The 114,271-nt window shown below is 44.8% G+C and overlaps 7 non-coding genes and 11 pseudogenes across 7 annotated transcripts; all 18 read right to left on the bottom strand.

Moving 5' to 3' along the window:
- Positions 1-31,405: 31,405 nt before the first annotated feature.
- On the bottom strand, positions 31,406-31,620 carry LOC130124589 (small nucleolar RNA U3). The gene has a single exon (XR_008811373.1). It is a non-coding gene; the product is annotated as a small nucleolar RNA U3 (small nucleolar RNA).
- A 3,130-nt stretch (positions 31,621-34,750) lies between these two features.
- Positions 34,751-34,925, bottom strand: LOC130124604 (small nucleolar RNA U3; annotated as a pseudogene).
- Positions 34,926-36,290: 1,365 nt separating this feature from the next.
- On the bottom strand, positions 36,291-36,503 carry LOC130124592 (small nucleolar RNA U3). Its single transcript, XR_008811375.1, has one exon. It is a non-coding gene; the product is annotated as a small nucleolar RNA U3 (small nucleolar RNA).
- A 2,169-nt stretch (positions 36,504-38,672) lies between these two features.
- LOC130124590 (small nucleolar RNA U3) lies at positions 38,673-38,880 on the bottom strand. Its single transcript, XR_008811374.1, has one exon. It is a non-coding gene; the product is annotated as a small nucleolar RNA U3 (small nucleolar RNA).
- Positions 38,881-42,562: 3,682 nt separating this feature from the next.
- LOC130124598 (small nucleolar RNA U3) lies at positions 42,563-42,740 on the bottom strand (annotated as a pseudogene).
- Positions 42,741-43,762: 1,022 nt separating this feature from the next.
- Positions 43,763-43,981, bottom strand: LOC130124597 (small nucleolar RNA U3). Its single transcript, XR_008811379.1, has one exon. It is a non-coding gene; the product is annotated as a small nucleolar RNA U3 (small nucleolar RNA).
- A 2,325-nt stretch (positions 43,982-46,306) lies between these two features.
- Positions 46,307-46,518, bottom strand: LOC130124593 (small nucleolar RNA U3). The gene has a single exon (XR_008811376.1). It is a non-coding gene; the product is annotated as a small nucleolar RNA U3 (small nucleolar RNA).
- A 12,409-nt stretch (positions 46,519-58,927) lies between these two features.
- On the bottom strand, positions 58,928-59,140 carry LOC130124594 (small nucleolar RNA U3). The gene has a single exon (XR_008811377.1). It is a non-coding gene; the product is annotated as a small nucleolar RNA U3 (small nucleolar RNA).
- A 2,042-nt stretch (positions 59,141-61,182) lies between these two features.
- On the bottom strand, positions 61,183-61,361 carry LOC130124599 (small nucleolar RNA U3; annotated as a pseudogene).
- A 1,155-nt stretch (positions 61,362-62,516) lies between these two features.
- LOC130124605 (small nucleolar RNA U3) lies at positions 62,517-62,704 on the bottom strand (annotated as a pseudogene).
- Positions 62,705-63,661: 957 nt separating this feature from the next.
- On the bottom strand, positions 63,662-63,846 carry LOC130124606 (small nucleolar RNA U3; annotated as a pseudogene).
- A 4,517-nt stretch (positions 63,847-68,363) lies between these two features.
- On the bottom strand, positions 68,364-68,568 carry LOC130124600 (small nucleolar RNA U3; annotated as a pseudogene).
- Positions 68,569-70,314: 1,746 nt separating this feature from the next.
- Positions 70,315-70,480, bottom strand: LOC130124602 (small nucleolar RNA U3; annotated as a pseudogene).
- A 401-nt stretch (positions 70,481-70,881) lies between these two features.
- LOC130124608 (small nucleolar RNA U3) lies at positions 70,882-71,066 on the bottom strand (annotated as a pseudogene).
- Positions 71,067-71,499: 433 nt separating this feature from the next.
- Positions 71,500-71,669, bottom strand: LOC130124601 (small nucleolar RNA U3; annotated as a pseudogene).
- A 408-nt stretch (positions 71,670-72,077) lies between these two features.
- LOC130124596 (small nucleolar RNA U3) lies at positions 72,078-72,284 on the bottom strand. The gene has a single exon (XR_008811378.1). It is a non-coding gene; the product is annotated as a small nucleolar RNA U3 (small nucleolar RNA).
- A 9,966-nt stretch (positions 72,285-82,250) lies between these two features.
- On the bottom strand, positions 82,251-82,420 carry LOC130124603 (small nucleolar RNA U3; annotated as a pseudogene).
- Positions 82,421-82,776: 356 nt separating this feature from the next.
- Positions 82,777-82,980, bottom strand: LOC130124595 (small nucleolar RNA U3; annotated as a pseudogene).
- Between the last annotated feature and the right edge of the window lie 31,291 nt (positions 82,981-114,271).

The following is a 114,271-nucleotide window of genomic DNA, read 5'->3' as shown; positions in this document are numbered from 1 at the left end:
CACAACACACCGCCACAATTAGTTCACACCTCAACCCTACCCCGCCGCGGCACTTCATACCTCTCATCTCCACCTTTTCACACAAAATAACCGGTCTCCACCATGCCATAAAGAACAGTTTCTCCAGTCTACAGTCCCAGCACCCGGCTTTCCACAACAATAAAATCATATCCGCTTACAGAAAAAACAAGAGCCTCCACAACATACTGGTCAAATCACAATTCTCCGATCACAGACCCACACCCCAATTACAATATGCACACCACTACAGAAACAGAAAATACATCCACAACCCACACACCAACACAGCTATGCCCACCTTGGGCTCATTCTCCGTCAACACCACAAACGTCGTTTACATCATCACATGCACCCTCTGCGACAAACACTACATTGGGGAAACCCGACACTCGATACATACACGACTCTCACAACACATACACAACATCATGGTAGGCAAACTTCGTACCCCCCTAATCACACACTTCCAAACGCACCCCTCCTCCCACCTCATCATCTCTGGCCTTGAAAACAACGATCACTGGACCGTGGGGCAGAGGAAGAGAGCGGAAAAACAGTGGATCCACAAGCTCCGGACGACCGCACCGGGAGGCCTCAATGATGACGTTTAATTACGCCGGCCCCTGTTTGCTCATGTCCATGCATCCGCCAACAACCATCTTTATCCATTGGGGGGACTAGTTCAGACACCGTAGGCCAGTGCAAATAAAGTCAATTACCGACACCCCAAACCCCAACCCTAACCCAACCCTAATCCAGCCAGTGCCACGGATCTGGACTCCCCCCTGCAACTCAGATAATCCGGAAACCCTACGTAAAAACGACCTCCACATTCTCTCACCATATCAGATTCCTTCTGTATTCACCCTCTTTCCCCACTCCATTCCACCCCACACACACACACACACACACACACACACACACACGGAAAAAATAAATAAAAAAATAAAAAAATAATAAAATAAAAAAAATAGATTAATAATAGTTGTGATGTTTGGTTGGTGGGTGGCGCTCCGTTTGCTGCCGCCTGCGGGACTCGATCGCGGCCCGCTGGGCTGACGGGCGGGCGCGCTACCGCCACACCACATGGGCGTGGGAGTTTGCTCACACACATAGCTACACATAGTTACTTTGCCCCTCTGTCCTTCCGGGATCAATGACCAATCAGGGGGCTGCGTCTCCTGCCCCGTCGAGATTCAAAATACGAAGTGGCGTATGGGGTTGGCGCAGCGGTGTTGCCGCCGGGCTGATTGGACGCGTTTGTCCCGGAAGGGGGAGGGGGCTCCTGCGTCCACACACACTATATATACACCTTGGCTTGTCCTTTCTGCCTGTTCACCTCTGATGAAGCAACGTCTAGTTGCGAAACGTTGGGTGTTTGAACTCCAATGCGCTCGGGTATCGCTTCTTTTTTTTAAAAAAAATTTTCCGATTGGAGTTGTGCTCCCACTTCTTTGATCGGATGATTGGCTCTCGCAACATTATTAATTTCAAAACGGCGGTGGGGGACTCTTTTCCTCGGCCGCTTGTCCGGCCCGGGGCGTGCTGGGCCGCTCGCCCGGAGGCGTCCGCGTGGTCGGGGACTTCGGCGGGGGCCGGGGGACGTGGTTTCGGCGGCGGCCGGGCCCGGGGCGGCGACCGGGACACCGGGCCGACGCGTGCTGAGGACTCTTTTCCGCGGCCGCTCGCCCGGCCCGGGGCGTGCTGGGCCGCTCGCCCGGAGGCGTCCGCGCGGTCGGAGACTTCGTCGAAGGCCGGGGGACGTGGTTTCGACGGCGGCCGGGCCCGGGGCCGACGCGTGCTGAGGTAGGAGCCCGCCACCAGTCTAATTCTTCTTTTTTTCAGGAGCGGACCGACGCATTGGAGTTAACAGGTATGAACGGACAGCCAACACACAGAGCACACGCACGCGACTTCCATCCACGACCACACATGTCCATCGCCACACACCCAACACATAGATCACGACATGCGCGCGTACACGCGCACACGCACACACCGCCTCACATGCGGACCGGATACCCTTGCACACGCACACAATCTCGGCAGCCACTCACCTACAGACCCATCCAGCCGTCGACCCCAGAAACTAGACACAACAGCAAACGGTATTATAGGCTCATTCAGGCCACATACCACAAACGTGTCATAGATGAGGCCATAGCCACGAAAACATTTCCCCCCGGTATGATGAGACAAGTTAACAAACTCACGGCCTTCATCAAACCGGCAGCTCCCACACAACACACACACAACAGAGTGGCAGAAAACACCATCACCTGGATGGAAAACAACATGGCCATTTTACAGGAACATTACCGGGCCACTATGGCAACCTTCACTGACACACCCAAAGATGCCTTAGCCCTCCGGATTGCTATTGGTTGGGCTAGGAAGAAATATGGCCAAAAACTCAAACAGGACACCATTCACACAGTAGAACACATCTTAGACATTCACCCACACAATCGCACACCAGCCGACCCACAACCCTGCCCCCCCCCTCCTCCCCCTCCTCCTCCTCCCCCTCCCCGCGCTCATCACACACTCACCGCAAATACACAATCTCGGCCACTCATCCAAGGGGGGACAGAAGAAGACTTTCCACCCCTACCGAGGGCAAGGGCCCCATACAAACTATATTCACTTTACCTAGGTCCACGCACTTCCCTCTCCGAAGAAATCGCCCGCCCCACATCAATTGCCCCAACGAACCGACACTCACCACTCACACAGACGACGGCAACCTGCCAAACAGCAGACCAGCCAAAAAAGTCGTCACAGCCCTCCTCAGTCCCACTACCCATCACAACACACACAACACCCCAAGTAACCCCAACACCCACCACCCAACCCCGTAGCGGACCGCTAAAACCACTGACCGCCCTGCGGGACAGCCACGCTCAGGTCCATGCGCCACTCCGGGCAGTAACACCACCACACACCACCCCGGACTTTGCGACCACCACCTTGGACGGACCCCTCAGGGAGTCTAACGTGGCCATAACGACGGTGGACTCAATTCTTCCCCTCTCTCTATCCCCCACAGATCTCCCCGGCGGGCGGACCGGCTCGGTTGGGCAGCAAACCTCTCCCAGCCATCTCAAAAAAACGCAGGGTGAAAAGGGTGAAACAACCATGATGAGCGGGACGCAGAAGGTCGATATGGCCGCAACAAGAGCCCATTCTGAACCCTCCACCCAACAAGATGGTGGGGCCTTGCTGCCTGGCCACCCCGGTCCGCGGGCCGCGACACCAGAAAAAGACAATCGGCTCCCCACACACCCGCCATCCCCTACCACACCGTTTGCCCGGGTGCTGGGCACACCCCCCCTCCGCCAATCTCCATTCAGACCCACCTGCCACATAGCGAGAGCGCACCTTAAAATAACAGCCTGGCATTTTAAACCCCGTAGACCCATCATTATCCTTGGTGATTCAAACATCAATAGGATCCCCCCTCACCACAACCCCGAAATACAACTCGACAGTTATCCGGGAGCCACGCTGTATACTTTTCTGAAAGTATGCGAAAAGGCACTGATTTACCCGGACACCAAAATCGCGGTATTCTCAATTGGCCTCAACAACAGGGACCGGGACGCAAAACAAACCTCCATAAAACAGCTCAGAGCACTTTATAGACAGGCCAAAATCACCTTCCCAAATGCAGACATTTACTTCCCCATTATAAATTACTCCTCACGGCTCCCGCCAACCCACCAGGACAATTTGAAAATCATTAACAACACCATAGCCACACACCTCCCCTTCCTGGCAGAAATCCCACATGACACCTTCACCACGGAAAAAGATAACCTCCACTGGACAGCGTCCACAGCCCGCAATATCTTCCAACATTGGTGCAAACAATTAAATTTAACGTCGGCCTGAAGCCTAACCGGGCACGGGACGAGCACACCCCAGAACCACGACCGGACACACACCGCAATCGGGACCTGGTCTGGAATTCAGATTCACAAATCTGTAATCTGGCAACATTGTTCACTCCCACCACACCACAACGCCATCTCCTGGAGAGGGGGCTCACCTTCATCCCACGCCCCACCAACTTTGACTGGGAGCAACTTCAAAGGGACCTACACAATTACCACAGACGATTAAAACTCAAAAATTATTTCCATCCCGACTCCCAACAACAACGACAACACAAACAATTCAGCCACCCGTCCACCTGGGAACCGGACAACACCACCCTAGACCCGGAAACACAACACCTCATCCTCCAAGATAGACTGACTCTACGCCGCTATCGTCCCCCGGCGGATGTCCCAGACAACCTACCGGGGGCCGAACGCGCAGCGCTCAAACAACTAATCCATCACCCCAACATCATTATCAAACCGGCAGACAAAGGCAGCAAAATTGTAATCATGGACAGACAACAATACTCACTGGAGGCGAACAGACAGCTAAACAACACCACCTACTATAGACCCCTGGACGATACAATACAACCCCAGACCCAAATTCAAATCCGGACCATTATTCAATCGCTACATAACAAAAAATACATTTCGGCCAAACAAAAACACTATCTATTCGGACCACAGAACCCACGACCCCGCTACTTTTATCTCCTACCAAAAATCCACAAAGAGCCACAAACTTGGACCGTTCCCTTTGAGGTTCCTCCCGGCCGCCCTATAGTCTCGGACTGCAATAGCGCCACCTACCACATTAGCCAATACATCGACCACTTCTTGGGCCCTCTCTCCACCCGACACCCCAGCTACATTAAAGACACATACCACTTCCTGGAAATCATCCGCTCCATGGCCGTCCCCGCCAACGCGTATTTATTCACAATTGACGTTGATAGCCTGTATACCAATATTAACACACAACTGGGTTTACAAGTCATCTCATCCGTTTTTTCTCGCAACCCGGACGACACACGACCGGATGCGGAAATCCTTCAACTCCTAGAGTTGTGCCTGAAAAACAACGACTTCCTATTCAATAATCAATATTATCTCCAGGTGACCGGGACGGCCATGGGCCAGAGATTCGCACCATCCTATGCCAACCTCTACATGAGTGAATGGGAGCGAGAGGCCTTGGACAAATGCCCCCTAAAACCCACCCTCTACCTTCGGTTTTTAGACGACATTTTCGGAATCTGGCCACACGACCTGGCACAATTCTCAGACTTTATCCACATTCTCAATAATCATCACCCCTCCATCAAAATCAAACACACCATAGAATCGGAACAAATCAACTTCCTGGACACCACAGTCTATTTCAGGCCACTCGACTCCACACAGAAAACACTCCAGACCAAAGTTTATTTCAAACCAACGGACACACACTCACTATTACACAAATATAGTTACCATCCAAGACACACGTTCAAAGGCATAGTCAAATCACAACTCATCCGTTTCCATCGCATTTGCTCAGACATCTCAGATTTCCACTCAGCCACCCACATTCTGTTCAAAAGCCTCCGTAAACGAGGCTACTCCAAACGCTTCCTCCGCACCATTAAAAGCAACACCTTGGCTCCTCCCGTTCCCATTCGCTCATCACCCCCCCATCGGCCCCAGCCCCCGCCAACCCAGGTTCCCAGATCCGAGCTGCCTCCACCCTCTTCCCCCTACCTGAACCAAGGCCGGGATCCTCTAAACCCCAGCCCTGACACCCCCTCCCACCCTCATCCTGATCTTAACCACCCCCAACCCCATCCTTATCCTAACCATAACCCTAACCATAACCCCAACCCTAACCATAACCCTAACCATAACCCCAACCCTAACCATAACCCCAACCCTAATCCTAACCCTAAACTTAACCATGACCCTACCCCCGGTCCTTATCCTGAACCTAACTCTTCCCCCTTCCCCAATGAAGGCCTGCATCCCAACCCCCCTGTAGCGAGAGGCAGCTCGGGCCCACAACACACCGCCACAATTAGTTCACACCTCAACCCTACCCCGCCGCGGCACTTCATACCTCTCATCTCCACCTTTTCACACAAAATAACCGGTCTCCACCATGCCATAAAGAACAGTTTCTCCAGTCTACAGTCCCAGCACCCGGCTTTCCACAACAATAAAATCATATCCGCTTACAGAAAAAACAAGAGCCTCCACAACATACTGGTCAAATCACAATTCTCCGATCACAGACCCACACCCCAATTACAATATGCACACCACTACAGAAACAGAAAATACATCCACAACCCACACACCAACACAGCTATGCCCACCTTGGGCTCATTCTCCGTCAACACCACAAACGTCGTTTACATCATCACATGCACCCTCTGCGACAAACACTACATTGGGGAAACCCGACACTCGATACATACACGACTCTCACAACACATACACAACATCATGGTAGGCAAACTTCGTACCCCCCTAATCACACACTTCCAAACGCACCCCTCCTCCCACCTCATCATCTCTGGCCTTGAAAACAACGATCACTGGACCGTGGGGCAGAGGAAGAGAGCGGAAAAACAGTGGATCCACAAGCTCCGGACGACCGCACCGGGAGGCCTCAATGATGACGTTTAATTACGCCGGCCCCTGTTTGCTCATGTCCATGCATCCGCCAACAACCATCTTTATCCATTGGGGGGACTAGTTCAGACACCGTAGGCCAGTGCAAATAAAGTCAATTACCGACACCCCAAACCCCAACCCTAACCCACCCCTAACCCTAACCCCTAACCCTAACCCTAACCCCTAACCCTAACCCTAACCCCCCCCTAACCCTAACCCTAACCCCTAACCCTAACCCTAACCCCCCCCTAACCCTAACCCTAACCCTAAACCCTAACCCTAACCCTAAATCAACTTCCTGGACACCACAGTCTATTTCAGGCCACTCAACTCCACACAGAAAACACTCCAGACCAAAGTTTATTTCAAACCAACGGACACACACTCACTATTACACAAATATAGTTACCATCCAAGACACACGTTCAAAGGCATAGTCAAATCACAACTCATCCGTTTCCATCGCATTTGCTCAGACATCTCAGATTTCCACTCAGCCACCCACATTCTGTTCAAAAGCCTCCGTAAACGAGGCTACTCCAAACGCTTCCTCCGCACCATTAAAAGCAACACCTTGGCTCCTCCCGTTCCCATTCGCTCATCACCCCCCCATCGGCCCCAGCCCCCGCCAACCCAGGTTCCCAGATCCGAGCTGCCTCCACCCTCTTCCCCCTACCTGAACCAAGGCCGGGATCCTCTAAACCCCAGCCCTGACACCCCCTCCCACCCTTATCCTGATCTTAACCACCCCCAACCCCATCCTTATCCTAACCATAACCCTAACCATAACCCCAACCCTAACCATAACCCCAACCCTAACCTTAACCATGACCCTACCCCCGGTCCTTATCCTGAACCTAACTCTTCCCCCTTCCCCAATGAAGGCCTGCATCCCAACCCCCCTGTAGCGAGAGGCAGCTCGGGCCCACAACACACCGCCACAATTAGTTCACACCTCAACCCTACCCCGCCGCGGCACTTCATACCTCTCATCTCCACCTTTTCACACAAAATAACCGGTCTCCACCATGCCATAAAGAACAGTTTCTCCAGTCTACAGTCCCAGCACCCGGCTTTCCACAACAATAAAATCATATCCGCTTACAGAAAAAACAAGAGCCTCCACAACATACTGGTCAAATCACAATTCTCCGATCACAGACCCACACCCCAATTACAATATGCACACCACTACAGAAACAGAAAATACATCCACAACCCACACACCAACACAGCTATGCCCACCTTGGGCTCATTCTCCGTCAACACCACAAACGTCGTTTACATCATCACATGCACCCTCTGCGACAAACACTACATTGGGGAAACCCGACACTCGATACATACACGACTCTCACAACACATACACAACATCATGGTAGGCAAACTTCGTACCCCCCTAATCACACACTTCCAAACGCACCCCTCCTCCCACCTCATCATCTCTGGCCTTGAAAACAACCATCACTGGACCGTGGGGCAGAGGAAGAGAGCGGAAAAACAGTGGATCCACAAGCTCCGGACGACCGCACCGGGAGGCCTCAATGATGACGTTTAATTACGCCGGCCCCTGTTTGCTCATGTCCATGCATCCGCCAACAACCATCTTTATCCATTGGGGGGACTAGTTCAGACACCGTAGGCCAGTGCAAATAAAGTCAATTACCGACACCCCAAACCCCAACCCTAACCCTAACCCTAACCCTAACGTGGTTTCGACGGCGGCCGGGCCCGGGGCGGCGGCCGGGACGCCGGGCCGACGCGTGCTGAGATCTCCCCGGCGGGCGGACCGGCTCGGTTGGGCAGCAAACCTCTCCCAGCCATCTCAAAAAAACGCAGGGTGAAAAGGGTGAAACAACCATGATGAGCGGGACGCAGAAGGTCGATATGGCCGCAACAAGAGCCCATTCTGAACCCTCCACCCAACAAGATGGTGGGGCCTTGCTGCCTGGCCACCCCGGTCCGCGGGCCGCGACACCAGAAATAGACAATCGGCTCCCCACACACCCGCCATCCCCTACCACACCGTTTGCCCGGGTGCTGGGCACACCCCCCCTCCGCCAATCTCCATTCAGACCCACCTGCCACATAGCGAGAGCGCACCTTAAAATAACAGCCTGGCATTTTAAACCCCCGTAGACCCATCATTATCCTTGGTGATTCAAACATCAATAGGATCCCCCCTCACCACAACCCCGAAATACAACTCGACAGTTATCCGGGAGCCACGCTGTATACTTTTCTGAAAGTATGCGAAAAGGCACCGATTTACCCGGACACCAAAATCGCGGTATTCTCAATTGGCCTCAACAACAGGGACCGGGACGCAAAACAAACCTCCATAAAACAGCTCAGAGCACTTTATAGACAGGCCAAAATCACCTTCCCAAATGCAGACATTTACTTCCCCATTATAAATTACTCCTCACGGCTCCCGCCAACCCACCAGGACAATTTGAAAATCATTAACAACACCATAGCCACACACCTCCCCTTCCTGGCAGAAATCCCACATGACACCTTCACCACGGAAAAAGATAACCTCCACTGGACAGCGTCCACAGCCCGCAATATCTTCCAACATTGGTGCAAACAATTAAATTTAACGTCGGCCTGAAGCCTAACCGGGCACGGGACGAGCACACCCCAGAACCACGACCGGACACACACCGCAATCGGGACCTGGTCTGGAATTCAGATTCACAAATCTGTAATCTGGCAACATTGTTCACTCCCACCACACCACAACGCCATCTCCTGGAGAGGGGGCTCACCTTCATCCCACGCCCCACCAACTTTGACTGGGAGCAACTTCAAAGGGACCTACACAATTACCACAGACGATTAAAACTCAAAAATTATTTCCATCCCGACTCCCAACAACAACGACAACACAAACAATTCAGCCACCCGTCCACCTGGGAACCGGACAACACCACCCTAGACCCGGAAACACAACACCTCATCCTCCAAGATAGACTGACTCTACGCCGCTATCGTCCCCCGGCGGATGTCCCAGACAACCTACCGGGGGCCGAACGCGCAGCGCTCAAACAACTAATCCATCACCCCAACATCATTATCAAACCGGCAGACAAAGGCAGCAAAATTGTAATCATGGACAGACAACAATACTCACTGGAGGCGAACAGACAGCTAAACAACACCACCTACTATAGACCCCTGGACGATACAATACAACCCCAGACCCAAATTCAAATCCGGACCATTATTCAATCGCTACATAACAAAAAATACATTTCGGCCAAACAAAAACACTATCTATTCGGACCACAGAACCCACGACCCCGCTACTTTTATCTCCTACCAAAAATCCACAAAGAGCCACAAACTTGGACCGTTCCCTTTGAGGTTCCTCCCGGCCGCCCTATAGTCTCGGACTGCAATAGCGCCACCTACCACATTAGCCAATACATCGACCACTTCTTGGGCCCTCTCTCCACCCGACACCCCAGCTACATTAAAGACACATACCACTTCCTGGAAATCATCCGCTCCATGGCCGTCCCCGCCAACGCGTATTTATTCACAATTGACGTTGATAGCCTGTATACCAATATTAACACACAACTGGGTTTACAAGTCATCTCATCCGTTTTTTCTCGCAACCCGGACGACACACGACCGGATGCGGAAATCCTTCAACTCCTAGAGTTGTGCCTGAAAAACAACGACTTCCTATTCAATAATCAATATTATCTCCAGGTGACCGGGACGGCCATGGGCCAGAGATTCGCACCATCCTATGCCAACCTCTACATGAGTGAATGGGAGCGAGAGGCCTTGGACAAATGCCCCCTAAAACCCACCCTCTACCTTCGGTTTTTAGACGACATTTTCGGAATCTGGCCACACGACCTGGCACAATTCTCAGACTTTATCCACATTCTCAATAATCATCACCCCTCCATCAAAATCAAACACACCATAGAATCGGAACAAATCAACTTCCTGGACACCACAGTCTATTTCAGGCCACTCGACTCCACACAGAAAACACTCCAGACCAAAGTTTATTTCAAACCAACGGACACACACTCACTATTACACAAATATAGTTACCATCCAAGACACACGTTCAAAGGCATAGTCAAATCACAACTCATCCGTTTCCATCGCATTTGCTCAGACATCTCAGATTTCCACTCAGCCACCCACATTCTGTTCAAAAGCCTCCGTAAACGAGGCTACTCCAAACGCTTCCTCCGCACCATTAAAAGCAACACCTTGGCTCCTCCCGTTCCCATTCGCTCATCACCCCCCCATCGGCCCCAGCCCCCGCCAACCCAGGTTCCCAGATCCGAGCTGCCTCCACCCTCTTCCCCCTACCTGAACCAAGGCCGGGATCCTCTAAACCCCAGCCCTGACACCCCCTCCCACCCTCATCCTGATCTTAACCACCCCCAACCCCATCCTTATCCTAACCATAACCCTAACCATAACCCCAACCCTAACCATAACCCTAACCATAACCCCAACCCTAACCATAACCCCAACCCTAATCCTAACCCTAAACTTAACCATGACCCTACCCCCGGTCCTTATCCTGAACCTAACTCTTCCCCCTTCCCCAATGAAGGCCTGCATCCCAACCCCCCTGTAGCGAGAGGCAGCTCGGGCCCACAACACACCGCCACAATTAGTTCACACCTCAACCCTACCCCGCCGCGGCACTTCATACCTCTCATCTCCACCTTTTCACACAAAATAACCGGTCTCCACCAGGCCATAAAGAACAGTTTCTCCAGTCTACAGTCCCAGCACCCGGCTTTCCACAACAATAAAATCATATCCGCTTACAGAAAAAACAAGAGCCTCCACAACATACTGGTCAAATCACAATTCTCCGATCACAGACCCACACCCCAATTACAATATGCACACCACTACAGAAACAGAAAATACATCCACAACCCACACACCAACACAGCTATGCCCACCTTGGGCTCATTCTCCGTCAACACCACAAACGTCGTTTACATCATCACATGCACCCTCTGCGACAAACACTACATTGGGGAAACCCGACACTCGATACATACACGACTCTCACAACACATACACAACATCATGGTAGGCAAACTTCGTACCCCCCTAATCACACACTTCCAAACGCACCCCTCCTCCCACCTCATCATCTCTGGCCTTGAAAACAACGATCACTGGACCGTGGGGCAGAGGAAGAGAGCGGAAAAACAGTGGATCCACAAGCTCCGGACGACCGCACCGGGAGGCCTCAATGATGACGTTTAATTACGCCGGCCCCTGTTTGCTCATGTCCATGCATCCGCCAACAACCATCTTTATCCATTGGGGGGACTAGTTCAGACACCGTAGGCCAGTGCAAATGAAGTCAATTACCGACACCCCAAACCCCAACCCTAACCCTAACCCCCTAACCCTAACCCCAACCCTAACCCTAACCCAAACCCAAACCCCCTAACCCTAACCCCTAACCCAACCCCACCCTAACCATGACCTTAACCCCTGTCCTTATCCTAACCATAACCCTAACCATGACCCTACCCCCGGTCCTTATCCTGAACCTAACTCTTCCCCCTTCCCCAATGACGGTCTGTATCCCAACCCCCCTGTAGCGAGAGGCAGCTCGGGCCCACAACACACCGCCACAATTAGCTCACACCTCAACCATACCCCGCCGCGGCACTTCATACCTCTCATCTCCACCTTTTCACACAAAATAACCGGTCTCCACCATGCCATAAAGAACAATTTCTCCAGTTTACAGTCCCAGCACCCGGCTTTCCACAACAACAACATCATATCCGCTTACAGAAAAAACAAGAGCCTCCACAACATACTGGTCAAATCCCAATTCTCCGATCACAGACCCACACCCCAATTACAATATGCACACCACTACAGAAACAGAAAATACATCCACAACCCACACACCAATACAGCTATGCCCACCTTGGGCTCATTCTCCGTCAACACCACAAACGTCGTTTACATCATAACATGCACCCTCTGCGATAAACACTACATTGGGGAAACCCGACACTCCATACATACACGACTCTCACAACACATGCACAACATCAGGGAAGGCAAACTTCGTACCCCCCTAATCACACACTTCCAAACGCACTCCTCCCACCTCATCATCTCTGGCCTTGAAAACAACGATCACTGGACCGTGGGGCAGAGGAAGAGAGCTGAAAAACAGTGGATCCACAAGCTCCGGACGACCGCACCGGGAGGCCTCAATGATGATGGTTAATTACGCCGGCCCCTGTTTGCTCATGTCCATGCATCCGCCAACAACCATCTTTATCCATTGGGGGGACTAGTTCAGACACCGTAGGCCAGTGCACATGAAGTCAATTACCGACACCCCAAACCCCAACCCTAACAACTTCACCCCCCCATGCACCTTACAGTTTCCGGTCTAGAGAGCAATGACCGGTGGACCATTGGGCAGAGAAAGAGAGCAGAGAGAATTTGGATCCACAGGCTGGGGACCACAGTACCAGGAGGTCTTAATAAAGACTGAAAGATGGCCGATCTGGCCGACCCACTCCTGGTGGGGTTGTCCCTGGACCTACGATCCGGCTGCGCTGATCCCCCTTTCTTAGGATCTCAATCACGTCTGAATCTTGGTGCGAGATGACAACCCCATTATCTATTTATTTATTTAATTTTTTTATATATGTATATTATTATTAACTTATTTATTGTAATTTTATTGAATCTTAGACAATCTTATTAGACTGTTTGGAGGGGACAATTTTTTAATTTTGTTTGCTGTGATTTTATCTAGAGCACTTATTGCATGGCTTTTTGACTTTTTTACTCTTATGTATTTGTTTTACTATGGCACTTTGTTTTTAATAGCACTTTATTTTATTTTAGCACTTACAATTTTACAATTAGCACTTTCTCCTCCTCCAGCTTTTAGATTTTACCTAGATTTAATTCTATTATCTATTTTTTTATTATTTATTTATTTATTATCTATTTTACTAATAATTTTATTCGGGGAGGCCGTCTCGCCCGGGGATCTGGGCAGCCTTCCTTGTTTAAACTTGCTCTATTGAGTCGCTTCTCCTCCTGCCCTTGTGCTCTGTCTGGGGATTGAACCCTCGTCCCTGGCGGGAGGGACCGCAGCCTTCTCCACCACACCACCCCTTAGATCAGTAGGCCAGCGCTAAATAAAAATAACTCAAACCCACAACCCTAACCCAACCCCAAACCTAACCCTAACCCCTAACCCCACCAACCCTAACCCCTAACCCCCCCCAACCCTAACCCTCCCCCCCTAACCCAAACCCTAACCCCCTACCCCAACCCCTAACAACCCTAACCCACCCCAACCCCCTAACCCTCAGACTTTTAGGCCAGCGCACCCGAGTATCAATGATAACCCAAAGCCTAAACCTAACCCCAACCCCCCTTAACCCCTAGCCCCAAAATAACCCTAGCCCCAACCCCAAAAGAACAAAAGCCTCCACCACATACTTGTCAAATCCCAATTCTCAGATCCATACCACAACTACAGTACAGTCACCACTACAGAAACAGAAAATACATCCACAACCCAGACAGCTATGCCCACGTTAGGCTCATTCTCCAACACCACAAACGTCATCTACATCATTACATGCACCCTCTGTAATAAACACTACACTCTATACACACCCAACTCTCACAACACATGCGCAACATCGGGTAAGGCAAACCTCGGGCCCCCCTAATCAAACACTTCCAAACGCACCCCTCCACCCACCTCATCATCTCTGGCCTTGAAAATAACGGATCACTGTACCGTGGGGCAGAGGAAGACAGCTGAAAAACAGTGGATCCACAAGCTCGGGACGCCTCAATAATGATGATTAATTATGGCGGCCCGTTTGCTCATGTCCATGCATCTGCTAGCAACCATCTTTACCCATTGGGAGGACTTGTTCAGACACCATAGGCCAGTGCAAACGAAGTCATTTATTGACACCCTGAACCCCAACCCCTAACCCCCTAACCATCAGACCAGTGCACCCGAGTATAAACCATAACCCAAATCCCAAACCTAACCCCAACCGTAACCCCCTAACCCAAACTAACCCTAACCTGACACCTAAGCCCTAACCCAACCCTTAACCCTAGCCAAACCTCTAACCCAAAGCTAACCCAGACCCTAACCCTAGAATACACCACAACTTATACCTTGTTTCCTCTTTTTCCACACAAAATTACAGCACTTCATCGTACAATCAAAACAACTTTGCCATATTACAGTCTCAACACCCAGCTTTTCACAATCACAAAATCATCTCAGCCTACAGAAAAAGCAAGAGCCTTCAACCATTACTCACTAGATCCAAATTCGCTGACCATAGACCCACACCCCAACTGCACTATGGCCACCACAACAAAAACAGAAAATTCATCCAGAATTCACATCTTTCACCACGCTAGGCTCTTTTTCCATCACCACCACCAACTACGTGGTATACATCAATACATGCACACTCCGTCACAAACATGACATAGAAGAAACCAAGCACTCCATTCACACCAGCTTATCACAACACCTCTACAATATCAGGCAAGGTCGACTCAACACCATCCGGGTCAAACATTTCCAACTTCACCCCCCCCCCACTCACCTCACAGTTTCCGGTCTAGAAAACAACGACCGCTGGACCGTTGAGCAGAGAGAATTTGGATCCACAGGCTTGGGACCACCGTACCAGGAGGTCTTAATGATGATTGAAAGATGGCCGACCCACTCCTGGTGTGGTTGTCCCTGGATCTACAATCTGGCTGCACTGATCCCCCTTTCTTAAAGATCTCAATCTTGTCTAAATCTTGGCACGAGATGACAACCCCATATTTATTTATTCACCGATTTACCCTTTTAATTAATTGTTATTTATTGTGTTTTATTTATGAAATTTTAGGCAATTTTATTAGACTGGTTTGAGGGGATAACTTATTTTTCGGTTTTTTATTAGAGCACGTAATCACATGGCTTATTGAGTTTTTCTTTATTATTATTCCTATTTATTATTGTTATTTTTTACTAAGCTAGTGAGTCTTCTAATAGCACTATTTTTAGCACTTACTCCTCCTCCAGCTTCTAGATTTTACCTCAGTATTTAACTTACAAACTCATAACTTAACCCGGGCGACCTGCTCGTCCAGGGATCCGTGTAGCCTCCCCTTTTAACCTAACTCTATTAGACCACTCCTTCCTCTGCTCTTGTACTCTGTCTGGGAATTGAACCTTCGTCCCTGGCAGGAAGGACCGCAGCCTTCTCCATCACACCATCCCTCCGATCAGGAGGCCAGTGCTACATAAATACAATGTATAACCCATAACCCCAACCCTTACCCAAAACCTAACCCTGACCCTAACCCCAACCCTTAAACCTGCCCAATCCCTCACTTAGAAAATAAATGTCACCCTACCTTAGTGGGAGTGCTGGCAGTGGAAGGAGGCGGATAGTTTCTTATTCATGGGTTTCACATCATTCGAGTGGTGCATCACACCACCATCTTCAGGACCAATGGATACCAGGATGCCTTCGATCTGTGGTGCTGTGGGTTGTGACCACAAGAAGTTACAAACAAATGGATTACAATTTTACAGAATCCCTAAAAACCATGATTGTCTAAATAAACTGATCGCAGTAATCAAAAAGGACCACTGGATTCCCACAGAACACTCCAGGCTATGAACGTTAGCTAGCTGACTACCGCGTTAACTTCATAGCTTTGTAACAAAACAGTCTTGTGGACGAGGTACACGTAAACGTCGTGAAACGGAAAATTAGGAAGATCGATAGCAGACTGAAGTGGGGTTAATTGGTCTTTGGATAGAAGGATCCAATTCTCAAAATTCATTTTTTTGCAGATAACACTGCATCTCCTCCGTGGTTAAGTGAACGATTCTGGACAGTCTTTCTAAACTTCCCGGGGACCGCGGTCCTCAAGATGGCGGTCATAGCAACAAAAACCACGTGATTGAAACCCATGAATAGGGTTGTAGCAGCTGGTTGCAAGCCTTACACAGGCCACTAGGTTGACATCTGTCATTGTGGATCTGTACTATCAAGCTGTGCTGTGTCGTTGCCCTGACGTTTAAGTCCAGCATGTCAGCAAAGTGTCACTGCGTTACAGCCTACTTGACAGCAGTTGGAGCTTGCTATTAAACGCCTTCACTGAGCTGATCATGTTTATCCTTTCCCTATTGTTCTAAATTCAGCTCATTTAGCATGCTAGTGAGATCGGTGAGGAATGACAAATCCAAAAGCCACTTGTCCTCCAGTTGTGTATTATGGGCATGTTTAGCAAACCTGAGAAAATCTTTGATTTCAGGTAACAACTCATTGAATCTCTCCTAAAATTTGCCTCGGCTCAGCCACCTTACACCCGTGTGCAGTAACAGTCTGTGTTCTGCTACCATCTCCACCATGTGTGCACAAAATAGCCTCCTCGCCCTAACCGAGCACACAATCTTCATAGCTACATCCATTATTTCTTTCATATTTAAGATCTTCCCACACAGCGCTTGTTGGTGAATTATGCAATGACAAAGAAGTCCGGTAAAGAATCACTTTGCTTGCACAATGCCACGAACCCATTAGTACAGCCTACCATAGCAGGTGCACCATCAGTTGCAAGGGAGATGAGTTTAAAAAGGGGGAAGTATAGTCTGGTTAACGAATTCCATGAATGCTTGAAAAATATATTCGCCTCTAGTCTGTCCTTTAAGCGGCAAAATGGGGAGTAGATCTTTTGCGCTCATGTCTTCAAAGAACATTCCAGTGAAAATGCATAACCTCCACAACTACCATATCGGTTAACTCGTCAAACTAGAAGGAAAAACACTCGCATGCATCCATGTCATTCAGTTGCTCGTTAAGATTCTCGGCCATTTCCTCACAGCGCCATGTAACAGTATTCCGGGATAGTTGAAGGTCTTTAATGGCAGTCAGTGTCCGTTTTATTCTTGAAATCACCTTAGAGTGCATCCGCAGCCACAACAAACGTCTTTCCCAATTTCACCGTCTTGAACGATTGTATGCTTAACCAGAACATGACTGATTGCGATACGATATCATTGCAGCCTTACCCTTGGAGTTGTCTCGTAAAAATTACTTGCGCTGCTAATTGAGACTTCAATTCCTGCTATTTTCTGGTTCGTAGAGTCGTTTTCACTGGGAAATCTGTATCATAACTTTTGTGCACCATTTTAAAATGCCGCTCCAAATTACTCTTCGTCGGCACTAGTATTGCAGATCAGACATATGGATTTTGCGTTGGAATAAAAAATAAAAATCTTCCTCCCATTCGTTGTGAATGATGTTTTGGCTTCTGCCATTTTTGTTGTCGGTCATCTCCCAACACTCAGAAAATTAAAGACAAGCCAATCTTATTAACATTAGGCACAGCTCTCGTCTCCTCTTCTCCACTTACTCACCGACAGTGAATGTAAGGTTACGCCTTCATTCGTCAGAGCTTGCGAGGGAGATAATTCACCAATAATATATTGACATTGAATCTGACTAGTACAGGACTGATGCAGACCTTGCCACTTAATGGTTAGTCAGACCCATTCTTTCACAAATGTTTGTAAATGCAGGCTGCAAGGCTAGCTGCTTAATTTTATACACCTATGGCAATGAATCTGAATGAAACACCTGAATTCAATGATTAGGTGGTGTGTCCCAATACTTTTGTACATAGCGTATATTCGTTCTGAGGAATCTTCACTGGGATCGAAAAGACAACACTAATTTATCCCAGGAAGAAATTGAAGCTCTTAAGCAACTTCAAAACAACAAACACATTGTTATTAAACCCGCAGATAAAGGTAGTGGGGAGGTTATTTTGGATAGGGAATAATGTGTCGCAGACAGAATTCAGTAATACCAGACATTACACCAAACTTAGTAGCCCCATTTTTCAATACACCATACCAGTAGTACACAAAATATTGGAGGTTTGATTAATACTAAAAATAGCATATATACATCTATCTATATCTATCTATCTATACATACATACATATATATTTGAAGGGTAGTGACAATCCCCGCCCTAAAAGATTTTATTTTTTACCAAGATCCAAAATCCTGGAGTACACCCTATGAAATTCCTCCCGGTTACACAATTGTTTGACTGCAACAGTGATACTTAACAGCAGAATTTATTGAATGTTATCTTAACCCCGTTTCTAACAAATATCCTAGCTACATCCAAGATACATAAGATTTCTTGGACAAAATGAAAAATCTTTCAATCCCAACATGCCAACCTGCTTCTGAGGGACTATAAAAATAGAGAAACAGAAGATAGGAGAGGAACACTACATCAACGACGGATTTTTTTCCACGTAGCTACTTCAATTTATTTATTTTTTACCATAAAACGTCATATAGGCCGGCCTGAATGTCTCTTAAAAACCGAAACGTTGCAACATTCAACAGCCTGTCTGAGCAGGAACCAAGCCGATAGACGGCGCTCTGGTTTCTGGGCAAAATACCCCCCCTCTCTCTTATTTAGAAAGTTAAAAAAAAGTTTTGTTTTTTTAGACAGAGCAACATCTCAATGGCCTGTCTAAACAGAAACCAAGCCAATTGACAACGCTTTGGTTTCTGGACAACATACCTAAAAACCCCGAATTTTTTTATTTTTTTATTTTTTACCTTTTATCCGGACGAGTCAATCCACAGCATTATGGCGACCTAGGACATTAGAAAAGAAACACCAAGTGGATGAACATCAACGGCACGGCTCGCCAGACCAAGACGTCGACGGCCGCGTTGGAAGGGAGTACCAACCACGCAACTACCAACACCGCCTTCACCAATAGAGCTACTTAAATCAGTGACGGAACACGTTTTCCTCAACGACAAACCAACACGGGACCCCCTTACAGACGAGATGCGACTAACCGAAATGAAGGAGCCACCTACACGGATGACAGACCACGTCTTTTCCACCACCGGCAAACCTACACGGAAGCCACCGAGTGGACGACAGTCAACTACCGGCACGGGCGCCCACACCAGCGCAACGGCTATGGCTCACCAGACCGAGACTCCGACGGACTTGTGCTTCGGGGACCAGAGACGGACGCGTTGGAAAGCAAGACCAACCACAAAGCTACCGACACCGCTCCCGCCAACGGAGCCACTTACGCCAACGACGGAACACGTTTTCTTCGTCGACGGACCAACGCAGGACCCAGGAGCAGACGGGATAGAGCTAGCATAAAGAAAGTGTAGGTGAGAGTAGGTGGTCCAGGTGCGACAGCCGTCACCAATGTGTGTTGATCAAACAGAGGAGACAGAACTTCCCTTTACCCGTTTATTGGCAGGTATCAGAGTGGGTGGTCTACAGGAAACAAACACATGCAAGCGCCATAGAGAATCAGGTTACATGTTGTATGTTAATAATACTATGTTGGAAGCATGAAACGTCACCCAAATAACAGTACTAAATTCACATTACCTGCACTCAATGACACTCTTAACACCAAAGTATTCACTCATTTGATCCATGCAAACATGTAATCCAAGAGGAATTAACTGCCAATTTAACTAGTAAACTTAGCTTCACTTCCCGAGTTTTTCTTCACTTCCTGGTTTACTGTAGGACCGGTGCTAACCGCCTGCGGCCACTCAAGAACACCCCGGGGGGGGGGGGGGGGAATAAGCTCATGCAGATCACGTGGTCACAAGTCCGCTGTTACCTTAAGTGTCGCCAGGTAATTGGACGATTTTCGGTTGGATTGTGCAGGTTAAAATGGCCTTGGGCAGGTGGGTGTCGTTTCGGCTGGTTTTCCATGAGTTGGGCAGGTTTTTTGTATTACAAATTACAGTATATTAAAATATATATGTTAACTAGGCTAAATAACATCTAAGCACAACATTCTGGTGAGAGGAGAAATGAGTTATGGTACTACCGACGAGACAAAGGCACATTGCAAATTTTGCAAAAGCGGCATTAGGGCTCATTTAAAAGACTTAAGATCACGGTGCAACCAGCAAACACAAGGTTCGTTGCCTGTCTAGTGTGAAACCCTTTACTGTGCCCATGACGAGCAACCAGAACATCAAAGACGACCAGAAACGCCACGAGCTCAGCATAGCAACGTCTATCGCTCGCCACACTTCTATTAACGCTGTGAACGACTTCAGATATACTGCAAGATGAGACCGGAGAATTTAGAACGCACAGAACCAAGTGTACGGCTGTAATCAAATCAGTACTGGCACCGCATTTCAGACAAGAGCTTAGAGAGGACATCGGTGAGTCCCCTTACTCACTTTAACTGAATAAAACCACCAACATTTCTGTAAACAAACTGCTTTGCATTTACGTGAAATGTCGCTCCAAGAAACAACAACTTTGTCAGCAATTACCTCGGCCTGGCTGAACTTTCACGTTCAGATGCCAAAGGGATTGTGGAAGCTATCATTAGGTTTTTGGAAGATAGCGGTCTAAAAATTAACAACATGGTGGGAATTGCTCCTGACGGAGCCAGGGTCATGGTTGATAAACATTCAGTTTACACTACTCATAAAACAACAACCCAGTTTACAGCTAATTAGCTGTGTGTGCCATTCCCTTAACATCGTTGCTCACAAGGCGATGCAGCATCTCCCCAACAATCTGGATTACATACGAGTCCTACAACTGGTTCGCTCATTCAGCCAAGCGCCAATCGAGCTATCTACAAGACCATTAACAATGGGGAATGTCCGCTGAAAATGTTTTCACCAAGTGCTACCCGTTGGTTAGTGACAGCTGACTGCATTGATAGAATACTTGAGCAAGAAAATAAGCTCAAGTTACACTTCACTCAAGCAACAAATGAGCACTGCTATGCTGTGCAACTCCTGAGTGAGATGTATAGTAACTCGACAAAGTCTTTTCATGCATTTTCTACATCCAATTCTTCAGGAGATCAAAGTTGTGATCAAGTACTTTCAGCTGGAAACAGGAGACAGCTTAGGCGTTTTCAGGGACCTTAACAGGCTGTTCATGTCAACACAGACGAATAATCAAGCAGATCATACGTCGCATGAACACCGATCAACAGATCATGTAACTGGTCCTACAACACCCAAACATTCATTTCACCTCTTGAGGCAGCTCTGGTGACCTCTTTTAGTCAGAAATTAGAGACCAGTACTCCGCCCCTTGAGAAGACGCAGCTCATTACAACATGCTGCATGGAGTTTCTGAAAGAAGTCCTGGTGCAGCATCAGGTGTGTCTTTGGAAATGCTGCGGAAACTGGAGCTACTGTGCCCGGCTTTTTTTCCATGCTCACTTGACACACTTGAGACCCAGTGGAGAAATATGGCATCAACAAATTTCTCCCATGATCAGCCCATCGATGCCTTTTGGCTGGAGGTGGAAGCCTTTAAAGATGTCGGAGGAAACCAGTGCTTCCAGGATTTCGCACTAGGTGCAATAAGATTTCTGACCCTGCCCATCTCAACTGCGCATGTGGAAAGAACATTTCCCAAGTAACACTACAAGGACGATACCAGAAATTGCATGGGATTACTGCTCCTTTCTGCTCTGATGGATGTGCGCACAGGTCTAACACAGATGTACCTCAGCCATGTTCCAACCTCCCCCACAGCTGTGGGGGAGGTTCGACTCATCCATGTACTACACAGCTGTGTCAAACTGTACATAGTTCTACAAAGTTCACATGTGTTTTTCACCAGTGTGTTCAAGTTGCAACCGACAGCCTGTTCTGCATCTAAAGGCAAGATATCACTCACTCTCTCTCTCTCACACACACACACACACACACACGTCTGGAATAAAAGCTAATATTGATTACTGTGTATGTTCACAGATAAACTCTATTTAAATCTACCCTGTAAAAGTGCAATGCCTGCGTGCGCTTGAGCACACTGACCGCGCTCTGTGCCTCTGTGCTTTTGCAAAGAGGGACATAGATTTGATCGCAACATATTGTTACTGCATTGACATGAAAACGATAATTGTTTGGTTCAGCTCTGTCTGACTTGCCGCTTCCCGAGGAGTAGAGAGATGCGCAGCACCATGGCGAACCCATTTGATGACTCATACAGTATTTATATGTTGTCCAGAGGGTGGCAGTAGCACCTAAAATCGATATGCTGTGGTTTGCGGTGCTGTAATTTCTCATTATAAGAGTTAGGCTATTTTGTGTGTGCTTCGGCTGTCAGTGTACATTGTTTTTATGCTGGATAGTATGGCAATTAAATAACATTACTGAACTATATATTGATTTTACATTTTGGGCAGTTTTATGTGCATCCTGGCGGTTTTTGGACAGCTTTTGGGCTGGAAACCATCAGCTTTATCTGGCAACCACGCATTCTCCACCGCCAAACCTAAGCAGAGCCCGGCTACAAACGAGATAAGAATACGTGTGCTGAACAGAGAAATGTTAAAAGACAATACAAAAATGAAAGTGTAAACCAATTTTACCTTCAGTTGCCCTTTCCACTTTCAGCGTTGTGAAGATTTCTCCAGAGTGGCTGAATCAACTGGGTCGCAAAAAAACGTATCATCCAAAGCACTGTCTGGTTGTGTGGTCAGTTCCTTCTCGCTATCTGGCTGTCTTTTTTAGTAATGACTGGGGGGCTTTGGCGCTAACTATGGGCAATGCTGGTGTGGATCTGCAGCATTTAACAGAATGATTGAGTTTGCCACAATTATTGCATTGTTTATTGAATGCATAACATTTACTACGGTCAGGAGCGTGTGTTGTCCATTGCAGTTGCCACAGCGAGTTTTCTGAATAGTGTACATATCCGCTTCTTTCTTTAACTCCTTGGAGCTCTTTTCTGATTGTTCATGAAGCACACAGGTGCTTATCGCCAATTCCAGGGTGAGATTCTTTTCACGGAGTAGCTGCTTACAGACAAAGTCCCTTTCTATGCCACTGTGGTGATACACATTTGAGGGTAGATTCACCAGGGGCGGCTGCTCCTTTAAGGCCCTCTACAACAACAAATAGAGCTAAATGAAATTAAAGACAACGGTCTGATGACAGACTTCGGCTTAAAGACGGCGAATTTTCATAAACTGCTCACAGCAAACCATCACTGGAAAACTGCATCGGCCTCACAGCAGCCCCCAACCAACCAGTTAGTCTGGCCAACAATTTGACTACAACCATTAAACCAGCAGTCCTGAACGAAGACACGGAGAAAGATTGAGGACATTGCAAAAAAACTGGGCTGCCACAACCATGAGAATAGTACAGCAACGCTACAAGAACTTGATAAAAGGAGAAAAGGATAAATTCACCAACCTATCCACACGGGACTAGGATGGCCCGTTCCAGGTAGCCTCATCCTCGGCAAGGAAAGGCCTGGGCTGCCACTTGCAGGAGGAGACGATTGACGACAGACAATATTCATCTCCACATTGACAGACTTCGAGGCTGAGGACAGCCAGTCGAAGCCACCAAACGCCCAAGTCAATCACCAATGGTGGGGCCATCTGGTACAACGAAGCTTGTGGTCACCCAAGTCCATGTGCCACCGAATCGCATCACGGGGGCAGAAAACAGCAAACAACCTCCCCCACGCAAACAATGAGTGATCGCCCACAGCCGTCTACGGCCCCACAGCTGCAACTGAGGACCAGCAAGGCTGCGGAGATCAGGGGAGACTGGTCAGCTGAAAAGCAGGACTATACTCCCCACAACACCACCGCAGGCACCATCCCCAAAAGAACAGAGGCAGGGAAGGAACCACACTGGAATACCCACCCAACAGACTGATCCATATGGGAATCCAGACCAAATAAACACTCCTACAGGACGAGGCGGGACCGTCCCAACAACTCACCAAGCCCGACTGGTCTGACCCTCACGCCAAATCACACAACAACTAAACAGAACTGTCTGGAAGTGGACGCCGGACAAAAAATAAACCTGACCACTATACCCATGACTATCTGGCAAACAAACAAAACAAATGCCAAGACTAGAGGTTTAACATAAGCACAAGCAAAACTATACTGATAATGGGAGACACAAATGCTGCCAAATTCCCACCTTTCGACTTGGCTAACCTACAAATTGACAGTTATCCGGGAGCCACATTCAGACATGCACAGAGCACAACCAACAAAGCCACCCACTCCAACACAATGGAAGAGGTGATTGTGTCCTTTAGGCGAAGTAATAGATCACAAAAACTGAAAAAGACCACCATCAAGCAGCTTCAGGGGGCATCAGAGCAGCAAAAAGCAAATTCCCACGGGCCAATGTGCAGATACCCATGATTAAGTACTCCACAAGCCTCCTGCTGGGGGAACAAACAAACCTACAAAAACTGAATGAATATATCAAAGGCAACTCCAACCATGCCACCACTAAATAGGACTCTCTTCGAGACTTATAGAACAAGGTGCACTGGACTCCACAGACGGCAATATAAATACTGACAAAACTGGTTGGAGTATTTAAATTAAAAGTCCCCACAAGCCTGCCGATACAGGACGGGAATGAAAATGTAGTACTAGTGAAAAACTTTCTCCTAACTTCCCCACAATTAACCCTACTGAACAGAGGAATAAAATTCGTTCCAACTAAGTAACAAAAAGCATAATGGAACAGATCAGAAGGGACATTCAACAATGCCACAGAAGACTGAAACTAGCAGTGTATTACAAGGACAGCACAGATGCGGAGCCCCTTGCCATTCACTCCCAAGTCGGAATAGACTCCTAACGGCACGCTGCTGGCGGAAATCGCGACCCTCATTGTGGCCAATTTGAATTATTTTGACAAATTCTTCCGCATACAGCATGTAGTAAAACCTAATAGTACAAAAGACAGAGCCTTATCAGAACTCCTCGATAACAGACAGATCATTAAACCGGCCGACAAGGAGTGCAATTGTCATGGCCAGAGAACAGTATCTGTGGAACGCATAAAGACGACAATTACTACCTAAAACTGAGGAAACCCCATCTATCTGGACACAGTCCCATTAGTTTGAAGCAAGCAAAATTTTATTTATATCACTGTTAAACACCGTTACAAAGTGCTTTACATTACACAAAATGCGAACAAATACATAAAGTGAATGAAATCTTTTTTAATATATATATATATATATATATATATATATAACCGGTAGTAACAGACCAAGCTAAAAAAACAAAAACAGAAGTCAAACGTGGGAATCCATTAAAAGATGGGTTTTTAGAAGCCGCTTAAAACAATCGAAGATTTAACAAATTTAATAGATTGGGGGAGATTATTCCAGAGGCTTGGGGCTGAAACTGCAAAGGCGAAGTCATATTTTGTTTTGCAGTTGGAATAAGCAATAGATAAAAGACTGATGCCATCATGTTTACATAATTTGTAATATTCGTCTACCTTTTCCAAGACCAATGGTATGATTGAGAGTTCATTTTAACTGCATTTGTTATGTATACATCATTTCATTTATTACAAGTAATAGTACTATCATTTTGAAGTCTCATCTTAAGGGTACGTACACATACGTATACATCAGGAAGACTTAAGCAGTACCGGCAAGCAATTATTGTATTACATGCAACTATGATGTATTGAGACTTATTTTGACAGCCGATTTTAATGTTGAGGGGCAAATCCTGTTGGGTTTCTTTCACATAAGTTAGATCGAGGGAAGATCTCCGCAAGCAAGCAACTAACAACACTTCATGTGTAATGAAAGTTTGTCGTATATAGAGAACTTTGAGAAGTTAATATTTACAAACAAGATTTGACGACTTCCCTGTCGTAGCATGCAGCCAACGAGGTGTAACTCCCCTGATTTTAGCTGCCCTAGAAAGAGTTAATGCATGTCCATACAGTTCCCTGTAGAGGGCGCTAGCAGCCTGTCCAAATGGAAAATTACCAGGCCTCGTCAGATCAGAACGAGAGTAAAAGATTGACTGCAGACCTTTCTTGAGCTGCAGACGAATGAACCAAAGTCCAACTCGTAGAAGCTGGAACAGAGATACAAAATGTATGCCTTTGTTACCCTTACTCATTTAAGTTTACCAGTTTAAATTAATTAATCCCGTTTGGATTGCAGAGGATTGCTTGCTTGGAAACCTGTTTTCTTTATTTGCCCGGATTCTTCAGTGAGTTTCTACAGTAGCTAACCATGTGCTAGTTTAGCCATGTTTGTCTTTTTTCTATCCATGCACTGTAGTAGCATCGTAGTTGTCTTATGTGTAGGCCTGTTAGGCCTAGAACTAAAGAGAACCTAGAACATTTCATTACAAAAACCAATCGGAGGATTTTCAGATGGCCTATATCTTAATATGAAATGTTATAAGATTCCGCTGTGATTTGTACTTGTTATCTGCAAGGACCTTCACTAGCTTCGTTTTGTTTCTCAATTCCATTATTTGGGAATGTGAAAGATTGATTCAAATATTCTAGATCTGGTGCTTTAGAGAGTAGAGACTTATTATTTTCTACCCTGCGGTATGCAGGTTGGTTTTTTTTGTGTACCGATTCCTTCCCCAAGAGAAGGGAGCAGCAAGCCCTGTGACCCACGAGGCGTAGACAGCACGTGGAAGAGTGGCGTCTTGCTTCTCCATTGAGGACGACCAGGAGAGACAGACAAGACCGTTTTGGAGATCTCCATTTTTGTGAATGAACACTACACACACTACCCAGGTAGTTTCAGACTTTTATCTTTTCATATTTTCTCTTTTTGACCAGAGCTCCAAGTCTACACACTGAAAAGACATTACAGACAGACCAAAAGGGGTTTGACCCTTATTCTTTATTATTTTTCTTATTGACCATTCAAAGTGCACTTGTGTTGTTATTAATATGTTTAATAAATGCCGGCCGTTTCTTTTATAATACTGTTGTCTGAATAATATTCTTTCCAATGCCTCCTTAGCCAAACCTATTTTAGATTATTTAGCCAGTTTGCTTTATAACCCATTTTCTGAGTCATAGGCATTTTCTTTGTATGTTACTTCAATATATGTTACGCAACATGGAGCGTATACCATTTTTTCCACATGAAGCTATTATGGTCTTCATGGGTCATTAATACTGTCATGTTTTCATGGTGGATTTGGAGGCGAAGACAACTTTCAAATAAACCAGTAGCGAGAAAGCCACTTGTGTCTGTGCTTTGAGGGAAATATAACAGGTTTGAGGATCACAGTGGTCTGAAAGTGAAATGAGAAGATCGCAAATATAACTGGGGGCAAGATCATGCAGTGCTTTAAATGTAATCAATAAACTCAAGATTATTCTGAACTTTACAGGAGGCCATGAAGAGATGCAAGAATAGGGGTAATATGGGACCTACAACTAGTTCTAGTTAGTTTAGCAACTGCATTTTGAACCAACTGTAGATGATGTCAAGTAGCATAGTTGAGGCCAGAGTAGAGAAAGTTACATTAATCTAGAAGGGAGAAAGTGTGAATTAATTTTTCGATGTCTTTAAAAGTGATTTTTGCAATATTTTGTAGCTGAAGGAAACAGGATTGAGACAACCTTAGTAACATGGTGATGAAAAGACACTGGTCAAAGATGACACCAAATTTTTAGCGGTAGGTTTCATGTTTGAATGAAGTGGACCAATAACATTGACTTCATATATACTCACTGGCCACTTTATTAGGTACACCTTGCTATTACCGGGTTGGACCCCCTTTTGCTTTCAGAACTGCCTTAATCCTTCATGGCATAGATTCATCAAGGTACTGGAAACATTCCTCAGAGAGTTTGGTCCACATTGACATGATAGCATCACGCAGTTGCTGCAGATTTGTCGGCTGCCCTTCCATGATGCGAATCTCCCGGTCCACCACATCCCAAAGGTGCTCTATTGGATTGAGATCTGGTAACTGTGGAGGCCATTTGAGTACAGTTAACTCATGTCATGTTCAAGAAACCAGTCCGAGATGATTCGAGCTTTATGACATGGCGCGTTATCCTGCTGGAAGTAGCCATCAGAAGATGGGAACACTGTGGTCATAAAGGGATGGACATGGTCAGCAACACTACTCAGGTAGGCTGTGGCGTTGACACGATGCTCAATTGGTACTAAGGGGCCCAAAGTGTGCCAAGGAAAATATCCCCCACACCATTACACCACCACCAGCAGCCTGAACCGTTGATACAAGGCAGGATGGATCCATGCTTTCAGGTTGTTGACGCCAAATTCTGACCCTACCATCCAAATGTCGCAGCAGAAATCGAGACTCATCAGACCAGGAAACGTTTTTCCAATCTTCTATTGTCCAATTTTGGTGAGCCTGTGCGAACTGTAGCCTCCGTTTCCTGTTCTTAGCTGACAGGAGTGGCACCTGGTGTGGTCTTCTGCTGCTGTAGCCCATCTGCCTCAAGGTTCGACGTGTTGTGCGTTCAGAGATGCTCTTCTGCATACCTCGGTTGTAATGAGTGGTTATTTGAGTTACTGTTGCCTTTCTATCAGCTCGAACCAGTCTGGCCATTCTCCTCTGACCTCTGGCATCAACAAGGCATTTTCGCCCACAGAACTGCCGCTCACTGGATATTTTCACTTTTTCGGACCATTCTCTGTAAACCCTAGAGATGGTTGTGCGTGAAAATCCCAGTAGATCAGCAGTTTCTGAAATACTCAGACCAGCCCGTCTGGCACCAAGAACCATGCCACGTTCCAAGTCACTTAAATCACCTTTCTTCCCCATTCTGATGCTCGGTTTGAACTGCAGCAGATCGTCTTGACCATGTCTACATGCCTAAATGCATTCAGTTGCTGCCATGTGATTGGCTGATTAGAAATTTGCGTTAACGAGCAGTTGGACAGGTGTGCCTAATAAAGTGGCCGGTGAGTGTATGTTTGTATAACATTTTGATTGTAAAATTTCAATAAATAAAATTTGTGAAAAAAGAAAAAAGTACCGGATAAAACATCTACTGCTCGTCGTTTTACTCAGCCATTACCCGAGTCCATCATAACATCTTCTATTACAGTATTAGCGTATGGTACAGCAGCACAGACAGTCAAGCACGAAAAAACTGCAGCGGATTGTCAAGGCATCCAAAATCATAGGCAACCCATTCCCCTCAGTTGAATCTCTACATACTAACTGGACTGTAAAGCGAGCAAAGATCACCTGCGACGCCTCACATCCTGCTCATCACCTCTTCCAGCTCCTCTCAGGGAAGCGCTACAGGTCACTGTCAACTAAGACTACACGCTTTGCAAACAGTTTTTTTCTCCCTATCCATCAAGACTCTGAATTCCTCCCTATAGTCCCATCCTCACACACCATTGGCATAAATACCACCATTCACCTGTTATACCGGATATGTTTATTTCTGCTATTGTGTAACTGTATTGTTCGTGATTTGTGGAGTGTCTGTTGTTGTACATGTATATATTGTGCTGCAGAATCAAAATGTAGCAAAAACTAATTCCACCGGTTGTGCTTGTGTGGCTAATAAAATTTACCAAAAAGCATATCTTCAAATCAACTCGTCTCTGCCATGTTCTCTGCTCTATACTATTATATCCATCGATTATATCTAACTATACTATGTCCTATACTCTATGTTCTCTGCTCTATACTAACGATTATATTACATCTATCCATCTTATGTTCTATACTCTATGTTCTCTGCTCTATACTGTATTTATTATATCAATCAAATACCATGTTGCGCACGTGCACACACACAGCCATCCAATACAAGTTCCTCTCACAGCTGGGGAACACAGTTATTAAATAAAGGGGGGCACATCTTTGTTAGGACCTTGGTTTGATATGGACCCAAGTACAGAAAAAACAAATCGACAGAAACAAGGCTTCAAACAATAATCCAGTCTTTCACTTGACAAACTCACCAGGAACAAACAAACCAGTATTTATGGCTTGACAAACTAGATGGGGGAAAAAAAATCCAGCCTTTATGACTGGACAAACTAAATCAGGAACAAATAACCCAGTCTTCATGACTTGAGACCCTAACTCAGGAACATGTGCTTGCACATTGTTTTTAATGACTATAAAATTGAAAATAATCCAGTCTTTATGACTTGACATACTAAATCTGGAACAAACAATAATCCAGTCTTTATGACCTGACAAACTAAACCAGGTACAAACAATAATCCAGTCTTTATGACGAGGCAAACTAAAATCAGGGACAAATGTCCCCCAAAGTATTTTTGGGGGACGCTGGTTTTTGTTAAAATTTGTTTGAGCACTATTTGGGTATGTGTAGTGAGGGGAGCTTGTTGCTGGTGGGTATACTGTAAAATATCACAGCAACAAAGACGAACTCTTAAGCTAACAATGGCAATGACATTTCTGATGGGAAATACCAAGCTTCTCGGAGTGAAAGTTTTGGATAAAGTTTACATATGGCTCTTTCTATATGTTGCGGTTGAGGTATGTTTTGGGTTATAGTGGAGCTGATAAAAGCCAAACTCGAGTGGAATTGTGCAAATTATGATACAAGCATGAAATTTGGTGCATTTCTTCTCCACAGGCTTCCGATCAAATCTGTCCGATTGGCCACTTGAAAATCCAAGATGGAGGCCATTTTTCAAGATGGCTGTCAAATTAGCCTCCAAAAATGGCTTTTTTAAAATATATATAGTGTCGTTTTTTTTTTTTGGCCTAATTGATCTTGGTGTCAATGCCTATGTTTTCAAGCCTGTTGGGTTGGATTTTGGGATTTTTATATAGCAACAAATTTTATATACCAAATTAATGAGTGGGTGTGTTTCTTTTTTTTTGTTTTTTGTTTTGTTTAATTGTACTTTTCTGCAATTTAATGTTTTTAGATTTGGATAAAATTGATGAATTCCTGCCTTTTTTTTCCCTTTTTACCACTCAGAACATGCTCCTTCCCTTGATGCTCCCATAAAAGGAACACTGAATGGTCACCAAAAGCACAGAGCTTGTGATTAAACCACTTCTCTGTACCTGCTTTGCACTCAGGAAGAAGCACCCCAGCTCATCATTGTGGGTGGCGGGACTCACACTTTAGAAAAACATTTCTCAATATGATAACTAAAGAAATTATCCCCGAAATTAGGATGAGGTGTGGATAAACGTAACGGGTGGCTATATATCTTTCAGTTAGCATTGGGATAAGGGTTCTATCTGCTCTGGCAGACAACCCTACAGAGCCACAGCAATATAGACTAACTCGTCGCGGTAGCCAAGCTATCCACGGCAATGGCATTTCTGAAGCAAAGAACCGAGCTTTTCAGAGTAAAAGTTTTGCATAAAATTGACAGCGCTTTCTACACGTTTCACTTGAGGTAGGGTTTGGGTTAGGGATTATCTGCTCAGTCAGACAATCCCACAAAAAATACCACAACAGAGAATAACCCTTGACAGTAGCCAAGCTATCCATGACAAAGTCATTTCTGAGGGAAAGTACTGACCTTTTCTGGGTGAAACGTTTGGATAAAATTAAAAGATGGCTCACAGTCATGTTTTTTCTTCTTTTGTTTGTCTTTTCCTCTTTTTTCTTTTTTCATTATTTCAGGATGTCTCTCCTATCTTTTATTTTCGGTCTGGTTGCGCTTGTTTCGTTTCGATCGCATTCTGATTTAATGTCCATGTTATTTCTAACTGAAATACTTGTTTATATGTTTTATTATTGTGAAAAAAAACAAAAACTATTAATCATAAAAAAAGAAAAAAAAAGATGGCTCTTTCTACATCTTTCGGTTAGGGATGAGTTAGGCTAAGAGTTTTATCTGCTCAGGCAGACAATACCTCTTCACAGTTGCCAAACTAACCATGGCAAAGACATTTCTGATGGAAAGTACAGAGCTTCATGGAGTGATAGTTTTGGATAAAACAGATGGCTCTTTCTACACGTTTCGTTTGGGTTAGGGTAAGTGTTTTATCGGTTGAGGCAGACCATCCCACAGAGAATACCACAGCAACAGAGATCAACTCTTTGCGAAAGCCAAACCAACCACAACAATGGCATTTCTGACAGAAAGTACTGAGCTTCATGGAGTGATAGTTTTGGATAAAATTAACAGATGGCTCTTTCTACACGTTTCGGTTGGGTTAGGGTAAGTGTTATCGGTTCAGGCAGACCATCCCACAGAGAATACCACAGCAACAGAGATTAACTCTTTGCGAAAGCCAAACCAGCCACAACAATGGCATTTCTGACAGAAAGTACTGAGCTTCACGGAGTGAAAAGAGAATAAAATTAACGGATGGCTCTTTCGACATGTTTTGCTTAGGGTAGGGGTTTATCAGCTCAGGCAGACAATCGCACAGAACACCACAGAGACCAACTTCGCAGTAGCCAGGCTCTGCACAGCAATGTCATTTCTGATGGAAAGTGCCAAGCTTCTAGGAGTGATAGTTTCTGATAACATTAACGTATGCTCTCTCTACGCATTTCAGTTTGGTTAGGGTGAGGGTTTTACTTACTCAGGCAGAAAATCCCACAGCAAGAGAGACTAACTCTTCATGGTAGCAAAGCTAACCACAGCAATGGCATTTCTGATGGAAGGTACCGAGCTTCTCAGAGTGATAGTTTCGGATAAAATTAACATATGCTCTTTGTACATGTTTGGGTTGGGGTATGGTACGGATTTTACCTGTTCAGGCAGAAAATCCTACCGAGAATACCACTGCAAGAGAGAATACCTTCGCATACATAAGCCAACCATGGCAGTGGCATTTCAGAGGAAAAGTACAGCGCTTCTCGGAGTAAAACTTTTGGATAAAATTAAGGGTTGGCTCTTTCTACATCTTTTGGTTAGGTTTGAGATAGGGTTACGGCAAGGGTTTTATCAGCTCAGGCAAATCGATCCCACAGAAAATACATCAACAGACACCAACTCTTGGTGGTAGCCAAGCTAACCACGGCAATGGCATTTCTGATGAAAAGTACCAAGCTTCTCGGAGTGATAGTTTCGGTTAAAATTAACGGACAACTCTTGCTACAGGTTTCACTTAAGAGTAATGGGTTTTATCTGCTCAGGCCAAAAATCCTACAGAGAATACCACTGCAACAGAGAACAACTTCGCCAGACAAGCTAACCACGTAAATGGCATTTCAGATGGAAAGTACCGAGCTTCTCGGAGGAACAGTTTCGGATAAAATTAACGGACGGCTCGTTCTACATGTTTCACTTAAGAATAATGGGTTTTATCTGCTCAGGCAGACAACCCCGCAGCAATACCACAACAACAGAGACTGACTTTTTGTGGTAGCCAAGCTAACCACAGCAATAGCATTTCTGAAGGAAAGAACCGAGTTTCTCCGAGTGAAAAGTTTTGATCAAATTAACAGGTGTGTCTTTCTACGTATTTCGGTTAGGGCTGGGTTAGTGAAAGGGTTTAATCTGCTCAGGCAAACAATCGCACAGAGAATAACTGCACGGTCACCAAACTAACCACAACCTTCTCATTTCTGATTAAGAGTACTGAGCGTCTCGTAGTAAAGGTTTTGGATCAAATCAACGGATGGTTCTTTCTACATGTTTCGGTTGAGGTAGAGTTTGGGTTAGGGTAAAGTTTTATGTGCTGAGCGGACAGTGCCCGAGTGCTGGCTTGGAGATACCCCCAATATTAGGATTATGGAGAGATTGATGGGTTAAGGATGGGTTCAATTTGAATGTTTTTTCTTCTTTACAACTCATCTCCCACTGTCTTGCATCTTGATTAATTTATCCCGTGTTAAACTTGAAAAATTGTTGGTGAGGTTTGGAGCATTATAAAAAAAATTTGGTAACACTTTAGTATGGGGAACGTAGTCACCATTAATTAGGTGCTTATTTGCATGCAAATTAGCAACATATTGGCTCTTAATTGGTCATTATTACATACTCATTAATGCCTTATTATACAACCAGTAAACCATTAACTATGAGTTTTCCCTCTGTAACCTCAGAATTATTGCTGATTAGTAGTACCATCTCAATATGCTTTGCTTAGTATGGACTTTATAAGGTGGTAGTACCACAAGAAGAGTTATTCTCCCTTACTAACACTTAATGAATATGGTCTGTTCTTACATAACAAAACTACAAGTATTAATAGTGTTAAATTACTATAAATTAAGTTTTTGTTACTTAGAATATGTTCCCCATACTAAAGTGTTACCATTTTTTTTTTTAGTTGAAGCTTATTGCTATGGCAGTTTGTTTTTAGGGTTAGGTTTAAATAAAATGATAGTTTTCTCCAGTTTACCGATCAAAGCACGCTTCTTGCCTCAAAAGCACACCGCTTGTGATTAAACCACTTCTCTGTACCTGCTTCATGCTCAGGAAGAAGCGCGGCAGATCATCATCGTGGGTGGCAGAACTCACACTTTTGAAACATTTTACAAGAACGACAGAAATTATCGCTCAAAGTATCGTCTTCTGAATCTTTTGGTAGGATTAAGTTTGCATAAACTTGACAGACGGGTCTTTCAGTTAAGGCTGGGATTCGGTTTTTATCTGCTGAGGCACACAATCCCACAGAGAATACCATAGCAACAGAGACCGTCTTGGCAGTTGCCAACCTAACCACAGTAATGGCATTTCAGATGGAAAGTGAGGCGTGGGATAAATTTAGTATAAGGATTTTATCTGCATAGGCTGACAGTCTCTGTTGCTGAGGTATTCTCTTTGGGATGGTCTTCCTTACCAGATAAAACCTTAACAGAAAGATGTAGAAAGAGCCATCCGTTAAGTTTATCCCAAACTTTCACTCGGAGGAGCTAGGTACTTTACATCAGAAATGCCATTGCCGTGGTTAGCTTGGCTACCGCCAAGGCTTAATACCACAAACAATACCACAGAGACTAATATAGCAGTAGGCAAGATTTCGATGGAAATGGCATTTCTGATGGAAAGTACCGAGCTTCTTGAAATGAAAGTTTTGGATGAAATTAACGGAGGTCTCTTTCTACATCTTTCGGCAAGGGTTAGCGTAGGATTAGGGTTACGGTGAGGGTTTTTCCTACTCAAATGTAGTCCCACTGAGATTACCACAGCAACAGAGACTGTCTGCCTGAGCAGATAAAACTCATACTAAACCTATCACAACCCGTACATAAAGATGTAGAAAGAGCAATTCGTTAATTATATCCAAACCTAAGGCTCCGAGACAGTCAGTATTTTCCACCAGAAATACCATTGCCGTGGTTAGCTTGACTCCTGCTAAGAATTAATCCCACAAAGAACGCCATAGCAACAGAGACCGTCTTGGCGGTTGCCAAGCTAACCATTGCAATGGCATTTCTGATGGAAAGTACAGAGTTTCTCAGTGTGAAGATAGGGTTTGTGTTGGGGTAAAGGTTTTACCTGCTCAGGCAGAAAATCCCACAGCAACATAGACTAATTCTTCATGTTAGCCACGCCAGCCATGGCAATGGCATTTTTGATGGGAAGCTTCTCCTAGTGAAAGATAAGGGTTATGGTTGAATGCCAGAGCCAAATGCCCATATACTGGATAACAGATACCCCCAGGTTTAGGGTTAGGAATTTGGAAAGAGTTTGATGGGTTAGGTATAGGGTCAATTTGGAGGTTGTTTATTCTTTACAATTGATCTCCCATGGTCTTCTCTCTTGATTAGTTTATCCCGTTTTAAACTTGGTGGTGTTTTGAGCAATACAAAGTGGGTTTTTTTTTATTGAATTGCACTTCTGCAATTGTAATTTAATGTTTTTAGGGTTAGGACTAAGGTTTAGGGATAGGTTTGGATAAAATTGATGAATTTCTACATTTTTCACCTCCTTTTTACCACTCAGAACATGGTCCTTCACTTGATAACCCCATAAAAGCAACACCGAACGGTCACCAAAAGCACATAGCGAGTGATTAAACCACTTCTCTGTACCTGCTTCGCGCTCAGGGAGAAGCACCCCATGCTCATCATCGTGGGTGAAGGGACTCACACTTGAGAAAAACATCTCAATATAAGAACTAAAGAAATTATTCCCGAAATTAGGATTAGGTTTGGATAAACTCAACTGATGGCTCGATATCTTTCAGTTATGGTTGGGCTAAGGGTTTTATCTGCTCTGGCAGACAATTCTACAGAGAATACCACAGCAATAGAGACCAACTCGTCGCGGTAGCCACGCTAACCACGGTAATAGTATTTCTGATGGAAAGTACACAGCTTCTCAGAGTAAAATTTATGCGTAAAATTAACGGACACCGCTATCTACATGCTTCGCTTGAGGTAGGGTAAGGGTTTTATCTACTCAGCCAGACAATCCCACAACAAAAGAGAATAATTCTTAGCAGTAGCCAAACCTAACCATGCCATTGGCATTTCTGATGTAAAGTACCAAACCTCCCGGAGTAAGTTTTAGCTAAAATTAATGGACGGCTCTTTCTACATGTTTGTCTTAGTTGTAAGGGTTTTATCAGCTCAGGCATACAATCGCACAGATAATACCACAGCAACAGTCTAACTCTTTGCAATAGCCAAGCTAACCACGGCAATGGCATTTCTGATGGAAAGTACCAAGCTTCTCGGAGTAAAAGTTTTGGATAGCACTAATGGACGGCACTGTCGACATGTTTCACTTATGGTAAGGGTTTTATCTGTTCAGTCGGACAATCCCGCAAAAATACAACAGCAACAGAGACTAACTCTTCGTGGTAGCCAAGCTAACTACGGCAATGGCATTCCTGATGGAATGTACCAAGCTTCTCGGAGTAAAAGTTTTGGATAAAATTACTGGACAGCTCTTTCTACATATTTCGCTTAGTGTAAGGGTTTTATCAGGCAGACAATTGCACAGAAAATACCACAGCAACAGAGACCAACTATTCGTAGTAGCCAAGCTAACTACGGTAATGGCATTCCTGATGGGAAGTAGAAGTTTCTTGCAGTGAACGTTTTGGATAAAATTAATGGACGGCTATTCTACATATTTCACTTATAGTAAGGGTTTTATCTGTTCAGGCAGACAATCACACAGAACATCACAGCAACAGAGTCTAACTCTTTGTAGTAGCCAAGCTAACTACGGCAATGGTATTACTATTTGAAAGTACCAAGCTTCTCGGAGTGAAAGTTTTGGATAAAATTAATGGACGGCTCTTTGTACATGTTTAATTTTGCGTTGTATCAGCTCAGGCAGTCAATCGCACAGAGAACACCACAGCAACAGAGACCAACTCTTGATGGTAGCCAAGCCAACTACGGCAATAGCATTTCTGATGCAAAGTACCGAGCTTCTCGGTATGAAGGTTTTGGATAAAATTAACGGAAGTATCTCTATACATCTTTCATTCAAGGTTGGCTTAGGGTTATGGTGACGGTTTTTCCTGCTCAAAAGTAGTCTCACAGAGAATACCACAGCAACAGAGACCATCTGCCTGAGCCGTCAAAACCCTTACACTAAACCTATCCCAATCTTTACAACAAAAAAAAATGTAAAAAGAGCCAACCGCTAATTATATCCAAACCGGAAGCTCCGAAACACTAATTTTCCATCAGAAATACCATTTCCATGGTTAGCTTGGCTCCTGCTAAGAATTAATCCCACAAATAATACCAAAGCAACAGAGACTGTCTTGGCAGGTTGCCAAGCTAACCATGGCAATGGCATTTCTGATGGAAAGTACAAAGCTTCCCGGTGTGCAAGGTTTAGATAAAATTAACAGACGGCTCTTTCAAAACATTTGGTTTGGGGTAGGGTTTGTGTTAGGATAAAAGCTTTACCTGCTCAGGCAGAAAATCCCACAGTAAAAGACCAACTCTTCGCCGTAGCCAAGCTAACCACGGCAACAGCATTTCAGATGAAAAGCACTAGGTTAACTTTATGGTTAGGGTTGAATGCCAGAGCCAACACACGTCAACTGAGCACCAACGCCAATGCCCAAGTGCTAGCTTAGAAATACCCCTAGGATTAGGGTTAGAGTTTGATTGGTTAAGTCTAGGGGCAATTTGGATGTTTATTCTTTACAACTAATCTCCCATTGTCTTATATCTTGATTATGTTATCCTGTTTTAAACTTGAAAAGTTGTTAGTGGGGTTTGGAACAAGTGTTTGTTTGGATTTTTTTAATTGAACTTTTCTGCAATTGCAATATAATGTTTTAAGAGTTAAGACTATGGTTTAGGGTTAGGTTTAGATAAAATTGATGAATTTCTGCACCTTTTTACCACTCAAAACATGCTCCTTCCCTTGATGCTCCCATAAAAGGAACACTGGACGGTCACCGAAAGCAGAGTTTGGGATTAAACCACTTCTCCATACCTGCTTCGTGCTCAGGAAGAAGCACCCCAGCTCATCATCGTGGGTGGGGGGACTCACACTTTACAAAAACATTACGAGATAACTAATGAACTTATCCCCAAAGTTAGGATTAGGTTTGGCTAAACATAACGGATGGCTCCATATCTTTCAGTTAGGGTTGGGACAAGGGTTTTATCTGCTCTGGCAGACAATCCTACAAAGAACACTACAGCAATAGAGACAAACTCTTCGCAGTAGCCAAGCTAACCACGGCAATTGCATTTCTGAAGGAAAGAACCCAGCTTTTCAAAGTAAAAGGTTTGCATAAAATTAACGGGCAGCGCTTTCTACATGTTTCGCTTGAGGTAGGGTTTGGGTTAGGGCTTATCTACTCAGTCACACCATATCACAACAAAATACCACAACAACAGAGAACAACTCTTAGCAGTAGCCAAAATATCCATGGCAAAGCAATTTCTGATGGACAGTACTGAGCTTTTCCAACTGAAAGGTTTGGATAAAATTAACAGATGGCTCATTCTACATCTTTCAGTAAGGGATGAGGTAGGCTAAGAGTTTTGTCTGCTCAGGCAAACTATCACATGAACAGCGACTACCTCTTCGCAGTAGCATTTCTGAACATGGAGTGATAGTTTCAGATAAAATTAACGGATTGCTCTTTCTAGATGTTTCGGTTGGGATAGGGTTAGGGTTTTACCTGCTAAGGCAGAAAATCCTACAGAGAATACCACTGCAACAGAGAATAACTTCGATAGACAAGCTAACTATGGTAATGGCATTTCAGATGGAATGTACAGAGCTTCTCCAAATAAAAATTTTGGATAAAATTAAGGGTTGGGTCTTTCCACATCTTTTGGTTAGAGTAGAGTTTCAGTAAGGGTTTAATCTGCTCTAGCAGATAATCCCACGGCAACAGAGACCAACTCTTCATAGTAGCTAAACTAACCAGAGCAAATTCATTTCTGATGGAAAGTACCGAGCTCCTCAGACTGATAGTTTTGGATTAAATTAACAGACGACTCTATGTTTCTCTTAAGAGTAAGGGTTTTATCTGCTCAGCCAGATAATCCCATAGAAACACCACAGCAACAGAGACTAAGTCTTGGTGGTAGCCAAGCTAACAATGGCAATTCTGATGGAGAGTAGCGAGCTTCTGGCAGCAATAGTTTTGTGTAAAATAAATGGATGGCTCTTTATACATATTCCGGTTGGGTTAGGGTAAGTGTTTTACCTGCCTAGGCAGGCAATCCTACACAGAATGGCACAGCAACAGAGACTAACACTTCGCGGTAGCCAAAGTAAACACAGCAATGACAATTTTGAAATAAAGTACCGAGTTTCTCAGTCAAAATTTTGAATCAAATTAACTGATGACTTTCATGTTTTGGTTGAGGTAGGGTTTGGGATTGGTTAAGGGTTTTATCTGCTCAGGCAGACAATCTCACAGCAACAGAGGCTAACTCTTCGCAGTAGCAAAGCTCACCATGTCAATGCCAAGCTTCTCAGACTGGCAGTTTTTCGATCTTATTAACGTATGCACTTTCTACAATGTTTCGGTTTGGTTAGCGCAAGGGATTTACCTGCTCAGGCAGACAATCCCACAGCAACGGAGATTTACTTCGTCATAGACCAGCTAACCACAGCAATGGCACTGCTCTTCTCAAGTACCGAGCTTCTGAGTGATACTTTCGGGAAATAAAATTGACGGAGGCTGTTTCTACATGTCTCACTTAGGGTAAGGGTTTTATCAGCTCAGGCAGACAATCGCACAGAGACTACCACAGCAACAGAGACTAACTCTTCGCAGTAGCCAAGCTAACTACGGCAATGGCATTTCTGATGAAAAGTACCAAGCTTCTCGGAGTGAAAGTTTGTTGATAACATCGCTGAACGGCTCTTTCTACATATTTTGCTTTAGTGTAAGGGTTTTATCAGCTCAGTCAGACAATCCCACAAAAAAAATACAACAGAATAATTTTTAGCAGTATCCAGGCTATCTATGGCAAAGTCATTTCTGAAAGAAAGAACCGAGCTACTTGGAGTGAAAGTTTTTGATAAAATTAATGTAGGGCTCTTTCTACATTTTCGGTTAGGGATTTGTTAGGCTAAGATTTTTATCTGCTCAGACAAACAATCCAACAGACAATACCACAGCAACAGAACATGGAGTGATAGGGTTAGGTAGTCGCATTGCTGAACGGCTCTTTCTACATATTTTGCTTAGTGTAAGGGTTTTATCAGCTCAGTCATACAATCCCACAAAAAAAAATACCACAACAACTAAGAATAATTCTTAGCAGTAGCCAAGCTATCTATGGCAAAGTCATTTCTGAAAGAAAGTACCAAGCTTCTCGAAGTGAAAGTTTTGGATAAAATTACTGGACAGCTCTTTCTACATTTTCGCTAAGAGAAAAGGTTTTATCAGCTCAGACAAACAATCGCACAGCAACAGAGACCAACTCTTCGTAGTAGCCAAGCTAAACATGGCAATGGAATTTCTGAAGCAAAGAACCGAGCTTCTTGGAGAGAATGTTTTGCATAAAATTAACGGACGTCTCTTCCTACGTGTTTTGGTTGGGTTAGGGTTTTATCAGCTCAGGTAGACAATCAAACAGAGAATACCACAGCAACAGAGTCTAACTCTTCATAGTAGCCAAACTAACCACAGCAAAGGCATTTCTGATGGAAAGTACTGAGCTTCTCGGAGTGATAGTTCCGGATGAAATTAACAGATGACTCTTTCTACATGTTTCACTTAAGAGAGTGTTTTATCTGCTCAGCCGGATAATCCCATAGAAATACCCCAGTACCAGACAGTCTTGGTGGTAGTCAAGCCAACCACGGCATTTCTGATGGAGAGCAGCGAGCTTGTCGCAGCGATAGTTTTGGGTAAAATAAACAGATGGTTCTTTCTACATGTTTCGGTTGGGTTAGGGTAAGTGTTTTACCTACTCAGGCAGACAATCCCACAGCGACAGAGACTACCACTGCGTGGTAGCCAAGCTAAACACAGAAATGACAATTTTGAAATAAAGTACCGACTTTCTCGTAGTCAATTTTGGATCAAATTAACTGATGACTTTCTTCATGTTTTGGTTGAGGTAAGGTTTGGGATTGGGTAAGGGTTTTATCTACTCAGGCAAACAATCTCACAGCAACAGAGACTAACTCTTCGCAGTAGCCAAGCTAACCACGCCAATTGCATTCCTGAAGGAAAGAACCAAGCTTCTCGTAGTGAAAGTTTTGGATAAAATCAACGGATGGTCCTTGCTACATGTTTCGGTTGATGTAGTGTTTGAGTTTAGGGTCAAGTTTTTCTGCTCAGACAGACGGTGCCCAAGCGCTGGCTTAGCGATACCCCAATATGAGAGTTATGGAGAGATTGAAGGGTTCAATTTGGATGTTTTTTGTTCTTTACAACTGATCTGCCACTGTCCTGTATTTTGATTAGTTTATCCCGTGTTAAACTTGAAAAATTGCTGGTGAGGTTTGGAGCATTATAAATGATTTTTTTTTAAAATTGAAGTTCTTTGCTATGGCAGTTTGTTTTTAGTTATGTTTCAATAAAATTGATAGATTTCTACATTTTACCAATCAGAGGATGCATCTTGCCTCAAAAGCACACAGCTTGAGATTATTCACCGTTTATCCTGTTTTAAACTTGAAAAGTTGTTGGGGTTTGGAGCATAAGTGATTTTTTTTTTCAATTGAAGTTCACTGCTATTGCAGTTTCACGTTTTTAGGGTTAGGTTTAAAATAAAACTAATTGATGGCTTTCTCAATTTTTTTCTTTTACCACTCAGAGCACGCTCTTTGCCTCAAAAGCACAGAGCTTGTAATCAAATCACTTCTCTGTACCTGCTTCATGCTCAGGAAGAAGCACCGCAGCTCATCATCGTGGGTGGCGGACTCACACTTAGAAACATTTTTCAGGCCAAGAACGACAGAAATGACCGCTGGAAGTATAGTCTTCTGAATCTTTTGGTTAGGATTAGGTTTGCATAATTTGATGGAAATGGCATTTCTGATGCAAAGTACCGAGCTTCTCGAAATGAACGTTTTGGATAAAATTAATGGATGTCTCTTTCTACATCTTTTGGCCAGGGTTGGCGTAGGGTTACAGTGAGGGTTTTTCCTACTCAAAAGTAGTTCCACAGAGAATACCACAGTAACAGACACCGTCTGCCTGAGCAGATAAAACTCTTATACTAAACCTATCCCAACCCTTACAGAAAGATGTAGAAAGAGCCATCCGTTAATTATATCCAAACCTTAAGCTCCGTGACAGTATTTTCCGTTAAATACCATTGCCGTGGTTAGCTTGACTTCTGCTAAGAATTAATCCCACAAAGAATACCATAGCAACAGAGACTGTCTTGGCGGTTGCCAAGCTAACAATTGCAATGGCATTTCTGATGGAAAGTACAGAGCTTCTCGGTGTGAAAGGTTTGGATAAAAATCAACATACGGCTCTTTCAACACGTAAGGATAGGGTTTGTGTTAAGGTAAAGTTTTTACCTGCTCAGGCAGAAAATCCAACAGCAACAGAGATTAACTCTTCATGTTAGCCAAGCCAACCATGGCAATGGCATTTTTGACGGGAAATACTAGGCTTCTCCGAGTGAAAGGTAAGGGTTAGAATTGAATGCCAGAGCCAACACATGTCAACAAGGCGCCTCAACAATGCCCAAATACTGGCTTACAGATACCCCCAGGTTTAGGGTTACGAATTTGCAGAGAGTTTGATGGATTGGGTATAGGATCTGTTTGGAGGTTGTTTATTCTTTACACTTGATCCCCCATTGTCTTCCCTCTTGATTAGTTTATCCCGTTTTAAACTTGAAACGTTGTTGGTGGGGTTTGCAGCAATACAAGTGGGTTTCTTTTATTGAATTGCACTTCTACAATCATCATGTTTTTAGGGTTTGGACTAAGTTTTAGGAGTAGGTTTAAATAAAATTGATGAATTTCTACATTTTTGCCCCTCCTTTTTAACCACACAGAACATGCTCCTTCCTCTTGTTAACTCCATAAAAGCAACACTGAACGGTCACCAAAAGCAGAGTGAGTGATTAAACCACTTCTCTGTACCTGCTTCGCGGTCAGGGGGAAGCACCCCAGGCTCATCTTGGTGAGTGGCGGGACTCGCACTTTAGAAAAACATTTCTCAAGATAAAAACTAAAGAAATTATCCCCGAAATTAGTATTAGGTTTTGATAAACTCAATGGATGGCTCTATATCTTTTGGTTACGGTTGGGGTAAGAGTTTTATCTGCTCTGGCAGACAATCCTACAGACAATACCAAAGCAATAGAGGCCAAGTCGTCGCAGTAGCCAAGCTAACCACGGCAATGGTATTTCTGATGGAAAGTAGAGAGCTTCTCAGAGTAAAAGCTTTGCATAAAATTAACGGACAGCGCTTTCTACAGGTTTCGCTTGAGGTAGGATTTGGGTTAGGATAAGGGTTTTATCTGCTCAGCCACACAATCCCAAAGAAAACACCACAGTAACAGAGACCAACTCTTCATAGTAGCCAAACTAACCACATCAAAGTCGTTTCTGATGGAAAGTACCGAGCTTCTCGGAGTGATAGTTCCGGATGAAATTAACAGACGACTCTTTCACGTAAGGGTTTTATCTGCTCAGCCAGATAATCCCAAAGAAATACCACAGCAACAGACAGTCTTGGTGGTAGCCAAGCCAAGCCAACCACGGCAATGGCATTTCTGATGGAGAGCAGCGAGCTTGTCGCAACGATAGTTTTGGGTAAATAAACGGATGGCTCTTTCTACACGTTTCGGTTGGTTTAGTGTACGTATTTTGCCTGCTCAGGCAGACAATCCCACACAAAATAGCACAGCAACAGAGACTAACACTTCACGGTAGCCAAGCTAAACAGCAATGAAAATTCTGAAATAAAGTACCGACTTTCTCATACTCGAAATTTTGGATCAAACTAACTGACTTTCTTCATGTTTTGGTTGAGGTAGGGTTTGGTTAAGGGTTTTATCTGCTCAGGAAAACTATCTCACAGCAACAGAGACTAACCCTTCGCAGTAGCAAAGCTCACCACGGCAATGGCATTTCTGATGGAAAGTACCCAGCTTCTCGGAGTGACAGTTTTGGATCTTATTGACGTATGCTCTTTCTACAATGTTCCGATTTGGTTAGCGTAAGTGTTTTACCTGCTCAGGCAGACAATCCCACAGCAACAGAGACTAACTTCGTCATAGCCAAGGTAAACACAGCAATGGCACTGCTCTTCTCAAGTACCGACTTTCTGAGTGACAGTTTCGGAAAAAAATTTCACGGAGGCTGTTTCTACATGTTTCACTTAGAGTAAGGGTTTTATCAGCTCAGGCAGACAATCGCACAGAGACTAACTCTTCGTAGTAGCCAAGCTAACTACGGCAATGGCATTACTGATGGAAATTACCAAGCTTCTCGGAGTGAAAGTTTTGGATAACCTTAATGGACGGCTCTTTCTAAATGTTTCATTTATACTAAGGATTTTATCCGTTTAGGCGGACAATCCCGCAGATATTACAATAGCAACAGAGACCAACTCTTCGTGGTAGCCAAGCTAACCACGGCAATGGCATTTCTGATGGAAAGTACCAAACTTCTCAGAGTAAAAGTTTTGGATAAAATTAATGGACGCCTCTTTCTACATGTTTCGCTTAGTTGTAAGGGTTTTATCTGTTCAGGCGGACAATCCCGCAGAAATACAACAGCAACAGAGACGGTCTGCCCAAGCAGATAAAACCCTTATACTAAACCTAACCCTTACAAAAAGATGTAGAAAGAGCCAGCCGCTAATTATATCCGAACCACAAGCTCCGAAACACCATCTTCCACCAGAAATACCATTGCCGTGGTTAGCTTGGCTCCTGCTAAGAATTAATCCCACAAATAATACCATAGCAACAGAGACTGTCTTGGAGGTTGCCAAGCTAACAATAGCCTTTCTGATGGAAAGTACAGAGCTTCTCGGTATGCAAGATTTGGATAAAATTAACAGGTGGCTCTTTCAACACGTTTGGGTTGGGTTAGGGTTTGTATTAGGGTAAAGGTTTTATCTGCTCAGGCAGCAAATCCCACAGTAAACCCCACAGCAAGAGACCAACTCTTCGCAGTAGCCAAGCTAACCACGGCAACGGCATTTCAGATTGAAAATACTAGGTTAACTTTATGGTTAGGGTTGAATGCCAGAGCCAACACATGTCAACTGAGCACCTCTGCCAATGCCCAAGTGCTGGACTAGAAATACCCCCAGAATTAGGGTTAGGGATATGGATAGAGTTTGATTGGTTAAGTCTAGGGGCAATTTGGGTGTTTATTCGTTACAACTGATCTCCCATTGTCTTATATCTTGATTACTTTATCCCGTTTTAAACTTGAAAAGTTATTGGTGGGGTTTGGAACAATACAAGTGTTTTTTTTTAATTGAACTTTTCTGCAATTGCAATTTAATGTTTTAAGAGTTAAGACTAAGGTTTAGATCAAATTGATGAATTTCTGCACTTTTTTTCCTTTGTACCACTCAGAACATGCCCCTTCTCTTGATGCTCCCATGAAAGGAACATTGAACGTCATCTCAAGCACAGAGCTTGTGATTAAACCACTTCTCTGTACCCGCTTAGCGCTCAGGAAGAAGCACGCCAGCTCAACATCGTGGGTGGCGGGACTCACTTTAGAAAAACATTTCTCACGATAAAACTAAAGAACTTATCCCAGAAAGTAGGATTAGGTTTGGCTAAACGTAACGGATGGCTCTATATCTTTCGGTTAGGGTTGGGGCAAGGCTTTCATGTGCTCTGGCACACAATCCTACAGAGAATACCACAGCAAGACACCAACTCGTCGCAGTAGCCAAGCTAACCACAGCAATGGTATTTCTGATGAAAAGTACTGAGCTTTTCAGAGTAAAAGTTTTGCATAAAATTAACGGAGAGAGCTTTCTACAGGTTTCACTTGACATAAGGTTTGGGTTAGGGCTTATCTGCTCGGTCAGACAATCCCACAAAAAAAAAATAACACAACAGAGAATAACTTAGCAGTAGCCAAGCTATCCATGACAGTCATTTCTGATGGAAAATACTGAGCTTTTCCAACTGAAAGGTTTGGATAAAATTAACAGATTGCTCTTTCTACATCTTTCGGTTAGGGATGAGTTAGGCCAAGAGCGTGGTCTGCTCAGGCAAACAATACAACATCAACTACCTCTTCGCAGTAGCATTTCTGAACATGAGTGATAGTTTCAGATAAAATTAACGGATTGCTCTTTCTAGATGTTTTGGTTGAGATAGGGTTAGGGTTTTACCTGCTAAGGCAGGAAATCTTAAAGAATACCAATGCAACAGAGAATAACTTCGGTAGACAAGCCAACCACGGTAATGGCATTTCAGATGGAATGTACCGAGCTGCTCGGAATAAAATCTTTGGATAAAATTAAGGGTTGGGTCGTTCCACATCTTTTGGTTAGAGTAGAGTTACGGTAAGGGTTTTATCTGCTCAGGCAGACAATCCCACAAAAAAATACCACGGCAACAGAGACTAACTCTTCATAGTAGCCAAACTAACCACAGAAAAGTCATTTTGTGATGACTTCTCGGAGTGATAGTTCCGGATGAAATTAAGAGATGACTCTTTCTACATGTTTCACTTAAGAGTAAGGGTTTTATCTGTTCAGCCAGATAATCCCATAGAAATACCACAGCAACACAGTCTTGGTGGTAGCCAAGCCAAGCCAACCACGGCAATGGCATTTCTGATGGAGAGCAGCGAGCTTGTCGCAACGATAGTTTTGGGTAAATAAACGGATGGTTCTTTCTTTCTGTTTCGGTTGGGTTAGGGTAAGTGTTTTACCTGCTCAGGCAGACAATCCCACAGCGACGGAGACTACCACTTCGCGGTAGCCAAGCTAAACACAGAAATGACAATTTTGAAATAAAGTACCGACTTTCTCGTAGACAATTTTGGATCAAATTAACTGATGACTTTCATGTTTTGGTTGAGGTAGGGTTTGCCTAAGGGTTTTATCTGCTCAGGCAAACAATCTCACAGCAACAGAGACCAACTCTTCGCCATAGCCAAGCTAAACACAGCAATGGCACTGCTCTTCTCAAGTACCGAGCTTCTGAGTGATAGTTTCGGGGAAAAATTCACGGAGGCTGTTTCTACATGTTTCAATTAGGGTTAGGGTTTTATCAGCTCAGGCAGACAATCGCACGGAGAATACAACAGCAACAGAGACTAACTCTTCGCAGTAGCCAAGCTAACCACGGCAATGGCATTTCTGATGGAAAGTACCAAGCTTCTCGGAGAGAAAGTTTTGGATAAAATTACTGGACCGCTCTTTCTACATATTTCGCTAAGCGTAAGGGTTTTATCTGCTCAGTCAAACAATACCACAAAAAAAATACCACACCAGAGAATAACTCTTAGCAGTAGCCAAGCTATCCATGACAGTCATTTCTGATGGAAAGTACTGAGCTTTTCCAACTGAAAGGTTTGGATAAAATTAACAGATTGCCCTTTCTACATCTTTCGGTTAGGGATGAGTTTGGCTAACAGTTTTATCTGCTCAGGCAAACAATACCACAGCAACTACCTCTTCGCAGAAGCATTTCTGAACATAGATAGTTTCAGATAAAACTAACAGATTGCTCTACATGTTTCGGTTGGGAGAGGGTAAGGGTTTTACCTGCTCAGGCAGACAATCCCACACAATAGCACAACAACAGAGACTAACACTTCGCAGAAGGCAAGCTAAACACAGCAATGACAATTCTGAAATAAAGTACCTAGTTTCTCGTAGTCACCATTTTGTATCAAATTAACTGATGACTTTCTTCATGTTTTGGTTGAGGTAGGGTTTGGGTAAGGGTTTTATCTACTCGAGCAAGCAATCTCACAGCAACAGAGACTAAAATCTTCTCATCAAAGCTCACCATGGGAATGGGAGTGACAGTTTTGGATCTTAACGTATGCTCTTTCTACAATGTTTCGGTTTGGTTTGCGTAAGGGTTTTATCAGCTCAGGCAGACAATCGCACAGATTACCACAGCAAAAGAGACCGACTCTTCGCAGTAGCCAAGGCTAACCACGGCAATGGCATTTCTGATGGAAAGTACCAAACCTCTCGGACTAAGTTTTAGCCAAAAATTAATGGATGGCTCTTTCTACATGTTTGTCTTAGTTGTAAGGGTTTTATCAGCTCAGGCAGACAATGGCACAGAAAATATCACAGCAACAGAGTCTAACTCTTCCCAGTAGCCAAGCTAACCACGGCAATGGCATTTCTGATGCAAAGTACGAAGCTTCTCAGAGTAAAAGCTTTCGATAAAATTGACGGTTCTGTCTACATGTTTCGCTTAGTTGTAAGGGTTTTATCAGCTCAGGCAGACAATCGAAAAGAGATTACCACAGCAACAGAGACCAACTCTTCGTAGTAGCCAAGCTAACTACCGCAATGGCATTCCTGATGGAAAGTACCAAGCTTCTCGGAGTGAACGTTTTGGATAAAATTACTGGACAGCTCTTTCTACATATTTCGCTTAGTGCAAGGGTTTTATCAGCTCAGTCAGGCAATAGCACAGAGAACACCCCAGCAACAGAGACTAACTCTTCGTAGTAGCCAAGCTAACTACGGCAATGGCATTCCTGATCGAAAGTACCAAGCTTCTCGGAGTGAAAGTTTTTGATAACATTAATGGACGGCACTTTCTACATGTTTCACTTATGGTAAGGGTTTTATCTGTTCAGTCGGACAATCCCGCAGAAATACAATAGCAACAGAGATTAAGTCTTTGTGGTAGTCAAGCTAACCATGGCAATGGCATTTCTGATGGAAAGTACCAAGCTTATCGGAGTGAAAGTTTTGGATAACATTAATGGACGGCTTTTCTACATATATCGTTTAATGTAAGGGTTTTATCAGCTCAGGCAGTCAATCGCACAGAGAACACCACAGCAACAGAGACCAACTTCGTTCTAAGAGCCATTCTGTTGGTTCTGTATGTGGTATCTTAGTTCACCACTAGGTGGTAGCATTGTGTGGGTGTGGCTTCCTGGGGTGATTGCACTCCTCACTACAAAAGCATAGGTGTGTTTGTTACCTGGTGGTTGGGTGACGGGGAGCTGACACGGTTTTTACCGCTAAGCTGGGACACAGCACTTCTTCACACTTTTTGGTTACAGTCATGGCTTAGTTTTTTGTTCAACAATAACCTGGATTCCTGCATCGCTACAACAAACCCATCATCTTTCAACTTGGAACAATAATCTGGACAACAGCAGCGCGTCATAACCCAAGGTAATCTCCCGCACCCACCCGAGCTCCTAATGTTTGTTTGAATTCGGAGCTACAAAAGTAAAAACCTTAGACTCATGGAAACCAGTCGATTTGCTCTTTGCATCGTGCATGACTGTGATTGTGAAGTTGCCCTGTTTCATGAGAAGTTTGGAAATTGAAAGTAGGCCGATTGATCTCATGTATGGAGTGAATATTTTTTGTTGACACCTATACTTTGAGTCCTAGTGCTACCGAGGCTGCATCAGGATATTTCACGAGTCCATCAGCATTTCAGAAGGAAAGGAAATTTACTGGGAACCGACTAACACAAGCCAAAAGGAGGTCTGGTTAGTGCACCCGCGTATTTATGTTTTTGTCTGTTGAATGGAGCTGAAATAAGATGTGCAGCCCGCTACGGTAGCCTTCTTCAATGGTTTTGTGGATACAATTTTTCCAAAAGTAGGCTAAAGCCGATTGCAATGTGCTCATTGAAGATGGATTCTTGCCTTCTAATTCATGTCAAGGAATGTTGAAATGAAATGTGGATACTTACCCTCTGATTGTTGATCAATTGAGCGATTGTTTTTTGAGTGAAGAAAAATCCACCGACTGTCAAACTCAGTGCGCACTGAAGCGTCTTAAAGTGACAGTACACATTTTTGAAAATGGGTGACAAATCCAAGGATAAACCTGTGAGTGCTATGCAAAAGCCTGCCAATGAAGTGTCTGACAATATTCCTGAAACAAGTGTTGAAAATGTTGATATACATATTGGGAGAGTGCTTTCAAATGAGCCAGAGGCTACTAACAAAAGGCTAAGAAAGCCTACTGAAAAGGGGTTGGCCTTGTTTGTTGAGAGGTTGCAAAAGGACAGAAACAAATGTTTCAAAAGGGTGACCAAATTGCAAATTGAAATCAAAGAGCTCTTGGGGTGTCTGGTATCCAAAGAAAATGTGTGTGCTGTGTCAAAGAAAATTGAAAAGGTTAAATCCCTGTGTGAAACTGGCACTGAACACCATAACACATTGATCAATGAGTTTTGTTTACCTGAGGAAGATAAGGGTAAACAGGAGGCATACTTTTGTAAAATAATGGACCGCAATAAAGGTTTTATTGAACAAGTGAACACGTGGTTGACAGAAAATGAAAATGTGGATGATGATGAACTTGTGAATGATGATGCAGGGGGTCATGTTAATAAACAGGATATTCATGATAATATTCAACCAGCAGATAGTGCATCCAATTTGTCCAGCAAAGTATCTCACTCGACAAGCTCCTCAGGCTCTAGCAAGTCTGCTCTGCGTCTGGCTAAGGCAGAGAAAGCAGCGTTACAGCAAAGGACAGCTGCTCTGGCTAGGAGGCATGACCTAGAGGCACAAGAGGAGAAACTAAGAAAACAAAAGGAACAATTGGAGCTTGACACTGAGCTTGCCGTTGCTAGATTGTCTGTGTTGGAAGGCAGTTCTGTTGGAGGAAAGTCTGCCTCTGATGGGATGAATTCTTACCTGAAAAAAGGACAGAGGTCAGGACTCAATCCGACGGTGAAGGCATTTCAGCCTAAAGGAGAGGCTCTGACTATGAAACATGCCCCAATGGCGCCCCCTGTCTTCTCTTCAAAGGATGTGCGGCCAAAATCACAGTTGGCACCGATGAATTCCATCCGCAGGCCACATCCACAAAAGGATACTGGACCACCACACACAACTGTTATGCATCGGCCTCACAATGTTTTCACAGCTTCAACGGTTGCACCCAAAAGGCCAATGCCTACACAGGAAAATGGGCTTCAATCTGTCTGGAGCACCTCAGTGGTGCAAAATGCAAGTAACCCTAATGCCATTTGTGACATCATGCAAAAGCAGAATGAAATCACCACAATGCTGGTCCAACAGCAAATACAGTCGACTTTACCAAAAAGAGAGATGTTTCTCTTTGATGGTGATCCGCTAAAGTGTATGCCTTTCCTCAGAAGTTTTGAGCACTGCGTGGAGGAGAGAACTGGCAGCTATCAGGACTGTTTATATTTTTGGAGCAATATACACGGGGCCAACCCAGGGAAATGGTCAGAAGTTGTATGCATATGGCACCACAGGAAGGATATGAGATGGCAAAGAGCCTGTTAAATGAACACTTTGGGAATGAATACAAAATTGCCGCGGCCTACATGGAAAAGGCCTTTAGCTGGCCTGTTATCAAAGTTGAGGATGTTCAGGCACTGCAAGATTTTTCAAGGTTTCTGAGAAGGTGCTGTAACGCCATGATGGAGATACAGTACCTGGAGGAGATGAATATCCCATCAAACATGAGGAACATTATCTTGAAGTGTCCATACAAACTGCGGGAGCGCTGGAGGTCCACAGCCTGTGATATCCAACAACAGCGAGGCTATAGGGCCACATTCCCAGACCTCGTGAATTTCCTGGAGAACCAAGTTAGGATTCTCTCTGATCCGTTTTTTGGAAATATTTCCGAGGCTCGACCTGCTGCTCCAGTAACACTAAACAGGAGTAAGCCACCAACCAGGAGCAATCAAGGAAGCAGTTTTGCAACTGCAATTACAGCTACCGACTGTACTATAGACTCTTCCTCATCTTTGTCCTGCCTGTACTGTGAAGAAGAACACGCATTATTCCAGTGTCCAAACCTTATCAAACTCCCTCAAGCGGAGAAGATTGAATTCCTGAAAGGGAAAGCCGTTTGTTTTGGATGTTTGAAGCCTGGTCACATGTCTAGGGAGTGCAAGGGTCGCTTGACTTGTGAAGAATGCAGCTTGAAACACCCCACTCTATCAATGACCCCAACAAGGAGAAGCGGCAGGAGTCAGAGGAAACAGCCAATAATCCGATTATTAAGGCGTGTGTTTCTACTGGGGCCGGAGACTGCACTCTGTCCATTGAACCAGTGCAGTTGAAATCTAGGAAAGGAGATAAGGTGCTACGGACGTACGCCTTCTTAGACCCTGGAAGTACGGCGACCTTCTGTACACGTCACGAGGAAGTTGAATCTTCAAGGCACTAGGACCAACATCACATTGCAAACCTTGGGACATGAAACAGTGATGGAAAGTGACATGCTTACAGGTCTGGAAGTGTCAAATTTGGATGGAAATCATTTCTTGGAGCTTCCAGTAACTTTCACACAGGAGAAAATCCCTGTCTCAAGACGTAACATCCCCACTGAAAGAGACCTCAAGAAATGGGAGTATCTGAAGGAAGTCAAAATCCCAGGATTGGATGCAGACGTGGAGATTCTTATCGGGACTAATGCACCGAAGCTCATGGAACCCTGGGAAGTGATCAATAGCGAAGGTGATGGCCCTTATGCCGTGAGGACCCTGCTAGGGTGGGTCGTCAATGGTCCTTTGAGAGGCAATGGGAGTCAGAGGCTGCTCAACCATTTACGCCAACAGGATATCCATCACAAAACTGGAGTTATTGGTCTCTCAGTACAACCAAGAGTTCAGTGAAAAAACATTGGAAGAGAAGCCGGAGATGTCAAGGGAGGACCTCAGGTTCATGGAGATAATGAAGAGATCAACATGCAAGCAGGAAGGTCATTACTGCATGGACCTACCCTTTAAAATGGATGACATCACCCTGCCTAACAACCGGTGCATAGTCGAGCAACGTATCCAAAGTCTGAAAAGAAAGTTTGAAAGGAACAAGACCTACCAGGAGAAGTATACATCATTTATCAGTGAAATGATTGACAATGGTTATGCAGAGGCGGTGCCTCAGCACCAGTTGGACTGCCGGGATGGCAGAGTGTGGTACCTTCCACATCACGGAGTGTATCACCCAAGAAAGAAAACCCTGAGAGTCGTCTTTGATTGTGGAGCGAGGTTTCAAGGGACCTCACTGAATGACCGGCTATTGCAGGGTCCTGATCTGACCAATTCTCTTTTCGGCGTCTTGACAAGATTCAGGCAGGAGAAGGTGGCTTTGATGACTGATGTCAAGTCTATGTTTCACCAAGTGAAGGTGTCTGAGGAACATGTCGATTTCCTCAGGTTTTTGTGGTGGCCCCAGGGTGACACGTCACAGGGTCTTGTGGAGCACAGAATGACGGTGCACATTTTTGGGGCAGTTTCCTCTCCCAGCTGCGCAAACTATGCTCTTAGGAGGACTGCCAGGATGATTTTAAATCGGAAGTGGCTGACACCATCTACAACAATTTTTACGTGGACGACTGTCTCAGATCTGTACCCACAGAAGAGGAAGCCATGCAGTTGGTAGTGGACCTCACTGACATGTGCTCGAGAGGAGGATTCCAGCTAGTCAAGTGGACAAGCAACAGCCGGGCTGTACTCTCGACCATTCCGGAGTCAAAACGATCCAACACGACGAGGCAGCTGCACTTTGAGCAGGATGATCTACCAGTGGAGATGGCACTTGGACTGAATTGGTGCGCAGAGAGTGACACTTTCATGTTTAAACCTGCAGTGGAAAGGCGACCACATACAAGACGTGGCATACTTTCAGTGGTCAGTTCCATCTATGACCCACTGGGATTGTCACCATTCACCTTGCTGCCAAAGCTGCTGCTGCAAGAAATGTGTCCAAGGAACATGTCCTGGGATGACCCTATACCCCAGACATTCTCGCAGCAATGGAAGGCGTGGCTGCTGGACTTGGATAAGGTGGTGGAGCTGAAGGTGGACCGCTGTATTAGACCGAAAGACTTCAGAGGACCGGTACACGCGCAGCTACATCATTTTGCGGATGCAAGTGACCATGGCTATGGCACAGTCTCCTACCTAAGGATGAGGAACCAGGACAACCAAGTGCATCTTGCCTTCATGCTGGGAAAAGCCAGAGTTGCACCCTTAAAACAAACTACTATTCCTCGCCTGGAACTTACTGCCGCTGTGCTGGCTGTAAAGGTGGACAAGATGCTGAGAAAGGAACTCTCACTTCAGCTGGAGGACTCATGTTTCTGGAGTGACAGTCAGACAGTCCTCAAGTACATCATAAATGAGACAAAACGATTCCACACGTTCGTGGCAAACCGAGTGGCTTTGATCAGGGAAGGAACAAAGGTTGGTCAGTGGAGGTACGTAACCTCAAAGGACAACCCTGCTGATGAAGCCTCAAGAGGAATGGATGTGGACAACTTCTTGGCTTGAAGGCCCAGGCTTTCTCCAAAGGCCGGCGGAGGAATGGCCAAAGCCTTTTGATCTGCAGCCCATAGCCTCTGATGATCCAGAAGTCAAAAGAGAGCTGATGGTGAATGCAGTCATCACGCAGTCTGAGGATCCAACATCCAAGCTCATGAATTACTTTTCTGAGTGGACCAAGCTCAAGATCTCAGTCGCTTGGTTTCTCAGGTTCAAAGGGGTGTTGCAGGAGCTACGGAGGAAGAGGAAAGAAGTGGGTGCTTACCTGGCTGCTACTGGCTCATCTGCGCCAGAAAAGGAAGAAGGAGATGAAGGTCAGGAGCTCTATCCATGGTCAGCCGCTCACTGTAACGGACTTGAAAAGAGCAGAACATGGCATCAGCTTCAGTCAGCAAGCATCATTTGGTGAAGAGCTCTCAATGCTGCAAGATGGTGCTTCAGGAGTAAAGAAAACCAGTCCGATCTACAAGCTGGATCCTGTGTTGGATGAGGACGACGGATTGTTGAGAGTGGGAGGAAGGCTCGGTCGAGCTGCCTTACCTGAAGAGCTGAAACATCCGGTATTACTCTCCAAGTCTCAGCATATATCCAGTCTCATTTTGAGATACATTCACTGTCAACTTGGACACGCAGGAAGGAACCATATGCTTTCATCCTTGCGCCGAAAGTATTGGATCACAAATGCCAACTCTGCCTGTCGGAAGGTGATATCCGACTGTGTAAGCTGCCGACGGTATCAAGGACAGGCAAGTGAACAGAAGATGGCAGACTTGCCAAAAGAGAGGATTAGTCCAGACTTGCCTGCTTTCACAAACGCAGGAGTGGACTACTTCGGACCTATTGAGGTCAGGAGAGGACGTGCCATGGTCAAGAGGTACGGAGTCATTTTTACCTGTATGGCCAGCAGGGCCGTACATCTGGAGATTGCTTACTCCCTCACCACCGACTCCTGCATTAATGCCATAAGGAGGTTCTTGTGTCGCAGAGGCCAAGTTTGTCAAATGAGATCCGACAACGGAACAAATTTTGTTGGTGCAGAGAGAGTTAAGAGAGGCGTTAGCTGCCATAGACCACACACAGATTCAGGGCGCTCTCCTCCCAAAAGGAATTGAATGGACGTTCAACACCCCCGCCGCATCCCATCACGGCGGGGTGTGGGAGCGACTCATCAGAATGGTCAGAAAGGTATTGTTCTCAGTCCTTCGCCAACAGTCCCTTGATGACGAAGGCCTTCATACTGTCATGTGTGAGGTGGAGGCTATTCTCAACGACCGCCCCATAACCAAAGTGTCCGATGAAGTCAGTGACCTGGAGGCCCTCACGCCAAATCACATTCTTTTGCTCAAAGGAAAACCCCTTCTCGCTCCCGGAATGTTTCAGAAGAGTGACCTGTACATCAGGAAACGGTGGAGACAAGTACAGTATCTATCGGATCTGTTCTGGAAGATGTGGACGAGAGAGTACTTGCCGTTACTGCACGAGCGACAAAAATGGACGCAGTCTCGGAGAAGTTTTACTGTAGGAGACATTGTCGTCGTCATGGACCAAAGCGCTCCGCGTGGATCCTGGATCCTTGGGAAGGTAATGAAGACTTATCCCGATAAGGATGGATACGTACGTGCTGTACAGCTGAGGACAAAGACCGGGCTGCTGGAGAGGCCCATCTCCAAGCTCTTTCTGCTGCAAGAGGCAGTATAAGGGCTTGGTTCAAGAAGGATGAGTCAAGATAGAAGACAGACTCTTGTGTGCCTGTTGGGGTGCATGCTTGTTAGTATGCACTTAGATTGTGTGTGGGAATGTAGGTGAATTTGGGTGACTTGAATGGCTCTTTTCCCTATCTATGTAATTGTTTCACAATTATGGGGCCGGTGTGTAAGAGCCATTCTGGTGGTTCTGTATGTGGTATTAGTTCACCACTAGGTGGTAGTATTGTGTGGGTGTGGCTTCCTGGGGTGATTGCACTCCTCACTACAAAAGCATAGGTGTGTTTGTTACCTGGTGGTTGGGTGACGGGGAGCTGACACGGTCTTTACCGCTAAGCTTGGACACAGCACTTCTTCACACTTTTTGGTTACAGTCATGGCTTAGTTTTTTGTTCAACAATAACCTGGATTCCTGCATCGCTACAACAAACCCATCATCTTTCAACTTGGAACAATAATCTGGACAACAGCAGCGCGTCATAACCCAAGGTATCTCCCGCACCCACCCGAGCTCCTAATGTTTGTTCGAATTCGGAGCTACATTCGTAGTAGCCAAGCTAACTACGGCAATGGCATTACTGATGGAAAGTACCAAGCTTTTCGGAGTGAAAGTTTTAGACAACATTAATGGACGGCTCTTTCTACATGTTTCACTCATGGTAAGGGTTTTACCTGTTCAGTCGGACAATCCCGCAGAAATACAACAGCAGCAAACTTTGTCGTAGCCAAGCTAACCACGGCAATGGCATTTCTGATGGAAAGTACCAAATCTCTCAGAGTATACGTTTTAGATAAAATTAATGGACGGCTCTTTCTACATTTTTCGCTTAGTTGTAAGGGTTTTATGAGCTCAGCCAAACAATCACACAGAGAATACCACAGCAACAAAGTCCAACTCTTCGCAGTAGCCAAGCTGACCACGGCAATGGCATTTCTGAAGGAAAGTACCAAGTTTCGTGGAGTAATAGTTTCGGATAAAATTAATCGACGGCTCTGTATACATGTTTCGCTTAATTGTAAGGGTTTTATCAGCTCAGGCAGTCAATCGCACAGAAAATACCACAGCAACAGAGAAAAACTCTGTAGTAGCCAAACTAACCACGGCAATGGCATTCCTGATGGAAAGTACCAAGCTTCTCGGAGTGAAAGTTTTGGAAAACATTAATGGACAGCTCTTCCTACATGTTTCGCTTAGATGTAAGGGTTTTATCTGTTCAGGCGGACAATCCCGCAGAAATACAACAGCAACTGTATGCCTAAGCAGATAAAACCCTTATACTAAACCTAATCCAATCCTTACAAAAAGATGTAGAAAGAGCCAGCCGCTAATTATATCCGAACCACAAGCTCCGAAACACTCAGTATCTTCCACCAGAAATACCATTGCCGTGGTTAGCTTGGCTCCTGCTAAGAATTAATACAATAGCAACAGAGACTGTCTTGGAGGTTGCCAAGCTAACAATAGCATTTCTGATGGGAAGTACAGAGCTTCTCGGTATGCAAAATTTGGATAAAATTAACAGACGGCTCTTTCAACACGTTTGGGTTAGGGTTTGTATTAGGGTAAAGGTTCTACCTGCTCAGGCAGCAAATCCCACAGAAAACCCCACAGCAAGAGACCAACTCTTCGCGGTAGCCAAGCTAACCACGGCTCCGGCATTTCACACTGAATATACTAGGTTAACTTTATGGTTAGGGTTGAATGCCAGAGCCAACACATGTCAACTGAGCACCTCCGCCAATGCCCAAGTGCTGGATTAGAAATACCCCCAGGATTAGGGATATGGATAGAGTTTGATTGGTTAAGTCTAGGGGCTATTTGGGTGTTTATTTGTTACAACTGATCTCCCAGTCTTATATCTTGATTACTTTATCCCGTTTTAGACTTGAAAAGTTGTTGGTGGGGTTTGGAACAATACAAGTGTTTGTTTGTTTTGTTTTTTTCAAATTGAACTTTTCTGCAATTGCAATTTAATGTTTTAAGAGTTAAGACTAAGGTTTAGATCAAATTGATGAATTTCTGCACTTTTTTCCCCCTTTTTACACTCAGAACATGCCCCTTCTCTTAATGCTCCCATAAAAGGAACATTGAACGTCATCTAAAGCACAGAGCTTGTGATTAAACAACTTCTCTGTACCTGCTTAGCACTCAGGAAGAAGCACCCCAGCTCATCATCGTGGGTGGCGGGACTCACTTTAGAAAAAAATTTCTCACGATAAAAACTAAAGAACTTATCCCAGAAAGTAGGATTAGGTTTGGCTAAACGTAACAGATGGCTCTATATCTTTCGGTTAGGGCAAGGATTTCATCTGCTCTGGCACAATCCTACAGAGAATACCACAGCAAGACACCAACTCGTCACAGTAGCCAAGCTAACCACGGCAATGGTATTTCTAATGGAAAGTACTGAGCTTTTCAGAGTAAAAGTTCTGCATAAAATGAACGGAGAGCGCTTTCTACATGTTTCACTTGAGGTAAGGTTTGGGTTAGGACTTCTGCTCAGTCACATAATCCCACAAAAAAATACAACAGAGAATAACTCTTAGCAGTAGCCTAGCTATCCATGACAAAGTCATTTCTGATGGAAAGTACTGAGATTTTCCAACTGAAAGGTTTGGATAAAATTAATAGATTGCTCTTTCGGTTAGGGATGAGTTAAGCTAAGAGTTTTGTCTGCTCAGGCAAACAATACAACAGGCAATACCACATCAACAGGGACTACCTCTTCGCAGTAGCATTTCTGAACATGAAGTGATAGTTTCAGATAAAATTAACAGATTTCTCTTTCTAGATGTTTCGGTTGGGATAGGGTTTTACCTGCTAAGGCAGAAAATCCTACAGAGAATACCACTGCAACAGAGAATAACTTCGATAGACAAGCTAACCACAGTAATTGCATTTCAGATTGAATGTACCGAGCTGCTCGGAATAAAATCTTTGGATAAAATTAAGGGTTGGGTCGTTCCACATCTTTTGGTTAGAGTTACAGTAAGGGTTTTATCTGCTCAGGCAGACAATCCCACAGAAAATACCACGGCAACAGAGACTAACTCTTCATAGTAGCCAAACTAACCACAGCAAAGTCATTTCTGATGGAAAGTACCGAGCTTCTCGGATTGATAGTTCCGGATGAAATTAACAGCCAACTCTTTCTACATGTTTCACTTAAGAGTAAGGGTTTTATCTGTTCAGCCAGAGAATCCCATAGAAATACCAAAGCAACAGGCAGTCTTGGTGGTAGCCGAAGCCGACCACGGCAATGGCATTTCTGATGGAGAGTAGCAAGCTTGTCGCAGCGATAGTTTTGGGTAAAATAAACGGATGATTCTTTCTACATGTTTCGGTTGGGTTAGGGTAAGTGTTTTACCTGCTCAGGCAGACAATCCCACAGCGACAGACACTACCTCTTCACAGTAGCCAAGCTAAACACGGCAATGGCATTTCTGCAGGAAATTAACGGAGTGCTTTCTACATGTTTTGCTTAGGGCAAGGGTTTTATCCGTTTAGGCGGACAATCCCTCAGAAATCCCACAGCAACAGAGACCAACTCTTCATCGTAGCCAAGCTAACCATGGCAATGCGGATGGAACGTACCGAGCTTCTCGGCGCGATAGTTTTGGATGAAATAAACAGATGGCTCTTTCTACATGTTTCGGTTGAGTTAGGCCAAGTATTTTTACCTGCTCAGGCAGACAATCCCACAGCAACAGAGACTAACTCTTCGTGGTAGTAAAGCTCACCATGACAATAGCATTTCTGAAGGAAAATGCTGAGCTTCTCAGAGTAAAATTTTTGGATCCAGTTAAAAAAAAAAAAAGACTTTCTACATTTCGGTTGGGGTAAAGCTCTATCTGCTCAGGCAGATAATCCCATAGAAAGTGACTAACTCTTCGCGGTCGCCAAACTAAGCACAACAACGTCATTTCTGAAGGAGAGTACTGAGCTTCTCGTAGTCAAAGTTTTGGATCAAATTAACAGATGGTTCTTTCTACATGTGTCGGTTTAGGTAAAGTTTTAACTGCTCAGGTGGACAGTGCCTAAGCGCTGGCTTGGAGAAACCCTCAGGACAAGGGTTATGGAGAGAGTTGGATGGGTTAATGGTAGGTTCAATTTGGATGTTTTTTTCTTATTAACAATTGATCTCCCACTGTCTTGTATCTTGATTGGTTTACCCCGTTTAAACTTGAAAAATTGATGGGGGTTGGAGCATTATAAATGATTTTTTTGAAGTTCACTGCTACGGCAGTTTGTTTTTAGGGTTAGGTTTAAATAAAATTGATGGCTCTCTGCATTTTACCACTCACAGCATGCTTCTTTCCACAAAAGCACAGAACTTGTGATTAAACCACTTCTCTGTACCTGCTTTATGCTCAGGAAGAAGCATCACAGCTCATCACCGTGGGTAGCAGGACTCACTTTAGAAACATTTCTCAAGTTAAGAACTACAAAAATGATTCCTGAAACGGCACACCATGTTCTTCATAAATTGCATGTCCATTATAATTCCGTTATCCTCGTTCAATGTTGTATTATGTAAATTGTGTGAACATCCATTGCACGCCATCTGTCTTGGGAGAGAGATCCCTCTGTTGTGCCCCCTGAGACATCTTATTTTATCTCCCTGTTAAAGGAGTTTTTCTAGGGAGTTCCTTATCCAATGAGAGGGTCTAAGGACACGATGTTGTGTTGCTATTAAGCCCACTGAGGCAAATCTAATATTGGGTTAGGGTTGCTTTGATTTGAAAGTAGGATCAGCTTTGGATGAACTTAATGGGTGGCTCCATTTCTTCCGATTAGGGTTGGGGTAGGGTAAGGGTTTTATCTGCTCTGAAAGACAATCCTACAGAGAATACCACAGCAATAGAGACCAAGTCTTCACGGTAGCCAAGCTAACCACGGTAATGGTATTTATAATGCAAAGCACAGAGCTTCTCAGAGTGATAGTTTGGATAAAATTAATGGATGCCTCCTACATGATTCGGTTGAGTTAGGGTACGGGATTTATCTGCTCAGGCAGACAATACCACAGCAACAGAGACTAACTTCGCGGTAGCCAATGTAACCACGCCAATGGTTTTTATTATGGAAAGTCTTGAGCTTCTCAGAGTTTTGGATAAAATTAATTGACGGATCTTTCCACACCTTTGTGTTGGGGTAGGGTTTTTGTTAGGGTAAGATTTTAGCTGCTCAGACAGACAATCCCACAAAGAACACCACAGCAATAGAGACTACCTCTTCGCAGTACGCAAGCGAACCATGGCAATGGCATTTCTGATGGATAATACCGACCTTCTCAGAGTGAAAGTTTAGGGTTGAATGCCCAGGAAAGCACGTGTCAACAGAGTGCCTCCGCCAGTGCTGGCTTGGAGATGCCCCCAGAATTAGGGTTAGGGATGTGGTTAGAGTTTGATGGATTAAGGATACAGTAAATTTGGATGTTTCTTCTTTACAATTCACCTCCCATCTTGATTAGTTTACCCTGCTTTAAGCTTGAAAAGTTATTGCTGGGGTTTAGACTAATAAGCTTCTCTTTTTTTTGGAAGTTGTCTGCTATTGCAATTTAATGTTGTCAGAGTAAGGGTTAGGTCTGGATAAAACCGGTGGATTACTGGATTTTTCCCCCTTTTCAACCCCTCAGAATGCACTCCTTCCTCGAAGCTCCCATAAAGGAGCACTCAACGGTCATAAAAGCAGAGTTTGTCATTAAACAACTTCCCTGTACCCGCTTTGCGCTCAGGAAGATTCATGACAGCCCATTATCGTGGCTGACGGGAATCACTTTCTACTCATAGGTTTTCGTAATGTGTGTGCGCGCGTATATGTCTGTTAGTGTAGATAGCGGGACCGGAAACTAAAGCATTTTTGATCCCAATTCTTTTTGGAGGTGGCAGGTATTGTCTGAGAGTAAAGGAAAAATCCCAGAAAATTAAAATTATGCATTTTTCTAAAAATGGCTAAAAAACACTTATCTGCATTTCAGATGATTCTGAGCATCTTTCATTTTTTCACCTATGTAAAAAAAAAATCTGGGACTTAGAAATGTTTGGCATTATGCAAAATAAATGCATTTTTGCAAAAATCCACTTATGATCCTAATTTTTTTTGGAGGGGGTAGCTATTGTTCCAGAGAGGACCAGAAAAATAGAAAATTAAAACAATTATGCAAAATATGCATTTTCTAAAAATGGCTAAAAACAACTTTTCTTGGCATTTCAGATGGTTCTGAGCATTTGGGGGGAGGGAGTTGGAGGGTAAACCACTTTTCTCGGCATTTCAGATGATTCTGAGCATTTGGGGGGAGGGAGTTGGAGGTTTAGGGGCAGGCGGTTAGCTGGCAGGATGAAGAGGAAGATTTAGACGGGTGGATAACCAAACCGCTACATTGCAGCAGGGTTCCTCTAGTAGAAACATATTTCAAGTTAAGAACGGCAGAAATGAGCACTGAAAATAGTCTTCTGCAACTTTTGGTTAGCGTTAGGTTTGGATAAACTTAACGGATGGATCTTAGTTAGGGCAGACAATCCTACAGCAGAGACTGGCTGCCTGAGCAAAAAAAAAAAAACACCTCTTACCCTAGTTCTACCGCCAAGTCCAACAGAAATTGTAGACTGACCTATCCAAACCTTTGACACCGAGAAGCTCTGTACTTCCATCAGAAATGCCACTGCAGTGGTTAGCTTGGCAACCGCCAAGACAGTCTCTGCTACTATGGTATTCTTTTTGGGATTAATTCTTAGGTCTGGATAAAACTGGTGGATTCCCCCCCCCTTTTTAACCCCTCAGAATGTGCTCCTTCCTCGAAGCTCCCATAAAGGAGCACTCAACTTTCATAAAAGCAGAGTTTGTCATTAAACAAACTTCCCTCTACCCGCTTTGTGCTGAGGAAGATTCATGACAGCCCATTATCGTGGCTGGCGGGAATCACTTTCTACTCCTATGTTTTCGTAATGTGTGCGCGTATGTCTGTTAGTGTAGATAGCGGGACCGGAAACTAAAGCATTTATGATCCCAATTCTTTTTGGAGGTGGTAGGTATTGTCTTAGAGAGTAAAGGAAAAATCCCAAAAAATAAAAATTATGCATAAATATGCATTTTTCTAAAAATGGCTAAAAACCACTTATCTGCATTTCAGATGATTCTGAGCATCTTTCATTTTTTCACGTATGTAAAAAAATCTGGGACTTAGAAATGTTTGGCATTATGCAAAATAAATGCATTTTTTGCAAAAATGCACTTATGATCCTAATTATTTTTGGAGGTGGTAGCTATTGTTCCAGAAAAATTAAAGCAGAAAATTAAAACAATTTTAATAATTATGCAAAATATGCATTTTCTAAAAATGGCTAAAAACCACTTTTCTTGGCATTTCAGATGATTCTGAGCATTTGGGGGGGAGGGAGTTGGAGTAGGGGGGTAAACCACTTTTCTCGGCATTTCAGATGATTGAGCATTTGGGGGAAGGGAGTTGGAGGTTTAGGGGCAGGATGAAGAGCAGGAAGATTTAGACGGGTGGATAACCAAACCGCTACATTGCAGCAGGGTTCCTCTAGTAGAAACATATTTCAAGTTAAGAACGGCAGAAATGAGCACTGAAAACAGTCTTCTGCAGCTTTTGGTTAGCGTTAGGTTTGGATAAACTTAACGGATGGATCTTACGGTTAGGGCGGACAATCCTACAGCAGAGACTGGCTGCCTGAGCAAAAAAAAAAAAAAAAAAAAAACCCCTTACCCTTGTTCAACCCCCAAGTCCAACAGAAAAACGTAGACTGAGCTATCCGTTAATTTTATCCAAACCATTGACACCGAGAAGCTCTGTACTTTCCATCAGAAATGCCACTGCAGTGGTTAGCTTGGCAACCACCAAGACAGTCTCTGTTACTATGGCATTCTTTGTGGGATTAATTCTTAGCAGGAGTCAAGCTAACCATGGCAATGGCATTTCTGATGGGAAATACTGTGTCTTGGAGCTTTAGGTTTGTATACAATTAACAAATGGCTCTTTCTACATTTTTAAGGGTTGGGATAGGTTTAGTGTAAGAGTTTTATCTGCACAGGCAGACAGTCTCTGTTGCTGACCATAACCCTACACCAACCCTGACTGAAAGATGTAGAACAAGATGGCTCTTTCTACATGTTTCGCTTAGGGTAAGGGTTTTATCAGCTCAGGTAGACAATCGCACAGAATACCACAGCAACACACTACCTCTTCGCAGTAGCCAAGCTAACCACTGCAATGGCATTTCTGATGGAAAGTACCAAGCTTCTCGGAGTGAAAGTTTTGGATAAAATTACTGGACTGCTTTCTACATGTTTCGCTTACACTAAGGGTTTTATCCGTTTAGTCGAACAATCCCTCAGAAATCCCACAGCAACAGAGACCAACTGTTCATCGTAGCTAAGCTAATTATGGCAATGCAGATGGAACATACCGAGCTTCTCGGCGCGATAGTTTTGGATAAAATAAACAGATGGCTCTTTCTACATGTTTCGGTTGAGTTAGGGTAAGTGTTTTATCTGTTCAGTCGGACAATCACACAGAGAACACCACATCAACAGAGTCTAACTCTTCGTAGTAGCCAAGGTAACTACGGCAATGGCATTACTGATGGAAAGTACCAAGCTTCTCGGAGTGAAAGTTTTGGATAAAATTACTGGACAGCTCTTTTGACATTTTGCTTAGTGTAAGGGTTTTATCAGCTCAGGCAGACAATCACACAGAGAACACCACAGCAACAGAGACTAACTCTTCGTACTAGCCAAGTTAACTACAGCAATGGCATTACTGATGGAAAGTACCAAGCTTCTCGGATTGAAAGTTTTGGATAAAATTAATGGACGGCTCCTTCAACATGTTTCGCTTAGCGCTTTATCACCTCAGGCAGTCAGTCGCACAGAGACTAACTCTTCGTAGTAGCCAAGCTAACTACAGCAATGGCATTCCTGATGGAAAGTACCAAGCTTCTCGGAGTGAAAGTTTTGGATAAAATTAATGGATGGCTCCTTCTACATGTTTCGCTTAGGGTAAGGGTTTTATCAGCTCAGGTAGACAATCAGAGAATACCACAGCAACAGAGTTCAACTCTTCACAGTAGCTAAACTAACCACAGCAAAGTAATTTCTGAGGGAAAGTACCGAGCTTCTCAGAGTGATAGTTCCGGATGAAATTAACAGATGACTCTTTCTACATGTTTCACTTAAGAGTAAGGGTTTTATCTGCTCAGCCAGATAATCCCATAGAAATACCACAGCAACACACAGTCTTGGTGGTAGCCAAGCCAACCACGGCAATGGCATTTCTGATGGAGAGCAGCGAGCTTGTCGCAGCGATAGTTTTGGGTAAAATAAACGGATGGTTCTTTCTTCATGTTTTGGTTGAGGTAGGGTTTGCCTAAGGGTTTTATCTGCTCAGGCAAACAATCTCACAGCAACAGAGACTAACTCTTCGCAATAGCAAAGCTCACCATGGCAATGGCATTTCTGATGGAAAGTACTAGGCTTCTCAGAGTGACAGTTTTGGATCTTATTAAAATATGCTCTTACAACAATGTTTCGATTTGGTTAGCGTAAGGGTTTTACCTGCTCAGGCAGACAATCCCACAGCAACAGAGGCCAACATCGCCATAGCCAAGCTAAACACAGCAATGGCACTGCTCTTCTCAAGTAGCGAGCTTCTGAGTGATAGTTTCGGGGAAAAATTCACGGAGACCGTTTCTACATGTTTCAATTAGGGTTAGGGTTTTATCAGCTCAGGCAGACAATCGCACGGAGAATACAACAGCAACAGAGACTAACTCTTCGCAGTAGCCAAGCTAACCACGGCAATGGCATTTCTGATGGAAAGTACCAAGCTTCTCGGAGAGAAAGTTTTGGATAAAATTACTGGACGGCTCTTTCTACATATTTCGCTAAGCGTAAGGGTTTTATCTGCTCAGTCAAACAATACCACAAAAAAAATACCACACCAGAGAATAACTCTTAGCAGTAGCCAAGCTATCCATGACAGTCATTTCTGATGGAAAGTACTGAGCTTTTCCAACTGAAAGGTTTGGATAAAATTAACAGATTGCTCTTTCTACATCTTTCGGTTAGGGATGAGTTTGGCTAAGAGTTTTATCTGCTCAGGCAAACAATACCACAGCAACTACCTCTTCGCAGAAGCATTTCTGAACATAGATAGTTTCAGATAAAACTAACAGATTGCTCTTTCTACATGTTTCGGTTGGGAGAGGGTAAGGGTTTTACCTGCTCAGGCAGACAATCCCACACAGAATAGCACAACAGAGACTAACACTTCGCAGAAGGCAAGCTAAACACAGCAATGACAATTCTGAAATAAAGTACCTAGTTTCTCATAGTCAGCATTTTGCATCAAATTAACTGACGACTTTCTTCATGTTTTGGTTGAGGTAGGGTTTTATCAGCTCAGGCAAACAATCTCACAGCAACAGAGTAAATCTTCTCAGTAGCAAAGCTCACCATGTGAATGGGAGTGACAGTTTTGGATCTTATTAACGTATGCTCTTTCTACAATGTTTCGGTTTGGTTAGCGTAAGGGTTTTATCAGCTCAGGCAGACAATCGCACATAGATTACCACAGCAAAAGAGACCGACTCTTCGCAGTAGCCAAGGCTAACCATGGCAATGGCATTTCTGATGGAAAGTACCAAACCTCTCGGACTAAGTTTTAGCTAAAATTAATGGACAGCTCTTTCTACATGTTTGTCTTAGTTGTAAGGGTTTTATCAACTCAGGCAGACAATGGCACAGAGAATACCACAACAACAGAGTCTAACTTCGCAGTAGCCAAGCTAACCACGGCAATGGCATTTCTGATGGAAAGTACGAAGCTTCTCGGAGTAAAAGCTTTGGATAAAATTAATTGACGGTTCTGTCTACATGTTTCGATTAGTTGTAAGGGTTTTATCTGCACAGGCAGACAGACAGTCTGTTGCTGACCATAACCCTACACCAACCCTGACTGAAAGATGTAGAACAAGATGGCTCTTTCTACATGTTTCGCTTAGGGTATGGGTTTTATCAGCTCAGGCAGACAATTGCACAGAGAATACCACAGCAACAGAGGCCAACTCTTCGCGGTAGCCAAGCTAACCATGGCAATGGCATTTCTAATGGATAATATTGAGCTTCTCGGAGTGAAAGTTAAGGGTTGAATGCCCGGGCCAGCACGTGTCAGAGTGCCTCCGCCAGTGCTGGCTTAGAGATAGCCCCAGAATTAGGGATGTGGATAGAGTTTGATGGATTAAGGATACGGTAAATTTGGATGTTTCTTCTTTACAATTCACCTCCCATCTTGATTGGTTTACCCTGCTTTAAGCTTCAAAACTTATTGGTGGGGTTTAGAGTAATAAGCTTTTTTTTGAAGTTGTCTACTATTGCAATTTAATGTTTTTAGGGTAAGGACTAAGGTTTAGGTCTGGATAAAACTGGTGGATTTCTGAATTTTTTCCCCCGTTTAACCCCTCAGAAGGCGCTCCTTCCTCGAAGCGCCCATAAAGGAGCACTCAACGGTCATAAAAGCAGAGTTTGTCATTAAACAACTTCCCTGTACCCGCTTTGCTCTCAGGAAGATTCACGACAGCCCATAATCGTGGCTGGCGGGAATCACTTTAGAAACATATTTCAAATTAAGAACGGCAGAAATGAGCACTGAAAACAGTCTTCTGCAGCTTTTGGTTAGCGTTAGGTTTGGATAAACTTAACGGATGGATCTTACGGTTAGGGCTGGGGTTTGATCTGCTAGAGGAGACAATCCTACAGCAGAGACTAGCTGCCTGAGCAAACAAAAAAAAAAAACACCCTTACCCAAATTCTACCCCCAAGTATAACAAAAAAAATGTAGAATGAGCTTTCCGTTAATTTTATCCAAACCTTTCACACCGAGAAGCTCTGTACTTTCCATCACAAACGCCACTGCAGTGGTTAGCTTGGCAACCGCCAAGACAGTCTCTCTTACTATGGTATTCTTTGTGGGATTAATTCTTAGCAGGAGTCAAGCTAACCACGGCAATGGCATTTCTGATGGGAAACACCGAGTGTCTTGGAGCTTTAGGTTTGTATACAATTAACGGATGGCTCTTTCTACATTTTTAAGGGTTGGGATAGGTTTAGTATAAGGGTTTTATCTGCACAGGCAGACAGTCTCTGTTGCTGACCATAACCCTACACCAACCCTGACTGAAAGATGTAGAACAAGATAGCTCTTTCTACATGTTTCGCTTAGGGTATGGGTTTTATCAGCTCAGGCAGACAATTGCACAGAGAATACCACAGCAACAGAGTCTAACTCTTTCCAGTAGCCAAGCTAACCACGGCAATGGCATTTCTGATGGAAAGTACCAAGCTTCTCAGAGTGAAAGTTTTGGATAAAATTAATGGACGGCTTTCTACATATTTCGATTAGTGTAAAAGTTTTATCAGCTTGGGCAGTCAATCGCACAGAGAATACCACAGAAACAGAGGCCAACTCTTCACGGTAGCCAAGCTAACCACAGCAATGGCATTTCTGATGGAAAGTACCAAACTTCTCGAACTGAAAGTTTTGGATAAAATTACTGGACTGTTTTCTACATGTTTCGCTTACGGTAAGGGTTTTATCCGTTTAGTCGAACAATCCCTCAGAAATCCCACACCAACAGAGACCAACTCTTCATCGTAGCCAAGCTAATTATGGCAATGGCACTGCAGATGGAATGTACCGAGCTTCTTGTCGCGATAGTTTTGGATAAAATAAACAGATGGCTCTTTCTACATGTTTTGGTTGGGTTAGGGTAAGTGTTTTACCTGCTCAGGCAGACAATCCCACAGAGAATACCACAGCAACAGAGACTTAACTCTTCGTGGTAGCAAAGCTCACAATGACATTGAAATTTCTGATGGAAAATACAGCTCATCAGTAAGATTTTTGGATCCAGTTAAAGGAAGGCTCCTTCTACATTTCGGTTGGGGTAAAGTTCTATCTGCTTGGGCAGATAATACCACAGAAAGTGCCTAACTCTCCGCGGTCGCCAAACTAACCACAGCAATGTCATTTCTGAAGGAGAGTACCAAGCTTCTCGTAGTCAAAGTTTTGGATCAATTAACGGATGGTTCTTGCTACATATTTCGGTTTAGGTAAAGTTTTATCTGCTCAGGTGGACAGTGCCTAAGCGCCGGCTTGGAGAAACTCTCAGGATTAGGGTTATGGAGAGAGTTTGATGGGTTAATGGTAGGTTCAATTTGAATGTTTTTTCTTCTTTACAATTGATCTCCCACTGTCTTGTATCTTGATTGGTTTACCCCGTTTAAACTTGAAAAATTGATGGTGGGGGTTGGAGCATTATAAATGATTTTTTTTTTGAAGTTCACTGCTACGGCAGTTTGTTTTTAGGGTTAGGTTTAAATAAAATTAATTGATGGCTCTGCATTTTACCACTCAGAGCACACTTCTTTCCACAAAAGCACAGAACTTGTGATTAAACCACTTCTCTGTACCTGCTTTATTCTCAGGAAGAAGCATCACAGCTCATCATCGTGGGTAGCAGGACTCACTTTAGAAACATTTCTCTAGAACAGCACAGCAACAGACTAACTCTTCGCAATAGGCAAGCGAACCATGGCAATGGTATTTCTGATGGATAATACTGACCTTCTCAGAGTGAAAGTTTAGAGTTGAATGCCCGGGTCAGCGCGTGTCATCAGAGTGCCGGCTTGGAGATACCCCCAGAATTAGGGTTAGAGAGGTGGATAGAGTTTGATGGATTAAGGATACGGTAAATTTGGATGTTACTTCCTTACAATTCACCTCCCATTGTCTTCCATCTTGACTACTTTACCCTGCTTTAAGCTTCACAAGTTGTTGGTGGGGTTTAGAGTAATAAGCTTTTTTTGTTTTTAAGCTGTCTGCTATTGCAATTTAATGTTTTTAGGGTAAGGGTTAGGAATAAGGTTTCGGTCTGGATAAAACTGGTGGATTTCTGAATTATTCCCTCTTTTTAACCCCTCAGAATGCACTCCTTCCTCGAAGCTCCCATAAAGGAGCACCCAGTCATAAAAGCAGAGTTTGTCATTAAACAACTTCCCTGTACCCGCTTTGCGCTCAGGAAAATTCATGACAGCCCATTATCGTGGCTGGCGGGAATCACTTTCTACTCATATGTTTTCGTAATGTGCGCGTGTGCGTATATGTGTTAGTGTAGATAGCGGGACCGGAAACTAAAGCATTTATGATCCCAATTCTTTTTGGAGGTGGTAGGTATTGTCTCAGAGAGTAAAGGAAAAATCCCAGAAAATTAAAATTATGCATAAATATGCATTTTTCTAAAAATCACTTTTATCTGCATTTCAGAAGATTGAGCATCTTTCATTTTTTCCACCTATGGCATTATGCAAAATAAATGCGTTTTTGCAAAAATGCACTTATGATCCTAATTTTTTTTTGGAGGTGGTAGGTATTGTTCCAGAGAGGACCAGAAAAATTTAAAACAATTTTAATAATTATGCAAAATATGCACTTTCTCAAAATGGCTAAAAAAACACTTTTCTTGGCATTTCAGATGATTGAGCATTTGGAGTGAGGGAGGGTAAACCACTTTTCTCGGTATTTCAGATGATTGACCACTCAGAGCATGCTTCTTTCCACAAAAGCACAGAACTTGTGATAAAACCACTTCTCTGTACCTCCTTTATGCTCAGGAAGAAGCATGACAGCTCATCATCGTGGGTAGCAGGACTCACTTTAGAAACACATTTCCCAAGAACAGCAGAGCAACAGAGACTAACTCTTCGCAGTAGGCAAGCGAACCATGGCAATGGTATTTCTGATGGATAATACTGACCTTCGGAGTGAAAGTTTAGGGTTGAATGCCCGGGTCAACGTGTGTCACCAGAGTGCCTCCACCAGTGCCGGCTTGGAGATACCCCCAAAATTGGGGTTAGGGATGTGGATAGAGTTTGATGGATTAAGGATACGGTAAATTTGGATGTTTCTTCCTTACAATTCACCTCCCATTGTCTTCCATCTTGATTAGTTTACCCTGCTTTAAGCTTGAAAAGTTATTGGTGGGGTTTAGAGTAATAAGCTTTTTTTTTTGAAGTTGTCTGCTATTTCAATTTAATGTTTTTAGGGTAAGGGTTAGGACTAAGGTTTAGGTCTGGATAAAACTGGTGGATTTCTGAATTTTTCCCCCGTTTAACCCCTCAGAAGGCGCTCCTTCCTCGAAGCGCCCATAAAGGAGCACTCAACGGTCATAAAAGCAGAGTTTGTCATTAAACAACTTCCCTGTACCCGCTTTGCACTTAGGAAGATTCACGACAGCCCATAATCGTGGCTGGCGGGAATCACTTTAGAAATATATTTCAAGTTAAGAACGGCAGAAATGATCGCTAAAAATACAGTCTTCTGCGGCTTTTGGTTAGCGTTAGGTTTGGATAAACTTAACGGATGGATCTTACGGTTAGGGCTGGGGTTTGATCTGATAGGGCAGACAATCCTACAGCAGAGACTAGCTGCCTGAGCAAACAAAAAAAAAAACCTCTTACCCTAGTTCTACCCCCAAGTCTAAAAAAAAAAAAGTAGAATGAGCTATCCATTAATTTTATCCAAACCTTTCACACCGAGAAGCTCTGTACTTTCCATCAGAAATGCCACTGCAGTGGTTAGCTTGGCAACCGCCAAGACAGTCTCTCTTACTATGGTATTCTTTGTGGGATTAATTCTTAGCAGGAGTCAAGCTAACCACAGCAATGGCATTTCTGATGGGAAATACTGTGTCTTGAAGCTTTAGGTTTGTATACAATTAACGAATGGCTCTTTCTACATTTTTAAGGGTTGGGATAGGTTTAGTAGAAGGGTTTTATCTGCACAGGCAGACAGTCTCTGTTGCTGACCATAACCCTACACCAACCCTGACTGAAAGATGTAGAACAAGATGGCTCTTTCTACATGTTTTGCTTAGGGTATGGGTTTTATCAGCTCAGGTAGACAATCGCACAGAGAATACCACAGCAACAGACACTACCTCTTCGCAGTAGCCAAGCTAACCACTGCAATGGCATTTCTGATGGAAAGTACCAAGCTTCTCGGAGTGAAAGTTTTGGATAAAATTACTGGACTGCTTTCTACATGTTTCGCTTACGGTAAGGGTTTTATCCGTTTGTGGGGTACTTGGGATTTAGTAGCCCCCCATCTATTTTTTATTTTATATACTTACCTTCATTGACCACTCACTAATAGTAAAGAGGAGAATTGTCTGCTGTGTTGTTGTGATAGCCGGTTCTCGCCACAGGAGGGCACTGCAGGTTAATTGCTTCTAGCCTGTGTGACGTAGTGCTGGCTCTCGCCGTGCACTCTGGGACATAGAGTCGTCAGATGAGTGTTGCCGTTCGTATAGTGAGCCATGCTCTGAAAACGTGTCCTCTGTAATGTCTATTTGACAGATGGAGTAAAACAACAAAAACACCAGCCCTTGTAAGTGTCATTCTTATCAAGTGTGCTACAAATATTGGTGCCGAAACCCGGGATCAGCGCCATTGCCACCATTGTCAGGAGAAGAAGTGGGGAGCGGAGTGAGAACACGTGACCAACAATGGAACTGGAGCTTGAGCAACTGCAAGACAGGCTGAGTGAGACCCTCCTGCAGTTAGGGCTGGACCAGTTAAAAGAGGTGTGTGTTATTGCTAAAGTCCCCACTGAAAACCAGACAAAGAGGCATGCGCTGATCAGACTTATTAGTGAAACTGTGGATGAAGCAATTGAGAAGGAGGATGAAGAGGTAGCACGTCAGTTTCTGTCCAGACTAGTGGACCTCTCTAGTGAAATGAAGCAGAGAGGGGCGGAGTCACATACTGGTGCAGGTGCAGACAGTACTAACAAGGATGCTGCTGAATTGGCAAGCTTACATGAACAATATCAGGCCTTACAGTCCAGCTTTACTGCATCCACAAAAGCGCTTGAGGAAGAGATATCACGCCTCAGTGAGAAACTAAGTCTTAAAGAACCCAGTAGACCTAGTCAACCTTCAAACCCAATCCCGTCAGTAATCCAACCCCCTGAAGTAACCATACGCAGAGACTTTAAGATAAATGGCCAAATAGGAGAACGGGGGCAGATAGACAAGTTGTCTTATATAAATCTTACGCATCAGATTGATATGGGGGTGAGAAAAGGCCACAGCGAGTTGGAGATAATAGAGGCTGTAATCCGAGCCATCAGCCCTGGGCTGACTCTCCGTGACTTGTTAGAGATCAAAACCGAACTCACCCTCCCTCAGCTGAGGACCATTCTGAAAGGCCATTTCAAAGAGGATAGCTCTGTGGACCTACATCACCGACTAATCAACATCACACAGGACAGTCAGGAGTCACCACAGAACTTCCTGTTCCGAGCCATAGCATGTAAAGAGAGACTCTTAGCAGCAGCGAGAGAGCCTGGCTCTGATGAACAATACAGCCCTGAACTGATACAGAAGAAGTTCCTAAGAGCTGTGGGAACTGGGCTAGTGAGTGACCAGGTAAAATATCAGCTCAAGAGCTATCTCGATGATCAAGCAACTACTGATGATGTTCTCATTGTTAAGATGATAGAGGCCGCAAGTTTCGAGTCAGAGAGACAGCGGAAATTCAAGAAGAGCTCCCACAGTAAGGAAACCAGAGTGCGGGAAGTGCGAGCTGAGGCACATCAGTATCTAGGAGCGGAAGCTGCAGTGGTCGGGGGTCAGGAGTCGTCACCATCAACATCCGCGAGTGTGAAAGCCCTTAAGACACAGGCAGGGAACCAAAAGGAGTCTGCGTTCTACGAGATAATCCAACAGCTGAAAGGAGAAATGGAACAGATGAGAAAAGCCATGAACCACTCCTCTGGCCAAAGACCTTCTCGTCAGCAGCAGCCTGTGAGGAAGCGCGGATGCAAAGCCTGTCAAGACAGTGAAAGGGGCGACCAGTGCAACCACTGTTTCAAATGCGGACAGAGTGGCCATCTTTCAAGAGGGTGTAGAGCTCAGAGGCCTGAAAAATCGGAGCAGGTAGACACGTCTAGCTGTACTGTCACCAGCAAGCTCATCGACGACAGTATTCAGCTACTAGAAGCCAGAGTGTCTGCCCGACAGCGAGACGAGGCAGGGCGGGAACAGCAAGCACCCACAGTGAGTCATATCTCCTCAAAACGCCAGTCACAGCTGCTGAACCTAATTGGAAAGAAATACATGATAAACTGTTACATTGATGGTGTAGCCACACAGGCATTGTGGGATACCGGGTCGCAGGTCTGCCTAATCAGTGAAGAATGGAGGAGAAAACATCTCCCACACACCAAGGTGAGAAGCACAGAAGAGATCCTTGGCCCTGGCACCCTGACTGGTAAAGCAGCAAACCAGACAACCATTCCTTTCTCTGGATGGGTGGAAGTGACTGTCCAGTTAGCACCGAATAGCACCACTCAGACTCCACCAATGGAACTCACTGTGCCAATACTAGTAACCACACACCAGGGCACCGCAGAAGAACCGATCATCGGTTACAATGTAATTGAACACCTGTTAGAGTCTGGAGCTGGACAGCCATCAAGTGTAATCACAAAGGCACTAAGCATTGCGTTCGCGGTTGACTACAAGAAGGCTGAAGTCCTCGTGAAGCTGATAAACAGCCAAGATGATATGGAAGGTGAGGGGATGGTTAAAGTGGGCCGAGAAAGCATGACTATTCCGGCGGGCCAGACAAAGATTGTTAAGTGTGGTGTTAGAGCAGGGCCCCTCCAAGCAGACCAGAACGTCCTCTTTGAGCCTAATGTGAACCCAAAGTGGCCAGAGGGCCTGAAGGTGGATGAAAACATTGTATGTTTACAGAAGGGAACCTGGTCACGCATCGCTGTCCCAGTGACTAACGTCACAGCTCATGACATCACACTGCCGCCACGGACTCCCCTGGGGCAGACCCAAAGAACTAGAGCCATCTACCCTGCCGCCGTGAAGCCGTTGGATGTGGATGGGACTAGTACAGTGAACCCAGTCATCCCAGGGACCTCCACAACAGGTACAGAACGAAGACCTGTGATTAGAGACACAACAAAGCTGAAAGGGCCAGGTGATGTCAAGACGGAACACCAGGAGGAAGATCTATGGGACCCGCCTGTCCCTCTGAACCACCTGACACCTGAACAACAACTGCAGGTGAGAGAGCTACTGCGGGAGGAGAGTAGTGTGTTCGCACGCGATGACCATGATGTGGGGACTATTCCATCACTCCAGCTCAAGATCCGCCTGAGTGACACCACACCGGTGAAGCGGACATACACATCAGTCCCAAAGCCTCTTCATAAAGAAGTGAAGGAATACCTCGAGGATTTACTGAACAGAGGCTGGATAACTAAGTCAAAATCACCCTACTCAAGCCCAATCGTGTGTGTGCGGAAAAAGGATGGGAGCCTCCGCCTCTGCTGTGACTACCGTGAGTTGAACAAGAGGTCCATCCCAGACCGCCATCCAATACCACGCATCCAGGATATGCTCGACAGCCTGAAGGGGAGTGCCTGGTTTTCTGTCTTGGATCAGGGGAAGGCATATCACCAGGGGTTTCTTGAGGAGTCCAGCCGTCCACTGACTGCATTCATCACCCCGTGGGGATTATGTGAATGGGTGAGAATTCCCTTCGGACTGTCCTCAGCACCAGCAGAGTTCCAGAGGTCCATGGAGGAATGTTTGATTGGGCTGAGGGACAACATTTGTCAGCCGTATTTAGATGACAACCTGGTCCACTCAACCACATTCGACGAACACCTCCAGCACCTGAGAAGAGTACTGCACCGCTACAGAAGCCATGGAATCAAGCTGACGGCAAGAAAATGTGAACTCTTCAAAAACCAAGTAAGGTTCCTGGGAAGGCTTGTGACCAAGGACGGATACACAATGGACCCCGCTGATGTGGCCCCGGTCCAGGCACTGAAGGAGAGAGAACCTACGACCATCGGAGAGCTCAGGAAGATGCTGGGATTCATCTCGTATTACCGGCCCTACATACCTAACTTATCCCGAATCGCAAGGCCTCTCTATGACCTCCTCACCCCAGAGAAGACAGCAGCGGGGAAGCTCAAACAAAAGAGAAAGGACAAGGGGAGGAAGGGCTCCCGAGACCATCTGCCCTCCTCTCACCCAGTTAAGTGGACAGCTGAACACCAACAGGTCCTCTGTCAGTTGATTGAATTCCTCATCCAGCCACCAGTGTTGGGCTACCCAGACTTTGAACAGCCCTTTATCCTTCACTGCGACGCGTCACGAGAGGGCCTCGGGGCAGTATTGTATCAAAGACAGTCACAGGGTGGGCTGGCAGTCATCGCGTATGGGTCTAGGACACTGACAACTCCTGAGAAGAACTACCATCTCCACTCAGGGAAGTTGGAGTTCCTCGCGATGAAATGGGCCATATGTGAGAGATTTAGAGATTACCTCTACCACGCTCCATCATTCACTGTCTACACAGACAATAATCCCCTCACCTATGTGCTCACGACAGCCAAACTGAATGCGACCACCCACAGGTGGGTAGCAGAGTTAGCCGATTTCCAGTTCTCTATCAAGTACCGGCCTGGACGAGCCAATGGGGACGCAGATGGCCTCTCACGCATGCCGATGGAGCAGTACATGCAGACCTGTTCACAAGAAGTACACCCCGAGGTCATGAACAGTGTGACCCAGGCGCTGTCAGTACAGCTGGAGAGAGCTGAGCCTTGGATGTGTCCGGTAACCATAGCCACAGCACTAGCCGAGTTTGAGAAGGAACATACATCACCTGTGGCAGAGATACCCAGTCAGACGGTGAGAGACGCCCAGAGGGAGGATGCTGTCATTGGTGAGGTGCTGAAGTACATAACCTCCAATCAGTGGCCTCGGGGAAAAACACAGTGTGCGAGCAGGGGTGTTGCGACACTCATGAGAGAGAAGCATCGGCTGTGCCTTGATGATGATGGCATCCTGCGCCGGAAAACAGCTACCCGAACTCAGCTAGTCCTGCCGAAAAAGTTCCATGAGCTGGTATATAAAGAACTGCACAGAGACCTGGGCCATCTAGGCGTGGAGAGGGTGTTGCACCTGTTGAGGGACCGTTTCTATTGGCCTCACATGCAGAAAGATGTGGAACATTACATCACACAGGTGTGTAGCTGCCTGAAGACCAAGCGCCCCAACAAACCAACCAGAGCCCCTCTCACCAACATCGTGACCACACACCCATTTGAGATGGTCTCCATTGACTTCTTACACTTAGAGAAGTGTAAGGGAGGGTACGAGTATATACTGGTGGTTATGGACCACTTTACCCGTTTTGTTCAAGCCTATGCATGCAGAAACAAAGCTGCCAAGACCGCCGCAGAGAAGGTATTCGGGGACTTTGTGCTGAGATTTGGTTTCCCGGCGACGCTGCACCATGACCAAGGGAAGGAGTTTGACAATAAGCTCTTCGCCAAGCTGCAGGAGTACAGTGGAGTCAGGGGTTCTCACACAACACCGTATCACCCGCAAGGAAATGGTCAGGTCGAGCGTTTCAACAGAACGGTTCTGGCGATGCTGAGAAACCTGCCAGCGGTTGCGAAAACGGATTGGAAAGCGTCACTCCCAAAGGTGATACATGCATACAACTGCACCCGAAATGAAGCGACCGGATTTGCACCTTACTATCTGTTGTTCGGCAGAAATCCAAGACTTCCCATTGACCTGATGTTTGGCCTTAGAGCAAAGGACCAGGCACTATCCCATCAAGAATATGCAGAGAAGTGGAAGGCCCGCATGAATGACGCCTATCGCCTAGCATCAGAGACAGCACGGAAGGAGGGGGCCAGAAACAAAACACTATACGACAAAAAGGCCCACGGGACAGAGCTGTATGCCGGATGCAGGGTTCTCATCCGCAACCTGAACGAGAAAGGAGGACCGGGGAAATTAAGACCATTCTGGGAGGACCAGGTGCATGTAGTAACACAGAGGAAGCACGCCGACAGCCCTGTGTATGAGCTGAAGCCGGAGAATGGAAAAGGACGAACCAGAATCATGCATAGGAACCTTCTTCTGCCATGCGACTTCCTGCCGGTGGAACCAAGAGAAGAGGACTTACCTGTGAAACCTAGACGGGAGAGAAAGAAGACAGACAGACAAATGCAGTGGAACCAGGAACAGGACAGTGACTCAGATGATGAGGATAACTGGAGATGCATCGTAGGACGACCAACAGTCAGAGCCAGTGAGCGGATCCAGAGTCAGCTGAGCCCAGACGCCTTGGAGTTCTACCCGGAGGAAAGAGACGGTCAAGATGAAGAGGATTTTGCGGAGCAGCCTGCAACAATAGAGGACAATGGGACAGTGTCAGAGAATGGCGAGACATCTGGAGCTGAAGAAGAGGATGAGCCCGATGACGACAAGAGCCCGGAAGATGCCTTGCAGCCTCCACCAGAAGATGCCTTGCAGCCTCCTCCAGGGGAAGCTGTGCAGCCTGCCAGAGAAAAAGCATATCCTTTGAGAAATAGAAAACCTACACCAGTGTTTACTTATCACAGACTAGGGCAGCCTAGTGTGTCTGGTAGATAAGCAAATCAGACAACTCAGTATAAATAAATAAATGAAAAAAAAAAAAAAAAAAAAAAAAAACTTTTGACATGTTACAATTGTTATAGCTATGTGATTTTAGTTGTCCTGTGATCACCAGACACAGAGTTACTGTAGCATTGGGGTTTTAGAACACACCTGTTACCACCAGGGATATTACTATTACAAAGTTATTTGCTTTTAGTCAGATACTATAGCTCCCCGGCCTCAAGACGGACGAAGCAGTGGATTCAAGTGCACATTATTTACTGCAAACATATACCATTAATAGGAGATGTGTGTTATATGTTATGACTGATTACAGTACAGTATCCAGATTGACTCCTGCTTAGTAATAACCTATCTTTTCAATGAAAAGTTATGCAATGTGGACTGGTAGATTTATGTCGGGACGCCATTATCTTTTTGAGGGGAGAGTGTGGGGTACTTGGGATTTAGTAGCCCCCCATCTATTTTTTATTTTATATACTTACCTTCATTGACCACTCACTAATAGTAAAGAGGAGAATTGTCTGCTGTGTTGTTGTGATAGCCGGTTCTCGCCACAGGAGGGCACTGCAGGTTAATTGCTTCTAGCCTGTGTGACGTAGTGCTGGCTCTCGCCGTGCACTCTGGGACATAGAGTCGTCAGATGAGTGTTGCCGTTCGTATAGTGAGCCATGCTCTGAAAACGTGTCCTCTGTAATGTCTATTTGACAGATGGAGTAAAACAACAAAAACACCAGCCCTTGTAAGTGTCATTCTTATCAAGTGTGCTACACGTTTAGTCGAACAATCCCTCAGAAATCCCACAGCAACAGAGACCAACTCTTCATCGTAGCCAAGCTAATTATGGCAATGCGGATGGAACGTACTGAGCTTCTCGGCGCGATAGTTTTGGATAAAATAAACAGATGGCTCTTTCTACATGTTTCGGTTGGGTTAGGGTAAGTGTTTTATCTGTTCAGTCGGACAATCCCGCAGAAATACAATAGCAACAGATACTAACTCTTTGTGGTAGCCAAGCAAACCAGGGCAATGGCATTACTGAAGTACCAAGATTCTCGGAGTGAAAGTTTTAGATACAATTACTGGACAGCTCTTCCTACATATATCGCTTAGTGTAAGGGTTTTATCAGCTCAGGCAGACAATCCCACACAGAATAGCACAGCAACAGAGACTAACACTTCGCAGAAGGCAAGCTAAACACAGCAATGACAATTCTGAAATAAAGTACCTAGTTTCTCGTAGTCAGCATTTTGCATCAAACTAACTGATGACTTTCTTCATGTTTTGGTTGAGGTAGGGTTTGGGTAAGGGTTTTATCAGCTCAGGCAAACAATCTCACAGCAACAGAGAGTAAATCTTCTCAGTAGCAAAGCTCACCATGTGAATGGGAGTGACAGTTTTGGATCTTATTAACGTATGCTCGTTCTACAATGTTTCGGTTTGGTTAGCGTAAGGGTTTTATCAGCTCAGGCAGACAATCGCACATAGATTACCACAGCAAAAGAGACCAACTCTTCGCAGTAGCCAAGGCTAACCACGGCAATGGCATTTCTGATGGAAAGTACCAAACCTCTCGGACCAAGTTTTAGCTAAAATTAATGGACAGCTCTTTCTACATGTTTGTCTTAGTTGTAAGGGTTTTATCAGCTCAGGCAGACAACGGCACAGAGAATACCACAACAACAGAGTCTAACTTCGCAGTAGCCAAGCTAACCACGGCAATGGCATTTCTGATGGAAAGTACGAAGCTTCTCGGAGTAAAAGCTTTGGATAAAATTAATTGACGGTTCGGTCTACATGTTTCGCTTAGTTGTAAGGGTTTATCTGCACAGGCAGACAGTCTCTGTTGCTGACCATAACCCTACACCAACCCTGACTGAAAGATGTAGAACAAGATGGCTCTTTCTACATGTTTCGCTTAGGGTATGGGTTTTATCAGCTCAGGCAGACAATTGCACAGAGAATACCACAGCAACAGAGGCTAACTCTTCGCGGTAGCCAAGCTAACCACGGCAATGGCATTTCTAATGGATAATATTGAGCTTCTGTGAGTGAAAGTTAAGGGTTGAATGCCCGGGCCAGCGCGTGTCACCAGAGTGCCTCCGCCAGTGCTGGCTTAGAGATACCCCCAGAATTAGGGTTAGGGATGTGGATAGAGTTTGATGGATTAAGGATACGGTAAATTTGGATGTTTCTTCTTTACAATTCACCTCCCATCTTGATAAGTTTACCCTGCTTTAAGCTTCAAAAGTTATTGGTGGAAAAATACACAGCTTGTCAGTAAGATTTTTGGATCCAGTTAAAGGAAGGCTCCTTCTACATTTCGGTTGGGGTAAAGTTCTATCTGCTCGGGCAGATAATACCACAGAAAGTGCCTAACTCTTCGCGGTCGCCAAACTAACCACAGCAATGTCATTTCTGAAGGAGAGTACCAAGCTTCTCGTAGTCAAAGTTTTGGATCAATTAACGGATGGTTCTTTCTACATATTTCGGTGTAGGTACAGTTTTATCTGCTCAGGTGGACAGTGCCTAAGCGCCGGCTTGGAGAAACCCTCAGGATTAGGATTATGGAGAGAGTTTGATGGGTTAATGGTAGGTTCAATCTGGATGTTTTTTCTTCTTTACAATTGATCTCTCACTGTCTTGTATTTTGATTGGTTTACCCCGTTTAAACTTGAAAAAATGATGGTGGGGGTTGGAGCATTATAAATGATTTTTTTTTAAGTTCACTGCTACGGCAGTTTGTTTTTAGGGTTAGGTTTAAATAAAATTAATTGATGGCTCTCTGCATTTTACCACTCAGAGCACGCTTCTTTCCACAAAAGCACAGAACTTGTGATTAAACCACTTCTCTGTACCTGCTTTATTCTCAGGAAGAAGCATCACAGCTCATCATCGTGGATAGCAGGACTCACTTTAGAAACACATTTCTCTAGAACATTACAGCAACAGAGACTAACTCTTCGCAGTAGGCAAGCGAACCATGGCAATGGTATTTCTGATGGATAACACTGACCTTCTCGGGTCAGCGCGTGTCACCAGAGTGCTGGCTTGGAGATACCCCCAGAATTAGGGTTAGGGATGTGGATAGAGTTTGATGGATTAAGGATACGGTACATTTGGATGTTTCTTCTTTACAATTCACCTCCCATTGTCTTCCATCTTGATTAGTTTACCCTGCTTTAAGCTTGAAAGTTGTTGGTGGGGTTTAGAGTAATAAGCTTCTTTTTTGTCTGCTATTGCAATTTAATGTTTTTAGGGTAAGGATTAGGACTTAAGTTTAGGTCTGGATAAAACTGGAGGATTTCCCCCCCTTCTTAACCCCTCAGAATGCGCTCCTTCCTCAAAGCTCCCATAAAGGAGCACTCAACGGTCATAAAAGCAGAGTTTGTCATTAAACAACTTCCCTATACCCGCTTTGCGCTCAGGAAGATTCACAACAGCCCATAATCGTGGCTGGCGGGAATCCCTTAGAAACATATTTCAAGTTAAGTAAGGCAGAAATGATCGCTGAAAATAGTCTTCTGCAGCTTTTGGTTAGCGTTAGGTTTGGATAAACTTAACGGATGGATCTTGCGGTTAGGGCTGGGGTTTGATCTGCTAGGGTAGACAATACTACAGCAGAGACTGGCTGCCTGAGCAAAAAAAAAAAAAAAAAATCCTCTTACCCTAGTTCTACCCCCAAGTCTAACAAAAAAGTGTAGAATGAGCTATCCGTTAATTTTATCCAAACCTTTCACACCGAGAAGCTCTGTACTTTCCATCAGAAACGCCACTGCAGTGGTTAGCTTGGCAACCGCCAAGACAGTCTCTTACTATGGTATTCTTTGTGGGATTAATTCTTAACAGGAGTCAAGCTAACCACAGCAACGGCATTTCTGATGGGAAATACTGAGTTTCTTGGAGCTTTAGGTTTGTATACAATTAACGGATGGCTCTTCCTACATTTTTAAGGGTTGGGATAGGTTTAGCATAAGAGTTTTATCTGCACAGGCAGACAGTCTCTGTTGCTGACCATAACCCTACGCCAACCCTGACTGAAAGATGTAGAACGAGACGGCTCTTTCTACAAGTTTCGCTTAGGGTATGGGTTTTATCAGCTCAGGTAGACAATCGCACAGAGAATACCACAGCAACAGAGTCGAACTCTTCGCAGTAGCCAAGCTAACCACTGCAATGGCATTTCTGATGGAAAGTACCAAGCTTCTCGGAGTGAAAGTTTTGGATGAAATTACTGAAGTGTTTTCTACATGTTTCACTTAGGGTAAGGGTTTTATCCGTTTAGTCGAACAATCCCTCAGAAATCCCACAGCAACAGAGACCAACTCTTCATCGTAGCCAAGCTAATTATGGCAATGGCACTGTGGATGGAAAGTACCAAGCTTCTCGGAATGAAAGTTTTGGATAAAATTAACGGACGGCTCTTTCTACATATTTCGATTAGTGTAAGCGTTTTATCAGCTTGGGCAGTCAATCGCATAGAGAATACCACAGCAACAGAGGCTAACTCTTCACGGTAGCCAAGCTAACCGCAGTAACGGCATTTATAATGGAAAGCACCGAGCTTCTCAGAGTGATAGTTTTGGATGAAATTAACGGATGCCTCTTTCTACATGGTTCGGTTGGGTTAGGGATTTATCTGCTCAGGCAGACAATACCACACCAAAAGAGACTAACTTCGCAGTAGCCAAGCTAACGACGGCAATGGCATTTCTTATGTAAAGTCTTGAGCTTCTCAGAGTGAGTTTTGGATGAAATTAATTGCCGGATCTTTCCACACCTTTGGGTTGGGTTTTTGTTAGGGTAAGATTTTATTTGCTCAGGTAGACAATCCCACAAAGAACACCACAGCAACAGAGACTAACTCTTCACAGTAGGCAAGCGAACCATGGCAATGGCATTTCTGATGGATAATACTGACCTTCTCGTTGTGAAAGTTAAGGGTTGAATGCCCGGGCCAGCGTGTGTCACCAGAGGGCCTCCGCCAGTGCTGGCTTGGAGATACCCCCAGAATTAGGGTTAGGGATGCGGATAGAGTTTGATGGATTAAGGATACGGTAAATTTGGATGTTTCTTCTTTACAATTCACCTCCCATCTTGATTATTTACTGACCTGTTTGATGCATCCATATAAATCTGGATGCAACTGTGTAATTATTAATGTAAGCCTGTATTTTATGTCAATCAGAATTCAAATCCTTACATTTGTTCTTTTCTAATAATGGGAAATCTATTGAGGAATCTGGAAGTATCCGAGGTGGTATTGCTGGCAAAGGCACTGTTGGCTCAATGTTTAATTGATCTACTTCAAATTCTATTGCTTTCCGTGTCATTGTCCATCCAAAGCTTTTTGTTTCCCTTCTCTCCTTTTCCCAACAAGGGACTGAAGTGTCTAGTGTTGGATGATCCTGACTATGGCCCTGTAAATTAGCCCAGTAGTTCATGGATAACTATCCTTCTCATTTCTAGTGGCATGTCTCCCATTTCTACCTGTAATGCTGCTGTTGGGCTTGTTTTAAATGCACCTTTGCATTATTTCAAAGCCTGATATTGTACCTTATCTCATTTTTTTCCCCAATGTTCACTGCTGACCCATACACTACACAGCCATAATCTAATACTGACTAAAGTAAACCATTCTATATGGCCTTCAAAGCAGTTCAATCTGCCCCATTCACTTCCAACTAAACACCATTACATTTAGTACCTTCTTACATTTGTCCACTACTTTCTGAATGGATAAGCATGTAATTCTTTCATCGAACCATATCCTTAAAAACTGAAAGGGTTCCACTTTCCCAATTCTTGATTACATAATTTGTTTTATTTCATTATCAGTTCTTTTCCTTGTAAAGAACATTGTTTTTGTCTCAACTGAAAATTTAAAACCCCATATATGACAACTCTACTTTTATAATAGTTGACAATGACAATGCAGTTTCTGAAGGCAGCAATCATCATCGTCAGTTTACGTGCCATTGGGAGGGCTGTCCTGCTCATTACCGATTGGCTCTCTGGTGTGTCTCCAGGCAGATTTGGAGTTTGGGTGTGTTTTTTTTGGAAAAAAAAAAAATTCTGTAACTAAACATTATCTCTCTCCTACAGACTATGCGATTTGGGCCGTCTCAGATGACTAACCGTGGCGATATGTTTGGTCGGGGTTCTAAAAGTGGTCTTACGTTGCACTGCGAGACAGGTTCAAAGATGGCCATAATTCCAGTCTTACGACCGAAGATAACCTGGGACAAAAGTCTGACAGTGTCACAAAGTTAGGATGACCATCTCACAATGTGACCGTTAGTACGAGCTACGTCTACTAACCAACCAACGGAAATTATGCACTGATCAACACGACGCAAAATCTGAAGAGGTGGCATGTTGGCTCTCTGCATGATGAAGACTTGTCTCGTTAAGCTAGCTAGTATAGCTAATGTTAGTGTTAAAAGCCATGTTACAACACGTTATGAGTTGTAACATTTTCTCTTGATCAATCAATTATTAATGGCATTGGACATATTCACAACCATCCTGTTCACATTCCATATGTGCCCTAACTTTACAATGTTAAACCAGAGCCTGTCTGCCATTTGGAAATTCTTTGCTTAAACGTCGCATTGTTGTCATGGTGACATGTATGGCTGGAGATAGTGTTGCTGCCAAATACAAAAGTTTGGAGAACACCGGAGGATTTGATACTTGAATTTGTGAAAGATCTCTACAACTTGTCTATGCGTGCATGCCCAATGTGGGTTGCATTCAAATTAATTGGAAGAAGTTGTGGGTTTGTTGGATCTTGTAATGCTACCATGGATGGCTTTCTTCAAAGGAAGCAGACTTGTACACCCCAGCAAGCAACTGCCCTCACTGAACTAGTCCTAGTTAACCATTCATTAAAAAATACATTTTTGAATGAAGGTCTCATCTTTATCGTTACCGCATGCCTAAAACAACCTCAAGCTACATTTGAAAGCAGATAGATAAGAGCTATTGAGTAACTGTGCGAGTCATAATCTGAATAATCGATTATTTGTATCAATAATCGATAAGTTATTCGACTGTCAAAATAGTTGCAGCCCTAAATGAGACAAGTTAACTTTTGTTGGTGCCTATAATACAGTAGTCTGTTTTGTTAGTCACTTCTACCGCAGTCTTTACAGTAACCCTCCTGTTAGGAGGAAGGTGCGCTGCTAGTGAAAGGCACTTGTTGAAATGTTCAGTAGGCTGTGGCCACTTGCTGTTGAGCGCACAAATAAAGTTCAGTTAAATAAGTACAGTTGTCTTATTTGAAACTAACAACAACTACATCAACCAAATAAGAACAAGTACTTGTACATTTAATAGCTGTCTGCTGCAGGGGTAGCGAGCTGTATGTGGCCATATGAAATAAGTCACTCATCTCTATACCATGAACAGAAAAGATGGGGCAAATGGAACGTAGGCATAAGCCAGTATCAAAAATACAAATAGTTTAATCATAGAAAACAAGCCTTAAAAAGAGCTGTAATTGCTTATGTAAGATGTTTTCACTTAATTATATTCAAAGTCATACCCAACTGAAAGTGAATTAGTAAATTGTGTTCAGATGAAGTTTGTAGGTTATTGCTAAGGTAGGACTACATGACAGGCTAAATCTGGCATATTTATGATTTAATGTGCACTCTCCCAAAAAAATAAAAACAATTAAAGAGTACTACAACTACTTACATTTCTTGGTGACTGATTGTCGAGATCCGTGACAGAGTTTGTCCTAAAAAGGTGGCCTGTGTTTGGATCTGGGTCTTTGGGCCTCCGTCCAAGTTCTTAAGAGAATGTACCATATATTTTGCTGCCTGTTTTGACAAGACCTAATCGCAAGGAACAAGACAAGGCTTACATTAATGCAAGTATATGTCAATGCATGAATTCTTTTGTTATCCATGCATCGATTATCCAAACCGCTTATCCTGCTCTCAGGGTCGCTGGAGCCTATAAATTAGATATGTATATTGGCATTTTTATAATGCTTCCCTTTTGTACACACGTCAACCATACAATCATAAAACCAAACGCTAAATAACTGAACAATTGCAGCTCAAAACTCAGGAACATCTATTCATACAGAGAGCAGTTTTTAATTACCTTTCTTGTGGGCTGTCCCTTCTGTGAGGGTGTTGAGTCCTTCAATTCCGGCACCTGCAAATTAAATACAACCATCTTTATGCAGGAGCATTAGCAATTTGCTAGTCCAGGTAGGCTGACACTCAGATGGAAACATATTGAAGTTTAGAAGGCATTTTGGGCTGCAAGGAACTTCTATTCTCTGCCCGATTAAGTCTAATCATTCCCTCCCGTACAGACGCTGCATTTACTTTATGGTTTAACAAAGGGATTAGATCAATCCATACATAAGACATATTTGCATCGTTTCCTCAATTATCCAAAGTCTATGACTTACCTGATAACCACTTCTTTCGTTATTTACGGACCAGGAGTTTTGTACAAAAGACATTTACCTCATTTCCATACAAACCCATGAAGAAGAAAAAAAAACATGTCGACCATTTCCTGGAATTGACATCCCAGATGTATGAGTTCATTAACATCAAGCAACATTCCATGGAAAATTTAAAACTGGCATGGAACACCTTTAACAGATGACCAATGGGACTCCATTTTAAATGATAAACACCGTCTACATCTGTACAACTTTCAGTTGTATTAAGCTATGTTTAGCGGAGTACATTTTACTAATGCTAGACTGGCAAAGATTTATCCAGACATTGAGCCTTTATGCCCTCGACGTAGAGGCCAGCCGGCAGATTTAATGCACAAGTTGTGGCGGTGTCCGAATCTCTCCACCTTTTCGATAAGAATTTTCGGTAACACTCATCTATAATGCCTCGACCCCTATGTGACTAGAGTGCACTCTGCCAACATTTTGAGGCGGAGTAATGACTTTCACCTTTGAGCTCCTCCTTAAATGCCAGTATTCCCTTGCTGCAAGTGGAGCTTTATCTCCGTTTTCAGGCCAACTGCGCAAAGTCAGATGTCACAGCCTGGAGTTGCTCGTCATTGTCCGTGTGTTGCCGGATCTGCACGAGTCGCCCGTCTGTGACATTGAGGTAGTCGGCATGGTTGATGAGCTCCACGTCCAGCTGCTGTCTCTAAACTACAGACAGCTTGATCGTTGTGCATGGACCCTGCATGTGTGTTTGACACAGTGGCCCTGCTGAGGGTCTCGCTCACGTGTATCACTGGCCCCGGCTTATACACTGTACTGATGTCATAGGTTAGTTTACTTTATCACGACAGTGACCCCCAGAGGGGTCACCATAAACCGATTTACGGCAGTGCCGAGCATGAATAAAGCAAGTTAAATGGCTCTGTAGGTCCTGACTACATAGTTTAGTTATAGGACTACAACTACCAGTGTACATTGTTTTAGGTAGTTAATGTTAACATCCGGACTGAGACGGTTAGATTAGTTCCGATAGCATGCCTAGCCGACAGCCACGAGTGCAACTTTTGTTTAATTAAACGGCACAAGTTTGGTGAAGAAAACACTCCTGGGTTGAATCATTTATGGTTATTTTAGCCAACCAATATATACGCCACCCGAGGCTGTAGCTCTGCAGAGCCAGCAGCATACTCTGCAGACGCTTTGGGGCACTCCGAGGGGGCTTGCTGAATATGGTGAGCCATGCAGATAATGGCGAAAACAATGCTGAGGCACAATTCTGCTCCGTTGGTGTGAGGGCCCTCGAAGCGAATGCGACCCTCCTGCAGACGTTGCCATACACCCCCCCCCCCCGTCTGTTGGATTTACATTTTTTCAAAAAAGAAAAATAGTACATCGGTTGCACAGTTATGTTTTCTAAAAATTTATGTTCGAAAAATTTAATTCCTATTTGTTTAACAAACGTCACCTGGTTAATTGAAAGCATTTCTTTCATGTTCCGTTTAAAAACGTGGTTGTTTGTCGTTTTGGAGACCATGTTAGCAATTGCGATGGAGGCTTAATTTATCCGAAGGAGTTGAATGAAGTGGACTTGGTATGCATCTTGGACCGGACTTGTTATTTACACACACACACACACACACACACACACACAGTTGCACTTGATTCAACTCCTTTGGATAACCATGACCTGGCTGAATGAGAACATTCACAGACACGAGGCTTCATTTAGCTTTTGTTGGTCTTCATGAGTCACCGTTGTCTGCTGCTTCTCGCATGACCAGCGACAAGCTTTTATCATCCAGAAACTGAAATAGCTCTGCATATGCCTCGGCATCTCTCCTCGTCTTCTGCCGGTTCCGCGCCCTCATCGTCGGCTGGCTCAGTTAAAACGGTGTCCTTTAGCCCTTGCAGCCGAAGATGGCCTGAAGTATTCGTCTCTCAGTCCATAATTCTTTTCACCTCCGTCAAAAACTAGCCGAGACCAGTGGCTCCCCGACTCGGCAGCTCATGGCGTGGCGCTAGTATAGCATGCCAACTCTCATCAGACACGCCGCCGTACGACGCGACACGTGTCTCGGTGGTCAGTCTAACCGGCCCGGCCGGCCTCACTTCACGGCCAACCTGGAAGTTAATAATAAAGTATCGAAACGAACGCCAGGCCCTGACTGACACTACTGAAATAGTGTGTTTTTTCTATGACCACAGAAGACCCGGGTGCGTCCCTTGGGAGTGGGGGTTATTCACTGTGTGGTAGAATGCAATACGTGCAGGTGTTAGTGGGAGGTTTTTGTATTTTTATATACGACCACCGGCTAGCGAGTCTACTCACACTCCTACTGCACAAGCAATACAACAGCAAGTGAAAGTGTTTCTGTTGTACATGTAACAGAGTTGAAAATGACCTCACTCAGTTAAAGTGAATTCTCCCAAAAATTGTATTTTAACATGTTATTGTAATCCAATGCTTTTTGATGGTTTGTGTAAACCCCAGATGTTGTACCGCATTCACTAAAGTTAAATATGAGGCTGCGCGACTGTCTATTTACTCTCGCTTTGACACATTTTGGGCCTTTGCGCTATCCGTACCTGAGAGAGCTAGACCATCTCCGCTGGAGGTAAGCAGGCTTTGGGAGCGCTCCGCGATTAATTTGATATTTTAATAAATGAACATGTTTTTCTTTGCAAACTATGGGTTGGATATAAATGTATATAAGTTGTACTAACTAATGCTCCCAAAAAGTAACGATAGAAAGTGATGTGTTTTAACCGAGTTAAAGTATAATTTTGGCGGCAACCACGCTGCGCGTTATGGAGAGCATTGTTCTTATTTTGGTTTTTAGGCCATTTTAGACTTGTATGCAGTCGCGTTGCAGCAGAAATCTCATGGATTGTTTTGTGAATGCAGGTACGTGGTTTATATATAATGTAAATGTGTAAGAACTTGGTTATGAATATTGCAAGAGTCAAGAATTTCTATGTTAAAACTATACGATCACTCAGTGCGCTATGCCAGTGCTGTCTGTCCTTGTTTGTTTTGTACTTTTGTTTACACGAAGATTAATGAGTTGTGCATTTTGATTTCCATGTAAGTTTAGTATGCTATGCAACGCGTGAGGTTAGCCAGGAGAAACATTGTTTGCTAGCTCATGCACGAGAGAGCTAGACCATCTCCGCTGGAGACTTGTATGCAGTCGCGTTGCAGCAGAAATCTCATGGATTGTTGTTTTATTTGTGAATGCAGGCAATAAAAGCCACTGTTAAGAACCCCTGGTCTGAATCTCTATCACGAACACCTGCACAAGTGAGGGTCGTTACACTGGTGCCTTGACTTCCTCTGGATCAATTGGATCAGCTCCGCAAGCAGATCGCCGAGGGGGCTGCGCTGTCTTCCTGGAATGTGCAGCGTGATTTTTCTGGTGATTCCGTATATGACCGCTAGGGGACACTAACACTGCATTTAAGATATAGCCATGGTAGTTTTAATACGAGGAAGTGTAACTACACTGTACATTGTCTAGCCATTTCTCTTTAATTTCAGTGTACTATATTTAGAAATATTTTTCTCACATCACACTACAGTTTAGTGTTCAGTATTTTCCAGGTGGTGTGACAGCAATTTTCTGCATTTGTCATTTCTAGTTTTATTATTATTTCTTTTTCTAAAGGTATCATGGCTGAGGGAAATAACAGTCAGGTCAATGGGTTTAAAGGCTTCTCCGTGAATAGGGGCAGGGGTGCTCATTTTAATGGTCTGAATGCTAACACATTGTCTAGTGAGTATGGAAGTGAGGGTGCAGGTGGTCTTCAAGAACATGTTAGTGATGTTTGGGACAGAGGGCATAGTGTGAGACTGGGCTGGTCTCCTATTGAACAGTTTTTGAGGGTGGATGCACAGACTTCTACTCCGGTGAATGATAGCATTGCCATGCAACGCCTGACTGATATGGTAGGCCAACTGGGAGAGCAAATAGGTAACTCCATTGCAGCTAGACTTTTCTCTTCTGGACTTACTGATCGTACTAATACACGATACACCTTTGACTGACAAACCAGCGACTGCTCTGACTTCAGGCCCTACACAACAAAACGCCAGTAGTAGTTCGTGTCAAGACTGAACGTGAACCTGTGACTTTTAGGGAAAATAGTTCTGACAAGTACTCTGTTCAGGAATGGATAGCCATGACGAAAGCTCACCTTAGGAAACAGTCTTACACAACAGCTGAACAGGCGGATGAGATACAAGGAAGGCTTTTAGGAAAGGCAAGAGACGTGGTCAAAGTAGCTCTGAGGAGTGATGACACACTTGATGTGAAGCAGAACCCAGATCTCATGTATGACATTCTAAAGCGATATTTCAGTCAGTCTTCATCATCACTTCCGTTGCAAGATTTTTTACACCACACTGCCCAATCCAAAAGAAAATCCAGTCGACTACTGTATCAGACTAAACAAAGCAGCAGACACAGCTGATGAGGGACTGCACCGTCAGGGTAGGAGAATGGAGAACATAAGTGGAGAGGTGGCACAAATGTTCGCGAAGCACTGCCCTGATCCACAGCTTTCCTCAATTTTGAAATGCAAGCCTGTCAGTGAGTGGACCTCTAAAGACATCCAGCTCAGGATAGATGAATATCAAAGGGAATGGGGTGCGTCTGCAACATCTTACAGTGTCCCACAGCTGAAAAGTCACCCTGCAGCTGTGTTCGACAAAGATTCAAACACCTGCGCTCACTCTGATTCTCATCGGATGGACTCCCAGTCAACTTGTCCACTATGTTCTCATGCCACGTCTTTGTTTCAGACTCCCAGCTCATGCTCAGACGCTGCATGTGTCCAGCAGAACGTCCAGCGACCACAGCACGTCCCGCCGCCACAGAATGCTCAGCAGCCTGATGATGGAGTCCTTGGCCTCATGATGAGCATGCTTGAGAGTCTTGGCCAGGGTGGAGCCGCGCAATCCTGAGCGTAGTCAGAAACGCCCCAGCCCTTTCAGCGCACCGCCATGTAGAGTTTGTAGAGATGTTAATCACTCCACCTTGTTTCACTGCAAATCTGACCATCTGTTTCAAGTGTCTGGCCCCTGGTCACTCAAGGCAGCACTGTTCAAACAATGCCCCGCCCCAACTCAGCCGGGCTTCGGGAAACTAGCTGACCTGTATTCAGAGGGAGGCAATACAGGTCAAAGAATCCTCCCACTCGCTAGACACCGATATTTTTGATTCAACTTTTAATTTTGTCAATTTTTCTCAATTTCAGTCAACAAACATTGTGTATCAAACACTCAGACTGTGGGTGGCAGTGACAGCTTATTTTACGTACCAGTGAAGGTGGGCGGCAAAGTGACTGTTGGGGGTATGCTAGATAGTGGCTCAATGGCATGTACAGTCAGTGATACTGCTATGCGTAACCTGCTCTCTGTTGGGGCAGTGTGTGAAGCAGAGAGATTCTCCACCGATGTGACTCATTGGTGTCGGTGGTCGACGAGTGCACCCGAAGTCAGCCTTTTACATTAACATGGAAGTTAATGACTGCAAAATGATTGTGCCGACGATTGTAGTTGAAGGACAACATGATGACCTAATTATCGGAACCAATGTGATCAAACACATACTGTGCGAGTCAAAGAAGTGTTGTACGTACTGGACAGCAGTTTCTGCACCGTCCTCTACTGACACCGAACATTTTCTCTCCATGCTAGCTGGCTTGCATAGATGGGGCGCTGGTGAAATGCCTGACGAGACAGGCACAGTACGTTGCAACTCGGCCACTTGCCTTCAACCCGGCTGTGAATACCTTCTGTGGGGAAAGCTGCCAAAACTCACACGTGTCTCCTGGTAGTGCGGTGATGACAGAGCCTACGTCAGCACGGTCTGCACCCAAAGGACTGATGGTCGCCAGAGTTGTCACACCCCTGTGGGCAGATGGATGGGTTCCCTTGAAAGTGATGAATGTCTCTGAAAAGCCTTTGTTTTTGAGATGTAACACTAAGCTTGCTGACCTGGTACCCTGTGTGGCTTTGGAAGATTTAGACCTAGTCAGTGGTCATCAGAGCGCTTCCACCGTGCCTGCTACTCCTGTCTGTCCTGATGCAAGATGTGCTGGGGAGAATCTAGAGTCCATTGGCCTGAGTGAGCTGGACATCAGCCTGTGTGATGCGTCATCGGACTGTAAAGACAAAGTTGTCCAAACTTATTGTTCACTACCAGGATGTCTTCTCACGCAACCACGTTGACTGCGACAAAGCAGAAGTTTGTCCACAGAATCCACTTGATTGACCAAAAGCCATTCAGACGTGTGCCACCGAGCCAGTATCAAAAACTACGTCAGGTCTTAAGTGAAATGGAAGAAAAAGAGATCATTCGAAAGTCAACAAGCGAGTATGCGTCACCATTAGTCCTTATCTGGAAGAAGAATGGTGATTTGCGTGTGTGTACTGACTTCAGGTGGCTGAACAAGAGGACTTTGAAGGATGCTCACCCTGTGCCACATCAGGCCGATTGCTTGGCAGCACTTGGTGGCAATTCACTGTTCAGCACAATGGACTTGACTTCAGGATTTTATAACATGCCCTTACATGAGGATGACAGGAAGTATTCAGCGTTCACTACACCTATGGGGCTTTACGAATACAACAGGCTGCCACAGGGGCTCTGTAACAGTCCAGGGAGTTTCATGAGAATGACTTCCATTTTTGGTGATCAACATTATCCAAGTCTGTTATGCTATTTAGATATTTTGATTTTTGCTCCTGATGAAAGTTCTGCCCTTGCACGTCTTGAAATGGTGTTCAAAAGACTCCGTGCCCACAACTTGAAATTGGCACCTAAGAAATGCAACTTTTTGAGGAAGTCTCTCAAATTCCTTGGCCATATTGTTGACGAGCATGTAGTTTCGACTGACTTGATGGAGTGACACCATCTGAGAAACGTGTGCGATCTTTTCTGGGCATGCTAAATTTTTATCAGCACTTCATCCCAGGATACTCAGCCCTTGTTCTCACTGCTGGCTGGTCAGAAACAGAAGAAAGGCCGAAAACCTAGGTGTGCTGTAGTGAGCCGCAAACTAAAATCAACCGACTGGACTACTGACCATGATAGGACATTTGCTGAACTCAAACAGGCCCTCATAGATTCCGCTGTTTTGGCCCACCCAGACTTTAGTCAACCGTTTTTGGTGTCTACGGACGCCTCGTTGGATGGCCTTGGGGCCGTTTTATCTCAAGTGCGTGAAGGTGACTCAGTGGCTAGACCAATTGCATTTGCTAGCAAGTCCTTAACTCGGTCACAGAAGAACTATCCAGCCTATCGATTAGAGTTTCTTGCACTGAAGTGGTCAGTTTGTGACAAGTTTAGCCACTGGTTGAAAGGCCACGACTTTACTGTGTGGACTGACAATAATCCATTGACTCATATTATGACTAAACCTAAACCTGACTGTTGTGAGCAGCGATGGGTGTCAAAATTAGCCAGTTACAATTTTGACATCAAATATGTGCCAGGCCCAAGAAATATTGTTGCTGACGCTCTCAGCCGTGTCCCTTTTTGAAAAAGTGTCGGTCGCAGACTGGTCAGTGAACCAGTTCATGACCTCACCAGAGAAGCTGCCGTTTTGTCTGACACAGCTATTCAACAGGACCTTCAGAGAGTCAACCAACCAGTCTGTAATGGCAGAGAAGCAAACACGTCTTGTAGCCACAAATACCCAGTCCCTTCCTATGTCAGCTCAGTCTTTATCCACACAGGAAGTCTCTGCTGTTATCCAGTCACACACTGAATGGGCCTCTGGAGCAAAGACGCGTGCGACAGCCCTTGTGCGTCACCTACCCCAGCTCATTCCTGACGGCTTGCCCAGCCTGCCTGCCTTTACTGCTGGAGATCTCCGTGATGCACAATCTAGAGATAGCATGTTGTCTCGCATTAGTTTTTTTGTTGAGAGGTCTCGGAGACCATCCAGACGGGAAAGAGCACAGGAGTCGAGTCAAGTCCTGAGGCTGCTGAAACACTGGGAAAAGTTTGTTCTGAGTGATGACGTCTTGTACAGAGTGTCACGTGATCAAATGTCGAAGACAAGACGCCATCAGTTTGTTGTTCCTGATTGTCTGAAGACTAAAGTCTTGAAAGGAGTGCATGACAGTGCAGGTCATCAAGAACCCTGAGCATTGCCAGACAGATTATTTTGGCTGCACATGGACAGAGATGTGAGAGAATACGTTCGTCATTGTCAGCGTTGTATAGTGAGCAAAATGGCTGCGCCTGTAGGAAGAGCTCCTCTTGAAAGTATTGTCACTTCCAGACCACTGCAACTTGTATGCATTGATTTCTGGTCAGCTGAAGATTCACACAACAAATCTGTGGATGTTTTAGTAATGACCGACCATTTTACCAGACTGGCTCAGGCCTTTGCCTGCAGGGATCAATCAGCCAAACAAGTAGCGAAAGTCCTCTGAAAGAAGTATTTCTGCGTCTATGGATTCCCTGAGAGGATCCACAGTGACCAGGGTCCAAGCTTTGAAAGCGAGTTGATCGCTGAACTTCTACAGTTATCTGGTGTGCGAAAGTCCCATACTACCCGATGGGAAATGGCAGCGTCGAATGTGTTAATCGAACGCTGGGCAATATGATCAGAGCTCTTCCCTCAGAATCAAAGCAAGACTGGCCCAGATGTTTACAAACTCACATTCATGTACAATTGCACTGCCCATGAGACAACAGGATATGCACCATTTTACCTGATGTTTGGAAGGGTGCCCCGTCTTCCAGTAGATATCCTGTTTGGAAACATCTTGACTGACCCTGATGTGACCGACTTTGGCAGGTATGTCACGAAGCTGTCTGAGGACCTTAAGGAAGCTATGCTAATTGCTCAAGAGCATGTGACAAAGGAACAGAACGGCAAGACTGTATAACAGGAAAGCGAAAGGACCGACAATTGAAATTGGAGACCGAGTGCTTGTGGCTAATAAGAAAGAAAAGTTGCTGACTGATGGGAGTCTATTGTTTACACTGTGACTGAGCCGAATCCCCAAACGCACACATAAGATACAGGACACTGTCACAGGGCGTGAGCGGACTGTCCATCGTAATCTACTTATGCTGGTGAATTTTCTTCCTATTCAAGATGTGCCACAGTCTTGTCTCTCAATGTCCTCCGTCTCTGTCCATTCCATGGCCTCAGGTCAAGCTACGTCAGAGCACACTCAGACTCAAGTGTCCGTTCAGCAGGATGAGACTCAATGTGGAGTTGATGATGTGCACAGTCTTGTGAGCGTCCCTGAACATTACTCAGATATCCTGCCTGCGTCTGAGGAGAGAACCAGAGAATGGGTCAGTCACCTGAACAACACCCCAAGTCAACAGTCGACTAACGACGTGTTGACTGACAAGGTCCCAGACTCACACTCTGAACTCTCTCACGCCTCACTCACTGATGACGCTGTTGATAGGGATGACACCTCGACTGTTAGTGGCCATCACACAGTTACTTCTAACTGTGTAAGTGACGCTGCACATACTGTTTCACCCACTGAACTGCACCACACGTCTGGGTCGTGTCGTTCGACCAGTTAACAGGCTCCTTTACACGATAGCTGGACGAGATGTCACTAGACGACTGCGGCAGAATGTTCAGACTGTATGCAGCGCTGTAGTTCAAGCTCTTAGGGTATAAGTCTTTTTTTTTGCAGATCTTTCTAATGTCCTTAGAAGTGCGGTACTAGGTGAACACTTATACCTACTTCTGTGTGTATTGACAGTTTTTAGGCAAGTGTAGAATGTGTAAGGCATTCTATAACCGGTGGTTGGTTGGAGAGTTTTTGACGTCGCTCTGTCCACCACATTCTTAAAGGATACTTCTAGAGTCGGTCTTCTTGTGTGTAGTCCCATGACACCAGATGAATCATAGCTATAGTTTGCGAACATGTGTATAATTTAGTCCAGAATTCAGTGGGGATGGGTATAACAGTTGAAAATGACCTCACTCAGATAAAGTGAATTCTCCCAAAAATTGTATTTTAACATGTTATTGTAATCCAATGCTTTTTGATGGTTTGTGTAAACCCCAGATGTTGTACCGCATTCACTAAGGTTAAATATGAGGCTGCGCGACTGTTTGTCTATTTACTCTCACTTTGACACATTTTGGGCATCCGTACCTGAGAGAGCTAGACCATCTCCGCTGGAGGTAAGCAGGCTTTGGGAGCGCTCCGCGAATAATTTGATATTTTAACAAATGAACATGTTTTTCTTTGCAAACTATGGGTTGGATATAAATGTATACAAGTTGTACTAACTAATGCTCTCGAAAAGTAACGATAGAAAGTGATTTGTGTTTTAACCGAGTTAAAGTATAATTTTGGCGGCAACCACGCTGCGCGTTATGGAGAGCATTGTTCTTATTTTGGTTTTTAGGCTATTTTAGACTTGTCTGCAGTCGCGTTGCAGCAGAAATCTCATGGAATGTTTTATTTGTGAATGCAGGTACGTGGTTTATGTATAATGTAAATGTGTAAGAACTTGGTTATGAATATTGCAAGAGTCAAGAATTTCTATGTTAAAACTATACGATCACTCAGTGCGCTATGCCAGTGCCATCTGTCCTTTTGTTTGTTTTGTACTTTTGTTTACACGAAGATTAATGAGTTGTGCATTTTGATTTCCATGTAAGTTTAGTATGCTATGCAACGCGTGAGGTTAGCCAGGAGAAACATTGTTTGCTAGCTCATGCACGAGAGAGCTAGACCATCTCCGCTGGAGACTTGTATGCAGTCGCGTTGCAGCAGAAATCTCATGGATTGTTGTTTTATTTGTGAATGCAGGCAATAAAAGCCACTGTTAAGAACCCCTGGTCTGAATCTCTATCACGAACACCTGCACAAGTGAGGGTTGTTACATACAGCATTAACTACCAAACGTGTAAGACACTCATTAACGTTTGGTGTTTGACAGGAGAAAACAAAAGAATACTTACCAGGGTCACACGGCGATGTAGCGTCCGATTTAGACATCGCTTCTAGCAACGCGGTCGCTGGTCCTGGCTTGCAGAGCAGTACGAACCGGGCTGAGTCTGCGGAGTCCATCATGTGGCCCGTTCGCAGGTTCACAATGACGAAGGACCCACAAAGCAGACTGACACAGGCAGCGAAAGCTCCAAAAAGGTTTAACCGGGCAAAAAGGGTCGCTACACGGCAACCGGCCAGCTCAGGCAGAGGCGTCAGGCTCATCACCGGGGTAAAGACGAACTGGCAGCATGAGGGAGAAACGCATGGCTTAAATACACACATGGGGGAGATGATGACACACAGGTGCAACACATTAGGGCAGGGCCGGTAATCACACAGGAGGGAAACTTGACAGGAAGTGGCATCTGAAAACGAGACAAGTGAATACCACAATAAAACAGGAAACACTGGGGAATATGAAAAACTCATAAAACATGAGCTAGGATGTGGAGCGGGTCATGACGGTCTGAAATGTTGCTTTGGATGTGTTGTGACAGTTGCAGACCACAATGATCATGTACTGCTTGATAACTTTGGATTTGTAATGCGGTGGTTTAAAACAGGTAATGTACCAGTGGTGTGAGATCAAATGCCCTTGTTACGTCTCCACTTCCGCTAACTCCTGCGCCGCGTTACGTTAATGTGTTACGTTATCTTCCGCTAACTCCTGCGCCGCGTTATGTTAATGTATTATGTTAACTTCCGCTAACTCCTGAACTCCTGTGCCGCATGCTAATTTCCGAAATGCAGGGTGGCAGGGGAAGGATCATTAATATTCATAAAAGAAGCGCTACCTGATTGGTCGCGAACCCGTATCTCCCGCACCGCGGGCTACAACGTTAACCAGCCGACTAAAGGGTCCAAGGGCTAACGTGTTTACTTATTCCTGTACGTTACACTATCGTACATATTTATCAAAACAACTACTTGTCCTACCTCTATATATCAATGTAATCTTATCACCACCACAGATATACTGAAAACATGTATTTATTATTTTCGCCATTATTTTCATAGGCGCAATAATGTACAGCAGACTAGCACTGGTTAGAAAGATGATGCATCAGCTTCAGTAACGTTATGAATTCTGGAGGGAGAGAGTGGAAGTAGCAGCATTTTGAGGATCTGACCCTTAAAGGGGGGTCAACCTACCACTGCTACTACTACTACTACTACTACTTTCGGCTGCTCCCGTTAGCGGTCGCCACAGCGGATCATCTGTTTCCATTTCTTCCTGTCTTCTGCATCTTCCTCTGTCCTACAATAATTGTTAAATGTGTGTAACTCAAACATTATAATACATTCCCTTACAAAAAAGTGCCTTCTGGCAAACACGTGTCAAACCTCTAGCAAAGTTGCTGCAAGTTTAAAATAAATAAATATGCCAACACATAATTAATATTTATTTAACCGGGGGAACTTGTGTGTGTGTTGTTGTTGTTTTGGAATCAATATTTACATGACCTTTCAATTCATTTTTTTTCAGAACTGATATATTGCAGCGAATTCGGGGGCAGTCCAGGAACCGCCACAGCCGGGACGCGAACCCGTGTCTCTGGACATCTGAACTGAACATCCAACGCGAAGCCTATACGATCGACAGTCTCAATTCGTTCGAGCTGTCAAATATATAAATCCAGTTTGCCGTAGCATTGAACGCCAGCTGTGTACGGTACAGTACAGTACAGCAAGGTTATGAAGAGCTACCTATTGCTCATGATAAGCAATACTTTTCACGACATGATATATCTATTAACTTTGGTTATTGGAGGGGCTACTCTCATACTGATGGGCTGCACACGATCTCTCACACGGTCCCTATTTAGAAGCGTAGCCCCGTTGTGACTGATGTGTCGTGTTACGTATATTGACCCACTCCATAGCTAGAGATGCTAGCTAGCTAGCTAGGTGAAAACGTAGTAGTGACCTACCGTCAATTTCTCCCACATTATATAGCGGTTTATTATGGATATGTGCACATTAGAGGATGTAACTGAAAGTATGAATCATTACAACAATTCTGGTATAGTGTCATGTCGATTTATTCAGTTATTCTATCATAAAACCAGGCTACAATTTCGCTAGCTTGCTTGCCGTTGCATTGAACGCCAGCTGTGTACGGTACGGTAAATATGTGTATTGTAAATAGTTATAGCCTACAGACTGTGACGTCATTGTCAGCGCTGAAAACCCAGGTTTTTTTAAGGCAGCTTATACGACAGTCGTCTGATCGAATCCCGTCATAAGTGTAAAAAACAAAAGTTTTCTGATGTTGTTTCGACAGCTAACAATGCATTTATCAGAAATATGCGGTTGGAAACAGTCATACTTTTCCTTTCTTTCTCTCCTTTTCCTCCCCCTTCTCTTCCTCCCTTTCTTTTCTTCTCCCCCCTTCTTCCCCTTTCTTCCCCATCTTTACCTGGACGAATGTCCCCCAGCCTCAACTTTCAGCAGAGGAACGATGTGCCCGCCCTGTATGAACATTCAGTAGGCGGGAGGTACTGGATCTCGTCAATTCATCAAGGTGCAATAACTCTGTGATGACCGATAAGGAAGACAAAGCATGAATAGGTAGGGTCACTACAGGTTAGTGCAGTCACAGGAATATGAACAGGTAAGTACAAAACATTACAGGTAAGTGCAGTCACACGGATTTATTTTCCTTTTTTCTTTTTTTTCCATTGGGCAGCGATCCGCCTACACCCTTTACAAATACTCACAAATCAAGAACTTGTCTTGGTTTGAATTTTGATAGTGCGACCTGATCGTGTGGAAAAGCCAAGCTACCGTCTGTTTGGCTGACTGTCCAGGTCTGGGGGTTCAGCAGGTTCCTGCTGACGAACCCATGTGTTGCTGGTGCTGGGCTCCGTCTGCTGGGTGTCTGTTGCACTTGTATCTTCTTTGTTTTCGCGGAGGTGTCGGCGGTTGCGTCGATAGGTCTGTCCTTCTCTGGTTTTGCTATGGTAACTTCTATCTGTGTCTGCAGGCCGTGTTACCATTGCGGGTTTCCAGGATCCATCTTCCTGCCGGAAACGAATTGGTGCACCTACGGGCAGGTGGGGCAGAGGTCTGGCAGATCTGTGATGTTTCCCGACCCAGTCCTCAAGGACCCCTTATCCTGCAGATTTTCTTTGCAACCCTGAATAGGTGCTTGTTTGTAGTTATTCAACCAGTCAGCAATGAATTATGTCAGGTGTTGCACACCTTGCATAATTAAGTGCTGTGAGATGATTGGTTGAGTAAGTACAAACAGGGCTACCTATGCAGGGTTACAATGAAAATCTGCAGGATAGGGGTCCTTGAGGACTAGATTGGGAAACACTGTATGCCTGTTGGCGGTGTTGGCATACCTCTCTCCTCTCGCGTACAGTCTGCTGGCATGTGACCTGTGGCTGCAGTTGTTTTGCCGTTGCTGGCAGGATCGAACGCAGCCTCCGACTCATTAGAAGCTGTGCTGGTGATTTCAGGCTGTCTACAGGTGTGTTGCGATACTCCAGTAGACTCAGCCAGGGGTCTTTGTTCTCGGCTCTGGCTTTGTCCAGCATGCGTTTGGCTGTCTGGACAGTCTTTTCTGCGAGGCCGTTGCTCTGTGGGTAATGGGGGCTTGTGGTAGTGTGAGTGAAACCCCATGTCTCGGCGACTGTAGCACAGTCCACTGTCACTGATTACAGACTCCGCGATGCCATGTCGAGCCATCGCTGCCTTGAGTTTGGTGACGACAGCTGAGGAAGTACAGCTATACAGTCTCTCTAACTCAATAAACCTGCTATAATAGTCCACTATAACAAGGTAGTCCTGTGAGTTCCATGTGAATAAGTCTGTGCCTATCACTTGCCATGGTCTCTCACGTATGGCATGTGTAACGGGGGCAGTCCTATGCTGTTCTTTGCTGGTCAGCCTGCTGCACGCCCGTCACTTCCATCATCAGCTCTGCGTTGTGTTCTATTTTCGGTGGGGTCCCAGATGTTGTGGCGGGCCCTCAGTCTCTCATCATCATCATCATCATCATCATGATCAAGGAAGGAGGGGGGACACACAGGACTCTATTTGGCTCACCTTGCCATTTATTTTGGTTTCAAACCCTTCGACAAACGTCCAGTCCTCCAGCGGGAGCGGTGTTTCTTACGGACGTGGGGGTCGAAGTTCAACCACTGCCCGGACTTCACTCGTGTGCGTTAGAAGGAGAAACCGTCCACGGGACTCCGATGTAAGAAAGGATAAACAAGTATTTTATCCCACAGCTTGCAGTATCTTCTTACAGGGATACTCAAGGTTACGTTCTCCTCAAGCAGCAAAACTGTCCTACGGTAAGAAACACGCGTCGCTCGGCTCGATCGCTGCTTGAGACTCCTCCCACAAAACAAAAATGGCCTCTCCCGCGTTCCGTCTTCCGTGTACCCATAAGACCTCTCTCTTAAAGCGACAGTACACGTATATGACGGTCGTTGTAAAACACATAAAAGTAAATAATGACATAAAATAAAATGTAGTAAACACAAATAACAGCACACAGACAGGATTTGGTGATATTTCATACTCAAACAAAATAAAATAAAAACATTAATTTTAACCTGGTTACACATGTGATATCATGGGCTCTTTTGGGTTTGTGCTGCGTCGCTCCTGGCATGTGCTGAAGGCTTCCACTGCCACCTCTATCTATTTTTCCCATGCCAGGCCAGAACAAGAGATCCCTCGCTCGGTTTTTATTTTTTTCCACACCCACGTGACCGGCGTGTATGCGCTCTGTCATGTTCACCAAGCTGAGCTCATGGGGAATGATGATTTTCTCACCTTTAAACAAAATGCCGTCCATTTCAGAAAGTTCGTCTCTGTGATTCCAGTATTCCTGGATGCTGGGTGGGCATATTTTCTTTGCGCCAGGCCAGCCGGCCAGTGTGGCTTTTCTCAGTGCGGCAAGCTGTGGCTCTTGTGTTGTGTTACCTCTTTGATTTCAGTCAGTCTTTTGTCACTCACAGGGACGCTGCTGAGGACCATGTCACCTGAGCCTCCATACCTTCGTGCAGGGCATTATCGTGGTACTCGATCGACTTTCGTGACGGTGTGTCAGCCACCGGTATCTCTTTTCCGGGGCGGTGGAGGATGCGAATGTCGTATTTTTGTAGTTGCAAGATCATCCCCTGCAGCCGTGGTGGCGCTGCAGCCAGTGGTTTTTTTAAGTATCACTTCCAGTGATTTGTGGTCTGATTCCACAATCACTCTCCGGCCATACATATACTCATGGAACCGTTTACAACCAAAGAGTACTGCATAGAGCTCCTTCTCTATTTGTGCATAATTTTCTTCTGTGCTGATTAGTGATTTGGACGCATAGGCAATTGGCTTGCCGTCTTGGAGCATGACAGCGCCAAGGCCAGTTTTGGAAGCGTCTACTTGGAGCCATAGCTCTTTTGGGAGTCAAAGTACGCGAGTACTGGACCTGGGTGTTGCGTTATCAGCTCTTTCATCTGTTGGAATACTCTGTCATGATAGGCATCCCATGCAAATTCACTGTCCTGTTTTAGCAGTTTTCGTAGGGGTGCATTTACCTCGGAGAGATGTGGAGCAAACCTGGCCAGGTAGTTGACCATCCCGAGGACTGATCAAGCTCCGCCTTGTTCTGTGGTGGTTGCATCTCTGACTGCCTTCACCTTCTGTGGGTCTGGTTTTATGCATTCGCTTGAGAGTGTGGCCCAAGTAGCTGACCTCCGGCACGCAAATGCGGCATTTGTCAGGGTTGAGCCTCACCCCTCTCTCCCTCATGCGTTTCAACATATCAGTCATGTTCCTGTTCGGTTTTGCCAAACACCAGTATGTCATCGACTATGGCTGCTACGCCATCAAAGCCTTCATATGTTTCATCCACGCGCCTGTGGAACTCGCCTTGAGCCGAAATAATGCCAAATGGCAGTCCTAGAAGGCGGTATCTGCCGAACACAGTGTTGAATGTAGTTTTCCTGTCTTGGGTCTTTCCAACTACAACGAGTGCGTTCACCCATTCTGTGAGTTCCGTGACCTTGCAGATTATGTTATTTTCCTCCGTGCTGTCGAGCTCGTTGTTACGGGTCTAGATAGATCGATGCCATCGGCTATCCACTAGTTTACCTTAGATACACATGACCCGCGCTCAGGAACATGTTACATCACTTTGAATATACTTGGCTGCACTGAGCAACTCGTGTGTGTGTCATTCTTTATAAGATAGCCTACTGAAACATAGTGCCAGAAGTCGGAAAACTTATTTCTTATTTTACTAGCTCGCATGTTTAAGTTTGTAGGCCTGAGTAGGTCACATGTCGGAGGATTCCGATTCAGAGCAAAGTACTTCTGCTGAAGACGTTGTCACAGAGGAGCTAACGCTAGCATTACCGGCGCCGATAGCATCACATACAATGGCAGCTAACGTGAATATTCCACCACCATCCCCGATGAGCTTCACAGGCGATTGGAGTGTCAATTGGGACATTTTTCGGGCCGAATATGAAGACTACGTCCTCGTCACGGGCATACTTGGCAAGGACAAGAAAATACAAGCGGCTACTCTAAGAAGTGTGATGGGAAGTGAATGCAGGCATATTTACCGCCACAATCTGAACCTCTCAGAAGATGATCAAGGGGATCCTGACGCCATACTGAGAGAGTTGGGGAAATACTTCAAGCCAGCAAAAAACACAATATACGAGAGGTACATTTTCGGGAGTTGCAAGCAGGAGGAAGGAGAATCGTTTGATACCTTTGTGACGAGACTGAGAGAGAGGGCAGCAACCTGTGAGTATGGACAGTTGAAAGATGAAATGATCCGTGATAAGATAGTCCTGGGAGTTGCAAGCGAGGCCGTTAGGCGCAGGCTGTTGAGAGAGAAGGATTTGAACATGGTCACAGCTATTGACATGTGTCGCGCAGCAGAGCAAACTGACATCCGTATGAGAGCAATGGAGTTTGCAACAACACCGCAGCCGGAGGCAGTGCATGCCGTTGCTAGGCAACCCAGACAAAACCAATGGAAACAGAGCAATCCACCCAGAACAGCAGGAGATGCAGGCAATTGCAAATATTGTGGCAGCTCGCATTCAAGGGGCAGAGAGCATTGCCCGGCCTTCGGGAAACAATGTAGGTCATGTGGGACACTTAATCACTTTTCTAAAGTGTGCTTAAACAGCAAAAAGGGGCATGCTGAGGGCAAGGTAAACTGTGTGGAATACACAGAAGAACCCCCAGAGCATAGTAATGATGCAGATGATCTGTACATGTTTGAGTCAATCGGCGCAGTGCACACCAAAGGAAAGAAGTGGTTTGTGACTCTGAAACTCCACGACAAGCCACAACAATGTCAGCTGGACTCTGGAGCCACCTGCAATGTAATGGGCTTTCAAGACAAGAAAAGGCTGGCCCCAAACACACCTCTCCGCCCGAGTGACACCAGACTGAAGCTGTATTCGGGGGAAACACTGAGCTCTATGGGCACCTTTGAGACTGACTGTACTGTGAGAGGCCAAACACACAAGCTCTCATTCGAAATAGTGAGGACCAGCCAACATCCTCTTCTGTCAGGCTCCACCTGTGAACGCTTAGGGCTCATGCATTTCACAATTCCAGAGGATGTGCTCAAAATGGAACACACACAACCAGGAGCCCTAACTAAAGAACAGCTTATCAACAGATACAGTGACGTGTTCAACTCCCCTGTGGAATCCGTGCCTGGGGAGGTCCATTTTGACCTTGATCCTAGTGTTGCTGCAGTACAGAGTGCCCCTCGCAATGTCCCAATCGCAATGAAAGCAGCAGTCAAAGCCCAGCTGGACAAGTACGAGGCTGACGGCCACCTTGCGCCTGTCACAGATCCTACAGATTGGATCAGCAACATGGTGATTGTTAAAAAACCGGAGAAGCTGAGAATATGCATTGACCCTAAACCATTGAACAAAGCCCTAAAGCGCTCTCACTACATCATGCCTACCTTGGAGGACATTTTGTATAAATTGCCCAAGGCCAGAGTCTTCACGTTAGTGGACGCTCGGGATGCATTCCTGCAATGCAAACTGGACTATGAGAGTAGCCTCATGACCACGTTCTGGACCCCCTGGGGGAGGAAGCGGTGGCTCAAGCTACCATTTGGAGTATCGGTGGTGCCCGAGGTATATCAGCGCAAGCAGCACGAGCTCCTCGCCGGTCTGAAGGGCGTTGAGCCCATTGCAGACGATATCCTGGTCGTCGGCTGCGGGGACACAGACAAGGAGGCTGGGGACGACCACGACGTCAAGCTTGCGGCGTTGATGGAACGCTGCCGCGAGGTCAAGCTTCGCCTCGGCCTGAAGAAGTTGCAGTTCAAGGTGGCTGAGGTGCAGTTTCATGGCCACATTCTCTCATCTGCTGGACTGAAGCCCGATCCAGAGAAGGTGAGAGCCATTATTGACATGCCGAACCCAACAGATGCCAAGGGCGTGCAGCGTCTCATTGGCTTCGCTAACTAGTTAGCCAAGTTCATGCCTCATCTATCTACTGTCTGCGAGCCGTTGCGACGCCTGTTGGACAAGGACACACCCTGGCACTGGCTGCCTAAGCACGAGGCGGCAGTTCATGAGCTTAAGGCGCTGGCGACAGCCATGCCCGTCCTGCGCTACTATGATGTAACTAAACCAATCGCAATCCAGAGTGACGCCAGCCAGAGCGGTCTCGGTTGTTGTCTCATGCAGGAAGGTCAGCCCATCGCATTTGCCTCGAGGGCTCTTACCCCCACCGAAAAAAACTATGCACAAATTGAGAAGGAGTGTCTCAGTATCGTCTTCGCCTACCAGAGGTTTCACCATTACCTATATGGCCGCGACCCAATCACAGCAGAGACGGACCATAAGCCTCTGATCTCTATTTTCAGCAAGCCACTTCTCAATGCGCCCAAGAGACTCCAGAGCATGCTCATGACTCTGCAGAACTACGACCTGAGGGTAATCTACAAACCAGGCCCAGAGATGTTCATAAGCGACACGCTCAGCAGAGCTACGGCTGGATGCTCCGGCAGAGGGACTGCATATCAGCGACACGCTATCTGCTCTCTGCAACAAGAGCAGGAAGACATACAGCACGTGAACCAGGCAGAGTACCTGAATGTGACTAACCAGCGGCTGGAACAGATCAGACGACACACCGACAGAGATGAATGCTTACAGGCACTGAAGAACACTGTACTCGTGGGCTGGCCAGATGTAAAGGAGGAAGCGCCCCTCATCGCTAGGGAGTACTGGCCCTTCAGGGATGAAATCAGTGTGCAGAACGGAGTTCTGTTCCGGGGGCAAAAAGTCATCATCCCCAAGTCACTCCGCCCAGAAATGTTGACGCGCATACATTCAAGTCACATAGGGGGTGATGCATGCTACCGACACGCTCAAGAGACATTGTGCTGGCCCAACATGCAGTCAGAGATAAAGGACTTTGTAAGCAGCTGCTCGACCTGCAATGTGTACGCCCACAATCAGCAAAAGGAGACCATGCTCTCTCACGAAGTACCAACCAGGCCATGGCAGGTCTTGAGCATGGACCTATTCAGCTTCAGACAGAAAGACTATCTCCTAATAGTCGACCACTATTCCGATTTTTGGGAGATTGAGCTTCTACCCGACATGTCTGCAGAGACAGTCATCAAGCGATGTAAGGCACAGTTCGCCCGACATGGTCAGCCAGAGAAGGTTATTACAGACAACGGCCCTCAGTTCACAGCTCAGTTCACACGGTTCGCTTCTGAGTGGGAATTTGAGCACGTGACCTCCTCTCCCAGACACCCGAAAGCGAATGGCAAGGCCGAGTCGGCCGTGAAGATTGTAAAAAATCTTCTGCGTAAGGCCACGCATGATGGTGAAGACCCCTGGAAAGCCGTGCTTCACTGGAGGAATACACCTACGGAAAACATGGGCAGCAGCCCAGCACAACGCCTCATGTCCCGCCGGTTGAAGACGTCCATCCCGGCGGCAAGCAAGCTCCTGGAACCAGCTGTTGTCGTGGGCGTCACTGAAAAGCTGCGCCACAGGAAGCAACTCGCCAAATCCTTCTATGACAGATCTGCCCGTGAATTGCCGGCACTTGAAATTGGGGAAGTTGTACGGATGAAGCCCCTGCCAGGTGATAACACTGGCCGCTGGAGAGTCGAAACTTGTCTCCGCAGGGTTGCGCCGAGGTCTTATCTTGTGGACATTGATGGCTCCCTGTACCGTCGTAACAGGATCGATCTCAGAGTGGCTGAGCCAGCTGCACGAGCCGCGCACGATCCTGTTGAACCCGCTGCGGCGCACACACACCGGACGGGGATCCAGCTACAGAAACTGTCATTGAGACCCCTCAGGCTGTGTTCGAGCCGAGCCCCATCAGGTCCATGCCCAAGGCGCCATCTACTCCTGTTGGCGCTCCGCGTTCGGATGGACACACTTACACAAGGGTTGGACGGCTGTCTAAACCTCCACTGAAACTCACTATGTAATCTGAATAATGTTGATGGTTGCTATGTGGGAGAGAGGGGGAAAAGAGGAGAAATGTTATCATACGCTACTGTGGTTATTACACTGGTATGGGATATGAAGAGATTTACTGCTGTTGCACTGTTATTGGTTGTTCGTATATGAAAGTAATTTTATTTTGCACTAACTTCATGTGTATGTGTTTATACTTGGAAAAGGAGGATGTTACGGGTCTAGATAGATCGATGCCATCGGCTATCCACTAGTTTACCTTAGATACACATGACCCGCGCTCAGGAACATGTTACATCACTTTGAATATACTTGGCTGCACTGAGCAACTCGTGTGTGTGTCATTCTTTATAAGATAGCCTACTGAAACACTCGTCTTTTACTCTGCAGCGTAGCACGACGGGGATCCTGCGTGGTGGGCACACTACGGACGTTGCGTCTGGGGCGACATGAAAGGTGCACTCGCCTGGAAATTCGCCTATGCCTTGAAATACGTCTGCGTACTCCTCCAGTATGCTCTGTGAGCCAATGTCTGTTCCCTCATTTTCCTCATTCACAGCCATCACTATTTTGACTAAGTTTAGATCACGACACGTTGTCATTGCTAGGACCGGCGGGGCATTGGTGTCGACAATGTAGAAATCAACCAACGTTGAGGTGTCCTTGTGTCGACATTTTAACTGGCATGTGCCTTTCACGCTCAGTGCTCTTCCCCCGTATTCAGTGAGCCTATGTGCTGCTAGCTGCAGTGCAATGTTCTTGAACAGTGTGTGAAATAGGTTTGTTGGAATGGTATTGACCTGTGCCCAATTTGAATTTGACTTTTTTGTGGAGGTGAGTCAATTCTTACCTCTACATAAGCCTTCTCATTGCTTTTGCCATTGTTCTCTATTGTGATGCTGTCTATATAGAGTTCTGTCTGCTCTTCGTCTGTGTTCTCTCCAAAAGTGTGCACTGTACTGTCTGTGGTGGGAATTTTGATTTGCATGCTTTTGCAAAATGATAGATTTTTTTTATTTTTTTTGCATCCAAGGCATTGTTTCCCCTTGGCTGGGCATACAACTTTGGCAATATGTTGCCCTCCAAAGTGGCTACATGCTCGGTTTGCTATGCTACTTACTCTTTATTTTGCAGCTTTTTGTGCCTGTTATGTTCCCCGTTAAAGGTCCAGGGGATGAGGGGAAGTAACAAAGAGAATAAAAGTGTCCCGGGGGAATAAGAAAGGTGGGAGGCGGAACCAGATGTAAAAACAGATTTATTAACAAAACAAACTTTTAGTCAAACTATCGAACAAACGGGCAACTAAACATGCTGGCGCTTAACTAACCAGGCTTTTAACAAAACAAACGCAGATCCAACCAAACCGAAAGAAACAAGAACACTAACAGGTTTCACCCTCCTTCTCAAGGAGTGCAGACACAAGAGCTTGCGCTCTGGTTGGCAACAGTGGCCCACTGCCCGTCTCGCTCCACTCACTGCTACCAACAATGGCCCACTGGCACTGTTGGGTGTCTCTCTCCAAGTTATATACCCAGCTGATGAGGAATTGGGGTCACCTGGGCTCAATCAGCAGTTCCACAGGAGGCGGGGCATTACCTGGAGAAGGAAAATTACAGACACACGGCACTAGGGCCGTTACAGTGCCGTTTCTAGTCTGTATGTTTTCCTGCTTACAGCGTGCACAGTGTCACGTGGGCGCTCTGGTCTTTGCTATTATGGCCCATAGTCTTTAGCTGTTGCTGTGCTAGCTCATGTGAGAACGTGCTATTCAATTTTCAATTTTCGATTTTATTTGTATGGCCCAATATCACAAATTTGCCCCAGTGGGCTTAACAGCAACACAACAACCTGTCCTTAGACCCTCTCATCAGATAAGGAACAACCCCCCCCCCCCAAAAAAAAACCTTTAACAGGGAGAAAAAATAGGAAGAAACCTCAGGGAGAGCAATAGAGGAGGATCTCTCTCCCAAGACGGACAACGTGCAATGGATGTTGTGTTTACGCAATTTACACAATAAAACATTGAAAGAGGATAACAGAATTATAATGGACTTAAAATTTATGATGAACATGATGCACAGGATGCTAAGCAGTGTCCATACGCCAGCGGAACAGTCCAGGACCCAGGCCACCCGACCAGCATCATCGTGTAAAAAAAAAAATGTAAAAAAAAAATATATATATATACGGATTTATAAAAAGAAAATGTGGTGAGGGGAATGCCAGGCAGCGTCAAAGTGGTGACCACCATCACCATGGAGACCTGGGAGGAGAACGGACTGCACGTGCACACAAGGGAGACTCACATGACACCATTCACAAACACAAAAAAGAGAAAGAAGAAGACATCATCCAGAGAGAGAGAATAGACATGAGAGAAGAGAACAGTTTGCAATAGTCATTAATCATAATCAATTAAGCCATCAACTAGTCATAATCTATACTCTATAATCTATCCTCTATAATCTGGTGGGCAGAACAGTGGTTGGTAAATTCATTGAGACATAAAACCAACCCGCCATCCAGTACAGGTTGTGAAGCAGTCAACTTAAAGACAACTAATTGTAAACTAAGGCAAAAAGATGAGCTTTAAGTTTGGATTTAAAGGACTCAACAGACTCTGATTGTCTGATGGCAGCAGGCAGGTTATTCCACAACAATGGAGCCCGATAGGAAAAGGCCCTGCCACCAGCTGACTTCTTTTTTAACTTGGGGTACACACAGGAGCCCTGTATTTTGAGAGCGAAAAGCTTGAGAAGGAAAGTACAGTTTAAGGAGATCAGACAGGTAAGATGGGGCAAGCCCATTTAGGATTTTATAAGTCAGCAGAAACACCTTGTATTCTGATCTAACATGGATAGGAAGCCAATGAAGGGTGGCAAGAATTAGTGTAATATGGTCAAATTTCCTAGATTTAGTTAGGATTCTAGCAGGAGCATTCTGGACCATATGAAGACTTTCAGTACTAGAATGTGGCAGACCTGAAAACACAAATTTACAGTAACAAGTCTAGATGAAAAAAATCCATATATTAGGTTCTCTGCATCAGCCATGGAGAGAAAAGCCTGAATTTTAGCTGTTATGTAACTAAAAAAAAGGCAGTCTTGGTGATTTCTTTAATGTGCTTATCAAAGAAAAGACATGTGAGAGAAAAGAACAATTTGCAATAGTCATTAGTCATAATCAATTAAGTCATCAATTAGTCATAATCTATACTCTATAATCTTGTCGGCAGAACAGTGGTTGGTAAATTCATTGAGTCAGAAAACCAAACCGCCATCCGGTACAGGTTGTGAAGCACTCAACTTAAAGGCAACTAATTTTAAGCTAAGGCAAAAAGATGAGTTTTAAGTTTGGATTTAAATGACTCAACAGACTCTGATTGTCTGATGGCAGCAGGCAGGTTATTCCACAAGAATGGAGCCCGATAGAAAAAGGCCCTGCCACCAGTTGACTTCTTTTTAACTTGGGGTACACACAGGAGCCCTGTATTTTGAGAACGAAGAGCTTGAGATGGAATGTATGGTTTACGGAGATCAGACAGGTAAGTTGGGGCAAACCCATTTAGGATTTGATAAGTCAGCAGAAGCGCCTTGTATTCTGATCTAACATGGATAGGAAGCCAATAAAGGGAGGCAAAAATTAGTATATTTAGTTAGGATTCTAGCAGCAGCATTCTGAACCATCTGAAGACTTTTAGTACAAGAATGTGGCAGACCTGAAAACACAACATTACAGTAATCAAGTCTGGATGAAACAAATGCATATATTAGATTCTCTGCATCAGCCATGGTGAGAAAAGCCCGAATTTTAGCTATGTTATGGAAGTGGAAAAAAGGCAGTGTTGGTGATTTCTTTAATGTACTTATCAAAGGAAAGGCTAGGATCAAATGTAACACCAAGATTTTTGGCTGCCACACTTTGTGAAACCACAGAGTTGTTGATTGTTATCGTTACTTGATCAAATTGGTGTCTGTGTCTAGCAGGGCCAATGACTAGCATCTCGGTTTTATTTGAATTTAAAAGCAGAAAGTTAAGTGGCATCCAGATTTTCACAGTAACCAAGCAGGCCTCTAAGTTAATCATTTGAGTATGATCATCAGCCTTTATAGGCACATACAGCTTGATTTCATCAGCATAGCAATGGCAATTTATTCCATAACAGCAGATAATTTGGCCAAGAGGTGTAATGTAAAGAGAGAAAAGTAGAGGGCCAAGAACTGAGCCCTGAGACACACCATATTTAATGCCAGAAAATGTTGATATAATATTATTATAGCAGACACAATGGGTTCTTCTAGATAAGTAGGACTTAAGCCCAGAGAAAGCTAAGCCAGAGACACCAATGTTTATGGCTCTTTTGAGCGTGAGCTCTGCATCCTGGCTGAGTAGTTTTTCTCGCACGCGGGCTGAGTTCGTGGCAAACACAATGCGGTCTCTGACCATTTCCTCACTGTTTGGGTAGCCGCAGTCTTTTACCAATAGTTTTAGTTCTATTACAAATTGCTCGAATGATTCGCGCTCACCCTGTATTTTTGCATGGAATTTATATCTGGCATAAATGGGGTTAGCCTTTGGTATTACTTATCGTAATATGTGTTAAGCTCCCTGGCTTCTTCTCCCGTGAGCGTCCAGTTGTTGTGCACATCACGTCCTTTCCCCCGATCCATAACAGGAGGTAACTGCAGCTCTCCTACTCGGCCTTTTCGCGCAGGGGGTCTGTGAACATCAACTCTGCGCGCTACCGGAATCGTCTCCATGCTTCGGGTAAGTTCGCCGAATCCCAGTCCATCCGCGGAGCTGGAACGCCGTAAGATTGCATTTTCTCAGCGACGTGTGGGTAGTCAAATCCCTGACACCATGTAGTATTTGCCCTGTGGCACAATTATAAACTTAATAAAATGATAAATGCATATTCCGGCTCA

Source organism: Lampris incognitus, chromosome 14, assembly GCF_029633865.1.
Source record: "Lampris incognitus isolate fLamInc1 chromosome 14, fLamInc1.hap2, whole genome shotgun sequence".
NCBI lineage: Eukaryota > Metazoa > Chordata > Actinopteri > Lampriformes > Lampridae > Lampris > Lampris incognitus.
The sequence above is the reverse complement of the archived record's forward strand: the minus strand, read 5'-3'. Positions and strand labels throughout refer to the sequence as shown.